General features: G+C 37.7%; 4 protein-coding genes, 4 long non-coding RNA genes and 2 other non-coding genes across 16 annotated transcripts; 4 read left to right on the top strand and 6 right to left on the bottom strand.

Moving 5' to 3' along the window:
* Positions 1-33,399: 33,399 nt before the first annotated feature.
* lcorl (ligand dependent nuclear receptor corepressor-like) lies at positions 33,400-50,346 on the top strand. 3 transcript variants are annotated; one of them, XM_043250221.1, is made up of 8 exons: positions 33,400-33,519; positions 35,082-35,147; positions 35,249-35,328; positions 35,574-35,703; positions 37,634-37,846; positions 38,130-38,202; positions 43,571-47,970; positions 48,673-50,346. In XM_043250221.1, the coding sequence occupies exons 1-8, from the start codon at positions 33,423-33,425 to the stop codon at positions 48,684-48,686; spliced, it is 5,073 nt and encodes a 1,690-aa protein (XP_043106156.1). In that variant the 5' UTR covers positions 33,400-33,422; the 3' UTR covers positions 48,687-50,346. The 3 variants fall into 3 exon arrangements, with proteins under 3 accessions (XP_043106156.1, XP_043106150.1, XP_043106161.1); XM_043250215.1 differs by lacking the exon at positions 48,673-50,346 and having other exon boundaries at positions 43,571-48,666; XM_043250226.1 differs by lacking the exons at positions 43,571-47,970; positions 48,673-50,346 and adding an exon at positions 38,877-43,277.
* Positions 50,343-61,531, bottom strand: ncapg (non-SMC condensin I complex, subunit G). Of its 3 annotated transcripts, XM_043250248.1 has the most exons (23): positions 61,401-61,473; positions 61,057-61,093; positions 60,694-60,811; positions 60,157-60,363; positions 59,800-60,028; positions 59,525-59,670; positions 59,262-59,346; positions 58,460-58,655; positions 57,827-57,976; positions 57,551-57,691; positions 57,341-57,464; positions 56,787-56,876; positions 56,507-56,692; positions 55,751-55,861; positions 55,453-55,572; positions 55,153-55,374; positions 53,598-53,779; positions 52,732-52,894; positions 52,487-52,657; positions 52,235-52,361; positions 50,967-51,008; positions 50,813-50,882; positions 50,343-50,718 (listed from the first exon to the last, which is right to left on the bottom strand). In XM_043250248.1, exons 2-23 carry the CDS (start codon positions 61,074-61,076, stop codon positions 50,592-50,594), a joined length of 3,027 nt encoding a protein of 1,008 aa, XP_043106183.1. In that variant the 5' UTR covers positions 61,077-61,093; positions 61,401-61,473; the 3' UTR covers positions 50,343-50,591. The 3 variants fall into 3 exon arrangements, with proteins under 3 accessions (XP_043106183.1, XP_043106193.1, XP_043106175.1); XM_043250258.1 differs by lacking the exon at positions 61,057-61,093 and having other exon boundaries at positions 61,401-61,531; XM_043250240.1 differs by lacking the exons at positions 61,057-61,093; positions 61,401-61,473 and having other exon boundaries at positions 60,694-60,932.
* Positions 61,532-62,322: 791 nt separating this feature from the next.
* On the top strand, positions 62,323-85,722 carry fam184b (family with sequence similarity 184 member B). Of its 2 annotated transcripts, XM_043238277.1 has the most exons (19): positions 62,325-62,795; positions 68,988-69,167; positions 69,293-69,946; positions 71,921-72,056; positions 72,862-73,013; positions 74,192-74,464; positions 75,411-75,506; positions 77,407-77,586; positions 77,884-77,990; positions 79,183-79,300; positions 79,383-79,565; positions 79,910-80,126; positions 81,208-81,338; positions 81,439-81,602; positions 83,095-83,259; positions 83,724-83,832; positions 83,920-84,024; positions 84,132-84,382; positions 85,016-85,722. In XM_043238277.1, the coding sequence occupies exons 1-19, from the start codon at positions 62,634-62,636 to the stop codon at positions 85,104-85,106; spliced, it is 3,474 nt and encodes a 1,157-aa protein (XP_043094212.1). In that variant the 5' UTR covers positions 62,325-62,633; the 3' UTR covers positions 85,107-85,722. The 2 variants fall into 2 exon arrangements, with proteins under 2 accessions (XP_043094218.1, XP_043094212.1); XM_043238283.1 differs by lacking the exon at positions 77,407-77,586 and having other exon boundaries at positions 62,323-62,795.
* A 114-nt stretch (positions 85,723-85,836) lies between these two features.
* haspin (histone H3 associated protein kinase) lies at positions 85,837-94,461 on the bottom strand. 2 transcript variants are annotated; one of them, XM_043238294.1, is made up of 18 exons: positions 94,214-94,461; positions 93,327-93,500; positions 93,096-93,200; positions 92,843-93,010; positions 92,671-92,758; positions 92,089-92,564; positions 90,455-91,196; positions 90,029-90,197; positions 89,604-89,761; positions 89,088-89,273; positions 88,783-88,868; positions 88,629-88,691; positions 88,381-88,472; positions 88,219-88,298; positions 87,769-87,857; positions 86,817-86,959; positions 86,146-86,248; positions 85,837-86,057 (listed from the first exon to the last, which is right to left on the bottom strand). In XM_043238294.1, the coding sequence occupies exons 2-18, from the start codon at positions 93,491-93,493 to the stop codon at positions 85,853-85,855; spliced, it is 3,120 nt and encodes a 1,039-aa protein (XP_043094229.1). In that variant the 5' UTR covers positions 93,494-93,500; positions 94,214-94,461; the 3' UTR covers positions 85,837-85,852. The 2 variants fall into 2 exon arrangements, with proteins under 2 accessions (XP_043094229.1, XP_043094238.1); XM_043238303.1 differs by having other exon boundaries at positions 94,299-94,459.
* A 776-nt stretch (positions 94,462-95,237) lies between these two features.
* Positions 95,238-95,310, top strand: trnar-ucg. The gene has a single exon. It is a non-coding gene; the product is annotated as a tRNA-Arg (tRNA).
* Positions 95,311-96,056: 746 nt separating this feature from the next.
* Positions 96,057-96,129, top strand: trnar-ucg. Its single transcript has one exon. It is a non-coding gene; the product is annotated as a tRNA-Arg (tRNA).
* Positions 96,130-100,342: 4,213 nt separating this feature from the next.
* LOC122351052 lies at positions 100,343-103,995 on the bottom strand. Its single transcript, XR_006251679.1, has 3 exons — positions 103,793-103,995; positions 100,672-100,807; positions 100,343-100,572 (listed from the first exon to the last, which is right to left on the bottom strand). It is a non-coding gene; the product is annotated as an uncharacterized LOC122351052 (long non-coding RNA).
* Positions 103,996-111,327: 7,332 nt separating this feature from the next.
* Positions 111,328-114,385, bottom strand: LOC122351590. Its single transcript, XR_006251779.1, has 3 exons — positions 114,293-114,385; positions 111,527-111,662; positions 111,328-111,428 (listed from the first exon to the last, which is right to left on the bottom strand). It is a non-coding gene; the product is annotated as an uncharacterized LOC122351590 (long non-coding RNA).
* Positions 114,386-116,533: 2,148 nt separating this feature from the next.
* On the bottom strand, positions 116,534-120,461 carry LOC122335725. Its single transcript, XR_006249007.1, has 3 exons — positions 119,549-120,461; positions 116,777-116,912; positions 116,534-116,674 (listed from the first exon to the last, which is right to left on the bottom strand). It is a non-coding gene; the product is annotated as an uncharacterized LOC122335725 (long non-coding RNA).
* A 1,374-nt stretch (positions 120,462-121,835) lies between these two features.
* On the bottom strand, positions 121,836-124,861 carry LOC122351401. Its single transcript, XR_006251752.1, has 3 exons — positions 124,793-124,861; positions 122,030-122,165; positions 121,836-121,932 (listed from the first exon to the last, which is right to left on the bottom strand). It is a non-coding gene; the product is annotated as an uncharacterized LOC122351401 (long non-coding RNA).
* Between the last annotated feature and the right edge of the window lie 19,318 nt (positions 124,862-144,179).

Here is a 144,179-nt window from a genome sequence, read left to right as displayed (position 1 = left end):
AATCTTGACTTGACCTGACTTGACTTCTGTACCATACAAACACATAAACCTCAACACATACTGACATACAGCTCCAATTCCTCATCCCAGTCTCCTGCTGGTCATACTGTCCTTTGCTATAAATGACAGAGCCTAAAGGTGATTCACACTTTTTTGTTCACCTCAAGACACTTCCCGTCCGTGTGCATCACTTCTGCTCTGCCACATTACACACACAAACCCCTTTAGACCCTTTAGAAGAAATCAAGGAATAATGCTAGAGCGAAAAAATAAAGAAATATCACCGTGTAAGAAATGTGCTTGTGTTACATGGTAACCGTTGGCAACTGTTCCCACCCCTAGGTTGTTTGTTTTGAGTGTAAGGATTCCAACCAGCTGTTAATGACAGCAATAATCAGCACTCACTTCGTGTGTGTGTTTGGTTTGTAAATGTGGATGTCTCGCTGGTTTTCACACATTAACAGACAGACGTGTGGCCTGGTGAATCTACTTGACAGAAATATCACAAACCATCAGTGTCATCACAATGAACACAGCGCACACACATTAGTGCGCAGTCTCGCACACAAACCAAACTGGAAATGTCACCAATGCCTGGAGAGACTGTATCAGAAAACAAACAAATATTACATCTCACAGGTGACAGACAATCACGACATAACACAAAGACATTATTAAAAGATCGACTGCATATTAAAGGGCCCATGACATGGTTTTTTAACATTAATATGAGTTCCCCTAGCCTGCATGTGACTAGAAATGGCGATAAGTGTACACTGAACCCTGGGTATCCTGCTTCTCCTTTGAGAAAATGAAAGCTCGGACGGCCCTGGAATCTTCTCTTTATGTCGTCATACGGGGAAAGGTTACCACCCCTTTCTCTGCTTTGCCCGATCGGAAAACCAGATTGGCTGAACTGTACACTCAGAAGGATGGCCGATCTGACAGGATTGTTACTATGAGGTGAGTCAGATCTCTCTTGTATAGTAAGGACAAACTCCTTGTGTCTATCTAGTCATGATGAAGATGTATACACGAAGATGATTAGTATTCCAGCTAAAATCACAACTAGTCACTAGTCCAGCTAATTACAGCATTGCATATACAATAACTAGATTATATATAAATCGTCAGTGTGTTGTTTTACACTCATGCACACAGACATTATTTTGTGAACAACATAGTCGTGAGATGCAATAATAACAAAATACAATACGTTATTGAACCTTTTCTGATAAGAAGTGTGCAAACTCAAGCATTTTTGACTATAGTTTTTGTCCAGTCCGCTCGTTTTACAGTGTTTTAACAAAGCTATTAACAGAAACAAAGGGGTGATAAAATAAGGCTATTAGTGAATTCAATTCATGTTGGAAAGATTGCATTTATACAGTAGTTACAAGTCAAAACTTTCTTTAAACTTTCTGTTTTGTAACTGCATTTCCAATTAATCTCTTAATTCAAAATTTCATCAGCACCTTGTATAAAGAAAATCAATGCATTTTTCTGTAGAAATAGGTGCTTTTGTACAAGTGAAGTGACCAAATGCACCTGAAGCCATGATTACAATGTCCAAACTCATAAATACAAACTTCCCAAGAGTACTTGACTACTATGTGGACTTTAAAGTGCTTTTAGAATAGGAACGTTAATTTCAACTTTAAGAGGATGACTCACATGGGCCAAAGCTGCACTTTACTGTACAATGAATATACATAAAGCCCACATGTAATATATACATATATATGTGTATGTATGTATGTATATTGCCCTACAGAGGAACACAACCTTGTCTCATGAAAGATATAGTGGCGCTAAAAGACAAGTTTAAAACATGACCCTGGCACGTTTTTATTACGTTGATATAGCCACATATTGCTGTGTTATTAGTTTCAGTTACATATTGCAACGGTTCTGAATTCAAATATCCAGGGACTTGTCGCTAAATGTTAATGCTCTATCGTGTTAGAAATATGCCCTACACCGAATCCAACGCTAAACTTACCCTGTAGTGTCCGCAAAGGCAAAACTGATATCAAAAGGCATTTGTTGATGCAACTGTGCTGAATCTGGAAATGTGTGATGTGGAATGTTAACGTTCAAAAGCACCAGTTTTTAAATATCCCAGCATATTAATATAATAAATAGAATAAAATTACACTTTATTAATCAAAAATTTGTGTGAAAATGAAAGGTGTCAGTTTTACTGCCATCATCTCTTTTGGAAACTGCACTGATGTACTTAATGCTACATATTTAGCGGCCCTGCTAAAAAGTGCACTAAGGTATGTTAATGCCATGAGACCAGTTAGCATTAACATGAGACCTCCCACATGAACAGGCATTTCCTGAGTGCTGCAAAGGTTAAAGGGCAAAATTAATTATGTTTTAAGAAACGTTATATGCTGTTCCCAATATATTATAGCCTAATACTGGTAACACTTTACAATAAGGTTCATTAGGTAAGGATTAATTGACAACGTGCTGTTGCATTATTAAAAAGAGGGAGGGAGAGAGAGAGAGAGGTGAATTCCCTCAGTCTGTGCATCTCTCAAAAGTGTTGGGCTTGTAATGATCAACTTTATCAGCCGAGTTACATGGATTTAAAATGGGGTCAGATTGAACTAAAATGAGGTAAAATGAGTATTTTAAAAAGATGAGACAACAGCAAAGGTATGTGGAATAAATATTTATGTGTAAATATTTAATATTATATGTATTTACAATATTCACAGGGAACTTAAAAACAACTAGAAATCCTAGGCTGTTAAAAAAAAGAGTCCATACCATTAAGACTATCCAAGACAATCCAAATGCAAGAGATGTGCTTGTCGTACATTATAAAAGATCATTTTGTGGCAAATCATGGAAATGAGCTGTTGTTTTTATCCTATTGATTATTGTATTTATTTGTTTGGCCAGTGTCATTGTGGGTTTTGGTTATTTTGCTTGTTGTAAGACCTTTAGAAACCATTTGGCAGAGTGATAATGTAATAGGGTCAAAAAGCTGCCTTAAACTATGTTTGCCTTGTAGTCCCCTGAAAATAATTGCACACCTTAGAACGTTCATCAGCCAATCAAATTCAAGCATTCAAAATTACTTCATTCATCCACTAATAAATATTAGTTTAATTTTTGACTAATATTTTGTTATTAATAATCATATATTCATGAAATATATCTGAAATCTAAAGTGTAGTTGCAGTTAGTGTTCAATAACTGTCCAAATACTTTTTGGGGAAACTATATTCTTATATATTTCATTTCTGGGTGTGTTTGTATGCTACAGCCAGCAAGTTAGTTTGTCCTTCTGAACTATGCTTTATTTGCACTGCTATTTACTCTCTCCTTTTGTATTATTATTTTTTTAAATGATTGTTTGAAATGTAATAATATTAATACTAATATAATACTATTAGAAGAGTATAAAAAACAAATGCATACATTCTCGCATGCAAACTAAACATAGAAACATACACAGAAACATGTGCAAAGAACCTTTAATCTGCTTTGAATATCAATTTAGACTGTCGCAGACATCAACGCGCAAAGAATAAAAACGATAATCAAAGAGGAGAAGAGAAAAGGGGAATTAAAAATCAAAGGAGAAGTAGAGGGGCTCTCTCTCTTCCTCTCCCAACCCTTCATCACAAAGCTGAATCAATTACTGCCACTCCAGAAAGTGAGTGAGAGAGATAGAGTGAGAGAGAAAGAGAGAGAGGTAGCAAAGGAGGAGAAGAGAGGGATTTGCCAGAGACTCAACCAAAAGGCAGGAATGTGTGGAGAATAGGAATCAGGTGCTTTTTCCTGAAATCCGATAACGTCGTTCGCCTTTTGTTTTCATCTTTCTTTCATAGACACACACACACATACACACACTCACAACAAAACTCCCTTAGTCATCAGAAGCACTTAGTCAATCTGCACATGCGAGCTCACATACCGTTACACATTCTGTCAAAGAACACCCATTGCGATCACAGGCCATGTGTTCTACGATGTATGAATATATATGGATGATTGTGAAACCACGACAAATCTCAACGCACACACACACACACACACACACACACACACGTCATGTTTGGTATTCCAACTTTGAAATGCCAGCAGTGAACTGTTAGTGCTTTCAACTTCAAATACTTACAGACAGACTGAGGCTCACACACTCATATTCATATACTAACAAAAGCCAAAAGCCAGACACGCTGTATTCGGCCTCTCAGGGTGATATGAGCCATAAAGGCGGCACAGATTCTGTTTATCATTGGTTTGATGCAGTTTGCTTTAAAGAGTATGCTCTATAACCACATCATACACACATGCAGTCACACACACCACATCACAGCTTCTAAACCTCAAACACAAATGACTCCAGACAATGTGGCAGACCACAAAGTTAGCAAGCCAGTGACAGAACGAGAGAGAGAGAGAGAGAGAGAGAGAGAGAGAGAGAGAGAGAGAGAGAGAGAGAGAGAGAGAGAGAGAGAGAGAGAGAGAGAGAGAGAGAGAGAGAGAGAGAGAGAGAGAGAGTTAGAGTGAATTTTACCACTTGCACCAACTCTTAAATTAAACAGCATGTTACGTGAAGTGCTATAAAATTATTTTATCATTGGGTTTTGATAGGTATCTTTTTCCAGATGACTAAAGTTTCATTTGCATCGGTCTTGAAGGCAAAATTGTTTAATTTATAACTGAATATAATTTAAACTATTTATTTTTATTTAGTGAGGGCACCAAAGACATCACATGACACTGCAACTGCAAGCCAAAGAAAATTGAGCTCTTCAAAATGTGTATTTAGCATTTGGAAGGAACCATCCACTGACTGTCAAGAAAGTAAATTTTTTACTTGCTTTTAGCTACAATGAGATTCTGTAAAACGGTGAATTAAATCCGGATTTGATTGAACAAATGGCATGTAAACGTTATGAGCTAAATTAATCCCGGACTGTGAGTTGACAATAACAATACAACAACTGGTAATATGCTTCTAATTAAGAATTTATTTATTTTTGCACGTATTGTACGATCAAGGACACTGTGCGTCCAATAAAATGACAAATTCTTCACAAAAGCCCAGAGCGATACAATGATAGTATATGACAGATGTGCCACAGTTACACAAACAAGCACGCATTCAGTAAAAGACAAGTCAAAAACAATAATATTGCATCTAAAAGTGAGCTTTCCAAAGACATGTCGGCCTGGGGCTTGTGAATCAAAATATACTGGTGACAAAACACATGCACATAAAAAATGGGGACAGAGCGTACAAAACTACATGCTTCGATATGGTTTAATGCCAAATAATCTAAAAATGTCACATTTCTATACATTTTTGGGTAGGCATATATGTAAAAATGAAACATATTGGCTGTATATTATGAAGCACATTTTCTGCATGACCATATTCTACATTCATACATAAAAACTACCAAATTAGTATTTATAGAGGCAAAATTCGTAATTAACGGTTGGTCAATAGTGAGAAGTGGACCTTAAAATAAAGCGTGACCGAAAAGGAACGCTATATTTACATTTTAAAGAGACTATACAATGACATGAACTGAATAAAGGTACCACCCCATAATTTTCACAAAACGCACCACATTCAAAACTGCTTTTGCCATCTGGACAATTGCCTTACACTAAAGCATATCTACTGAACATACTTTACTTTTATCCATCACAGCCCGTCAGTGCTGTGAAACTTTAAATACAGTGCTACCCACACAAAAATCTATATCACGAGCAAGACCACGTAATCGTAAGTAATCATAGGCCATGACGATAAGACATTAACAATAATAAAGTTATTGGACTAACAAAGAAGTATCAGAATTGTGTCATATTTCTTTTATACAGCAGTTACTAATAAGTAACTCTCGTTTTAGACACTGTATTACCTTCTACTTTTTCCATTTTTCTAAAAAAAAAGCAAGATTTTATTTAATAACCCTCACTTGATTAAAAGATTTGGTACTTTGTTGTATGTGACATGTATATTGCAAAGTGTAAAAAGCGTAGATGAATCTATTTCTGCAAATATTGTACTGTTATGAGCACCATGCGCCCCTGCTTTTATTCCACCCACCTTGCAGGTGACCCCTACGTTCAGCTTCATGAGGTCCCTTGGGAGTCCCTAACTAAGCCCCCTTGCTCAGATCTAAAGTATAAGGTCATTCTTAAGCTGAATTGTGCAAGTGAAGTTCTCATATAGTCTCAGCCTCAGATGACACGGACCCTTGGCTGAACATCTGATGCATATTGAACACAAAATTTGCCCACAGTTTTGTAGTCATCATCAGAATTATAGTTGAATTATACAGGACTTCTGAGAGAGTAGCGTTGTTTCTGGAAACTCAGAATTCCGCAAGGGAGAAGAAAGCTGTTGTGTTTACAACTGTGACAATGAGCTCTTATCAGGATCAACTAAATAATGCATTTTCTAAATTATGTATTAGTTCACACATCCAAGAGTTTTACACACTTGCCATTTATTGTGGTGACATTTTCATGTCCCATTCAAAGTATTTGTGATGTCAGCTGCAGCACTGTATACAAATATATTTATGTATGTATACACACACACACACACACACACACACACACACATACATATACATATACAGAATCAGCTGTTTATATTTTTAGTATAAAATCAGTGTAAAGTGTCATACATGCATGGGGCACTTGGTTTTTAATAGTGTATCAGCTTTTGCTTAATAACAGAATAATGCCATGGCTGTGAGGGCAAGGTTTATGATTACTTTCTTCATTCTACATAATGTTTAAATAAATTAACTTTGCATTTTTATCAATGGTGTCAGTTATATTTGGGTTCTGGAGCTGTTATGGGCTTCAAATAATGTGTTCAGTATGTTCAATGTCTACACACACATAGCTGACACCTCCACAAATCTGCTGCTACTATGAACACACTCCAGACACATACACACACACACACACAGAGCGAGAGAGAGCAGCTGATATATGGAGCCCGCAGTGACTGAGTCAACATTTCACACATCAGGAGGGAAAAGACAGGAGTGTGCATAGCTTATTCACAGACAGCTCTGCTAATTCAAACTGTCATTATGGGCAATGATCTCATTACAGCCATTTAGGAGTGCACACTATTACCAAACTATTAATGTTCCTGTTTTGCTTCCACTGCAGAACCTGTTTGAATATGAGCCACTGAATATCAGCCTAATTTACATTTTCCACCATTCCAGAGTGCCCTTCCAACTGTATCATAAAGTTCCACAGAGTCAGCGGAGTCTCTTGTGACATCACAATAATGCTAAACGCAGATGAAGCTACACCATAATATATTTTGACAACACCAGCTCTTCTGCTGCTTGTCTGCTGCTAAGGGGTTCAACCTTTTAAGCCTGTTAGGGGCTAACACATCCACACTCAACGCCTTCTCACAAACTTTATAGCCTTGTGACCTTCAACACCGAGTCTCTGTTAAAGAACACTGAGTTTAATTTACTTGTAAAATCCCCATGTGGCTGCTGCGTCACCACTCAATTAGCCGTAAAATGCTATGTGAAAATCTTAGCAAGATGGAGTAGATGGCGCAGTCTGGATGAATAAAAAACATCATTGGGCAAATGAAAAGTTCGCTATGCATGGGCACACCATCCATCATGTTTAAGAGCTGACCTGTTAAACCTGTCTCAGCACTTTTATTGTCTTAAGATAGAACAGAGTGACTCCTTATTTTTATCGGCCCTGTCTGATGCTAACCATGTCTGAGATGATGACAAAGAGCCCTTGATGAGCTGCGGACTCTTAAATGGAGCATCTGATTGAGAAGATTGAAGAGGCTGTCATCCAGTTTCAGGGGTGGGTTATTTTGACATTTTCAGACCTTCAGAGTCTGTAAGATAGCATTTGCCCACTATTAACTTCCTTTGAAGGCTACATGAGCAGTTTTAAACATCTTATTCCAGTCATTCGCCATGAACATCTGCTGAACAATGAGATGAGATTCACAGTCCATCCTTGGAGTTCACAGCTTTGTTTCCCCACAGAAATGATCATGTTTCTCTGGGGAAACACATTACAAAAGATTTTCCACATGGACCTGTGGAAGAGTTTTACTGTAATAAAAGTAGAAGGATTCATCCTCCTTTAAAAGACCTTTTCCTTCCATATGTCTGTGTAAATTTGTGCGGTTCTTTGTATTCAGCAGTATTATACCTGTGAGCAAAGCTTCTTTGAATTTAAAGAAAAACAAGAGCGACAGAGAGAGAAAACCATTTTGGCTTTATAACTAATTGACCTGGCATACATGCTTGAGTATTTTTTCTTCTGTTTTCATCAATCACTCCAAAACCAAAATTGCTCTTTCTTCACCGCTGGAAAAGTCCCATTCACTCAGACATTAGCCCCCTGGATCCATGCGGTGAGTTCTACTGGTGAAGGTGAAATCTGAGTCGCTTCAAATATTCATCTGAGTGTCTTAACCTTCGCTCCTATTATTAAAGCTGTTATTGTTGGAGAGACACTGGGTTCAGGACAAAGGAGAGAAATAGAGGGAAGCTTAGCCAGGATAAAATAGTTCCCCAACCTGTTCTAACAACATAACCTCGGTGCACCGCTCAACACATTAAGGGTGAGCAAACGAGTGAGTGAGTGAGTAATTAATATGAATGAATTTGCAAACACTTTTCCATAAAGCTCATTTACTACAAGGTTATGTTTGAATTCTGATGGACTCACTATGATCCAGCAGTTACATGACTCTGATTATTATTATCCTTTCATTAATTGAACCACATAATTGAAAAGAATGCTGGACTGAAACGCGAGACAAATATAGAATAGAATAGTCTATGGTTTGTAAATTAACACAATTTGACATCACATATTTGGCTTTGTATTTACCTAGCTCAGTAGCTCACAGTAGCTCGCAAAAATGAAACCACCAGGATTTTGTAAAAAACCATGGTAAAAGAACTCAAAGACACACCTAAATTGCATAGTTCCTTCAACAAATTAGTTTGTATATCACGTTTGTCTTACTTGTGGTAATACGCGTTTAAAGAAGTGTATTTGTTGTTTGAAATCTATTAACACCACACACTGGACATTTAATTTACAAACTGCCATGATGCATACAAAATCGAAGAGAAGAGAAGAGAAGAGAAGAGAAGAGAAGAGAAGAGAAGAGAAGAGAAGAGAAGAGAAGAGAAGAGAAGAGAAGAGAAGAGAAGAGAAGAGAAGAGAAGAGAAGAGAAGAGAAGAGTTTATGGTAATTATCATACACTACAATATGACTGAGGGTCAACAGTGGCATCTGGTGTATTAATGTTTATCTGTAATAGATTTGTAAGATTCGGTTTTCACGGGATGAAATCTGATATGACATGCTGATTAAATCTAAAAAACCTGAAATATAAACTCCAACACTGTTTATACTTATATGCTTCACTGAGCCAAAGTTATGCACTTCTGAAAACAGTGTCTGTGTGTCTGTGTGAACACCTGCTGATAAAGAGATTAAATTTCTTTGCCTGCATTAACCATCATAACTCGGTCAGTGACATTTACCTATTCAGCATCGAACCACAAAACAAACAGTGGTAAAGAAACATACTGCGCTTGGACACAACTTTGACTACATATATTGCAACAAGACATCTTTTAAGTCCCCTTGAGAAAATAAGGTTATGAATCATAGGGCATGATCTTTTTTCAAAATCTAAAATAGCAGAAGGTTTTTGTGTAAGGAGTAGGTTTAGGGGTTATTGTTAGGGTTAAAAAAGAAAATAAATACTATAAAAACCATTATGCCTATGGAAAGTCCCCAAAAAACATGGAAACCCAACTTTGGTGTGAGTGTTTGCTGCTAGGTTAAAGGTTGCGCTCACAGGGCTCCTAAAGATCAAAGCCACTGTTGCTGTGGCAATGGCTGCTGTCTGGGATGTTGCCGTGGTGATGAGAGTGTCTGGCCACCTGCCTGAACATTCTCCCTCCACGAACAAACACACACACCTTTAACATCATGCTGTCATAGAAACCCAGCTCATGCACTAATGACTCAACTGCGTTAAACATATTGAAAATCTGGGCTGAGAAATAAGGAAATTTCTTGGTCAATTTAGCTGGATGACTGTTTTTCTTTTTGACAAACATTCGTATTGTTTCTTCTTAAAAACAGCCAATGTACGAAAAGCTGAATCAAAGGTTTTAGAGATCAGATTTCAGTTTTTCCCTCATTAAATGTGAAGGAGCGCACACATACACACACTTACAAATCTGGGTGTAATTTTCAGAGACCCAGTGTGTGCTGTGTGCATGGGAGCATGTGCATGTGATTAATGAATGATATGTAATTACTTTCTCCCCTCTCTGCACGACAGCAATTGTTTTTAATAACAGCACTGGCCCATCTCTCAGAGCGATGAATGAAAGGACCCGTCAGACACTTGGGCAGCTAAAAGACTTAAACACCTGTGGACTGAGGGGGCGTGGGAAACACAGAGGAAGTGATTGATCTGAATCCACACACTTTCACACAAGCCAACAGGCCAGGACGGAGTGTCATATAGAAGAATCAAATAATCACAGAGTGATTCTCTAAACTTAGAAGGAAACCGTGGCTCCAAATGAAAAATAATGGTTTAAATCATATGAGATCATAATTGTATGTTTTTCATAAGAATTCGAAATAATAAGTTCAAGTACAAAACAGAAAGGATTAAGGATTTCCAAAATCACTTTTGTAGTGCCAAATTTAAGCTGCAAAAATGGTACAGTAGCTCTTCTAAAGTGGTAGATGTTTAATGCTGGATGCTCAGAGGAGGCGTAAATGTCTATACACTGCTAGTTAAGTAGTTACATGTTGTTACAACAGAGGTGGGTTAGAGCAGGCATGATGTAGTCTGGTTATGCAGTATAACATCTTTACAGAGAATTTTGTACAGGAACAGAGAAAGGAGTCATGAACTGAGAAACCAAATACCCTTGATATTTTAGTAATTAAGAGATCATTTGTGCTATAAAAAACATTCTTTAAATTTCAGAACTTTTTTGTATAAAAACAACTTATGATAAAGCCGGCCAATACAACAGCTTGTGGAACTGTCAACAGAGAAGAATCTAAAAGAACATTCTTAAAGAAACTATGTTTCCTTTGCTCCTACATTTTCCCAGAGGCATGTGATATGCATACAGCGTGTTTAAAACATTTGAAATACGGATATTCATCTTACAAAAAGCCATGTGAGGGACGTTTTACGTTCACGTCTTCTGAACTGTTGACAACACCCGCTTATTCCCATTGAAAGGCTTGGAGGGACCAGGACAATTTTTAATATAACTGGATATATAATTGGATTCGTTTGAAACAAGAAAGTGGATTAGATTGAAAGAAAGTCATATGCACCCAGAATGCTTCAAAGGCGAGTAAAACACATTTTCATTTTTGGGTGAACTAACCCTTCAACAAGCCTATTGAATCACATCTTTAATAAATAATGTAAAAAAAGTTTTATGAGAATTAAGCTTAGGGGTAAAGTGAAGGCACTGAACATACCTTTAGGCTGATGATATAGTGGGCAACTTTTTTAGCAATGTTGCTTGGGCACTTTTCGATTGAGGATGGGTACCAAATTTCTCTCTGGATAATTTAGATCAGTCTTGGACCCTGTGTCTCACCTGGTTGACCGTTGCCCCACAATATTGCTCAGTAGGTTACCCAGTGTATCATGAGCCTTAGTCTCAATCAAAATAAAAATGTGTGTGTACTTGTGAACTTAAATCAAGAAAGTAGTGAAAAATATTCGCCTGACTGGATGTGCAGGGTCTGGTTATGATTGTCATTTTAAACTGATTAAGCAAGTCTGTTCCTGAATTAGTTATAAATGGTAACATCTACCTGGAGCAAAAAGGAGCCTGTCCTTGTCCACTTCACTTCCACACGACTGCATTTTGATAGCACCATTAAGACAAGCCGTCAGTCACAGGAAGTGTCACGGGAAGTGTTAAAAGGTTGTGACCCTCCAGCTTACTAGCAATGCTCAACTTCCATCAGGTTTGACAAGGTTTTCATCTTCACATTGAGCAAAGACAACAAATTTATCGGGAATAAAAATAAATGGAGAAAAAAACAGAAAAGCAGAAACAATAGGATCACATTCGAAGATAATGTAATTCCATGGGTACAGGAGTTACAGAAAAATGTGAACACCTGGAAAATAGGCAACTTGTTATTGTTATTTTTTTACCTCCAGCACGGCTTCCAACCTTCTCAGAATAGATTTATACAACTTCTGAATAGTCTACTGTTGAGTGCTGTCTATCAGAACATCTGCCAGTAGCTTCAGAGATGTTGGAGGAGAGAACTGGCTTTTCACCATTCTCTCCAAAACTGCCCACAGTGGTTTGAAAATATTAATATATAAGTAAGGTGACTAAGCCGCTAGGGCTAAAGTTCTTACAATTGCTCCAACTGTCCAGGTTTTACGATTAACATCATATTTTCAGCACTGGTGTCTGTGATACTTTTTATCGATTGCTGCTCTTTCATGAACACTGGCTTTGTGAACTTCTCTGTGATCGGTTTTTGTCTTTGAGATGAATATTGAGGTTTGCTGTCACTTTTGCTGTAGTAGTTCTGCGTTGTTTGGACACACTCCTTCTTCAAAGATCCCTATCATTCACTTTCAGATTTTGGCTGATGAAGTCTTGTATTGCTTTGTGTATGCAAAAACGATCACTATTATTTGGTCTTTTTGAAAGCCTGACAAACCACTCATTTCAACAAGCGCTTGTACTAACAAGTGCTGAAGTGATATACAACCAAGCGAATGTAGCCACAAAAAATGTATATTAAGCCTCATAATAATAGGTGTTCGCATTATTTCTTTCAAAGCCATAAGTCATGTACTATGGACAAAATTTAAACTGTCATGTGCCATGTCAAGTGTAAACAGCAGGCCTTTTCGCCTGACCATTTGTGATCGGATCACCCGAGACGGATGTTAGTACCAGGTGTAAACAGCGCCTACGGCTCTCATAGTCCAATCAGATCAGTGACGGTTTAATGACTATGCATTGTTCGAAGCTATTTGGCCACGTTTTTGTCCAGCTGTGTAATCAGGCATAGATTATTCAATAAACATTCTGGTTTTCTTAATGAGAGGTCTGAATTGTTTGAAAGGCTCATTCAGAGAGCTAAAATAGGTAGGTAAGAAAAGAGCCTCAAAGGAACTGAAAACCCAAAAACATTAGATCAGGTTGAAGCACCTGCGATATAACATATTCAAATCGAGATGAAAAACAATACACTGCCCTGGGATCATTCTTCCATTGTGGAAAAACCTGTTTATAAACGAGTATAAATGTTAGTTTTAAATGACCATTAGCCTTGCAGTGATAGATCTAAATGTGATTATCTGAAGCAAGAGTTGATAGTGTTAAGAAAAAGTCAAAATGAATAATGCTTTGTGTGTGCATGTGTGGGCAAGGTGGGGAATTTAGGGCCAATACGCTACCCAAAATGAAATCACCAGCGCTCCAGCCAATCCATGCAATTTATTCAGAGACAGTCCCAATCAATAAATAAACAGCACAAAGCGATCTGAGAGGGGAAGACACAATAGATTACACAAGAAAAAAGATGATAGGGACACACTGACATGATAAAAGAGAAAAAGACGGAGGGCTTGAGACGAGGGAGTCATCAGCGCTGTTATATTTTTTCCAGGAAATGTCTACTTGGATGCCAGAGAAGGTAAAGATGGAGAGGCATCTGGAGAGGGGGGATGCATGTAGGAGTTTATGTGTATATGTGTGTTGTGTATAGGGACTGGAGATGAATGGAGGAGATTTCAACACTGATTTGGGACTGCAAACAATCCACACACACCGACAAAGAGGGGAAATCACGCAACAGTGCTCACACTATAGTCCCTGGATCCTCTCTCAATCTCTCTTTTTCTTTGCGTCATCATACATCTATCTCTGCCTGTCTATCTGTCTAAGTCTACACACGACCAAAAATATCTATACACATGAAAAAAACAACTGTATTATGAATGCTAAAACTTATTTTCTCTCCGCTTTATAATATGCTTAATGCATCAGATACGAAACACGTTAAAGGGATGGTTCACTCAGAAATCGAAAAATCTGGCATCAGTTACTAACTCTCATGTCGTTCCAAACCTGACATCAGTGGATTAACCGTAATTTTAAAAAGCTATGAGAATACTTTTTGTGCGCAAAGAAAAAAAAAAAACGACTTTATTCAACAATTTGAATTATGGACAGTATCACACAGTAAACAACGGATGGTCTTCTGTGTCAGCAGCACCATACTCAGATATGCTGTTTACACTGTTTATGTTTATGTTTTGTTATATATACTCTCCAAAATGGTGCTATAGGATGATGCAGAGGAGATTAATTGTTGAACAAACTCATTTTTGTTTTTCTTCGCACACAAAAAGCATTCTTGTAGCTTCGTAAAGTTACGATTGACGATTGACCCACTGATGTCACATGGATTAGTTTAACAATCCTCTTGCTACTTTTCTGAGCCTTGATCATGTCTATGGGAGTGTCAGAGAGCTCTCAGAATTAATCCAAAATATCTTCATATGTCTTCTGAAGATGAATGAGGGTCTTGGAAAGACACGAGGGTGAGTAATGACAGAACTTTTTTTTTTTTTAATTTAAGTGGTGATATAATGAATAGCTGTCTTTTCCTCCTTTATTCTTCATTCCTCTTTAATGAAAACATATTTTCAAAATCCCATGTAAAACAGATTGTTGAACAAGTGTGTTCACCGTGCCCTACTGTTAACTTCCTCAGGTCTATCGTGCGTTCTCCTACGTTCGCATGAGGTTGAAAAAGTAACTCACCAAATTGTTACAGCATGACAATCAAGGCCAAATAAACATGTAAAACAGAGTGTAACAGTTTGTATGTGATTGTGCAAGTGCACGTCTGTGCATCTGTTTGCATGTGCTCTAATTTCAGATCAATCAATCAAAGGTAGTGTCATAAAAATATGTGTTGTAGAGACACACACTAACCTTTCCATTATCATAAAACATGTATTCTTATCCTTGATGATGGATCTTTCTCTCTCTCGTGCACACACAAACACAACTGCAACACACAGACACATCCCCACAACTTATGATGTGCTGACAGGATTTAAATCCCTTCAGAAGACTGTCCAGGAGGGAATGGGGAGGGTGTGTCAGGAAGTGTTCGGAATTTTTGTGTGTTCCTGTCGCCCAGTCTTCCTTTCCAACGGCCGCACACATACACTCATACACGCAGCCACATACACACTTTCCAGGCAGAGATAGGGTGTGATATGGACGAAATGAGTCAGTCAGTTACATCCTGTCAATCACTCACATTTACCAAATGAGGTTTGGGGACAAAATTGTTAATGCGAAGGTTAGCGTGTTGTATTCATAATTACCTTTACATGAAAACATCGTCTCATTCTAATCTTCTTATTCTAACCAAGTAAATGTGTGTCAGATATTCCTCACATAACATACACCTGCTATTTCATATCACTGTCATCATCTCGATTTCAAGCACACGCAGTCTCACGCAAACAAGAACAATCTCTAACACAATCTTTAACCACTCCAAGCAACACCACCCACTTCACCAATATACAAACAGCTAAGATGAAAGCAACAAGAGTTCAAACTAAATTGCATTTTTTAATGCTAAAATAATTTTTCTTATTCCATCTTACGTTTACATTTTTTTAAATAATCACTAGGACCCTTGTTTCCATACTTAGGTCACTTCTTCAGAACTCTTCAGAGAGCACAGCAGCTTTTCGTGTGGGTTAAACTGTGGGTCAGTTATCGCTGTGTTGGAACAAAATGCTGTTGACCCTAGAACGACATTTGAATCCAAAAATTTTGTCTTGGCCATATCTCTACACCTCAACCTAAGCTTATCCGTGAGTACTGACTAATATCTCATTTAATGATAGATGAATGATACTGATGTACAAGCACCGAACACTGACTGTAAACCTAAATTACAAAATTACACTCAAATTCTCTCACTCAAACACAACTGCCACCCACAACGTGTTGCCAGATTGTATAGACTAATTCCAGTCCAAAAGCTCACCAAAAACCCACCCACTCTAACAAAAAACATCCAAATTTTTAAACTGTCAAAATAATGTGATATAATATTATTATCATATCTATGAAGATCCATAAGGACCAATTTAACTTCTTAAAATATAAATAATTATGACAACATAATTTTGTGGACCTACTTAAAATAATTTTTACCCACACACATATAAAAAAAAAACATCTAAACCACCCCAAACTGCATCTTTATATATTCCTTTCAAAAGAGTTAAACCTAAGTTTGAAATCAAAACATACAAAACTAAGTAAAAAAGCAATTTGACGCATTTCTAAACAGTAATAGGATATTGAAATGATCAAGCCGGTTAGGTGTAAGGCTTTTGATTTCATCACCATCTATGTAAAAAAGGAGGCTTTAGGCATCATTTTATAATGTAATGTAACTATGCTATGAATTCTTAATTTAATATGTATTAAGTATTATGTTAGTTGTAATGCATATTGCATATTAAATTAACTGTCGTGACGAATTTATATATGAAATTATAGAAGAAATGTAATGAAGTCAAAGTTGTGAAAAGTGACCTAAGTATTGAGCAATGTGTCTTAGCAACTGTAAAAAAAAACAAAGTAAACATACTGTATGCTGATTTTGACAAAAAGTGTAAACAGTGTTATGCCATCAAGCATTGTTTTGTTTAAGAATCAACACCAGCCTGACACCAAGCCTCATTCCAAACGCCTACCAAAATCCTTGTGGACCACCTCTAACCCATTTTGTTGATATAAAGCAGCATAGGCGGTTGAGTAGCGGTAGCTTGTTGGCATCAGTGTGGACAGTGTGGAAAAAGAGCACAGCAGCTCGAAAGCACACTTGTGAAACCTAAAAGGCCAAACTGGACACCCTACGACTTTAAGGATCATATATATGCACACACTACAACCATTGCAAGTCCACAAAAACACATTAAATGGGCCTTTTGGGGCAGGACCGGTGCTGACATTCTGGGAACCAAAAACAAACATTTCTAGAAAGTGTATTAAATATTAATTTTTGGTTAGGCAGAAAAATTGTCTTCACAGAAGTAGAATGATTGTTCAGTTTTGCAAAAAGCACCCCTAAAAATCCATTAGGGAACATTCTGTTATTTTTAGAGTGTCTTGAGAAAACTTCCCTATGATATTCTGAGCATTTTATTGAAGTAAATAAATAAATAAATAAATAAACATTCCTAGAAAATAACTAAAGGGAACCCATTACTAACTTTAGGGGGGCATTCAATGAGTTCAGATTTGGGTTTTTTGTCTAATCCGTGATAGATGGGGGAGCGGTCAAGAAACAATCGTTATTTTTTCAATTCCTCTTAGCAACACATTAATGGTGCGTAAACTGCACATGTCAAAATGTTTTTTATAGCTCCATTATTATTTATTTGACAAAAGAGTTGAGAGTATGTGAGTCTGAGTGTATGTTCTTGTGCGTGTCTGGGAACACAATTGCAAGTCCCTGCTCCCTAATAAATGAAAACCATTACATTAGCCATAAGGTTGCCCATCCCAATGATTTCAGAAAGAGAGCAAAGAGAGAGAATGTGTGAAAGGGAGAAAAAGAGGAAGGAAGAATGAGGTGATCTTGGACGGAGAAATGGAAACACTGTTTTATTTTCAAAAGAACGAGCCCGGCGAGACATTTATCGGGAATGAATAGCCTATAAACACACAAACTCACACACACACACACACACACACACACATCCTCGGGGTTTGGGTTGGATCCTCTATGCTATTGTTAGCTTGTGTTTTTATATATACGACAAAACTTAGAAAAACAACCTGAAGTTACGAGTCACACGAGCGCAGCCGTAAGAGGTAAATAACTCGGGATATGTAAGCGTGCATGTGGTTGAGCATGCCACATATATTAGCACAGTTGTACTGATCGGTGTATTTCCGCATTATATCACAAAGTCATCCTCCATCCATCTTCATTTTAGTTACACGTACAGTACACTCACACACATACAAACATAATAATGTCTAGGGGACTTGGACAGACGACAAGGAAATATTTCTGCTTCTCTCTTTTCTATTTGGAAAAAAAGGTGGCGCTATAATGCAGATACAATGGAGCGGTTCTGTGTAAAACCCGGAAGAGAATTGGGATTTATAGGATATAAGTTACTTCGGGAATTTAATGGGTTTTTAGAATAGTCGTTTTTGACTTATTACTAAAATGGGATTTATGTTTTATATTACTTGAATCGATTTTGCTGTTTTGTTTTACAACATAGTCTCAAATGAGAATTTTGAAACCATTGTGAGCTTTAAAAACGCTAACATGGGCTACTGCTATATGAGAACTAACTACAAGGATGGGATTTCGTAGATTCAGAAAATCAGACAATAGTTTTACCAATTTATTGTAACTTAAAACTATCAAATAACGATTTCATTTTTTTAATTTGAAGTATGACTGTGTGTAATTTATGATATAGAATGAAAATATGAAAGTCTGTACAAGTAATGTTAACCACAGACCTTCCTATTGCCAAGCAACTGTCAGTGAGATGCATGAGAACACTTACAGATGTTTTTGGTTCTATACACTAATGGAAAGAAATACAATTAAAAAAAAAATATTTTAAAGTCAATTTAATAAAATATCATCAATCGATTACACTAAAAATGTCCTAAAATAAGAGCGCTTTCAGTACCATTGTGTTTACAATACCATTAACTGAAGTAAAAAGCAGGCAAATAAAATTCTCGATTATAACAAAACATGATCTTAATATGTCATCCATGAAACTAATTCAGCAGCTGTGATATCCACCTGAAATCCAGTTCAAGATTGAGTACTGAATGAACCTGTCCCCAGGACCAGATTTACATTTGTGATCTGGGAGTAAAGTTAACCATAAAAAGATTTGGATTATAATCCAAATCCAATGCATTATTATTAAATTTGTCGTTTTTTTAAACGTGGTTGTATCTGATTTATCAGTAATTTTATCAGCTCTGCTGAAGTTAAAGTGAAAAATGCTCTCAAATGCACGCACACACATACATCCGCAGACTTCTGCTTGTGGTTTAGTTCATTATCTTTGAGGTTCTCAGTATTTCAAAGCCTGTGTGTGTATGAGAACATATAAATAATAGGAAGTCAAGCTGTGAGTTTACAGGAGAACTAAGTTGGAAGCAAAGCAGAACGTGTTTACAAGGCTACACATCATTACATGCGAAACTAAATGACTGTATTTAGTCTAACAATCAACATATATTAATCTCACTAACACCAGTCTCTCCTTCGGCTCTATCTCTATCCTATCTATTCCTCGTCTCATTCTCTCTCTCTCTCTCTCTCTCTCTCTCTCTCTCTCTCTCTCTCACACACACACACACACACACAAATACACACACAGACCTGTCCAGTGTGCACAGTTTTATTCCTTAAGATTCCGGAATGCTCAACTGTGTTTCTCTCAGATTATCCAAATTACTCTTAAACTCTTTTCATTATTCATGTGTCCTCTTTAATTATTCATGATTTAACATTCAAGTCCATGCCCCCTGTATTCAGCCTATTAGCAAGATATTCCCTCAGGGGGTCCGTGTGTGCTTTTGTGGGTGTGTGTGTGCGTGCGTGCACATTTCTAGATCAAACATCTGCGAAAAATTCCAGTTGAGCATATAACATCAGATGGCAAAATAAATCAAATGAATTTTATAAACACTCATTTGCAAAAACAAGGCCGAAATGAATTGAAGCTGTCAGCTTTATTGGAATCATCTGATATGCCTTGGAAATATGTTAGAATAGCACTTTTCATTTTAAGTAGAATAATGTCTGTGGTTAACATTACATTAATAGACCTTTGTTCTACAACGTAAAGCGTCATCATTTTAACATTCTGAAGCTGAATATTCAAGTTTCTATATAAGGACTAAAACAGTTGTGTATGGTGTAGAACAAAATATGAAAGTCTTATAATAGAAATTTGGCATTCTGAAAAAAAGAAAGAAACCAATGTATGAAAAATATTAGTTAAGGGCTAATATATGCATGAAAAATATAATTCTAGCTTCTGTTCATTTAGTGGAAACAACGTGGAAAGCATTGCTTGTTTATAGCATCTTACTTCTTGCAGGAAAGCGATTTCAGGACCCCATCAACTTGCCTTAAACATTTTGCATCTGTTTGATAGCAATTGTTGGAAAATGAGGCCTCCTCTTATGAATAAAATCACCCGAGCCATTTCGGAGCAGATATATAAATATTAAATCACTGAATCACTAAAAGGCTGGAAATGCTCAAGATATAAACCAGCCATACCCACAAATACACACATATTCACTTTAAAGTAAATCTGACGTGCAAAATTATTAGTTTATAGTACTTACATTTTTCACATTCTGTCTGTTCTTATCTGGGTGCAGCACACACATCTGACAGGCCAGTAAGATCAGCCTGCATAAACACAAACTGAGAATTTCTCAATGTTTGAGCTCACCCCAGAGTACAGGTCCTCAGGGAAGGCCTTATCTTCCTCCATATCTGAACAGACTTTCTACAGTTTACGGTCAAGTAAATCTTCCCAGAATGCAGAAAGCACTATAAGAGCTAAGGGAAAGAGTCATTTAAAGGCCAGTCTATACCTAAGTGCTAATATCTCCATGTCTCCATCAATTTTCAGGTGAGACTCCAACCTTGCGCACCCAATTAAGGAATTTTGAATCTTTATTGTTTTTAAACAAGGTTTTTAAACTATTTAAACCCGTGCACAAACAGTGGAACCACTCAGCTTTTTTATACGAGGGGGACCCGGTCCAGTCATTTGGTTCCCTGTAAAAGTCCCACAAAGGAATTATCGAGAAAATGTTTACTACTTAGCAGTTACTTTTAATGTGTAAGACACAATAATCTTGTGGTAGGTAGAAAGGTAAAAGTTCCATTCGATATAGTTTTGCGTTTTTTAAAAACCAAGCAAATTTGCAACTGAATGACAGCCAGCGATTGCGAAGTATTTTTAGTTGTCTGGGAAAAGCAGCTTTAGCGTTTTGTTCCATGGGAAAAAATAATGAGACATGAGTATGTGGATGATAACAAAATTTGAAGTCGTTTATTTGTGGAAGGTGTGACTCGGTTCCAACTCGGTGAAACATCTGAAGCGCTTATATACGACGGAGAAAGAGAGATAAACAACACATGAACATCACCTCTTCATCACATGACCGAGATAGCCATGATCTCTCTTTCATGTCATGCGAACTGCTCCGCTTTGCCTTTTCCCCAGACCTCCTCCTATCTCGTGTTTTCTAGCCGCCTCATGCTGTGTTCAAATTCCAGAAACACAATTAACCTTCAGAGACCCGAGCATTTATATCGATTGTATTATTTTCCACCTTTCGACGTGTTTTTAAGCCAGTGCTACAAACACGACTTTCTTCCAATCAAGCTAGAAGGCTGAACTTTATATATGATATGTCCGTCTCAAATCTGAAATGTTCCTGCATCTCCCTTTTTATTTATTTTAAAATGCTTATTAGGGGCAGAGTTGCACCGAATTGCACATAGACTTCATGGTACACAAGACGTTTATGTTCATTTCAGATATAAAGTTTAATTAGGCTACGCCAAACATGATTTGAAAGAGTTTATCAATGATTCATTGAATGGACCAAGGGGCTATTGTTTGGCTTGTTAGCATAGCCCTGCTGCTGCAGTGTTTTGGCTGCGGCAAGCTATTTTTCTTCATTAAAGTCAATGAAAACCGCGGGCAAAAATGTTGCACACATTAAATTGATCAAAAGACTGCTGTTAGAAATAATTGTATTTAAAATAAACGCTGTTGTTTTATTAACATTGTGATTGTGAAATTTATAAGAATTTGGGCAAACATGTTTAATATTTCAATAATAAAAAATGTTTTTTGAGCATCAAATCAGCATATTTCTAAAGAATAATGAAAATGCAGCTCGGTCAACACTGGACTATATTTTTAAATATTTTAGTTATTTTAAATTGTAATAATATTTCACTATATTGCTGATTTACTGTAATTCTGATTTAAAAAAAAAATCAAGTTTCTTTCAAAAACATTAAAAGAAATAAAACTTGGTGGCCCAAATTGTTGAAGGGCATTGTAAGTTAAATGATGTACTAAATTTGATGTTGCGTGGCATGCTGGGAATTCCTGTAAACATTGTTAAAAAATTGTTCTAGCCAAATGTGTTGCTATGATGGTTTTCAAACGTTAGCTTCTGTTGCGTTGTGTTGTTTTAATCCATATGTTGTGAAAAATGAATATTATTTAGCTTTCCAACAGAGTGTCTGGGGATTAAAAGTGAATTTATAAAACAAACACACGCTCATATAATAAGCCATTAACAGTTCTTGTTCTGGGAACAAGGGCCCTAAATACGTCTAACAAGGGCTTAAATTCTCTGAACTCAAAGCCATGTCATATTAGTTTTAGATATTTTCCTTCTAAAACCACCTCACACACTCCAACACAGACATTGGACTTAATGGTTTTTGTTCGTGCCTACTGGGTCTGTGGTTAGCCACAAGCCAATCAACGAATCAATGTAGTGCTGCCTCATAAGACAGACTGACACACACACACACACACACACACACCATTTTAACGGCACTGCTCAAGATAGCACAGACACAATGATTACCGATGTATACATGGTAATTACAAAATGTATATTGAATTATTAATATATTACGATATATTTAATAACACAAATTGTTACTTTTCATATAGTGTTATTTTGTTTGTATCATAACATGTAATTTTGTATTCAGTAAAACACTTCAAATTATATAGATATATATGTGACTAAATTCATTTATTTGGGAACTTGTGTGGGCAGTGTGTACAATTACAAGAAAAATATATATTGTGACATACATCCATATTTTTGTATATATGTACATGTTGCCATGACCTTAAAAAGAGTTACAATTTAAAAGTGTTATCATTTATTTTTAGTAAAAAAAAAATCCTATGCACATCACACATTTTCATATATGAAATGTGTAACTATGCAAACAATAAAGTCAGATAAAATATTAATTCATATTCACATATACATATAAAGATGGGCTTGCATTTATCAAAAACATATGGCATGAAATAGCTTTAATCAAAATGCAGCTTCAGTAGCTCACACACAGTTGCAACACACACACACACACACACACACACAAACCTAAACTATGGAACCAACTAATACTAACTAATCAACAGTCATGTACATATTTATACCTTAACCGTTTAAAGTCTTTTTCTGGCCCTCTTTTTTAACTTTATGAAATGTTGAAAATCAAAGGAAAACCTGCTTGTCTGCTTAGTTTCAGCAATTACTAAAGAAAGAAATGGAAGAGAGAAGAGGAGAGGGGTTTTTTTTGGATACACACCTGCAGTCAGTGCTTGGATCCAATAAATGTCTAATTTTGATTAATGAGATATTCAAATGGTTCTGAGTTTTGGATCTGTAGCTGAATGCACCTAACACGCACATCCATCATTAACTTGAAGAGCATTATTTAAAACAATGTTCTTCCACGGTGCTTTGTACATGTGTCCCCTATGTCCCGTTTGCATACCGTGAGCTTAAATGAAGTTGATCAAATGTGACCACAGGGTCAGAGCCAAAGGAGGCCAGCAAGTGCACGTGTGTGAGTTTGCACGTATGTGTGTTATAGATCTTGGCCTACCAGAAATGTAAATGATGTCTTATTTTCTGATTTGACATGCACACACAGGAATACACACATACACAGAGATCTCTTAACTTTGTTAGGTGCCCGTGTGGAACTGAGGAGTTTAGACCGTTGTCGCCATCTAGTGGATATTAGGAGTTCTTATCAGTCAGAATGGGGTTTTTTTCTTCCTTCTTTTTTTTTTTTTTTTTAAAGGAACTGAATGATAATTTACTACAAAATATATGTATGTTAATGAGGACTGCTGTTAATTATTTTTGAGGGCTTGTTTTAGGCCTCTTTTTTCATGTGTGTTTTTTTTTTTTTTGAGTAAAGAGGGCCTCTTTTAAAATCTGTTGTAATGTTTTCTGGTCCTCACTCTTCATGCTATTAAGAGCCAATGTGGCATAAACTATGTCACATGACAATTAGAGTCTGAAAAATGTCATGAATGGGACCGTGCTATTGCTTAAACATGAGACTGGTATGTTACCCTTGTGAAGGTTAACTTGTTTTTTGCTGGGCTGTGCTGGTCATTTATGACCCTTAACTGGTCCAACATGATTTAAATGATGGATTACCAGCTGATATTAACAAGTCAGACTTTGATCAAGATGATTAGCGTTGAAACAGCATAATGGACAAGTAGCAAACCAGTTAGCATGTTCCGAAAAACTGACCATGATATGCCGTGTTTTTCCAACTAGGATATAGACATAATTCTAATAAATACGATTCCACAATTTTTATTGCATTTTAATTTTTGATCATTGGTAAACTTCTTCTGCCTTATACGTAAAGAAAAATGTTGTTAAGGTTAAATGTAGAGCCTATGTGCATTTATGTCTATTACAATAGCACTAAAATCATACTAAAATAAACACTCTGTAGGTGAATTTATATTTAAGCGATTATTAAGTTATTACAAATCTGTTCAAAACAGTTCCAATTTTGATACTAGTTCCTCTTAAGTGTCAAAATGTATTACATAAACAAAATATTTATACGCAAATCGCTTTAATAATTATAAAATGAAACCCTTGAAACAGAAGAAAAAATATTTATGCAGAAGAATAAAGTCTTTTCAGATCTAATTCACTTGCAATTACTGTGCGTTCGCGGATAAGGTTCGGGATTTGAGTTTCGCGTTTGTGTGTGTGTGAGCAGACTTGGATTGTGTTCCTGAAACCAGTATGGCTTGTTTAATTTGTGGAATTCGTAAATTAGTGTGTAAACAGAGGCCCAGTTTACAGAGCTAGGCCCGATGAGAGGAAGGAGGGGGTGAAGGAGCAGCTGAAATGCAAGGAGTTTGTAGTCTGAAAGCTTTTCCTCAGACAACTTTCACTAGGTCAAGACAGGACAGGACAAGTCTCCTCAAACACGACACACACAAGCCATGCATTAATCATGGAAGATCCATTCAAGAGACAGTCACTGCCTGAGAACAAGAGCGGGACATGGAGAGAGGGAAGATGATTCAGTGCATTAAAAAAAAAAACCCCACAGACACAGATGGGTATGTAATCAGGTTTCTCAGCTGTGTATGCAAATACATGTGCATCCGTGTGCATAAGTTATGCATCTGTCATTCAAGAAAGAAAGAAATAGTGAAAAAGCACACAATGCTACTGGTTTTGGTCGCCTCACCAAACATCATAACACAAACCAGGTGCCCGTGTCTCTCGTTCTCCCTCTCTCAGTGGCACCTTTAACCCAAAACATCTGTTTGCAGTCTCATTTAGCAAGGCTTAAACCGCACTGTTATAAATCGAAAAAGCATAAAATCAAGTGATGAACCATTAAAGAGTCTTAGAGCTCTCCACTTTGAAGATTATTTCTCTGTTTTGATCTGTCAGAATCTGAGTCAAGGTGCGCGAGCCAATTCCCCCCACTATCCTGAAATATCTGGAAAGCTCAGCGCCAACAAGTGGGGGTCCTAATGAGAAAACATTGATTTTCTACAGGAAATGGAACGGAGGAGATTAAATGGTTTTTTCCACCAGCGATGTTTGCACGTTCCTTCACACACCACAAAATTCTTCTCCGCTGCCAAACATTTTATCTATCAACAGGAGAGCCGTTGACTGATTTACACCGGTGTACCGAACCACCCCGCCACCACGCCAAATAAAACCACAGCAAATAATTGCTATTATAAAATCCAACAACAGACATGATAAAGCACCGCCGTCTTGCATTTTGAAAGTGTTTTTTTGTAAAAACATGCAGGAACGAGGACGGAGAGAGTTATCAAAACCTGTCGTGGACATGAGCCTGTTGTGCAAAGAGCTCGAGAGCCCTTGTGTGGTTGCCAGAGGTTTTTAAAAACCACTTAGCATTGGAAAAATTTAAATGGTAATGGATGCGTAAAACTTAAAAACCTGTTAGCAAGTGTCCAATTACAACAGTGGCGTTATCATGTCGACATAAATCAGGAACCAAGCGAAAACAATTTTAGTCGCTATATTTCTTAGGTTATTTATAGGTCAGCTTTCACCAGAGATGATGCTTCGTGCAATAATATGCAATAACGTGCCAGACGTGTTTTATGCATGCATACCGCTGTTTGTGTCAAATAATATCCACATCTATTGTTTTACTTGTCTGCATATAACTATTGATTTTGAGCATTTTGGAATTAGTTGCTTATGAAAACACGCAATAAGATATAAAACTCATAAATATTATTGGAAACAGTGATAATGGAAGAGGGCTATTTACTCTATTGAAAGTGCCACACTTATTAATCTACATTCACATACTTATTAGACCAACAATAATCTATTCGATGTTGGCCCTTACATTTTACCAAGAAATATATAATTATAGATTTACTGTTACAGGACATTTCTTTTATTTTTTAGCTTTATTTATAATGTTGCTCGAATTGTGTCATAATTATTATTTGTTAGTATTGTTTTATATATGTACATTAAATGATAAGAGCTGGTGTGTGTCTCATTGAAAACAACAACAAAAAAAATGAAATATCATTAAAATCTTTATTAATTTTAGGCAAGACAATACCTTTTCCCACGAGCACTATGAATAGCATTGCATCAAAACATTAGTTAAATAATAAATGAGCAAATAGGAAATCTTACTAAATATGATTCCATATAAATTTGCTATTAAAGGAATAAGGAAATGCACGTTGCTTTTTGGCAGGCATATAAAACGTATTTTACATCTGCTTTTAAAAAATATCTCCTATAAGTCTTAAAACAGCCTATGCTTTTGGATCTCTGAGATATAAATTGTCCCTTGTAAAACTTTTTTTTTTCTATTTGTTGGTAACATCGTCGACCCAGTTAAACAATCACCCTTACTTTATTTCTGCGGACAGACATATGACTTGCTATACGTGCCGCATCTCTTTTCAAACTCTGCTTTAGGTTTCTGCAACAACTTTGGCAAAAGCCTGAAAAAGATCCATCGGGTTAGAGAGCAGACGACGGAGAGGGTTGAAAAAGGTGCTTATAACACTTATCTTTTCTAAGTGTCTGGAAATGGCAAGATGTAACACGTTTTCTGTGTATGATTTTACAGCGCATTCAGCTGCGAGCTTCTTTGCACTGGACAGAATACTTCTTTAGCATCTATTTTTGGAACATCAGTATGCCACACACACAATTGCTGATTGTGTGCCGCTGATCCTCCAGACAGATGAGTTTGAATTTATCTTTGTGAAGATTGCAGATATTTTTGCTTCCTGCTGACACCGAGGTTTGGCGGTGGATTGTACTTTAATCCTACTCCATGGATTCAGAACACTATTTTGAGTTCCAGATCTGCCTTTATGGCATCAAATCACATTTAAAATATGCAAAAAACTAAAATATACACATATTTTTTTACATTTAGCTTAAATTAAAAATCTAATAATAAAACACTGATGTAGATTTACATTCAGCATGTCTGCATTATTAGTCTGTTTTATGCTCTACTGTTTTAATTATCTGTGTTCTGAAGTGAATAATTAATTTTTAACCACGATTTTGTTATTGCATTCTTTTTTTTTCGTGTTCACTTTTTTTTTACATAATAACTTTTCAAAGAAGCTAGCAGGAGAGAGGGCAAGGAATAAGGACAGTCCAAACATTAGACATACATTACCCCACATTATACAAAAATGTTATACATTACTCCACATTCTATATTCTGGATGCATCAGACAACAACATACGACAGATTTGCTTAAATGTTGAATTTAGGAGTAGAAAAGAAATGTATATTTTTTCACAGTTAGCTCCTGCAGATCCACTCGCCGCCAGCAGATAGCGCACAAAGAAGAGCTGTCATTGTGAACCACGTGATTAATCTGGAATTCAGCTCTGATTTGAGTAGAGCAAACGTCAGTCTTCTATATAAACACTTAAGTAGATATACTTTATATTAAAAATATATATGAGAAGAACATGATCTTTGCTTTACTCGAAAATGTGGGTAAACAAGACTATAGAGGTAGGGTAACTCCACAGAATCAGTTCCTTTTGCATAAAGTGCCTCTATTATGGGTCGTGAAAGGTTCATGTATTATGAGTCCCAGACAACAGGTTGACATGTATGTAAGGTCAAAAAACACTTTCATTTTCTTATAATTTGTTCAAGCAAGGACTGCCAAACAATTCATTCAACAATCATTTTTTGCGTAAGGATTTTTTGACCTGCCCCTCATTATGTTTTTGTCTTTTTCAGGAGGACTTTTAATTTGTGAATTGTAGGCAAAATGATATAAATTCACATTTGCATATTGTTCTAAATACAGTCTCATTGTCTTTGCCATAAGTATCTATTTTTTCTATAAAATATATTTCCTTACCTAATAATTGAGCCAGATTGGTATAGTTTAAGTTACGTGAGGGGATAAACAAACAGGCACATCATCACCCTTAAAACAAAATAGATATTTTAGAAATGTATATTTATATATAAAATGAATATATAAATATATATATATATATATATATATATATATATATATATATATATATATATATATATATATATATATATATATATATATATATATATATATATATATATATATATATATATATATATATATATATATATATATATATATATATATATAATTAGCTTACACACATGCTATTTTTACACATTTTTAGAATGCTTTTTTATTGATCCACTGACTATTTTACTCCAAAACAGGCTTTATTTTAAGTTTCATCATTTAGATAAATCTTACGACAAACCTCTCAAAGATAGGTATATGGCAGCATATTTTCATTAAATTATTGTAGTAGCCTGTTAAACATGCAATGTTAAAGTTCTCCTCGGTTACCGCTGAAAAACTCTGTGACACCCACACGCAATCATACATACATTTATGCACACTCACAACTTTACACTCTACAAATAACTGTTATATTCAAATCAGGACAACCTGTGTCAAGCCACATGAATATTGATTATGCACAAAAAAAACGTCAAAGGATCTGTCTTTATTATTCTGCATATGACTACTTTCAGAATGTCGTTACAGTTATTGATGTATCAGTATAAATTACTCTGTTCAACGGTAGGAATACAGAGCCAGACTAATTTGAGTGTTAATTGTATTAGAGCTGCATCAGAAGAGAACAATAGAGAATACGTTCATCTCACAAATTGCCAGGATTGTGTTTCATCATACCGAGCATGCTTGGTGTACTCGGTTTTGCTCTAATATGTCAGTCTAAAGATGGCTCAAATCAATCTAAGATGGCTCTGATATGTTTTAATAAACCTAATTTGCAAATCCCACTTATCCCTTTATTTTCTGTCTTCTATCACTCCACCTTTCTTCTTAAATGCAGTATACTACACACACACACACACTAAACACACACTATAGGGCAATTCTAAAGAGACCTTTTAATTGGTGCAGATGTGGTTACCAAGGAGATAAGGCACTGGAGATCAAACGAACCCTTCTAAAGGGAGAATCTGTTTTTATCTGTGAAGATATCAGACAAACCATGGGGCTCTATACTCATATGCCAATGAGAGCGAGAGGACACAGAAATGTAAAGAGACAGAAGGAAGGCATAAAAGAATGCATTCAAGGTTATTACATCTTCACTACAATTAATTCTGTATTTAGACTGTGATGAAACACAACCTTTATTGAACTGTACATATCTTGAAATGGCTATACACACAAACACACATGCATATATATATATATATATATATATATATATATATATATATATATATATATATATATATATATATATATAATAAATTGTTTTTAATAAATTAAATATGAAAATAAAAATGTCATTTAAACATTTGAACGCATAAATAACATCTCTGCCACTTTTGTTCTCACCAAATAAAAATGTTTTAAATAAGTAAAATTATTGGCATTAACCTCTATAGTTTGCTCAGTAATAAATATCATTTCACATGGATCAGAGGACAGATTTGCTCTCTCAGTTATTATTTTTTATAACAAAAAAGTTATAGCTATATACTGTTTTACTGTATTTGCTCCATTGTCTTTGACTGGATGGTTCATGTGATCAATTACAGTTACAAATCAGACCAGAGAAAGTAAGACAACACCAAATAAAATCACTTTAAAAATAACACTGCATTGAACGTTTCATTAGAAAACTCAAGTGTCACCACAAAGCCTCTACAGGTCTGAAAAGGGTTACAAAGCCAGGTTCTTGGTCACAATTAAAAAAACATAATCATTTTTTTAATATCAATGAAAACTCTAAAAGGCTTCAGAAAGAATAAAAAACCAAAAGTCTTGCAGTATAAATGCAGAAAAGACCTATAACAGCAACACTGACAAGCAAAAAAAACCAAATCATATAGTTGACCGAACGATTAGGTTCTGTTGTAAAGGGTTTTTATGGTTTATTAATATTTTCAATAGACTGTTAAAAATCAAATGTTTAATTAAAGTATAATCTATTGTTTACTTAATGTTTGGCTTTCTTCCAATACCTCTCCTCTCCTTTTTGTGACCAAGGTCAACTTTCAATCACAACAAGATCAGCAACACTTAAAACTTAAAACACACTGCCAACTATTCACAACATTCTTCTCTCTACTGCTCTCTACCTCCTCCTTTTTCACTCGATAAGGTGGAGACTATTGAACCATTAACATGTAGCTTACCATCCTTCTTTTTTTCTCTTCTTATGGAGACTGATATCTTCTCCCTATGAAATGTCTTCTCACCTGTAATCTTATCATTTTTATTTCCAAACATTTTTTTATCAAAACAACCTTTTCAGTAACAACCTATCTGGCTTAAACTTCATTGTTGTCTGCTGATGAATGGATGAATCCGACAAAAGTTAATTCCATATCATCATTTTTTCAACCTGGCCACCCTACCATCTTATCTTGCATCTCAGTTTGCCTTTCAGAGGTTCTGGGTGCAAAAATGCCACTTTCAGAAGAAAGTATTCCTTGTAATCATAGCCAACTCATCAATCGATCTTAACATGTCTTTAAGCTTCTTCGATCTTAAACTCAGCTGAGGATATTCAAGAACAGGAGTTCAGGAGAGAACCTTCCTGTTCTATATCTGCAATGCACTAAACTGCTTTCCAAATCCATAATTTTCACAGAAAGTAAGCATAATCTCTTTATTCCGTTTCTCTTTGTTTCACCCACTCACTGCCCTTTTGTTTAAACAACACACTAAAGAGCAGACTAAAAAAAGGAGAAAAAAAGAAGGACAGAATCAAACCTGGATCCCTTGAGCCAACAGCTCATGCATGTTATGAGCGTATGCAAAAAAACACTCATTTGAATACTATTCATTTTGGTGACAAATTTTGGTAGCTAATACATGCATTTGTATTCTCTTCTTATACCCTGTTTGTGTTTCATGTAGTGGGGTTAGGGTGCACCTTCGTGCCTACTTTTTCTTAAAAATCTAAACAAATTCATACAAAAATGCCACCAATATAGTTTTGATTTCTCATGAGATCGAGTTGTACGTCTTGGTTGCCGCAACGCCATTTTGGACTATTTAACCAGTAAGGTTTACATAGATACAGTCCTTAACAATAATGAATGTGCCTGTCAATGGAACAATGCTGTCCTTACCTCCCTCTCACATGAACATACATAGACCTTCAGCCGTGGTAGCTGTGGAGGAGGGGCATGGCTGTCACCAACCTAAAAGAGCTCTTTTCATAAGGGACTCATTAGAATTAGAGAATATGTAGTTACAGGGAGTCAGCAGTGTGCGTACAGTAACATGACCAAGGTGAACCAGATGACTTTTTATGACTGACTCCTTCAATGTAAGCACAATTAAAGTCAGGCCTTCTCACAGAGACTTCAAAAGCAGGTATGGATTTACACAATGGGGGGTCGTCTAAAATGTAGTTATCAAAATTTGTGTCGAGTTTCTTTTTAAACAGCAATGGTTTTGATTGAGGTTAGCTCAAAAATACCTCGAATTGAACAATGATATCCACACATGTGCATGTACACTTCGTAAAAATAAAACATGTTGATCGATACTTTGATATATGAGCCGTTTATTGATCCAAAATGGAGATGGGGAATATAAAATCAATTGCATGTACATCTGAATTAGAAGCAGCCTATTGAATTGTGAAACAGACGGGTTCTCTCTCTCTCTCTCTCTCTCTCTCTCTCTCTCTCTCTCTCTCTCTCTCTCTCTCTCCCCCTGTGTGTGTTTGCATGCATGTGTGTGTGCGTGTGTGTGTGTGTGTGTGTGTGTGTGTGTGTGTGTGTGTGTGTGTGTGTGTGTGACATAGATGCTCAGCTGGGCATTAACTCCATCTGTTCTGTGCCTTCCTCTTCCTGGACAGTTGGACTTCATATACATTGGTTAGAAGTGTGTGTGTGTGTGTGTGTGTGTGTGTGCATGTTTAGTGAAATGGGGGAGGGGCGCATTAGGTTTAATGACAGCACATTGAAATATAAAGACGAAAGAACACATCTGTAGATTTATAATTCCTGATATGCCACATTTAAATACACAGAGCACAACTAAATGGTGAAAAAGAATGTGTCCAAAATTTTATCTATGAAATTTTACTCAACATAATGCAATATCTGGTTGATTCTCCTGATCGGTAAAGCTGCTTTTCTGTGACACTTCCACAGTATTATTAAACTAGCAGCCATTTTAGCACAGAATTGCCATCATAATCAGCTTCTGGTTGATGATTAAACAGTAGGCTACAAACTGTTACATAAGAGCTGATAGTTTATGCACTCGCTGTAAAGGTTTCGTACAATGGAGTGATTTATGATTATCACCACTGAGGTTGATTGGAGGGATATTATTTAATGGTAATACTGGTAAGAGAGTTATAGATGCAGACACGCCAACTTAACCGTACAGCGTTAAATTAAACGAAACGCTGGCATTCAAATACGCTGCATTCAGCTGATCGAGCAGCAACTAACTTAAACAGCGCACAGCAATCTTACAAAATAAATGCAGCATACTGGGGCTTGTTTACATCGCTAAGCCCCGCCCCTAGCATTTCTGACACGTGTCAATCAACCGGAGGCCGCGATATCGATGACGTGCGGTGACGTCACGGTCATCCTCAGAGCCGGGGGGAAGGCGGACAGAATGGCGACCCAGTGCCGGAGCTCCAGATGCACGGCCGAAAGAAAAGGATTCCGGCGGGAACTCGACTCATGGCGACACAAACTCATCCACTGTGTCGGTAAGATTAATCTACCCCGTGCTCGAAGAAGCCGCCTTCGCGCAACGTTAGTTCCGTACGCGGGCATATCGCACCATCCGTCCTCTCAGTGTCGCGCTCGGTTTCTTTTTCTCTCGGTTCTCGCGGAGCTCCCTCCCCCCGCCGCCGCTAGCTCTCGGAGTTGCTAAGCGAGCGTGTGTCAAGTTCAAAAATAACATTTACATAGAGCCGTGGTCCGCGCGAGCCCGAGGTGGCCTTTGTAGCTAACAGGAAAAAAAACGGCCAAACGAGCTCTGTCGGCTCCATTTTCTTTGTCTCTACTTCTTGATTCCTCGATAAACGAGTTAGCTTTGCACTCACTGACCCCTTCTGCACCGAATACCGATGTACAAACGACCGCGTGATTATATTATAATAATAGTTCATCGCTGGGGTCCGGTTTTTGAATCACTTGCGTGAATTATTTGGGCTTTTGCCGCAAAAGGTTGACGAGATGTCCGAAAGTGGTAGAGTTATAAGAAGTCATTAGAGAGTGTTTCTTTTGTAAATTGCGGAGCGTTTTTGTTGTTTTGAAAACGGGTAACGTCGAATAGATACCCAGCTTACTGTTTTTTTTTTTTAATGACTTGGTACAACTGTATTGTTTTTAACGCTTAGGTTGGCAAAGTTCACGGTCTTCAACCTCCGGTTTATTGTGAAACTGTTCACATGCATTTTTATACACTGCTGTAAATAGTGCTATATATTGATTTTGTACAAACATGTTAATGTTCGTACGAGTTAAAACTAGTTTTTACTGCAACAGAATACAACTGATCTGTAAAATGTTTAATAGATTTGTTGTATGGTTTCAAGGGTTGGATAGAACCGAGAAGGTCAAGGCCTCTGAGGTTTTTAAGGGTAAATGCAGAAACTCTGCGTGTTTTAGAATGGATTTTTTACGATAGGGTGGTTCAGTAAACATGTCTAAAATGTTTTGCGTTATAAAATGTCATTTGTGGCTTTAATGCTATGAAAGAAAACCTCATGCAACTAAAATATTGATTAGTATAAAAATATTTTCAGAATGGTGACATGAGGGTGGGCTTTTGTGTGTTCTTTCTAAGGAAATAATGTGCAGCTCTGAAGGGCCTCATTCATCCATACACACAGCAGCACTGCAAATATTGACTTTTTCTCACTTTTATATAAATGAGCTGTAATAATATTTACACTTATCATAGCATTACGACCACTTGATCTTTTTTTTGTACATAGGCCTATACTTGCAACTAATAATTTTATGTGCAGTGAGTATTTGCTTTTGCTGATAAATGATTTCATAGAATTATATATTGCATGTAAAATGAATTTCCACAATTGTAAACAAAGAATGCTTTTGCATTTGACCTTTTTAGCTTTTAACAAAACCATCAAACAGCCATCGCTCACTGATCTGTAGGTTTACGATACATGTTTCTTTGTTGCTTTCTTAAAAAAAAAATCGTGTATATAGATAGTGTGTGTATATAATAATTTTTTTTTATACAAATTACTATTAAAATTGTATTTTTTTAATTTTTATTTTATTTATTTTTTTGCAGGGTTTGAAAGTATACTGGAGGGAATATATGGACCAAGACTGCTCCAAGATCTCAATATATTTGATGGTGAGTTTTATGCTTTATGTGTGTAATATCCATCCATGCTTTGTCTCAGAAAATGTAGCTTAGCTTTTTGGCGCTGGTGATTATTTATGATTCTCCCTCAGAGTGTGAACCGGAGACAGTGGATGATTGGTCCATGAATGCAAACTGCTCTTTTTGCAACCTGCAGCTGGAGAAACTGAATGTAAGTCAAGTTTCAAAAGCCACAGAAAAGATGTTTTTTGGGTGGGGGGTGTTCATGCTTTGACCTCTGTATTAGTTGCAAATAGTTGCAATGATTAGCAGCTGTTGTTCTGTTTAGTGCAGTCTCTCTCTAATTTATGGTTAAATAAGTAACTAAGGACAACTCAAGTGTGTGAGACTTTAGGTAATACTCGTATGGGCTACATTTAACGTGTGAGTAACTAACTATTATTTTTGGTGACATAGGAACACTCTGCCGTGGCCATGCCTGGCTCGCCACCCCCTGCTGAAACCCCCCCACCTCAGGGCCTGTCCACCTCTGATAAACTCCAGTGCCAAGCAGACCGATTCCTCCACGCTATATTTCGTAAAAAGGGTGAGGAAAAAAGGTTTTACTTTCATTATCCACAGGGAGCGAAGTTATTGTGACGGCTGTCCTGGGCAGTTTTTTTTCCTTCTCAACACCTGGTCTGTTCTGGTAGGTTTGCGGAGGGCTTAGGGAAAATTAGGCTTAATGCAATAAAATTCAGCTTACCATTAAACTCTGTAGTGTAGTATTACTCCGTGCATTTGTTTACAGTGAGTTTACACTAAAGATTCACAAATAAATTAGATTTTTTTTTTTTTTTTTTTTTTTTTGCAAAAATGTTACTTAAACATTTAAAAAGACAGTTTCTACATTAATTGTAGACATCGTTAATGTGACATCAAATTATTACTTGTGTTTATGGTGAGAGAATTAATCCCAGATGATTTGTTTTCTTAAACCCATCTTTTTTGTGATGCTAATTCTGCAGTGACCGGACTGTTTCATTTAAGGCAGTAGTTGTGAGCTTTTAATGCTCCAGAAGTGGCACCTAGTGGCAAAGAATGAATTTGCATTTTCATTCATAAAACATGTGGCTAGGGATTAGTTTCAGGATGTTTTCATTGATTTATTTTTTCATTGGACACTTCAGCTTAGTGATAAGGTTACTCTCACAGGACACTGGACTTATTCGCAATCACGAAGTACAGTACATTATTTGCTTTAAAGTCTTACAGATTAAGCATTTCAAATGTGAGGTGTTCTGATGTGCTCTTTAAGTGTACACTTGAAGCACTCGCTCACCGATCTTGACTGAAGAACAGTTGCTTTAAGAATCAGTGTGTATATAGTTAAGCCACCCTTATTTTTATTTTTTACCCTTTTATTTTACCCTTTGTTTTTGAAAAGGAAATTAATTTGGCTGTACTGCTAAGACAACTTGCAAAATATTAAAACCAACATGATAAAGAGTCATGGTAAAATTGTCATATTTCTAAGATTTTTTTTTTTTTTTTTTTGGCAATCTCGCCAGCCCCTAATTTCACGATGGTTGTGTGAAGTAAGGTTGGGCCGGCATTGTAATAATTAGCATTATTGACATAGAGAGCGGCAGGTATATTAGGTAGAAGTTACCTTAGGCCCGACCGCATAGATCTAATATGTCAATGTGTTTGGTAACACTTTATTTTGATGGTCCCTTTTGAACATTTTGTTGATAGTAAGTAACTTTACACCTACATGTCAACTAACTTTCAATTAGAGTATTAGTAGAGTGTCCGATTTAATCTGTCAACTCTTTATTGTGATGGTCAACGTATTCTAACCCTGCCAGTGTACTAACACTATAGTGAGAATAAGGAGATATTTAGATGCAACTTTATCTTTCAAATCATAGCCACAGCTGGCCTTTTTTTTTTTTTTTTTTTTTTTTTTTTTTTTTTTTTTTTTTTTTAGCTGGCTAAAAACACTTTGGTGCATTAATTAAATATTTATTGTTAAGCATTTGGCTTATTAGTCTAATAGTAAGATATTTGAATGAAGTGTTTTCTGAGCTTTCCTGACTCCATCTCCTCATAGACATGCCTTTAGAGAGAAGTGTTTATCATTAAGTAAATATTTTTATATAGTTTTTTTAATTGATTTTTTATTTTCTTTGAAAAGCTGGACAAAACAATACAAAGCACATTTTGGGTGTTTATTCAATAGTGGAAAAAAATTGCCAAATATATGGGGAAAATGCGAAGACCTGTAATCGGCCTTCAGTGCAGTGTTTAATTTTGTTTGCCTTATGCACTTTTATTGTAGCATTAACCAGGTTATCGCTACCTAAGTAATAAATTACATGTCAGATTTTGATTTTGAATGATGCAAGTTCAGTTAATCAACTCTTAAGTTCTTGAAATTCATTGTTTTGCATTGATATATTTGAAAAGTAGATTTTTTTTAAGGAACAATTGGATTCGTTCTTCAACTAGATTTGTTTTGTTCAATTTCCTAGAATTCCCTCAGAGCTGTGATACCAGCATACCATTGGTGGCACAGGAGTTGATGCGCAAGATGATTCGGAGGTTTGCCTTAGAGTATGCGTGTAAAAGCCAGGCTCACGAGGGCCTGAATGGTCTAAGTGACACACCTGAGCTTCTCCCTCATCAACAGGACCTTGATGGGCCTCTGGATCTCACCATCAGCCGAGCTTCTCAGGCCCTCCAAGGTAATCTAGGTTTTTATTCATGGAAATCACAACAGTATTCCCTTCAAGAGACAAGGTTCTGGTGTTTGTAGTTGTGCAATATTTGATTACTGTTAATATTCAGATACTTTTTTGTTCTTGGAGAATCTGGTCTATTGATTTTCATTAATTATACTTATCATTGCAACTCTCAAAGTAACGGTAAATTTACAGAGTGTGTAAATATTTCATTACTTGCAATGATTCTGTGCATTTCTCTTAAACTTGGTATTAATTGTTTTTTTTCATGGATTATCTCTCATAGTTGATGAAGTGCTTGACCTCTCCAAGAAAAACACATCAGCAGAAAATGAAACTACTCAAAGAAAGGTTTCAAGGTGAGTACTTCAGCTTTTGTTCACCAAGTTATGTGCTTGACTGTTTGTTCATCCTGCCGAAGCCAAAGAAAAGTTTGGTACTAAAATGGTAACATTTTGAACCCAGTAATATTGAATAGTTTTTTTTTTGTTTTTGTTTTTTTGTATCCTGATTGTTTTGGGTGAACAAACTTTGATGTGTTTTATGTATAATTTAGTGGTTGTTTTGTTGCACTGCCAAAGGGTTGACTCTTTTCTAACTTGTTGGAAGGTAACGTCACATTTGCCAGCAGTCAGGGGCTTTACTTGTTCCTTTGTACCGCCTGTATTTATTCGTTTGTTTATTGATCTATTCGTTGATTTATGCAATATTATTTTCACATGAGAAATAGATACCAGAGTCATACAAAATGCATCTTCATTGCAAAGATACTGGAAGTAATCCCATAAGCGCTTGTCTTTCTCCACACAATTGTCGAGAGAACTGTCCTTCCAAGAAGTATCGTTTGCAACCTAAGGCCAAAAACAAAAAGTGTTTTATACCCAAACAACTCAAAGGCTTTGTGTTATACAGACAATTGAGAAGCGAGTGATGTTACCAAAAGACAAGGCAGTAAAGGAGTGGACCCTGAGTGCGTCCTGTCATTGGTCCGCTCACCCGTTCGTTTCTCATCCTCCCACCCACCTCCCCTTAGGAGACCAATCAGAGAGGACTATTTGGATCGCAGCTCTGAGTTTGCAGAAGGTTTGCTCTCTAAAGCCTTGAAAGATATTCGGTCTGGATCACTGGACATTCACAAAGCAGCCATACTATACGGGATACCTCAAAAAACCTTACAGTTTCAGACAGAGGCCTTATTACCAGAGTGGAAGGCAAGGGAAGCATCGGTTTCCGGCGACAAGGGCACAGAGGCAGTGTGCCCAACCAATGACACTCGACTTGTCCTGCAGAAGGTAGCAGCGTGGGCTCGCTCGCAGTCAGAGCAGTCCGAAGTAAGAAAATGTAAATTGACGTCACCAGAGCACACAGAGCTAAAGTTTCCGGCAGCCGTGACTGCCTCGTCATACCTTCACCACTTAACCTTGCAGAGGATGGTCTCGCAGCTACGGGAGCAGAATGACGGGACTTTCACCAGTACAGAGCCAGCCACATCTCCTCAGAGTCCTTCCACTGGGCCAGCTGTGCACATCCGAATCCCTCAGGTACGCTTCAGTGCTCAGCCCAAAGCCCAGCTGGATCTGGCTGGTCTGGTGGATGTTGTGTACCAAGCCAACAAAGCCTCTGATGGCTCCACTGCTTTCCACAAGCTGAAGACCATTCTCCCTAAACAGGGCTTGATCGAAAGCCACTCTGGCCTAGAGTCACGTCTACTCCAGGGTGACCTGCCTCCACTGTGTCTGAACATGAAGAATGGGAGCATTGGCGGGAGCGTCACTGGAAGCATGATTGACAGCGGAGATGATGACCGCCGAGACAAGCAGCCACGGAAGAAGCGGGGCCGTTATCGGCAGTATGACCACGACATCCTGGAGGAGGCCATAGCCATGGTGATTGGTGGGAAGATGAGCGTGTCGAAAGCTCAGGGCGTCTATGGGGTGCCACACAGCACTCTAGAGTACAAAGTCAAAGAGCGAACGGGCACGCTCAAGACCCCACCAAAAAAGAAGCTCCGTCTTGCTGAAGCAGAAACCTCAGGCTCCGGAAAGTCAGGGACAACAACCAATGCCTCATCTACTGCCTACAAACAGTCTTAACTCAAAACCAAAACCTCAACTATTTCCTAGAGATGGTTTTAACTAAACATCGCCTAAACTACAGCCAACAAGGATTTTTTTTTTTTTTTTTTTTTTTTTTTACATGCAGTTAGGACCTCATTCAGACTTGGAAGACACACTTGAATCCTCAACCACAGGTTAAATGGTACATTTTATCAAGTTAAAAAACATGCCTTTAAAAAAAAATCTATTCAGGGGTTTCACTGTGGATATCTATATGAATATATATTTAAAATATTGTAAAGCACTGTTGATTTTGAAGTTAATTACTCTTTTAAAACTAAGAAATATAATATTCAGGTTTTGTTCATACATAAGCTAATCTCAGCTTAACGATTGTTGTATGCAGCTTTCACACTAATTAGTCTTTGTAGTGGTTGGCCATTTCATTTGAAGTCTATCGACAGTATTTTTTAGGGTGTCTGTTTGACAGCCTGGTGACAGCATGACTGTAACATCTCTTTTAACTCACCAGTGGGAGATGTCCATCCTTTTATGCAATGGGTAGATATAGGTACAAGTTTCCACTCCAGCAAAGGAACAACACTATTATGTAAATAGCACTTTTGGACTACTATGCTTATTGGCAAGTTATTGTATAACATAGATAATTGTATCAGTTTCATAAAGTATTAATGAAGTACATTAATCAGGACTGTTGCCAGATCATTGGAGTGAAAGCTTGGACCATCTCAGGCTTTTTGTGGATGAGACTTCCCTTATTCTGCACTGATAGTGTTTTTATTTGTATTTATTTATTTTCTGTAAGTTCAGATACTTATGTACACACACACACACACACACACAGACAAAACATTGCTTTCTTTTTTAGTCTTGCCCCTTTACACTTTTTTTTCCCTGCAAATCTGCTCAGCACATCATATGGGGTAAGTTGGAAATGCAGTGTAATGCATGTCAGAATAATGCACAGGGGGAAAAAAACGCTTAAGGGCAGTCCCAGTGAATGTTTATTATTTATATTGGATAATGGATTATTTTTCAGTAATTGGAAATACTGAAATCATTATTCAATATTCTCTTTGCAGGTTTGAATTTCTTTTTTTTATAATGTTATGTTGTTTCTCAATCTAAAGACATCCTTGCATTATCTGTCTGCTGAAACCAAAACAGTTCAGGGTCATTTTGCCTTTCCACTTACACACTCCATGAATGAAGCTGTTCAGAGTAGACTGCTGCTGAACTTGGATCAGAATTTTTCCTTGTCCACATTTCATGATGCACTTATCATGACTGAAATGCAAAGCCTGATTCAAGTGCTACTCTGAATTGCTCTGTGGTTTTTATTATTATTATTAATATTATTGTTATTATTATTATTTTGTTCGTTGTTCATGCTACTGATTACTATAGCTTTTAAAGGCTTATACAACTGTTTAATTACATGATACTGATAATTCAAGTCCGTATTTATAGCATTTTTTTCCTTTTACTGAATTTAAAAGCTTGTATAGTGGGAATATAAGATTCAGTTGCACTTTACAAAAATTGCACACATACTTGTGATACAGGTTATTGTTTTGTACTTGCTATGAAAAAAATGCCATACACTGACTTTGAATGGCATCCTTTTTTTTCATTTATCTGATTCACAAGTATTCTTGTAGTGCTTTGCAAAGTGTAGCTGAAATGTACATTTTGTGATTTGAAGCTTTGAAAATATTAACATTCTGATCTGCAATGTTAATGTGTTTATCTTTGTGTTGTGAATGTTCTGTAAATGGTTTACCTCTTGCTGATCCTCAATTTTTTTCTCCCTACTCCCTAAAAAAACAAAAAAAAACAAAAACAAAAAACAGATTTACTGATATATTCTTAAATTTTAATGTTCAAGCATTTATCAAACCACCCTGAATGTTCTTCATATCTCTTAAAATAACACAGTGCCTGCTCTTACAGCTACTGCTCAGTTATTCTGCAGGCCAGTAGCAGTTTTACATAAATCTTTGGAAACGAAACGAAACAAACAAAAAAGTATTTATATACTACTGTGGATTGTATGTAAAATCTGCATTGTGGATTTATATACGGTTACCATAATTACCAATGTAACTTCAGTTTTTCTTTTTTGTGGGGGGGTGTTTGATATGTCACAGGCACATTTTCACTTTTAATGTAAAGGGTGGATTTTTAAAGTCATATACATGTGTTGTCAGTGATGTTCTCATTTTCATTGAGATATGTTTTGGCTTCCTTTGGGGGCATACCATTCTGTCATTTCTCTTCTATGTTCTAACATTTATTAACATTAATGTCCTGTATAATTTCAGTCCAAAAAACATTGTTATTCTCAGGGTAACAACAGTCCTATTGAAACAGAGCATGATCGTGTTAAAACTGTTCTTTTATATCAAAATAAGGGCCTTTAGGATTCTGTTGTAGAGCCAAATATGGTTCATCCAAAGCTAATTTGTTTTCTCCCATATTATAGGGACAGTTTATGTTCAAGAGTGGTTATAGAAAGGCATAAAATTCTTTCACTTAGATTTTACCCCCCCCCCCCTCCGAACAGTTTGGCTTGATTATAGTTGGATCATTTAAAGAGATCAATATCACCAATTTAGGCCTTTCTAAGTAATTTCATATTCATAACGGGTGCAGGATATGAATCATTTTGCAATCAGTTATTTATGCATACATTTGTTGCACTAATATTGTTTTGTATTGTTCCCTCTAATTCTTATATCTAATTGTATGTGTTGTGTTATTTCTTTCAGTGTAATCAGAATATGAAGTTTAAATGTTGTGTTAGTTTTGTGTTGAAGCACTTTGTTGCTCTTGCACATTGATATGTGAAATGCTTTACTGCACTTGCATGCATAAGTGAGTTTCATGTCCTGTAATGTTCCTCAACATGTGAATAAGGCTAATCAAAGCAAGAATTAAATTAATAGTAGTAAGATGGAAATACTGAAGGCATATTACTCAAGTGTGTTTGAACTGTCCTACATTTAAAACTCTGCAGTTTATATACTTTTTGAAACCTTCTCTAACTTTCCCCTCCACCCCTTAACAAATTTGTGTTAAGCCTTGGAGTTTCAATTTTAAAACAGATGACATATTACCTGCAAATGTTGGTTTGTAAGTAGTTCTGTCAGGAAACACACTGATACATCAGGAAACAACATTTTTCAGGTTTGATTAAAATAATTAAATATTCTGTATGGTTTTCCTGAGTGTAAGCGTTGCTACAATCGCCATCCTTTGCCTTCGAGTTACCAATAAAAAAAAATGTTCCATGTAAAAAGTTGTTTGTACTTTGTACATTTCTAATTTGTGCATAAACTTGGGAGAAGCTGAAAGAGGTGGAATATTACTTTATTTGTTCCATTAACATGCTTTTAATTCTGCATATATGTATGGATGTGACATCTTTGCAATGAAATGTCAGCTTTTAACAAGATTGAGTTCTATTTTAAATACACCTATGCAAACTTTATAATTCTGCAAAATGTCTTTTATTGTAGTATTTTGTTAATGTGTTGCACATTACAACGGAGTAAAAAATAAAAAGAGATGAGAGGTGTAGCGCAACTCACATTCATGAAAAGCTGATTGTCATTGAGTCATGACTTAACCCAGTTTATTTATGTAGTTTCTTAGGGCCAAATGTGGAAGACCGGTCCAGACTGGAGACGGAAGATGGTTCTAAAGCTCCAGTGGTCTGGAAAGTTACTGTGTTGGAGAAGGTCCTGTCTTCGCTTTGTTCCCATCATAGACTGCTCTTCTATCATATTTTAAAGGACATGCAGGAAGAATACAACATCTCCGTAACACTGCGTGATGCTCACAGAAGACAGTTTAAGGCTGAATCTCTCTGTTGTCATGCTGATAAAAAATCACTTAATGAGGCCCCGATACTTTCATTAAGTGACTGCTCAGTAACTGCTGGCATTTGTTGCAGAACAGCTTGTAGGCTTCCAACAATTTCTCCTCTTTGCGTCTGTCTGAGGAACATTCATGGCAATTCCTGCCAAGATACATCTATGGCATGTGTTGGCCAAGATAACTCTTCTAACCCCACTGTTTGTTGTACTCACTCAAAACTACCATCGTGCCATCTTCAGCACAATGGTGATCATACTTACATTTCTCATGTAAGAGGAACTCGAATTACCCATGAGGGTGATTGCAATTACCACAATAGATGTAAAGGAAGCCGTAGCCCCTCCCCACCACCACTATCACCAAAGCCAATGGACCTGGATTGTAAAATGGCTGTCAAGTCCAGTATCTTACAAATTCAGGACTGCAAGTCATTAAACATGGCACCTCCTTCTCTCCTACCTCACAGAACAGAGCATGAAGATACAGCTTTGTACTGTAACACTCCTCTTCGTGTGGGATCTTCGGATGAATGTTGTGAAAAAGTTTTAATGTTGCATACAAATGCAGAAAAGGAGAATGACCACCAGTGTGGGTCTTTCATAGGAGATCTAATGGACAGAGTCACTGAAAAGCTCAGAAGCATCCAACCTTCAGAGAAGGAGCAAAATCTTGGCAGTCAAATCTCCAAGACAGATGACACACATTTGACAGAAATTATAACAACCGTGCTACACAACAGTAGTGACAAAGATTACAACCTTAATGAGCTTTTACAACAGCATGTTGCCACCGAACAGCGATCCCCTCAGACACGTTCCCGCAAGAGACTGGAAACATTAGTTGCTAAGTCACCTGATCTTCCATCATCAAGAAGACAAAGCTTACAAATCAAAAGAGATCTGGCCAGACTTAGTCCATCATGTTTAAAGAGGAATTTAGGGTTTGAGAGAGAGAGGTCCTTAAAAACTGTTAAAGCTGCACAGCTAACATACTCTCTTGTTGAACAATCTGATAGTAGAAAGTTGGACACAATACCCAGGACAGTGGACTCAAAGCCTATAAAAGATACCTTAGAAAATTCAACCACGCATACACAAATGAAGGAGACAACGAATAAACAAAAGAGCCAAGAAATTCAACCTCAAAATGTATATTTTGAAGAACCACTGCCTCTTGATGAAAGTGCACAATTGCAAGCAAATGCAAAAATTCATAAAGCGAAAAATCTGACCGTTCAAGTTGGAAGAGCCAGACGAAATATTGTACCACCACAGCGTTTCTCATCCTATGTTACTGAGCCACGGAAAATGTATTTTGCAGCCTGTTTTTCAGAAAGTATATTCGCCAAGCATTCCCCTAAGGACAGTACCTCAACAGCTCTTGGTTCTACAGAAGAAATCGCCTGGCCAAGTGATATATGTAATAAACAGCCTCTTCAAAATGAGGATCAACAAGAAGGCTGTGATGTGCCACAATACATAACTTCATTAAAAGAGCCACCATGTGAGCACAAGGATAATGGAAGGAATCCTGATAAAGAGAGTGCAAGAAAAAGGAAACCATGCCAGAATTCTACTTCACCATCAAAAGAACATAAACGCCATAAGACCAACAGTCTAAACACTGACTCGCACAGCCCTACTGAAACCATGTCTAACTTTACTACCACTGAGAGTGGACAAGAAGCTAAAGCAAGCTTGTCTGGACTGAAATATGATAGTCCAATAAAGCTCATGTTTGTTTCCTCTGTGACAGGTGAAGATGGTGTAAAATACACACTCAAAGCAGCTGCCTCAGGCTCAGATTCCCATGGAGAGATGTTTGATCCATGTGTGGAATCCTCATGGGCAGGTAGTGCCATCGATGAACATTTCCAGGATCCAGTCCTTGAATCAGCTCCAGGGAGATCTGTTGAACATGGTGGGAACAAGTATACTTTACCAAAAGTGGTTTCACATGATGCAGTATTGCCAAGTTGTTCAAACAACGAAGATGAACACCAAGAAACACTACCAATTGTACATCAAACATCTCCAGTAAAAAGGCGTCCTGGGCGTCCCAAAAAAATAGGACCACATATTGTGAAGTCTGTGAAACGTCCCATTGGCAGACCTCCAAAACCCAAAACAACAGACTTGTGTTCATCATCTGGTACAACCGGTTCCAGTGCAGTAAATCATAGGACAACAGAAATTTCTGGTAAGGATGATGGAAACAAAAACCTAAAAATCACCATAGTGTATGGAAGATCAAGAAGGGCAAAAAGAGTAGTTTCTGAAGATTTGAGTAATATCTCAGAACAACAACATGTTTTTGAACTATTAAATGGTGGCACGTACAGTGAAACATATTCTGGAAAGACTAGTAGTAGTGATCAGATGCTTAAAGATGACCATTTTGTTATGCCTGTTGAAGACAGGAGATGTATTTCTTCAAGCAGCAACATCAAATGTCAAAGACAGAGTGACACCGCAGTGTCACGAAAGCCAGGAAGACCTCCCAAAGTCAAAATATCTGGTATCTCTGTCACTGTCACCACAGGGTCTCCAAGGCAAAGAAAGATACATATAAAAAGGGACACAAAAGATTCACACCTGCTCAGAAAGAACCTTCTTGTTGAAATTCAACCTTCCAAAGAGCAGAAGACAATCTGCATTCCTACTGACATTGACAAGGATATAGTGGTTGGAGCAAAAGAACATAGTCATTGTACCAGAGGGCAGCTCATACCAGTAAGGCATTCTGTTAGAGAACGGAAACCCTCCATTCACTTGCTTCACTCTGTCGCTACTGCCAGATCCTGCGCATTGGTTCGCAGGTCACGGAAACTACTGCTGAATAAGGTTAGCTGTGAGTCCAGCAAGAATACAAAGAACAGACAAGAGCAAGAGCACCTCCCAAAAAATGCACTTTCCACTAGGACCAAGAATGTCAGTTCCGTACAAGACGTTGTTCGTTTTTCTACCATTTCAATGGACTCAATTTTTTCATCAAATGACGGTTTCAGGTGGTGGCCCGCCTCAGCATCACCTGACACTTTAAATGAACAGTTAGCTAGGAGGATCAGGCTAATGTCCAACACTTGGGTATCAGATGTCCTCGAGGCTAACAAGTCAAGAGAGATTAAATCAGATCTTAAACCAAAAACTTGTGAGAGCCTCAGAGGATCTGCTAAGAAGTCTGCTTCTGCCATCAAAATGCTTTTTGAGAAAAACTACAACATGGAGAAGCTCTGTACGTGGTTTATGCAGTCCACAGAAACTCAGTCCCTTGCTATTGTAAAGAAGGCCACTGCAAGAAATCCCAAGGATGTCTTTCACTACAACCTCAGCAGACCAAATTGCAAAGGCAATGTTTGCCCAAGTCCACAGGCAGAGAGACTCAGGAAACATGTCAAGAAATTTGCTAAAGTTGTCCCAAAGAGTCCGTCAATGCACAAACAAGCACAGGAAATGCTGTCCAAGTCAAGGTCACAAGCCAAGAGAAAGCTTTTTAATACATCATCATTTAAACCAAGGCATGATGTTAGGCAGCGCATTTCTTGGTCTAGAAGCACATGGATTATCTATAGAACAGCTCTGCTTAGAGCGAGACAGAAGTTTAAAACCAGACCTAGAATAACATTAGAAGTGTTTCACGACCAGATGAGGACAAGGGCTTCAGGTGCTGAGACTCTAGAATCATGGAAAGAAATGCCTAACTTGGTAGGCAAGACATCCAGACCAATCACGAAAGTTCAAAATGCATTAAAGCTTCTAGTCAAAACTCCACAGAAAATGATTGGGATTGCCAACCTTTCAAAGCAGAACAGAATCAGCTCCAAAGCTTGGAGTCCAGAGTCCCTAAAGGAGTGTAGGGTGTTTCTGAAAAAGATCAACTCCCCAAACACAAAGTCAGTGACAGAGGAATGTAACACTTGCACAGTAAAGCTCTATGATGTCTCTGATCATGAGGAGAATGAGGATGTTTTGGTGGAAGGGACACGTCCCAGTCCAGTTAACTTTCCAGTACAGCTGCACTCATCCCCAAAAAGCCAGAGCAAGGGAGGAAGAAAAAGAGGCAAACTGAAAAGCTGGAGCACAAGTCCATCTCCCCCAACAAAAATGCTCAGACAATCAAGGAGCAGCAGGGGTGTTCTAGGAGCAAGGTGGTGTGACTTTGTGCTCGGTAAGTCATCTTTTAACATTATTTTGTTATGCCTGAAACATACTCTATGCAAGTACACAAGTGCAAATTAATTGTCGCTACAAAAGCTGTTTTGAGCATCATAGTGTTAGATCATGTCTCTACATTCTCTTTATCTAGTACCCTAGGACAAATATCCCTCAAAACCACACAATCATAAGACAACAATAATGGGAAAATTATGAATGAATTAATGAATCAAAAAATAAAACACATTTTAGAAGCACAGTTTGCATTTGAGGGAGCATTTGGCAGAGCATTTTTAAAGTTAAGTTGTAGTTAACTAAATAATAACCCCTGTATTTTTTATTTAAAAAAATGGACCCTTATGACTGGTTTTGTGATGTAGGGTCATTTTTATGTAACTCACTCTGACAGTAGAACGGAGGTTTGTTCGTTCCAGACCAACAACTCATGTCAAATAAATTCAACCGGACTGTTATCTACATACTGGCATAAAGTATGTTTCTGGCTTCTGTAAAGAAATTGTTTTATTTGATATTAAATTGTAAAAGTTAGATTTACTTTATTGATTCTGATAGTGTGGTACCAGAATGGTCTGCTTTTAAAAGTATCGCCTACTTGTTGTTTTTTGTGAGATAAGGTTTAAAATCAGCACATGTTGTATTTATAGACTGTATTTTCTTTGAGAACTCATCTAAATGTCTCAATTGTGCTTTGCAGGGTCACTGAAATAACTTGGGACCAGTTTTGGGCAAGACATTTTCTTGAACTATCATAAGGTGCCTTTCAACAGTGGTCTGGCTGAGTATCACAAGCATTATGACACGCAACCTCTGCAAGCGTCATGTAGCAAAAAACAACTTTAAGACACTTGTTGCACTATTTAAACTTATTTTGTGTTTTTATGTTTGTAAAATGTTTTATTTACCTTTTAAAAATCTTTGAATTTTATTTTTGGTGCAGACCATGAGAAGATCTAGTTACATGAAGGAGAATCAAAGGTTACAAGAGCATTATATTGTTTGGTTTGCCCAAATCTCGTAGCAGAGTTTAACATTAAAGCAAACTTTTATATAATTCTGGAGAAGACAAATTTCATTTCACTTTTTCTTTTACACTTTATAATCTTTTGTGTTGTAAGAGCTCTTTTAAATGGGATTTTTGCGAATATTTAAGTTTTTCAACTTTAATTTTTAATTTTTTTTTTCCTGAAGTCTTCTCATGTGCTGTTAATGTGTCAGACCAAAATTCTCCTCTTAAAATGTACTCTCAATGCATTCTGGAATTTGAAAATGATAGTAGTCTCTCCTCTTTTTGGGTCTTAGTTGATCTCCTCTTATCCTATATTTATGGAAACCTGTGAATTTAGACTGTTTGCCAAGTTGTGTAAAATCATTTAAGCGTTAATTTACATCCAGGTTCATGTTCTCATTGCACTACCAAACCCAAACTGCTCCCGTTCCCGTTTTATTCCTGACTAAAACCATTTTCCATGTACAGTGTATTTGTGGTGCAACGTTTTGTTCTCAGAAAGATGTAAGATTCTGTTTTGCTTTCTTTTAAATTAAAAGCTTTTAAGATGACCCAGAGGCAAATGTTCCACACATTGTTTCTTAAATACAAAAACTTATACAAATCTTAATTTGTGATCTATTGCAGTATGTGACACCTACCTCCTGAAATCTACTGGTAAGACATGGTAGATTGGTCTAAACTAGTAACCGTTTTGACCTCTACCTAAATCCATTCTAACTGGTTAAAGCCTGTATGTTTAGTTATTTATTTAAATACTGTGTTCGTTTCCATCTGCTGTTACTAATTTGTGGCCCTGCCCCCCCGAGTATGTAGAAGTCTAAAATTGCCCTATTGTAGCATTGATGTTTATTTAGGTTTCCTGTAACTAGACTGGTTTGCACCACTGCAATACAAGTTTAGTCAGTCAGTCCTCCTTTATATGTATTTAGGTGCATAAAACTAGTTAATTCTATTAGATTTAAACCATTTGTCTGCATACTTGTAAGAGGTGTTTGTTCCAAAACTGCTGAGATTGACAATTTACATCGTGTGCCAACATAGGTTTCCATCAACTGCTCAACCATTCAAACTGCTGGAGTAATCCAAAAACTGTTGCAAAATTGGTGCATTATACCTTTATACCTATGCCAACCATATGCTGGAGTTGAAGCTTGTTATGAGAATTGGCCTTCTGTTTATCGTCTTATTAGTTCTGCCATTTTGAAGTTTTGGCCACTGTAAACTTGTTACCTGGTGCTATATGTTGTACATAAACATGCAAATTATGTACACACATTGTATTTTCTCTGTTTTTATACTTGCCTTCAAAAGAAGTTGTCTCAGTCATTAGAACAATAAAGGCTCTTGCAAACAGATTGAGTAATTGTGTTACAGGTTTATTTAGACTTAAAAGAAATGCATAGAAATTAAAGCATTGTTGCCATTCAACATACATGAACATCATGTTTATAGATCAGTTTCCCTAAAAATAGCCAGGTTCCTTAACAGTCAAACTAAATGGTTATGCTCTTGTATTCATATTTATCAGTATATAATTTCTCAAGTAAATCTGAAGAAGCTAGAATGCAATGGGACAAAAGCGGACCTTCAAAAGTAATCCACTCTTATGAACCATTGGCCTCCTGGTTCATAAGGGCAGTCAGATCCTGCTTCGTTTTATCCAAAGCAGCAATCTTGGCACGGCGACTTGGTCGTGCAGATGGAAGTACTTCTGGAACATTCTCTTCATCACTATAGAAAGATTAGATGGAACAACAAAAGAAAAGCTTAAAGAAAAATGTTCGTTTGAAATGAACAAAACCATTAGTATGCAGAATAAACCAACCTTTCATCAGAGGACAACTCTGCTTTACTGGCTTTCTTCCCGATCTTTGCAGTGGAAGCTTTTTTCTGTCCTGAAGCACAGTAGAGTAAAAGTTAATACAACATTAAGAAAAAGATTTACTTGTAGCATCTTAGCCAATTAAATAGAACTCCACCTCTTTTTGCACGTTTGGGTTTGATCTCCTCTCTGTTCACCTCTGCAAGGATGCACAGATAGTTTTGTTAATGGGACATTGAACATTACAGGTATAAAGAAAACAACTTCCATTTCTTTTTTCTTTTTTTTACACAACCTGAGAGAGAATCAACTATCAGTGCATTAATGGCTAAAATGGGCCCCTGGGAATGGAATTTAAACAGTATTGTTTTACCTACTAAGTTTTTTTTCTTTATATATATATATATTTGATTATACACTAGTGTTGTCAAATGATTAAAATCGCATCCAAAATAAAAGTTTGTTTACATAACAGTACACACAATATATATGTAAATACACGCATGGATATTTAAGAATTTGATATTAAATTTACATATTAATATACATTTCTGCATGGAAACATAAAAAAAAAATCTAAATTGAAGTATTAATAACATGTTAATGCAAATTCATTGTAACAGCGTTAATTAATGCAGCACACATTTACTGTTTGACCCATGGCCTAACCAGTGGATCAAATGTTGCCAACTTAGTGACTTCTCAGAGCCCTTTTAGGAACTTTATTTGTACTTTATACAAGAAGCATCTATAGCAAACCAGTCTTTAGTTTTTGACCAAACCTAATTTAGCTTCTTCTGAGATTTTCCAGTACTGTGTTATTTTTGGACTACTGTAGCCTGGTCGGGTTGTCACCGCTGCCTTAGTCATCTAGTATCTTGAAATAAAGCTGGTCACGTTGTTTGGATTTAGTCACCATTTCATGTCTAACACCAAAAGATATATTAAATGATAAAAAAAAATGTATATCAATGAAAACTGTTTAAATGAAAATACATTATGTGGCACAGAGTGGCAAAAAAAATGGATAATAAAAATGTACATTTTGCATGGTCAGAAGAAATGAGTTTGTAGTGTGAAATGTAAACAGGCTTGTCATTTGCTCAGTGCAAAAAAAGTAGTATTAGTTCACTTTTAGAACATAAAAAAATATGCAATTAATGAAGTTAATTCAATTTGAACCGAATGACAGCCCTGATATTACACACACATTTCAGACATTAAATAATTGATTGATTAATGAATTAGAACAGTTATAAATGTTATACAACTTACAAATTAATAAAATTATGAATCTGCACAATTATACTCCTCTTTAAAACTACTTCGTAGCTCCACCAACACTTCTGAATTCACATTAAATATACGGGTCTAAAAACAGTAATGTTAGATGGATTAAGTCTGGCAAAATGTGTTAGCTAGTACCTCCAGTATTGTCATCCAAGGCAAGCAAAGTTGTGTCCGGATTACTGGCCGTTTTGGAACAGCGATCTCCATCTAGCTGGCTACAAAGCTTCTCAATAACCCTTGTACAGTACTTTTCTTTTACTTCCTGTAACCCACGCACAAACAAGAAAAACTGTCAATCAATTCCAATCTAATCTGACAGATGATTTCATTTACTTTTTATCCAATGCTTCATTTTAACCATTTAGAAGTTCGCAAAAAAGGAAGTACCTGTAAAATATCTTTTAAAAGGAGTTGCAATTCACTGTTAGCAGGTCCAGGTTCAGTGTTAATGTCCAGCCAGCTGAGAGTTTTACAGTACAGACGCACCTCAGGAGCGGAAACGTCCCTCAAGATTTCATTACAAATACGTACCGCCAGAGAGCCATGCACAGACACGGCCTGCAAAAAAAGGTTGGATCATTTACGTAGAACCAGATTGAAGTGCTTTGAACTATCGTGTTATTTTTGTGTACCTGTACGACAGCAGGTTGCACAAGAGCGCCGGGTCGTGTGAGTTCAACAAACAGTTCAGCCACGTTGGATGTGTCTACCTCAGACAATGGAGACGTCACTGGAGCATTGAACAGAGTTCTCATGGTAGGTAGAAAACTCTCCTCCACACACTCTTGATTTGTTCTAGTGCAAAACATGACAGTAACAACTATAAATACCCATCTGTGCTTTTATAATAGCCTTAAATGTTATTGGCAGCATGAACATGTACATTACATTAATAGGTGAAAACTGACACATAAAAGCCTAAATTATACTTATCCAAAAAACTTGAACTAAACTGCTTGATTCATATGGATAATTTTAATAAACAGCAAGTGAAACGGACTTTAAATGGAGAGACATCTCTCAGACAAAATCTTATGAATCTTATGAAATTATTTTTATTTTTGAATGATCTGTCCCTTTATACTAGGGATGCCCCGAATGTTCAAGCAATTAGAAAAAGAAACTGCAGAACGTACTATTTTCTAAAACATGCACGGGGTTATATATAGTTTTTTTTCAAACAGTGCTGCATGAGCTTGCACCTATCTGCTTGTTAACCAGGGTATAAAGTCATAATCTGTGCTGAAAGAATATTTTATTTTTAGCTGCTCAGTAACCTTTTCATGCATTTTTAAAATAAAATAAGAAAAGCAAAATCACAACAATAATAATAACTACAACAGCTCTATTAATACATTATAACACTCACACAGTGTTCAAAAGTGGGATGTCATATTTTTCAATGTTGTCAAAGATTTTTCTCAGAAAGACTGTATTTATTGGTAAAATGCACTAAATGCACTCCCTTAAGAAAGGGAGACTCTCCCAGGATGTATACCTGCTGGCCCGGGCATACAGCTGTAAGAAAACTCCCAGGCAATGACGTAGTCTTTGGTCATCCTCCGTTACAGGATTGTACCACAGCAGAACCAGACGAGACAGCAGCTTTGGACTTAAAATTCTCCCGCAGTACATCAACTTGGCCAGACCCTCTGCTGTCTCCGTGCGGAGCTCACAGATCTGAAATAATGAAATCCTATTTGGTACAGCATTTGCAGAACATTTGGCTCCACTTAGGCACATTGTGAAAATGACTGCCAATCAGCTTTGACAAGTTGCTAGCTTAAGGAGTTGGCAGAATAACTACGCACTGGTGTGAATGGAGCTGTAACAGCTGTCTAGCATAAGGGTTTTTTTAAACAGCAAAATTGTACATTTTCAGTGCAAACAGCGATGATGTTTTTGTGTGGAAGAAATTATTATTATTTTAAAATTGCAGTCTATGGAAGCCGTGAAATAAAAGAAGTCATTTTGAACTACCTCAAAATTCTGACTTTCATTATCAAAACTCAGAATCATGAGTTTATATCCCTGACTTCAGGCTTTTAATTCTGAATTGACAAACCCACACTTGAGATTAATTGATAAAATGCAAATTAGGAGATGAAACTTGAATTTGCAAGCAGAAAAGTCACAATTGTGAGATAAAATGGAAATGTTAAGTATAAATAGTATTTTTATGATGATGCTCTAAGGATGCCTATGAACTGCATGTGTGAATATTATGTAAAGTGCCCCTATTATGGGTTTTGAAAGTTAATATTTTGGTTTTGGGAGTCTCAAACAACACAACATGCATGCAAGGTCAAAAACACTTTCATTTTCTTATACATTTATTTTTACCAAATTTGTTCGATTCCCCTAAACGATTAATTCAACGACTAATTTTTCCAAACCCTTGCAGTAGATTCCATTTCAAGCAGTATTTGATAGCTTTTAACGCTCCAAACGGCACCTAGCGGCAAAGCATGAATTTTCATGCAGCTTGAAAACACCAACAAGTGGTTGGGCAATATGCTAATGTTTAATTTTGACCTCAACATGAAAACAGCTTGGGATTCTTTTTAAAGTGTTGCAGGATGTTTTAATTCGCTTAGAGCTGTGTTATACACTGCAAAAATCCCTAATGGGGCACTTTAAATCTAATTTATGCTAGGGTAATCATAGCAGGCTCCATTTATAGTTTGTCCAGTTAAACGTCCGCTTTTAGCTTCAAACAGTGTCTTCTATTAAAAAAAAAAAAAAATTCAAATTTTGACCATCCAACGGAACACCATCACATTTTTACTCCATGGATTTTACGCCATGTTTTTCTGCCACTACAATGCGTGTACAGATCCAAGTTACTGTGATTTTACTCCAAACTGGTATATAGCCAGACAAGTTTTGATTCTTCAATCACAGCAGTTAGCAAACAACCGGACAAAAATCAAATCTATATTATTTCTTATAACTTCCACTTATGCTTTCGGCTGATTTGGCAGGAAATATCAGATTTACTAGTGATAGCGACGTTATATAGCATAACCAATAACATAATGGACAGGCAGTACCTCACTATCAAGAAATTCTGAGAGCATCTTCAGAATGCTCTGGACGGTACTCTCTTCCTCGGGTTGTTGTTCAGGCTGTCCTTTACCATTGTCTGGTGAATCAGGTGCTTGTGCGATCGGAGCGGACTTGTCTTGCAAGATGTTGAGGCCATTGAGCAGGAGCTGGTCAATGAGAGCTCGGAGGGCACTGATCCTGATTTTAGGCTCGTCTAGTTGTGTTATCTAAACATAAAAATAAATTAGCCTACCCCTACCTCTAAGTTAATTCATTCATCTTTGTAACAAGTGTGTTATAAATACCTGCAAGAGCAGTACAAGGTGTGTGTTGGCAAGGTCTTTACTGTGGAGAGCAGCCGTTCCCAAACAGATGACAGCCATGTTGCGCACAGCGGGGTTAGGGTTGGACACACTTGGCAGTATCTAGAATTGAGAGATCACTTTGAAGTTACATTCCCATAACTGCAGCTCTAATTAAGTATTGCACTAGTTTTGGGTTGAGAGTTCAGTAACCAAAATGGCTGATAAAAGTGCTTTGTAGACAAAGATTGTCCTATACCACAACATAGCTACTGATGTGAGTGCTTTTTGTGTATTGTACCAGTGACTCTATCAGAGCGTTCATTGTAGGGCAGATTCCTCTCTTGATGTTCATTTGCTTGAACAACTCTGCACACATTGTCAGACACTTCAACAAGGTCTCTGGATCACTCTGGGGAAAAGACACATGACGTAAGATTATTACATTAAGTGGGACTATATTTAAATTCAGAAATGTCTGTAAAAGTGTGTGTATATATATATATTGATTACTTAAAGCCAAGAGTTAAAGGTGCTCTATGTAGGATTAACAGTTGAACTAGGTATTGTAGTCCAAATTCAAAATATTGGAGACGTTTTCCCCCCGGCCCCTCCTACTCAGACTTGACTCACACGCAGGTTGTCAGATTCCCACTCAGACCCCTTTGTTTGCCATGACTAAAATGACAAACCTGGCAACCTTGGGTTCCGAAACACGATTGGGTGAACTGGCAGCGGGCGGGTTTCACAAACCAAAACACAGCCTGACATTCAGGGCTATAATGCAATCCTACATACAGCACCTTTAAAGAGCATTTCACCGCCATCTTGTAATGAATATATTCATTTACAACACTGATACCAGGTCATAGTGAACAAAAATGATTAATTGGTCTGAAAATAAACAAATAAGCGAATCCATTTATCCATGTTTTTTGAAAGCCTCATACTCATACATATAAAACAGCATTACAGTGAAACGCTGTTACCATTTAAAATAGAATATCACAGTTGAAAACTTTATGCATGAGAGTGTTTGGATTTAAATGAGATGTACCTTCTCCACACGCTGCTCCTTGATACTGTCAGCAGGCTGTGAAGCTTCCAGAGCGAGCTGGTTCTTGAGCTCCTCAAGCTGAGAGATGGTGTCTTTCAGCTCAGCTGCGCGACTGAAGTCCTGACAGCTGATGCATTCTTCTAGAGTCTGCTTCGCCTCCATTATCTGTACTCGCACCTCTGCCAGCTATAAAAAAAAATTTAAATAAAAAAGATACTTTTTTTTTTTTGAGGCCAATCTAATGTCCTGAAGCACCAATGGTATATGAACTGTCACTCACTCTGACTTGTTTTCTGCGTTTCTCATTCTCATCCACAGGTTCAGAGACGGGCAAAATGGGCTCTCTCACATCAGAGATTATTTCCGCAACCTGATTAAAATATAACCATACACACACAAAAACCGTCAGCAAATTGCTGTAGAGCAACATTTCCGCATTAATGAGCAGATCTCAAAGGCCACATTTACATAATCAACCAAGTACAACTTTTTCCTCAACCATCTTTGATTGAGGAAAATCCTGTTGTGATTAATCTTGTTGCGTGCATTAAAGGCCCAACTGAGTACCAAAAGTGTTTATTTAAATTGTTTGAAACTTCATATGTACTGATATGTTCATAGAGCTCCCTCTGAAAGAGCTGAAGATCTGAATCAGATGTGTTAAATAAGCAAAACATAAAGAATAAGTATAGAAATGATTCCACAGAACTTGAGTTGGGAACCACTGATGCAGACACAGCCAAAGAAAACACATGCTTTATCTGAGGAATACACTAATACAATCTCAAGGTGATTTTTTTTCCCCTCAAGAGTCTGATTCTCACAAAGACTGACCATCTGAATTTTCTGTGCATCATCTCGCAGAAGTCCAATCAGTTTCTCCACTAGCAGACCAATCAGAGGGGTGGGTGTGTTGGGCATCACAAGAATTTCCTGCAGCACTGCCAACATGCGCTTCCTACCGCAGTTCATGGGAAAATTAAAACTTTAACGTTGTAAATGTAAAATGCAGTTATTTCATAGAGACATATTGATAACTCAGACCTGCCGCCTTCTTCAGAAGTCTCCAGACACCCGACTAGCATAATCAACTGCTGTCCAACAAACTCTTGGGTCATCGCCATTTCAAGCTGCGTCATATCAGCTTTCTGCTCTTCAGACAGCTGAGTAATGCTTTTAAGATAACTGAAACAAAGAGACTTCCTCATTCAGTGGAGTTTTCATTTGTGAATGTATAACATTAAACCGATTTCAAAGTAACCTTTTGAAATTCTCATTTAAAAAGGTTACAAGAAACATAAAAGAAAAGAATGTAATCACCTATACAGATACTCAGCAAAGATGGCTGCCTCAGGGAGTAACTGCTCCAGTAATTCCTCACCCTCATTTCCTTTACTCTTGACAAACTCACACAGCGCTCTCCAGTACAACACATTTTCACATGTTAGGGAGTCCGCAGAAATTAATTTCCTGTAAAGAGAGACATATACAGAACACCCCAGTTACATCGTATACTAAGCCCTACTGTGCCGGCTACGATACGGCAGCAAACTTTCATTTCAGCCTAAAAAACAGCATGTCATTTTGTTGAACTTAGCACACAATGTAACTACAGAAGAGCCAAGTTTTAAATAGGAAGAATATCTAAACTCTGCTTCTCGTCTAATCAGATTGAATGATCTATGGTAAAAGTGCTATCGTCAGCACCGGAGATCGGCTGAATGGATTTAAAAAATCCTAGAATGTATGTAATACAATGCTTCTACTGATAGCTGAGAGCAAAGAATTAAGAAATAAGCCCCCAAATATTAACATCTTCATATTGTATTTCCATAAAACTTTTTTCAAGTTCCAAATGAATACACAAAAGGCAAGTTATCTAATTTGATTTATGCCACAAAGCTGCAGTCACTGAATTACGCTTTTTGCAGCGTTTGAGTTCAAGTAACTGACCTCTCATCCAGCCTGACACCATTCTGCAGGAGGTCATCCGGGCTGGTTGCCATGGAAAAGAAGGCATGTAAGGTAGTAACTGCAGTTTCTGCACAGTTCTCCACATCCAGCCTGTGCAGCAACTGCAAAACATCTCCCTGCAGCAAACGAAGCCAAGCAGGCAGCAAATGGGTCTTGACGACCTCCTTCACTGAGTCTGAGGGAAATAGACATGATGTGTTTTATTGACTTTAACAGTCATGTCAGCAATATGTCTCTTTCTTGGCAAGCACAGAGCAACAGAAGAGCAATTTACAGAACTATACAAGAAGTTATATAGTTTACTCAAAAATATAAATTACGGCATATAGGTTAATTTTCGACGCATTACTTGCAGATATAACCAATTTACTGAGCTTCAAAATCATGACTGCTATCCACCAGCATTACCAAGCCAGGATCTTTTTTTTTTTTTTTTTTTTAATTGACTGCGTTTGTCTAAAGGAAGAGAGTCATATACACCTAAAATGGATTGGGGGTGAGTAAAATATGACGTAATTTGCATTTTTGGATGAACTATTCCTTTAACAACACACAAAAAGTCTAAGATGCATTCAGATGATTCTTTTCCAAATATTTCTATTAAACATGTCTTGTCTAATATGTTTTACAATCACAATAAAAGGTATTTGAAATGGAAGACATAACGGTGTTTCAGTCTAATCTTTAAAGTCATCAGCTTGTAAACAACTTGATCATGGATAGATTCGAGAGACCTTGTTGTTCTTTGACAGTTTGATCTACAAACACTGTACTTCCTTACCTGCAGAGTCACTGAGCCCTTCATGCAACAGACTGACTCTCTGAGCAATGCTCAGTGCTCGAATATGCACCTTCTCTGCCAGCACCTAACACGCATTCAGGAACAAACAAACACACATTACATCTGAACTTAATGTAAAATACCATTCAAAAGACGAAACTATTTAGACGAGAGTAAATGACAGGCTTTTAATTCTGTCAATTCTGTAATCCTTAACTTTAACAGCAGGTTAGTCTGGTTTTTATTTGTTTTGACAATTTTACCTGATAAGCAAGTTTCCTGACTTTCTCTTTGACATCCCGGGTACGCTTGTAGATCTTAGGAAGTGTAGTGACCGAGGGAGCGATGCAAGACAGCACAGCCCGCCGAACCTCAGGGTTTGAGTCGTTTTCCAAAAGCAGAACATAAGCTAAAAACACAAAATTAAATCAGTTTTTATCATTTTTACCTTTTAATATTGCTTGAGGAATCATGGATCAATAATGAAGAAGTTAAGTATGGGCTGTAGCTCAATTTAGAATGGGTTCAAGTAAAGCACCTTTAATGGTGGGGCAGTCTGAGTTACTGGGGTCCTGGAGTCTGGCCATGGCCAGTGCTGCCTGAATCCTGACATTAGGATATTTGTCTGTGACTCTGACCAGCATGGCCTCATGGATTCTATCACACAGATCGTCATCAATCTGAGCGTTCTCACTCAGACTGCCCAGCAACTTATTGACCAGCTGACAAACACGAAACCGCACCGCATGGCTGTTCGCACCGTGAGACTGAGGGAGAAAAAAAAAAAAGAAGAGAGATAATGATAAGAAATCTTATGTAAACAAGTAGCGCTATGATGAGACGTGCTCTTAAGTACACTTTTTCTCAGGCTAAATGCATGCATTTGTGACGCTACCTCTAACAGGAAGTTGAACAGGAAGTTCAAAAACTCATTCTCGTCTTCCTCCTCTTCAGCATCCTCATTAACAGGAGTTTCGAAACTAGCAGCAAACTTTGTGACAAAATCAATGACATTCTCCACGGCTGGCTCCCGGGTGTAAACGATCATGACATACTTCAGGCAGCGGATGAACTCCTCATGGAATTCAGTCTTATCTTCCAACTACACACAGAACAGAATTAAAATAGATCCTCAGTTATTCAATGTATTAACACAGCAATGTCGGGAAGAAGCATATACACCTACAGTAAAAAAACCTAAACTGTGAAACATTATTTCAATTATCTGTTTTTTTATTTTTATGAGGGCAAACGTGAATTTTTGGTATGCAATGCTCAAAGGGTTTAATTTCAGAAATTACAAAAGTAGTTTAAAATACAAATTGTTGTGGTACTATGTGTAATATTTGATTTATTAAATGTACATATTAAAAAAAAAAACACAATTTTGAACACTAGTGTATCATTAAGTGTACATGTCCTGTAACGTTACCTTACTATATCTGTTCTTCAAACTGGCAACGAGTTTGGCCTTGTTGTTATGAGCTTTCTGTGCTCGCCGGAAAGCCTCTTCAATCTCCAGATCACTGTCTCCAGACATGTTGATGTTACTAAAACACAAATACGAATTACATGCCAGCCTACTGGTGTGCATGGGTTACACTGGATGCGTTTACCAAACCAAAACACCCAACGATTTCAGACAGATTCCCAAATGGAACACGTATAAGAACACCTGCTTGAACATTTTGTTTTTAGTTGTTTTAGCGTTAGCTGTTAATAACACATTTCACAGGTTAAAGTTAATTAGTCACAGCAGACGCCAAATAGAGTTAACTCACGACAGAATCATTACCTGATCTTTCCTCGTCCCATCGGACACTTTTAATGATCTAAATAAAGAGTTATTCATTAAATGACCTAGAAGATACGACCCAATAATGAAAAAAAATTAAATACTGTTAAAATTCAAACTCCCTCTGTGAAATCGAGTTTTGTTTGTGTGTATAAACTGAGCAATTCGATCAACTGTTAGCCCCGATAGTTAGCATCAATCCAAAAAAACATAACGAAATAACTCATAATTATCATTTTAACAAATAAAATTTTTTCAATACATTCATCCTTGTTAGTAACCGTGTGAAATACTTAGTTTATAACCAAGATGTTTGGTGAAACAGACTTTAATTCGATTCGTACCTGCAGCAAATCGCTTTTCACTCTCCTACGTTGAATAACGGCGAAAGCGCCACTTTTCAAAATGTCCTCTCGCGAGAGCAACTTAGACCCGCCTCCTTCCTCTTCTGTCTGTCAATCATAACCAGCCCTGGCCAATGCGAGGTTGCCTCTTGAATTTGTCAAATACGTGGGTTATCCTCCAGGGGGCGTTCAGAATAAAATTGCGTTCAAATCTACGTGAAGCTTCATCCTCCGATGTGGTTTTGTGTCGTCTCAGAGGCTTAATATAAAATCAGCGTTATATATATATATATAGTATATATATATATATATATATATATTTCAAATCTCACGACGTGGTTTTGTGTATATCTCAGTATATAGTATATATATATGCATATAATATATATGTATGTGTGTGTGTGTGTTAAATTGTATTAATGAGTTTAAAATATACAAATCAAATCAAATCTTATCCTGTAATTACAAACACATGAGAAAGAATTAATAAATAAATGAATAGATAGATAGAATTTTTTTATTATTATTATTATTTTACTGACATGGAATCCTGAGAAGGTAGACAGATTCTAGGTATTTCAAATCCGGTAGAATGGCGCGAATAAGTATGAATATTGACACTATATCAACGCCCATATGCATTTTCCGATTACCATTATGTATGTTACTATGCATATAACTTGGTTATAACGAAACCACCCTTTCACCCGTCACGTTTATTTGAGACAGCGTACCGTTTTCTACCTTTAAATTTTACGTTCTTTGTGGTTGTGTTCATGACAAACACACGATGTACATTTTTAAACACAAAGTTATAACGTCCGCGTTTCAGCAGGAAACCGCGGCTGTGTAAATTGCGCGAGCTTATGTTTGTTATGCTCTTGGGCGTGTTGGCGTTCGTGGGAGGGGCCACGATTACACCGCAGTGTGACCCGTGACTCGTAATGTAAGACCGTAGTCACGCCCCGGGTGAGAGACAGGTGTCCGGGCTGGGGGCACATGCCGTCAGTGAGTCGTGTCCCGCGGGGCGGCGGAGCGCCGATGGCATTATCTCGTGCGCCGCGCGCTCACCGGAGGCAGCTTCACGGCGGAGCGGGAGAGTGTTCGCCGGTCGCTGCAGCATGCACAATGCTCTCGGCTGTCGTAAGGACTCTACCTTCAGGATCACGTAGAGGCAACCAGGGTGTTGCGCAGCCCAGTTTGTGATTGATCAGCGTGCTGTAGCGGGTTATTATGGCTTCCAGCTCCGGAAAGATGAACCAACCCCCCGGCGGCAGCGGTGCATGTAACGGGACCGCTATTGCGGATATCCCCAGCGGTGTGAACGTAGAGCAGGAACTGTACGATTATCAAATGCACACGAAAATGTGCAAGAAAATAGCGCAGCTGACAAAGGTAAGAGCGTAATTTAATACTCTTTATCTGAATCATCTTTTTCCTAGATAACCGTTCACACAACCGCGTATATATATATATGCAAACAATTTTGCTACCTACTGCGCATATTTTACGATAAATCATTTAGATGAACTTAAAGGTACAGTTTAAGACAGCAAATAATAAATGTATATATGTATATATATATATATATATATATATATATATATATATATATATATATATATATATATATATATATATATATTTTGTCAGTAAAAATTATACATATAAATGATCAGTATTTAATGCTGCCTGACGTTTTTTCATGGAGTGCAACAGGGTTTTATTGCACTTGGCGACGCTTCACTGTCTTTCCATCATTACAGGTGATGCAGAACAGGCAGAGGGTAATCCAAGACCGGTCACGATTTCAATAGATGTTGTTTGGTTGCAGATGCGTTTTCGTGGAGTTTATGTAGTTGGGGACGAGCTACTGAAGTTCACGCTGCAAATGGCTCATCTTAAACGATCTTACTCTGATCGCTGGCAAACGGAAAAGTGCGGTTATCTATTATCAGGTGTAGATATGCGTGTGAGAACCACCCCTTCACAGACAAGCAGCATGCGGTTGTTATGACCCCTAGAAGCTCGTAGCATGGATGAGGTAAACCCCACCGACTGGTTCAGTTTGGCAAAAGACAGTTCTCTTCTACGTTGTAGTTCAATTGAGCCACGTTTGTTTCAGTTTTGTGTTGGTTCCAAAAAAAAATTGCTCACTGGAATTATGTTTGTTAGACCATACTGTATTAGTGCAATAGTGTTAAGCGTTAAAAGCTACCGTCATCCAGGCAATATTTATATAGATGGGTGTTATAGTGCTATTTCTAGGTATCTGACATCTTTAGTAAGATTTTGTATTTTTATAATTTAATATTTATTTATATTTAGGACTATAAATTTAGGCAATTAATACTGAGTCACTTTGCATGCAAAGCACATGCTAAAGTACCAAGTGACCAAACAATGCGTTTGACAGCACATTCAGTTGAATGTATGTGAACAAAATTAAACAGTTTATTGATGAATCATAACGTCCTAGATGCAAGCATGTTTACAGAAACCTCCCTTTGTATTGTCAACCTCTGGACTTTAGAGTTTCAGTTTGAATGACGCAGTTTTGTTAAACTGCAGCTTGATGATGTATGATAAAATCGATAGCAATTATTCTATCTCACACTGCCTGAAAAATGATTGTCCTTTTTTTTGCCAGCAACAAAGAACGGCTATAAAAACGTTAGGGTTAAGGGCTGTATTATTTACTCACTATTAATGGCTAATCCATACATGGGCCGGTTTTTAAACCCTTATAATTGTTGGTCATCTTTATTAGGACTATAAAAGAAGGATATCGGTTAAAGTAAGGCTTAAAATCGTGTATTCTCTATATGGCCCCGGAATAGAGCACCTAAATATACAAAATTTACAATGCTTCAAAAAACATTAAAATACCAAAAGACCAAACAACTTATGGCCCACACACTAGACAGGACACATTTACACAAACTTACCTTTACTGTCAGCGTCTGGAGTTTTAGTTTGAATTATGTGTTTTTGTGTTAATCTGCACTTTGATGATGTATGATAAAATCAATAGCGATAACTTTATCTGTCGCTGTGTGAAAAATGAATGATGACCCTCTTGCTCTTGGCCAGTTTTGAAGTGTGAAAACAGGGGTTAAACGCTTTAATGTACACTATTAATGGCTAATGCACACACAGTCGTTTGGATCTGTTAAGGTGGGAGAAGGGAAGTGAGAGAGTGTGTATCAGGTTTTATTAGCATGGACCTTAGAGAAGATGCCATATTTACTGAGAGTGAAAACAAGGCTGTGGCCTGTAAGCCTTTTTTGTGGACTTTTTTTTTTTCACGTGGAATTGATTTTTGCAAAGCGTTTATTTATTTCTTTTTGACGCAGAGGTATGCAACAATGCAAGCTAACGCACGGCCTTTTTTGTACGCCCCTCAAAAGCCTAATTTATATTTTTGTAAAATTTCAAAATATGGCGTCTGCCCTGACTAAGGTCCACTGGGGTTAGGAACATCGAAATGGCAGCACTGTTACTAAACAAAATAGGTCAGGGCTCGAAATTCAAACCTGCCATGCTGTGCGTGTGTATGCATATGGATGCAGGAGTGTGTATGTTAGAGTATGCCTGTGAGCTTGAATGTCACAGCTGCGTGGAATCCCTCTCTCTATCATCATGTAAACATACTCCTAATAGTTATCTTTAGCTGTGTGTTTGTGGGTGTCTATTAGAACAGATGTGTGAGTCATACCCTTTCTACATTCGGCTCAGCTTTGTGACGCTTAGTAATGCTAAACACCAAGCCACGCTATTTTTACCAATCAGGAGCATAGGAGATTTGATCTACTTCAGTCTACTATTTATATAAGAGCATGATGGGAATGCCATGGGTGGCATGACACTAAAATGCACTAAAAAAACTTGAAGGTCCAATCGGTGGTGTGTTTTACGGCACTGTTACTGTTAGGCTGTTTACTGTTACATCATTTGAGAAATTATCAGTCACAGCTGTTTAAACTTTAGTATCATGGTCGCAACCATCATGAAAAACATTCCAACCAAAGAACTGATTTTGGAAAATAGTGACTTGCTGAACTATACGTTTGTAAGGGAAGAATCTGAGTTTGCGACTGTATCTGAGCTGGCTATCAATGCTTTCGAGAAAGAATTGTTTGCTTCGAGTGACCGCAACCTAACTCTCCATCTCTTTATAAAACCGGCAGATATTTAAAAGGTACCAGGTTGAAATTATGAACACTTGTGAGGAATAACTAATCACTGGATGTGTGATGTTTGTTGCTTAGAATCTTTGAAAGCAGTTTTTAGCTGTTTTGCTGGATGCACATTACAGTAGAAGTAATAAAACGTGTTTCTTCCTTTTAGGTGAACAGAAACTGTTATCTCAAAGTCTGCACACGTTTCCATTAATTAACAGTCGTTTCCTGTGCAACCGTTCATCTACATCAGATAAAACAAAACAAACAGTGGTTGGTCATTTTACGTATCAGATGGCCACTTGGGGAGTTCTTGGCCAGAAAATGTGAAAAGCCTGGCTAGGCTGCAAACATTAGGCAGGCATAATGGTAAGGTAAGGTAATGATAATAACGATGACTAACTGTAAGCTTTAAGCTTTCAATAATCATTTTAAATATATGAAACGATTGAAATTTTTTGAACTGCTTTCAGGAATTTTTCCAGCTGATAAACGTAAAAACCAAATCTATTTAACTTTAAACAGCTTTTAAACTGGCACATGCTTAGAAAAAACTGAAGGTTATGTGTTGGAGTGGATGCTAACATAGATATCGTTTTAGTTATCTTTAGAGCTAGAGTTATTGGTGTAAACAGGCCTTCACACAAGCAAGTGCACAGACATAAATTCACTGGCCGTCTCAGAAATGGCTGTCATAAGCAGTTTTTGAAATGCGGACAAATGGATAGAGAAACAGACACAGATGCTTCTATCATTTGTGTTTGTCAAGGAGGGAGAAGGAAAGCAAGACAGCATGTATCAGATTTCATTAGTATGGATCTTAGTCAGGCAGTGTGCCATATTCGCCGAGAATGAAAACAAGGACAAACAGATAGACAGAGACAGGTATTTCAGCGCTTTCTATTTAAAAGAGTAATTTATGTAAACAAAAAATCAATTACTATAATCGGCCATTTATACTGATTTTCTCCCTGTCCTAGTCCATTCCGGTCTGCTGGTTAAGTTATGAGTGCGGCCGCTCTATATAAAGCTAGCAGACATTTCAGTCATACGGATATATGACATTACTTTCCCTTTTATTCTGTGCACCGTAAAACATGAGCGTTCGTGTTCAAGGACTGAAGGGAGAGGGGCAGGAAATAGACCGAAGGTGAAAGTTATAAAGGGGCGTCAGGGGACAGACAGAGAGAGAGAAAGAGAAAAGGTGGTCAACTTACAGAAACACTGTGGGGGACCAGAAAAGAGGTGGAGAGAGAGAGACGGGTGAGTGAAGAGAAGGAGACAGTGACTTCCTGGCAGTTCATCATACGGAATGTCCAGCTCTGCTGCGGTGGCGATTAACGACAGACAGTCAGGCGTCATGGTAACACACGACCCGCTGGAGGGATGAGTGAGACGTTGGGAATCTGATGACACCCCAGGCATGGGGACTTGTGGGTAGGACACACTGATGGATAGCCAAAGTGACACATAATATTAGGACTCTCTCATATGCCTACACATTCAGACTCAAATACACAAACGCTATTTACAGACTACACTGTGTTATGATGAAACGACAAACGAGGTACTAAATAGTTTATTTTGCTTTTGACAAATGGCTAGTGAAAGGAGTAGCTATTTTATTTTCTGTTCATTTAATAAGAACTGTTAAATAAACAGCATATAAAGCCGCGGAGTACCTGCCTGACTCGGCTTAGACAAAAACAGAGAGAAGTAGCTCCAGCTACAATGTTCTTCCACAAGACATATGCAGTTCTGCTTATTAACTAATTAAAATTGCAGACCTGCGGCAAAAAAAAATTTAGTTAAATTGAAAAACTATGGGTAACAATGTTGAAATTTAGTCTAAATTAAACTACCACTGGGTAACTGATTTTGGAACAAATGTTGGTTTTTACTGTTACACAGACAATCATTCATTGTTAAGAAACTTATTTTGTGTAAAGTGAAACTTTCATATAGTTTACGTTCATTACATGTAAAGTAAAACATTTCAAGTTTTTTGTTTTGATTTTGCTGATTAGAGGTTACAGCTTATAAATGTACAAAATTCCAGTATCTCAAAATGTTAGAATATTTCCTATGATCAATCAATAAAAAAATGGTACGACAGAAAGGTTTTTCAAAGCATGTTAATTTCTGCCCTCAATGCTTGGTCGGGACTCCTTTAGCCCAAACTCCAGCATCAGTGAGTCATAGAAATGATCGGTCTGCGGCTCGGCTGAGGCACTATTGAGCCTTCAGCTCGTCTCTGTCATTCGATCGACTGTTTCTCATCTTTCTCTTGAAAATATCCCGTAGATTCTACATGGGGTTCAGGCCAGGCATGTTGGCTGGCCAATCAAGCACGGTGATATCATGGTTAGCATTCACTTGGAAGTGTTTTGGGCAGTTTGGACAGGTGCCAAAATCACTCTGTGAACACCCACCTCTTTCAGTGATGACCTTATGTGACTATGGAGGGTGTCAGTAATTGTCTTTTCTACCACTGCCAAGTCAGCAGTTTTCCACATTATAGTGGTTTTAATTTATAAGTTAGGGATGGTCATTTAGTAAAAATCAAATGTAAATATTGTAATATTTTGATATATTGGATTTTTAACTTTCATGAGCCGTAAGCTCTAATCATCAAAATTAAAACAAAACAACAACAACAACAAAAAAATGTTAGAAATGTTTTACTTTACATGTAATGAATTTAGAATATATGAAATTTAACTTTTTGAAATGTTACAAAAGAAGAACTTCTTAACAATATAAGTTTTTTAGATGCACCTGTATATATGCATGTATTATGAAGTATATATAGAATGTGTATATACAGTATATACCGAAGTAAATCATATAACCATTCTAACAACAACAACTTGGGATTAGTGCCTCTAATGCTTGAAAAATGCCAGGGGACACCAATGTGAAAATGCCAAACAGAGTCGAACAGCTGTGCACAACCAAGTGCAAGCACTCATAGAAGGTTAACACAGACATCTGCAGAGCGTAAACAGACACACATGTACTAGATAAACTGCAGCTCAATGACTGCAGACTGTGGGTGTATGACTGATTCAATCAGAGAGGTGAAAGATTTCATCAGCGAAAACAAGACTGTTTAGCGCTGTAGGCCTGGAACTGCACTCTTACGAATAAAGGTTCCAAGAGGCTGTTTTCACAGCAACAAAAGAACCATTTTTTGTTTCCCCAAAGAATCTTTCAGTGAACCATTTTTTCTAGTTCAGAAGAACATTTCATAATCCGAAGAAACCTTTTTCACTATAAAGAACATTTTGTGCATTATTTGGAGCATATTTTAAGGGCATGAAATGAACATATACACGTGGATTGTAATACTTGTCTTGCCATTATAACAGTGTTTTATTTATCTATGTGTATGTTTTATGTATAGGTGATCTATTCTTTAAACACTAAGAATGAGGAGCAAGAGGCAACTCTGCAGTCGCTACGCCGTGTTGCTACGGAGACGCAGGGCAGCCTCCAGCCAACCACAGGTCAAGATGAAGAAGAGGAGGAGTCGGCATCAATTCTGAGGACACGCCTTCTAGAGCTGCAGGCCACCGTAGAGGAAGTAAAAACAAAAACGGTCACACATACACACGTATTCTGTAAATGGACTCATTATAAGCATATTTAACGCAACACAGAGAGAATCACTTCATTATCTTAGGCTGTGTGGATGTGTATCTGTTTCAGGTGGAGGAGCGGGGACAGAGGGCTGAAATAGAGTATGCGGAGCGCATAGCCATGTTAACCCAAGAGACATCAGATCTGCGCAGAGACTTCCACAACCTGCAGACAGATAGAGACAACCAATACAAATTACTGCAACAAACACAGGAAGAAAACAAGCGCTTGGAGAACGAGTGCCAAGAGCTACGTAGAACCAGAGATGAAGAGAGGAAGCGAGAGGAGGAGGAGAAGATGCATAGAGTGGAGGAGGAGAGGAAGAGAGAGATGGACGAGAAGAATCGAGAGTCACAGGAAAGACAAAGAGTAGAGGAGGAGTGTGAAGAGAGGTTGAAAACGGTAAGAAAGGAGCTACAGGCTCTGAGGGAGGAGAAAGAGAGAGGAGAGAAGGAATGGAAGAGAGATGAGGAGGAGTGGAAGAAGAAAATGAAGGAGATGGAAGAAGAGAGGAGGGAGGAGCAAAAGGCAGCTGAGAAGACACTACAAAAGAGTCTCAACGAACACATCCATCAGTGGCACCAGAGAGAGCAAGAAAACCGCAAGTCCCAGAATGCAACGCTTCAGCAGAGGCTGAGAAAAGCAGAGACGGACTTGGACGTTCAAGAACAGAGGTTGAATGAGAGCAACAGACACTGCAGCAAACTTCAGGAGAGAGTAGAGGTACACACGAGCGTCTAACAGGGTCCAAAATCGAACAAAGTGTTTCTTATTTTTTCATAAAAGTTATATAATGTATATTGTAAAATTTTCAAACACAAGCTCGTCTTACATTTATATCATGGAAAATGGAAAAACTGACAATTGTGATTCCCAGACCTAATTCATGAAGATGTGGCGAATATCAAAAACAAAACATTCATTGTGTACACACAAAACAGTATCGCTTTACAAGACAGTTCACATAAATTCACATGACTGACCATGTGTAACTGACCTTTCAGCGGGGTGTTCGTCTCAGTGGAAGGGGGCAGTAATTACTGCTGTGACTGACACTTCCGAATCTAATTGAGACAGAGATTAGAGGGATCAGACAAACACCCACAATTACCATCACTCAGACACACACGGCTCTGCAGAAACAGATGGCATACCCAACTTAAACAATCTGTGACAATACCCCACAGATCTGTAATCAGTTTTTCTACAGCAAAGTCTGCACAGAACCTGCAGAAAATAAAAATAACATAGGCTTCTAAAGATAAGTGGGACACAAAAGTAAGTCGTTACACTTAGTATTTAGAACAGGATGAAGCCAAGTGATTAAATCGGTATGAGTTGCTAGGCATGCAACATTGACTCCGCTGTCTCTGATGCAGCTTTTTACATACACCGCGGCTAATGCGCATTAGATGTGCCTAAAAATGCCAGGCACAGAGTGAGATGAGTAACACCCTCTCTGCTTTGGCACGACATCCTTCACAGAAAATTAATCAGAGGCACCTCAGATCTGCAAACTCAGAGCAGCTGTTGTGATGTAATCAAAGGTTTGTGGGCTCAAAGTGCTTATGGGGCGGCCAGAATTGACTGATTAAAGTCATCTTGGGCTTTATAGGCCTGACAGATTGTCGTTTTGGTTGTTCATTGCTGAATAATCCAGCAGAATAACGGACAACTAGGTTTTTTGCTTTCTTAAGAATATGTGAGGTGGTTGTCAGGTTGTTTCAGCAGTTTCTGTGGGGTATCTAAGAGTTTATAGCGTGGTGCTAAAATACATTTCTGGATTCGTTAGCACAAAAAAAATCATTAAAACATGTATGTATAATAGGTTGCGCCATTAAAATAGCAATAGAAGCTAGAATGGCATTAAACAAACAATGGTGGTTTTTAGAGTATCCAGGGTAGTTGTTTACTGCTCCTATGGTAGTCTCACGAAAAACCTCATAAGCAAAACGTAAAGACATTTTAGGTTCATAATATTGCAATAGTGCAATTATTTAAAAACTCTTGAGAATGTCTTAAGAGCAATTTTTTCTTAGGAAACAGGCTTTGGTGTTTTTTGATTGCATGGCATTGGCAATCTAAAGAAATTGCAAAGAAAAAATTCCAAAAACATCCTTAAGAAATACAAAATAGGAAAAAAATATTCTTAATTTTATTCTTATGGTAGAAAAAAATAAGAAACTAGCAGTTAAGAAGATTAAAAAAAGGATTTAGTGCTTCTTTCATTGCAGGTGTAAAATACTGTGTTTTCAGTAATCCTCAATTTTAGGCCGTTGATCATGGACAAAAGCCCACAATATAACGTGAGTGATAATGTGAATTAAAGACATGATCTGAGAGAAGTGCTGATACGAAGCAGGCTGAATATCTTGACCTGTCTGTGACTTACAATGTTTTTTGACCGGAAATATCGTCCCCGACAACCTACAGCCGATGAGCGAGCAAGATAAAGGGCAGAGGGAAATTTCAGGGGGAGGAGTCATAGTCTTACATCCCTGTATCACTTCTTGTGCATGCATTTTTTACACAAGGCAAAATATCGTGTCAAATGTGACCCTCAGTGACTGATCCGCCATGTAATGTGCAAACCGCTGAAAGGAGCCTATCTGACGGCATTGAAAATTGTGTAGCGTATACCCTGCATAAGTATAATCAATTGTAATACTTATGCTTATTCATGTATTTCTTTTACAGGACCTGGAGGAGCAGCTGGAGGATGGACGTCACCGGGTGGCCGAGGCTGAAGCTGTGGCAAAGAAGGCAGAGGAGGAGTTAGCTGTAGCCAAAGAACGATTATTACTGCAAGAGAATGAGCTACAGAGCAAGTCAGGTGCGTATATCAGTGAAGGCTTTGTTGTGTAGTTATGTTTGTCAATCAAATTAATCACGCATGCTAAATAATTAATCAAACTAATTGCGTCAGTATTTCAGGAAAAAAATCTAAGAGAGTCTAGTAAATAATTAAATGGACAAAATAAAAAGTTGCTTTAAAAATAAATATATCCGTACGTTACATATCGCTGAACAGAAACCTACAGTCCACACACGGTCATCTGTCCAATGTAGATTCAGGGGCCATTCACAAAAGACGTATTTTCAGTGTTTTGTCAGTACTATTTCTATAATTGTTGGTCCATGCAGACATGTGTCAGATGGAAATCTTTGCCTTTTGCGTCACATCTCTTTTTTCAGTCTCCCAGCATAAGTGCCCTGCTTTCACTGTCAAGTTCAAAACAGTTCAAATTTGAAAAATGTGTCTGGAGATGTGAGCATTTTGTTCCGTTCCATTGCGCTACATTTGTCTTGTTTCTCAGGAAACAAAGCTAAAACATAATTGTGGTACTTTGAGCTTAAATTGCTCCGAGGGTAGGAAAATGACTTTTTACAGAATTTAAACATAGCATTACGTGACATGATTACTTTTTTAGATAGTAATTTAACATTAAATACAAATATTTAATTACATATACTACTAATGCTGCCATTTAGCAGTAAGTTGACAGTTCACTGTCGGCAATTGTCGTTTACTGTTGATTAAAGTTATTGCTTTTGTCATATGACGCTTGAGATCGCCAGCTTGTTCACTGATTGTTCTGCTTCCTTTGATCTAATTATCATTATTCTCATTTCTGCAGAAGAGTTAATGAGCCAGAGTTCATCTCAGGTGAGGGTCTCTGCTGAAGTGGAAGAGCTAAGGTCTCAACTCAGTCGTCTCAACATTAGAAACAAAGAGCTGGAGCTTCAGAACAGTGGCCGATCCAATGACCACGCTCGCATGCTTAAACAGGCAAGCCATTCAAGTCACGTATGAAGGATTGTGTTTATAAGTTGAATGCACATGAACAGCATCACAATGTTGTAATTGCAATGGGAAACTCATGATTTTATTTTAGCCCTTAGTTAGGGTCGTATAAGAAGTGGCAAAAAGTGGAAAATAATCGTAGGTAGTTGAAAAGCCGAAATATTTGAAATATAAATATTATACGAAAAACATGAACTGAAACAAAAATGAAAAAACCTTGTCAACTAGCTGCAAAAAGATGACAAAACAGAAACCAAAAATAGTTAAAAAACAAATAATATGACAAAGGCACATCACATTTAATTAATAAATGTTAAGGTCATTGCACACCTGAGTCTGAATCTTTTGCACATTAAAAAATAAATACGACCTCAAGTTGTGTCAATCACGTTGACACAACTTTCGTCTGTGATTAAAAAAAAAAAATTCAGATCAGGTTCAATATTTTTGCATTTTTGCATCTGTAGACTCAGATTGCAATGACCTTTAAGCTAAAATTAAAATGAAAACTAAAAGCTTCAATAAAAGCTCATTCAAAATATTAATACATACTGTAATAATTTAATACATACTGTAATAATTAACATATTTACAACATAATAGTTTTAGTTTAAATAAAAGAAAAGAAAATTGTTATTCAAATACTACAAGTAAATTTAAGTATCACAAATAAAATAATACATTATAAAAATGACTGTGGCTTATTAAGCAGCATTAGATGACAGCAAAACGTAAAAGTAAAAATAGGATAAATGAGCATATACAGTGCAACATCAACCAATCCTGATAATACTGATAAATATGTACTGATAACCCAATGAAAGAAACCTTTTACAGTGCCTAACATTAATCGCAGAGAATTGTGGCAAGAACTGTACAACGCACTACTTTTTTTAAACACACAAGAACACTGCATCAACTGCATGGTGAAATGCTGTTGCTGAAATCACGTCCCAAATGAGGCCTGCCGTCTTAGACACACACATATACAGATGAGTAAAACACATCTTGAAATGTTCTTTGAAAAGCTGGACAAAGCCCTCAGAACATAAAACATCACAACTGACACACCAGAGGCTTAAAAAGCGTAGTGTCATTCTTTTGAAACTACAGGATTACAGTTTTATATCATTAAGAGTCGTGTGTGTGTGTGCGTGTTTTAGCATGCAGATACTCTATCCTCTATGCGTCTGGAGCTGCAGCGAGCTCACACTGAGGAGATCAGACGCCTTCAGCAGGAGGTGGATAGCGAGAGAAAACATGACAGACAGGAGCTGGAAGAAGAGAAGAAACAGGTTCAGCAGAAGATGGAGGAAGAGAAAGTAAGGCTGAAAGAGCAGCTACGGAAAGCACTAGAAGAAGTGATACGCAAACATGCCAGCGAACTGAGGCAAGCGCACGCAATGCTGGACACAGAGAAGAAGAAGACGCAGCAGGTACGACAGACTTCAACCGCGAACTTGCAGAAACACTCGCTTTGTATCTTCTCATTTACTCTTGTTACTGTACCAGTGAGACAGATTTTCTGATTGGATGTCATTTGGGAGTATTTAAAAGTCAAAAGTTAATATAATAGTCAGAATACATAGTCAGTATAATCTGTACGTTTAACCATTTAAATTAGTGTGGCTTTATTGTTACTGGGGAAAATAAAAATAATTTTCTTTGTGTTGTGTGTATATATACACACATTATTATTCACAATGCAAATCTAGTATGCAAGTCCATTCAGACCAATTATGGAAACTAAGCTGCAAAAATGGGTCATTCTGAAATCAGAATCACATTAACATATGACGCATATTCGGCATTCAGAAACTTGGCCCACCCTTACGAACATGCGGAGATTAGCCATCATATCATAACAAGTCAGTCGCATAAAAAGTCTTAAAGGTACAGGAGCTAAAAACGGACTATTTAAATGTTTAGTTGACCCAAAAATAAAGCATCATTTATGCCGTGTAAGAAGCCAAGGACTTTCAAACTCCAAAAAACACTAAATCAAAGTAGTCGATACAACTTATGTTAAAAGTTTTTTTAAAAGTTAGAATTGAAAGGATAGTATTTAATATTTAATTAATATTTTGCTACTAGAACGTGTTTCTGTAGCTCAGACAATAGTGCCTGAATGCTGTGACACTGATTTTATTTGCCATGGAATGTTTGAACTGAGAACAGTGTATACCTTAAATGCAATAAAAGACAAAGGAAAAAACACAAATAAATATAAGGCAAGGGGGAAAAAACAGCTGCAAAGATATGCCTTCTTTAGAACAATTTACAGAGTAACTAGCTAAAAAGTATTAAAAAGATACGATGTATTATTTGATATTGTTGTTGAAATAAAGAGATGCTAGTATTATGATATTGGTTTGAATACAGATTGAGGAGCAGCTGAACACCGGAGAAGAAGAGAGAAAGACTTTAGAAACAGAGAGGGAGGAGCTACGCAACCAACTACAGCTGTCCAACAGAGAGGTAAATTACTGCAAAGAATACCCCAACATTTGTCCTTTGGCTTTCCTCTTAAAAGTGCATATGTTTGCTTAACATTATTGACCTACTAATGAATCAGGTCACCACAAATAACTTGAACTATATACATATCAAGCTTTTTCAAATTGGTTTGAAGCTCAGGCGAAGGAAACATGCTCAGTCCTTCTGCTTAAATACACAGAGACAGACTGAGAGGCCCAGAGCTCTCCACATGACCATGATAAATGAGAAAACAAAAAGAACATTTGTAGCGCCCAAGGCACAGGCCTTCATCTAATGCTTCATCTAATATGCCAGCAGGCTTGGAACTGGGTTATGATAACGAAATAGTGCTTAATAAGTGATAGCTAGGAAGACTATTGTTGTTTTAGTGCTTTGTTGCAGTGAAGAAGCAAGCATCGGTTTCTGCTTTTATCAGAAGACTATTTGTTCTAAGTCAAGTTAAATATATGGATTGTGGTCGTATCCTAGTGTTTAATGATCTAGGTTGGTGCACAAAAGGTTGTAGGTTAAAAACCCACTAGGGGCAATTCTTGAAAAATCTAATTCTAGGGTTGACAGACTCGTTTGTTTCCAAGTGTTTCAAACACGGCTCTCAGGTTTGCATGCAGCTACACCCAAAAAGAACTAAAATTATATATTAAAGCTCATCTGCTAAGGCGTTTATAGGATGTCATGCATTTTTAGATTTAGCTTAATAAATACGCCATTTGATGTGTGCTTCCAAACAACTGCAAAAAAACTGCAGATGGATTAAATAGCACCTGGAGAATGATTTATGAAATCTGAAAGCCGTTTCAGAAACGGTAACCGTGTGAGTAAATTAACAGGACTGAAAGGCAGGTAATCTAATTCTTGCTGTGCACCATGGTGTCACTGTAGCAGAACTTTGAGAACGAAGAACGCATAGTGTGAAAGTACTGCTGAATTGCTGACATTAATGTGATAATAAAATATCCTCATGAGCAATTGTTTTGTTTAAAACTATATTTAGAATAGAAATTATGAATTACACTTCACATCCAAATCATCAAACCCAAAATATATGTGTGTGTACTGTGTATATATATATATATATATATATATATATATATATATATATATATATATATATATATATATATATACAAATATACACACATGCATGTAGGGCCAATATATTTAAGAAAAATTTAATTTTATATATTAAATATATTTATATATTATATAAATTATATAAATAGAAATATATGCATTTAAATATTTTTCCACAAAATAAGCTGTGTGTGTGTGTGTGTGTATTTATATATGCATAGTAAATATATGCAATACACACACATATTATGCAAACATTTTTTGTGATATGATCATAAATACATTAAAGACAATAATATTCTGAAATATTATTAGATTTTAAAATAACTTTTTTAATATCTTTCTTATTATTCTCACTGTTGATCTATTCACAGCTTTGATGAATATAACCTTTATTTGAAATGTAAATATTGATTAAAGAAATACATGTATTCAAAAATGTTTCAGTCCAAAAACATTTGAATGATAATAAAGACGATAACAAATTAGAACTTGAAAACAGTAAAAAAAAATGTCTTCATTAATGGGTCACAACATTACAGTTATAAATAACATTTACTGGTAACTGAGAGTAGTAAAAAAATTGCTCATACTGATCGATTTAGAGAATAGATTCAGACACACTATATCAATCCCTGTATTATTTCCCCTTGAGAAAGAACCGTAACTTCGGGTTGCTTTATTATAAAGACTCTATACTATAGCAGAATATAATTTTCTTTGTATGGCCCACATAAATTATATCACACTTGAGTGGATTCCACATGCTCTTAAGGTCTATGCTGATCAAAGTTTTATTGGCTTGCAGATGGCGAAATTGGAGGGGGTGATTCAGACCCTGGAGAGAGAAAGAGAAGAGGAGAAGGAAAGGGCAAAAGAGAGAGAGCAGGAGTACGCAAAGGTGGAGAGGCAGTCAGCATGTGGCCCGGAGTGTGTACGAGTGAGAGAAGAACTGGAAAACACACACAGCAGTATGCAGCAAATACAGGTTCTCGCTCCTTTTTGCTCAACACACGCTTCCATTTGACATGTGGACAAAGTGTCAGTGATGTCCCTTTCCATTACTGTGCAGCTCTATCACACACACTCACAAGCACACGCAGATCTGCAATTCCCTTATGGCAGCACTAGGTTCTGCTGATCTCAGCAGATCTGTGCCGCCCAGAGGAAAGAAAGACGTTAATATTCACCTAGCAACCCATCTACTTTTTTTTTCTTTCTTCCTAATCCATGGTTCCATGAATCTATCCATCCTTGTCCTTCTTTCTTTTTATGTCTCCCACAGGAGGAGTTTAATGCACAGAAGGAAGTGTTACAGGCAGAGATTTCTGCTCTACAACAAGAGAGGGACATTCTACAACAGTCCAACCATGGCATAGAGGAAAGAATCAGGTGTGTCAGAACGAAACTTGAAGAGACAGAAAGAGAAATTCACTCACATTACGTGTGTCTAATACGGCTCTCTGTTGATTCAAATAAAAAATGTTTTTCAGCGTTTCTTATGCTCACCAAGGCTGACATTTAAAGTTTGCAACAATATTTCGCAATATTTTAATTTGTCAAAGAAATGTATTGTTGTGCTGGTAGTGGCCATTACTTCAGTGCTCAGTGTCACACGGTCTCTTAGGAGTCGTTCTAAGATTTTGATTGTTCTCAAGAAAAACATTTTATTATTATAAATGTTGACATAGTTTGTGCTCAGGGAACATTTTTTTCAGGATTCATTAAACGTGAAGATCAAACAACGGGGTATTTACAGTTTACAATAAGGTTCATTAGTTAACATGAAATAATGAACTTCATTTTACTTCATTTTCAGCATTTATTAATGCTTCAATAAAATCACAAGCTGTGTTTGTTAACATTAGTTAATACACTGTCATCTAACATGAAACAGCAATGACTAGTTGAATTTTTATGAACTAATGTTAAAAAGGTGAATAACTACAGTAATAAATGTGTTGTTCATGTTAGTTAACACATTAACTAATGTTAAAAAAATGACACTTTATTGTAAAGTGTTACCAAAATAATAAAATAATAAAATTATAAGTTTTTTAAAAAGATTTTACTGACCACAAATGTTTGAACCATTTTTTTTTTCTAAAATTTATGCATTTAGTTTTAATTTTTTTTCTGCAACAGCACACAATGCACTTACCTGGCTAATCTGCAGTAATTTAATAAAATGTATTCAATAATTTCACTCCCTTTATAGACGTCCTAGCACAATAAAAAAAAAAAGAATGCCAAACCAGATGCTGAACCAGAGCCGTGCTGATACTCGGCAATCAGCAGCTGTGGCAATTAAAGACAATACAAACAAAGGGATACAACACATATTAGTCGGTTAAATTGAGAACCACAACTAAATCGTTGTATATATATATATATATATATATATATATATATATATATATATATATATATATACACGTATGTATATATATATATATACGTATGTATGTATGTATATTTGTCAGTCGTGATAATGTGTTAGCTTTGACATACCTAGTTTCTAATAACGTTTGAAATGAACATAGAGTGCAATTTTATCAATTTAAATGCAAATATATGTGTGTAGGCTACAGTTTGAGAAGCAGTTCTCGGATCAGATCGTGGAACTGAAGAGAGAAAGAGAGGAAGAGATCAGAAAGATGAACCAGCAGTGGCAACACCGAGTAGAAGAACTGCAGACACAGGTAACACACTCAGGCAGTTTCCTCAGACCCATCATACACACTGTTCAGGCTATCAGCATTATTTTTCTGTCTCTGTGTGTAGTTGGAGGAGAGGAGAGCGCTCTCTGAGAAGATGGAAGGAGAGAGAGAGAGACGGTACGGTAATGGAGAAATGGACCGAATGAAGCAGGAGATCCAAAAGACAAGAGATATGAACAGCACACTCAGATCTCAGCTTCACTCCACCATTCAAGAGAAAGAAAGACTGATGAGGCAGCAGTTACAAGTGCGTATACACTAGGGCTGTCAGGAGATCAAACCGTTTCTCATGATGAATATATTTATCATAACTAATGAATAAGCGTTAATAATAAATAACAATTAAACTGAGACAACTGCTAAAGGGATCATTCGTCATCATGTACCATGCTATTCCAAACCTTTGAGTATTTCTTCATTCATTTGGAACAGAAAAGAAGATATTTTGAAAAATGCTTCATCCATATAATTAAAGAAATTGGGGTCCAGTGCTGTTGTGGATCCCACTGACTGTGTGGACGGAAACCATTGAGATGATGGCAAAACTGTGGAAAGAACTCTTGATTTTAACGACTTTGTGTTGTCCTGTAGGTGGTAAAAGAGGAAGACGAGGACGAGGAGGATGGAAAGGCTACGGGAGAGAGGGAAGGGGAGAGGGAAAAGCGGGGGTGGCGTGAGCGAGAGGAGGAGCTGTTGCGTGTGGAAAGGTTAAATCACCAGCGCGCTCTTCAGGCCCTGGAAGCACAAGCCAATGAAGAACTTCAGTCAGAAAGACAACGCTTGCTCACGCAGCACAAACTACAGCTCGGTAACCATCACACACCATAGTTCTTGATGTAACACTTACTTAAAGATAATGTAATAAAAACTTATAAAAAGGGCACAAACAATCTTCCCTAGATAAGGCTGGGGGCCTTGTCACACTACTTATTTTAAATAATTGTACAACATTACTGCCTAATAAGACAAAACAAGGTTTAAAATTGGCTAAAGTATGTGTCTGTAAGCTATATGAAGGAATTTTAATGTGTGATATTTAGATATGAGTGTAAACCACGAACAACATACAATTATTGGACTTTATTTATTTTAATCATTTTAATTCTAAAAAATATATATTACATGAAATATATAATAAGCTGATTTGTCAGTTTAGAAATACCGGAAGTATGTTGGTTGGTCTTAAAATATTGTTGTGGACGATGGGGGGCCTTAAGTGACGGGGTCCGAAAGTTGAGGATCACTAAAACCTATGGCAGTGCATATTATCTAACACAAGTCACATTAGCAAATGTAACAAAATAACACTGCTCAATATTGTGCACTATAACTAAATAAAGCTAATCAGCAACCCATTAGAATTGGCATGGCATTTCAGTTTAAATTAGTTACAATTGTTTTTTTTTTTGTTTTTAGTTTTTATACCGACATTAAAATGAATCAATATAACTCATTATTTTAAAAAGGTTACTGGCCTACATTTTCCCATTTATCCTTCAGCCTCATCTTCTATAGTTAGGGATATGAATACGAATGAATTTTAATTAAAAGACAAAAATGGAGCGTAACAATATTCAAAAGGCAGACAGTCGAGAATAGCAGGGTTTGTTTATTAATAGGTTTATTCGTAATATGCTGATTGGTGTGTTATGTAGAAATACGGCTTATTAGAATATTGATGCTAATTGTAAGTACTGTCATTATCTGTCATAATGAGTAAGGTATACAAAAAAACCCTTGTTCCTAAAAACGAGTTGATGATTACGCATTGCAATTTGCACAAGAGTGCCATCTACTGTCACTGATTAAAGTACAGCAAGATGGCGTATACGGCTTGTCTGATCTAATGTGTTTTCCAACTGTGTGTGTGTGTGTGTGTGTGTGTGTAGACAAGCAGAAGGCAGAGCTGACCCAGCAGCACACTGAATGGGTGAGACAGGTCACCCAGAGACACATGCAGCAGATCGAGGACCTTCAGAACGAAATACACACACACACACAAATGATGGCCCTGCAGCAGGTACACATACAGACCACACAGACACACACACATATACTTACACCGCCTCAAGGGGGCTCATCACCCCGCGTCTCTCTCTCTCTGTTTGTCTCTTCCTCAGGATCTGAAGCAGCAAAACCGCTTACAGTCACTAGAGAGACAGCTGGATGAGAAGAGCAGCGAGGTTCAGGAGCTAAAGAGAGAGAACGAAGACCTGAAAGAACGCATGAGTGCAGTCATCGCACAGAGAGAAGAACAAGATGACCATAAACATAAACACAAGAGGTCAGTACCAAAATAAGCACAATCACACATGAAGGGTCAGCAACAAGATGACCTCAAACGCGCACAGAGACAGGAGGTCAGTAACAAGATGACCACAAGCACACTCGCCGAGGCGCCAGTGGCAAGACTGACTGCTAAGTCCACATTGCTGCTTATTCTGGTAAAACTGCTTACTTAAGCCCATTATTTACTGACAAGAGGCCCATTTGAAACTGTTACATGTTTCCACTTCTCTGCATTGGCTCCTTAAAGGGATAGTTCACCTAATTATTTACCCTCATGTCATGCCAAATCCATAAGAAGTGTATCTTAGAAACACAACTGGACATTTTAATTAAATCTTAGCAATTTTCTATTTCCGTTTGAGCTTTGTATATGCATTGATCAGCGTTTATGTCAATAAAAGTCTTAATTGAATCGGATCATCATATAAAGCTAAGGTTTCTTCAGAACACTTGCACTAAATCACTCAGTTCATAGGAAATTCAGGTTTTAACTGATGAAAGATTTTTTTAATGAGTGAGCTGACTCTTTAAACCTGCTGGTGTCAGACCAGAAACACTAACTTGTCCATCAAGAAAAGGTTTCTGAACATTAATAGCTACAGGATGCAGAAAATACATGTTTAATTGATCTTGTCGATATGTTTATTATTTTAGTATCTAAAATCATTTTCATTTATTCAAGTTTATTTAATTAAAGGTCAAGATTGAATTGACTGAAGACAGTTGTATTTTTTATATGTGACCCTGTACCACAAAACCAATTATGAGGGTACATTTTTTCAAAATGAAGATTTATACATCATATGAAAACTGAATAAATAAGCTTTCCATTGATGTATGTTTTGTTAGGATAGGACAGTGTTTGATATACAACTATTTGAAAATCTGGAATCTAAGGGTACAAAAAAAAAAAAAAAAATTGCCTTTAAAGCCGTCCAAATAAAATTCTTAGCAATGCATATTTCGAATCAAAAATAATTTGTAATATATTTATGTTAGAAAATTTACATGATCTTTACGTAATATGATTTTTGGCATAAAAGAAAATAGGAAAATTTGGACAAATACAAAGCATTTTTGTTTTTTGGGCTATTGCTATAAATCTACCCCTCCTACTTACGACTGGTTTTGTGCTCCAGGGTCGAATATGTTATATAACTAGTCTTGTGATGACATGAAGAACAAATTAAATTACAATAGCTTTTAAATCTGTTTTCAACTAGTAGGATTGTAAATTTAAGTTGTAGGTAGAAAATATACTATAATAACATTGTTCACTTTGCCAATTATGAGAGTTTTCAGATCTTTCTCCTCCAGAATCGATTTAGGTGAAAAAGTGGTATTAAACAGAATGTCTTAGCACAAAGGGACCAACCACAGTGTTTTTATGTGACGTTTAAGGCTGAGTAAATCTGATATCTGCTATAGGCCTGAGAACAAAGCAGAAAATACATGTGTGATATTGATGTATTGTGTCTGATGTGCAGTTTCTCTGAGGAACGTGATGAGGCGGGTGAAGCGGTTGGGTCAGATCACAGGAATAACATGGAGAGCGTGAAGAGAGAGCACAGAATGGAGATCCAGACCATAATATCAGACTTCAGCACCGCCCAAACACGACTACAGGCCCGCATAGTTGCCTTGGAAACAGAGTACCTACTCCTCCCACATCAATAATGCAAAACGCAAACCACACATACATACAGAATTAACCCAACCAATATATGGTGATGGCTTCGGACTAGGATTTCCTTCAGATTTCCACAAAATTCCACACATCGCAATGCTAATTTATTAAATATATTGGCCAACTCATAATTACTCATTTGAAAAATACAGGACTAATACACATACAAGGTTTGAAAATTAAAATGATTAATATTATCTATATTAGAATGACTGATTATATGAGTAATGAAAGTTCAACAGTGGGTTTTTTTGTGCCATATTAAAATAAAAAAAGATTTCAAGAATAAAATCAAAACATGAAAATAAAGGCTTAATTTTTTTTGTAAATTATTTTATTTTTTTAGTTATTACTAAAACAGTTCATGTGAAATATTTAACTACCTAATGTTGTATTGATATTTGTGTGTCTGCTCCATGTGTTTTTTAGGTTGAGAGAAAGGGAAGAAAGGGGAAAGAGAAGAGTAGAAGACCTGCACACAATTGCTAAACTGCAGGACAAGCTCAGTGAGAGAGACCAACTCATCAAAAGTCTAGTGGTTAGACACGCACATACACAGACAAGTAATAGACGCGGGGTGCTAGTACCCTTCTGTCTCATCACATCATTTGTCTTTCTATTTCAGGAGGACCTCCACCAGCTATCCCAGCATCCAACTCTGTGCAGCGATGAAATACTGAAGCCTTATGACTCTAGGACGCAAGCAGGGACCCTCACACCTACTATGAAGGTAGCGCACATTCACACACTTTTCAAATCCCATTCCATTCATCTAGTATTATACAGTAACTGAAAGAACGTGTTTATTGAAGCTTATAATTGGCCTTCTGCTTATAGAAAAAAGGGGTTGAGGAAACTAGCATCCCAAACCTCTGCTCGTACGATGGGGGGTCACCTAAGCCCAAGTGCTCACCAGTTATGGAGCGAAGCAGTGTGGAACAGTGCGGGCGAGGGACCACCCTAACAAGGACACACACACCCACCTCCCCTCATTCTGAACACAGAGCCTCTATCAGACAGAGCCGCCCACCTTCACAAGAAGTGCGACATCAGCCGCAGCTTAAAATCAACTACAACCAGCACATCAGGTAATCACACACATAGCAGCCAGTCCTGAATTCTCCTAGAGCCTTTTTTTTTTTTTTTTTTTTTTTAAAGATTCTATGTTTTTTAAAGGTTCTATTCTTTTTTTTTGTTTTGAGATAAATCATCTCATATTGTAAAACATGCTCCAGAATTGCTCACAAATTTTTAAATGCAGTTAAGGTTTCTTAAGCCTGTGTGACAATCAGCATCCTAATAACTATTTAAAACAAATTGTTAACCACCTACAAACACTACTTAAATCAAACTAATATTAACATTGAAACAAAATGCATATATATATATATATAGATTATTTGTACAATCAAAGTATAAGTGCTGGACATTTACAAAGTAAAGTAACATGTTCCCAAAGGTAAAGTCTAAAAATATACAGTATACAACAGCATACACTATAATTAGAAGCTGACACCTTCAAGCCTTGAATACTGAAGTGAAAAATCTGCCCACATTTACATTAAATAAGGTGCCTTGGTATTAAAAAAGAAATCCATATTTGATTTAAAAACACAATAAAAAAAAGGTGATTTAGTGTTAAAAATTCTCAAGCTGACATATTTACATTGCCTCCACTGATTTATCTTATTTAGATTTATTAATCTATACTTACGTTGCAGGACTCCAGCTGAGCAGAGGGTTATTGAAACAGGGCCTGATGGACAAGACCCTCAAAAACAGGAGTGGTTCACCAAATACTTCTCTTTCTGAGGTCCCACAAACCTTCGTCCCTATCTGCCCCAACATTTTGAGAACAAGCTCACCAAAGTCTCCTTTTTCTGCATAATTACACTCAACTGCAAGCTAACACCAAATAAGCTTTTCTACAGGATGCATCTCACTTTTATCCTGTTGACCGAACAGCAGCACACAGGCCCAATGTCTTAAAACGTTACAAAGATGAAGAGATTATGCATTGAACCAAGAAGAACTCATCAGAACGATAAAGGACAACAGGACATTAAAGGTCATACAGTGGGTGGTCGTATCAAAGAGCAAAAAGTAGAGAATGGTCCTGTGCTGAGGCTTCTTCCATCCATGTTGTGGTCTATCCTTGCACATTATGCCTCCAGCACAAGGATGATCAAACAAACAAAAAATGAACAGGTCTACAGCAAATCCAACATGGACAACTATTAATTTATATTTTAAAAAAAAATGAACTGCCAGGTATGGATCGCTGGAAATGTGGTGTGGAATGCTGAGACTTTTCTTAATAAACAAATGAGAATGCAAGAACAGCTGGTTTTGTCATACTATGCCAAAACTGTAACTATCTCAATATAATTAATGTATATCAATAAATTACATATTTTTGTTTTTTAAATTGCATGATTGCACATTTTCTTTATTTGTTTTTAACATCTTTTTACAGAATTTTACAACACTGTATTTGCCCTGGACAGTTCAGTCGAAATATACAGGTCTATTTATTGGTGTTAATTAAAACAAACGTTTCACTGAAATAATTTGCAGTTCCTAAGAGCTTCTGTAGCTGACGGATAATTGAGGATCTCCGACTGGAATGATTTGAGGGCGCTCTTCAGTGTCCTCTGCTGGTTGCTCTGAGCTTTGCTCTTGTATTTCATGCTCAACAGTTTATCAGCCAGGTAGTGAAGCCACAACACGTTGGAATGAGGATTATAGGTGGACCAGCAGTTACTGAAACAAACAAAAAAAAACAATAAGAATCAATTGATTTAGAATGATAGAATTTTAAAGAGGTTTTGCCTAGAGCTAAAGCACATACTCATTTTCTTTCTTCATTAGACGGTAGATTTCAAACTGATAATCTCCCTGACCCATAAACAACTCCTCATCATTGGATATATCACATGACACCGTCAGCCCATCTAAAAGAGACAGAGAGAGAAACAAGACTTCAAAATTTACATTTCCTATTCATTTGTATCAGGCTGTAAAAATCACTTCAACTCAATTCTAACCAAAACATTTGAATATTTGAAAAAAAAAAAAAAAAATTCAAAAGAAAACATTATATAAAGTAACATTAATTTAAACAAACCATGGCTGAAAATTCGGTTCAATGTTGATGTTTTATGATATTAAAAAATCCAAATTGTGATGTATTTCTTTAGATGCAGTGGAGAAAGTCAAGGAATGTCTCCACCATTGTATGAGTGATAAGAAGGCATGCAAGATTAATTTAATCTAAGCTAACATCTACATAAATCAAAATTTGAAGTGGATCAAGAAAGTTCCTTAAAGTTCTATAACAAGAACGGGTATTGTTTCTTTTAGGACAACTAAAACATTTTAGATCCACTTCAAATATTGACCACTGTACATCTCTAATAGTTAATAACCTGATAAGATGTGACACTAATGCTATGAAGACACGTCACAAGAACAAACTATTTATAATATTATTATAAATAAATAGTTTAGTCATAGACGGACCTATCTCCAGGCGTGAGAGCGAGTAGTCGATAACGTTGACGTGAACTCCTCCTGTCTCTATGGAATGCTCTGTTCCATTCAGAATGAACTCGTTGTGCTTGTGCTTTATGTTCTTCACCAAGATGTTTCCCCAATGAAGATCTCTGAAATGTCAGCACAAAATGTTTACATCAGCTTACACAGAAAAGGCCAAGTTCCATTCCACAGCCATATCGGTCACAAATACAGTTTAAGAATCGTGCTTTTTTTTCCTTTTACTTGGGAGTGCTTGTCCTCTTAATTAAAAATGTACAAAAAAAATTACGCTTTTCTAAATTTCACTTTAAAGCAATATAATAAGTAGAGTAGGACAAATAAGTTGCCAATAGCATTAATAAAAAAATGTATTGTACTACAGAGGTTTTCTGATGTTTAATGAAGCTCAGATGTGCATAAATGAATGTGGAGATTAATGTTTTAAATATACAATTTTGAATACAGAAATATTAAAAGATGTACACCAGATTTGTTCAAAAACACACTTTTTTATTTATGAATGAAACACTGCTATGTTTGCATCCAGAGCAGCAGCTGTTACTTCATTTGAAACTATTGTCTTTGAAAGAGCTAAATCATGCAGCCATCACTTGATCTGTGGGTGCACGAGTGAGTTCTCAAGACTCAAAAGCATGTGTAAACGTGATGCATTACGTTGGAACCCGCATGAATGAGTAGAACATATTATCAATAGCCACAATCCCGCTAATAACCGACTTTGAATGATGCGAGCGTCACTATGTTGTGAAAAGCTGCAGCCGTGTGCAGCATGAAGAAGAACAACACGCTACATGTTTCCTTTTCCGTCATAGACTCGCTGCAATTAACAGAAACCCATCGTAGCGACTGAGCACTTTAATTCATGTGCACGTGATGAATTTATAATGACACTTAAATTTCATCGTAAACATATTACCTGTGTTCAAAGCACAGCGCTTGCTCAGCTACAGCCAAAGCTGCAGTCACTTGATGCAGAACACTCTTGGCCTGGACCACAGAAGACAGCTGCAAAGGTACACACAAACAAACTTAAGTTGTCACGATACACTATATTTTCAAAGTATATGGACACATTTAACAGGTTTAGGTGATTTTTTTTAAGAGTTCACCCAAAAAAATTGGGATTTATTTTTAAATCAATTATTCGGAGGATGAACTTAACTGTAATTAAACCCGAGATTCCATCGAGAGCCCACTCCACAAAACTTAGTTTAAAAATAATCCATATAAGTTAAAACAGATTTAAAGTTGTTGTAACTAAATGACTTTTTAAACCATACAATGACAAAAGCATCAGGTCAGTCACTGATGTTGGGCGATGGAGAATAGCGCACCCTGTATAAAGCTATTGTGTGTACAAAGGTACCTTTCCGTTCATGTTTTCTAGATCACTCCCTCCAAACTCAAACTCCAGGATTAAAAACAGCTGCTCTTCATCAAAGAAATCTGTGCCAACAGAATGAATACATTAATAGACATTAAATAACACAATACAATTAAACAGCATACAAATAGCTTTTTAGCTTACCAGGTCTGTCATTTTCAGAGCCCTTCTGGCGGTCAAACTTGTCCCAGGCTTTGAGCAGAGCTTCCGGATAGCGTCCACGAACACAATGAAGACTAAAAAGTAAAGAAATAGATTATTAAAAATAGAAAAAAAAATTACAGTCACCTCCTTCGTGTGCTGTTCTTCAACATTATAACTATAACACAGACACACTTCCATTCACTAAATTTTATACTTTTAAGCTAGCTAAGAAAAAAAATACTGCATACTTGTTGAGCCCAATGAAACTGTCTGTCTTGTTAAACTCCTTCGTGTTAAGGCTGCTCAGCTCTCTGTTGGAACATTTAAGATGCGTTTAAATGTTTACACACCATTAAATTCCAATTAACAATAGATTTGCTGAGCTATGCCAGGCTTCCTTACTTGGATATGATGATTTCATGGAGGATTTCTCCAAATGTTTTCTGGTGTTCACCATTGACCTGCTGAGTACCTTCTACCGGGATGATCTATAGAAATGACATTTACACAATTATTAATACAATAATACTGTAATTTAAAATGTCACCAAACAAATGACCAGAGTTCTATTCCTACATATACAGATGCATGCATAAATTCACAATTTATTTTAAATACCTTATATTTACATTAAATTGCCATGTGATATGTCAGACAGTAGTCAGTACATTACAATAAAACTATTTGCGATTAAACTGTAAACATACTTTGAGAGCAACAGTCTCGTTGAACTCATTTACGGTTGAGAAGACCTCTCCAAATGTGCCTTCACCGATCTTGTTGCAGTGTTTCATGCGAGCTGGAGGGATACAGTCATTGAAGGAAAGCGGGCCGCTTTGCTGACATTCCTGATAAACCTTTTCTGCATCACTTATATCTTCGTCATACGAAATCTAGACCACAGATAAAGGAAGACCATGGGGAATAAAAGAAAAAGAGAATAGAGCCAAGTAAGCAAGTGTACCCTCACTCTGAATATTTTTTGTTTTAAAACAATGCTCTATTACATGTTACTCATATTACAGTTACATTTTACTGTAGACATTACACTAACTTACTTTTAACAGATATTTGTACGTGCTATGTATACATACATAAATATACTGTTGCTGTTGTTTTTTTAACCTGTCTTATTCTCATAAATAAAGGAAAGTTTATAAGTCTTACGGATATACTTTCAATTGTTAGTTTTGAAAAGTGAACACAAATCAATATGTTTTTACCATGGGGGTGTTCATGGTGGACCGGAGCATGCATGACTGTTTAAATCTGGACGGTGTGCAGACGGGAGAACCAAACAGATCTAGACTGTTTTCAGCTGGAAACCTGCAGCTTGGAGACTTCAAGTGAGGCTGAACCAAGCGTTGAGGGGTGGGAAATGCTGTGGTACACACACACACACACAAACAAACATTCAGCAATTTATACATAACAGGTACTTTTAGGAAAGGTGACAAGCACTTAAGGCCATTTTACATGCTTTCAAGTTCTCAAAGGGAGAGAGGTATTTAAATAGAGGTGGCACTGAAAGCTAGCCGCCAATCATGTTCTGTGTAAAATGTCCATTAAGCTCTTAAATATGCATACTTTGGGGAGTTTGGTGTATGAATCAAAGACTGGCTTCATCTAGCCCGCTCTAAACACATACCTGTTTTCTTCTTATGCAGGGACAGTGCTGCTTTTAGTCGGCCCCAGGAGTGTGTTGTGAGTGTGTCAGGAGTGGCCAGGATGGAAGATAGATTCATTTGCTCCATTCTGAGAGGTGTCACAGCCAGGCCAACCTCACTGGTGCCATGCAGCCAGCCGCATGTTGATTCCTACATAATTACAGGGAAAGAATTAAATACCAAGCAGATGAAACTCTTGGGTAACTCTTTAGCCAAACACTCACTTTTAGGATCTTCTATCATGACATGCCTACACTATATAACAATAATTTAATTATAATGGATTTATAATAGTTGAATGTTTGCACAAAAAGAATACAAGTACTCATTCCATTTTAAGTTAACAAACATTTATAAAACTTTATTTTACTTTTAAAAGAAATGTATTGTTGACAATGATAACTGACCCCTGCTCCAGCAGACAACATGCTGCCACAGGAACTGAAGTCTCCTGATACAGCCTTTGTTCGCCCTTCCTTTTTCTTGCGCTTTCCATTGAATTCTCCAGTACCCCTCTTCGACCAGCGGCTGGAATTAAGTCCACTCACGCAAACCTTACGACCGGTGCCAGAACCAGCACCTGTGCGTTCTTTAGGCACAGCAGGTGGTCGTGTTTTGCTATGAGCTGCAGAGGCAGGTGGAGAGTCCGGAGGTAATTGGAATGACCCAGACAAGTGTTGAACAACTGGTTCAGAATTACTGGGAGTCTTATTTTTTGGACTGTTTAGGATAATATTCCCTGTCCCCTTAAAAGGTGAAGAGTGACTTTCCCCGATACGGGTGTATGGGGACTCGGTACAGGGTGCTTTTGTTGGCCCATGGTAGACAGAAGGATATGCACCCAAGTCAAGACGTGGAATTCTGACAGTAAGGGAAGATAACAGACATTCAGCTTTAAGACGCCCAATGAGTGACTGGTTTGAGTCATTTGTTCCAGCTAAAGGGGACGTGAAAAGAGAACTGGAGGAGGAGACATAGATTGATGATTTGGATACTGAAGATAAGCTGGATGATACAGTTACATAGGTTTTGCTGTTCTGAGCGGTTGCTGCCACAGAGCCAATCTTCTCTTCCCCTTTCCTGATGAAGCTTTGATGGTCTGAGGCGTCTGTTTTTTTGAGCATTACAGTTACCTCCACTGTGCGACACCTTTCAAACAAAACAGAAATAATCTCACTAAAACAATTCATTCAACTAAAACATTTTACAGTTTTACACTATCACTCAAAGGCTTAAACATATATACTCATTCTTTTTTAATTCTACTTTCCACATTATAAATGCGTAAAGTGGTATTAATAAAATAGTCATTTTAAAACAGTGACTATTATAATGTAGGTAAGTGTATGATTCACATTGGGTCTCATTCACTAAACATGCGTATGCACAATTGTTTGCGCGGACGTTTTCACGAATAAATAATGATTCATCAAAACCTTTTTAGTAAAATTTATTCTTAATGCACTTATACTTATACCACAAGTATGCAGAGAGAGCGTGCCTTTAGAGAGTACAAAGATATGTTTGAGTGACATTGAGCTTACGTCAGCGGATTACACTTTTAAATAGCAACTTTTTTCTGGCTTTCACCACCGACAGGTATTGTATTTATCGTTAAATTTCTTTTGCTTTGTGTTTTATTTTCGATGCCACAATTTTCTTTCTCTGGAAAAGTGCCGCTCCGGGGAAAGCCCTTATATGAAGCTGGTTTGGGCGTGTATTATGCAAATTACTAACATTGTGCACGCGGCGCTCATTTAGAAGACTCCAAAATCACTAACAAAAGAACGAGTTTAAGAAAAGGCTAGTGTGAGCATGTGCGCGTTGTGAATTAGGTGGAAAGTTTTCGTGAGAAGTTCAAATGTGCGTATAAATACGAAACACATACACAATTAGTGAATGAGACCCGTTGTTTTAAAATCTGTTTATATTATAAAAGTCATGTAGTGTAATCAAGCTTACAATACAGTACTGATACAAAACGACAGTGATTACGTGACAGAATTTCCACTTTTAGTGTGAATAAAAAACTATTACTCACCTCTCTTTTAACTCATCTGTTAAAGATTTTATGTGCGAACGTGGTGAGGCACAGCCAAAAGGGTTCGGGAGCTGTTGACTTGTCTTCTCCTGTGCCGTGTGATCACGTACTTTGACATTCTTCAAATTATGATGGCTGTTGTTGTTTTCTGTAGGCTGGTGAATTTCATCAAAGCTGAGGGAGGAGATCTCACTGATGGAGGGGTCTGGTAAATTTTGGAGCTGTTTGCAGACAAGGGAAGGGGTGCTTGATAGCAGGGGTCTTTTACTTGGGAGCTGCTGGTCATCGCTATCATTGAAAGAGACCTCAGCCAGAGCCGCGCGGGGCTGCGAGCGTTTGCGGTTCATGAGAGCAGTGTGATTCTTTGAGACATTTTTATCCATGGCGAATGGCCTTCTGTTCGCAACACGCTTGTTTTTGGAGAGTGAAGGAAGGAAATCATCTGAGGAATCTAGTGTGCGCTGAAGAACAACAGACTAGGAGGATAGGAAAAAAAGCAGGTATGTCAAGAACCCAGGTTTAATGACAGTCCATATGAATTTATTCTCTTACATATAGTACCTCTAGCTTTCAGTTACTTACAATCCTCTTAGTTTTGATAGGTGCCGGTGGTCTTTTGCGTTGTGTAACAAATCTGCCCAAATGGGTAGGTTCTGATACTTTCTTTGCACTACAGGGGTACAAAACAACCCACTCATGCTGAGTCTAACTCTACTTACTTTCATATTTTTAACAAAATATATATCAAGCTTACCCAGCACATTCATCACGAGATGTTTTCAGAAGGACTTCATTCTTCATCAAGGCGTCTTCCTCATTTTCACTGCTGCTGAAGACGATTATCTGTTTATTCCGTTTTGCCTTCGTTGTTTGAGTTCTCATAGCCGTTTTCCTTTCTGTTGGTTTTGCATTTGCCCTTTTTCTGCAGAAAAATAGTCATTTAGAACAGTGTTGATAGTTCATCTGTTCTATGTAATGTTGTTGAGTTGTTTTGCCACAGTCCTGACCTGGATGGTACGAACGGCGTGTAGTTTTCCTCATCACTTTCTTTCTCCCTTATGGCAGTCATGCCTTTGCTCTTTGCAGTGTGAGAGCCCGTTTCTCTTGCTCTCCTTAGAACAGAGAAAGGAATTTAAAAAAAAACTAACGCACTGTAACAGTTCGCCTATAGAAAAGTTAAACCAGAGTTTTGTAATATAAAACGGCAATGTTAATGAATAAATAGGCGTATGTTTTACCGTTTCTTTGGATGTGTGATCTCGGATATGGACTGATCCGATGAGGGAGTGCTTGAAAAAGAGAAAGCTGCTTTCTTCAGGTCAGGGGAGAACCAAGGCTCCACCTTTCGCATTCTTTTACTGTACGTCTTAATAAACACTGGCCCATTTTTTCCTCTTGAACTCATCTTGGACCTTTAGTACAAAGTAGAATTAAACCATTACTATAAAAAAAATGGACCCATCTAACCAATCGCAAGGTGAGCAAAAAAAAAAAAAAGCACAAATATAATTCCTCGGCTAATGAATGTATCTATGATGAATGTTAGTAACACAATAACTTAAACCAATTTCTAACACTTCTACAGCATTTAATATTATTTCATTTTAATTTAAATTCAATTGCTAACACATAGTAAGATCAAATATGGTAACTTTTATCTGTTAGCATTAATTAATGCAATGTAAAACAACATGAACATTTTCATTAGCCAACATTTACAAAGGTTAATAGAAGCTGTAAAAATACATTACTCATTGTTAGCTCAGTTTGCGTTATTCTAGTGTCACCACAATAATAGTAGATAAAAATAGATAATAATAATAGATAAAAATCAACCTGTTTTATTTTAGATGTAGATTTTCTAGAGATTTGCAAAAACTGTTCATTAACCCACGATCCACAAAAATCAAAGCACTTAAACACGAGGAGACAATGAACTTGAACGAAACCATCGAGAACATTTCACTGACAGTTTTCAAACTAATGTTACACATTTTGAACGTTAACAGATCAGACGGTTTGCAGTAACTAAAAACAGACTTTCGGAATAAATGTTATTTGAAATCATTTGAAAATAAGGAGAAATAATTCATTAATGCTTGACTGAATAAGGTTACACACAAACCTCTATACAGGAAACAGCCGCATTAACGTTACCATGCCCATAGCTTAGAAACCAAAAGCGTTATTGTGTTGACAGTTGAATTTACCTCAACAAATTATCAACATGTAGACAGAGATTCTCAAGATTACTTAATAGCTACGTAAGCATAAAACGCGAAGTCTTCGATTAAAGAAACAATAAACGATACTGAGGACAATAGCGATGAACCGCTTTACGTTCAAATCTGAAAACAGTTGCTGATTGGCTTTTTCTTCTTCACGTGTAATGGTGACTAGTTCCTTTGGATCATTACTGCCACCTTCTGTACATTGTGGGTTACAGTAGTAGTAATAAATAAATAAATAAATAAATAAATAAATAAATAAATAAATAATAGAGCAATATTAAAAACTTCTTAGAAAATTGCTGTCCATCAGTTAATGAATTGTTTTAATTATTAAAATTAGTTTATAATCTTTTGTATGTGTGTGTGTGTACATATATGTATATGTGTGTGCCTGGTATTTATCAAATGTCCCCACAAGAATAGGAAAGCCAGTAAATTAGGTAAATTTGGATGTTACCTTAAATCTTTTCCAGTTTTGATTGCATCAGACTGTCTTTGGATGCAAGGGCCAGCAAAAGCCCAGTGGCCTGACAGATAAGTCTTCGGTGCTGAGGCCTATAGGTTTAAAGCTCATCTTGGTCAATTTTGAGGCTGTTCTTAGAGTTTTGGTTGGGTGCACAACAGCTTTTCCAGTTTTGCTTACATCTTGCTATCTGTGAATGCACTTGGGATAAAAGAATTAAACGCCCAGTGACCTAATGGATAAGTCATCAGCCTTCGGAGCTGAGGATTGTGGGCTCGAATCCCATCTGGGTCATATTTGAGGCTGTTCTTTGAGTTTAAGTTGGCAGAACATCAGCCTTAAGTTCAGCTGGTTGAAAAAGACAGTTAGCTTCGAACTGGCCGTTTCCTTAAAGCTTTTCCAGTTTAGCTTACATCTTGCTATCTGTGAATGCACTTGGGATAAGACAGCTAAAGGGCCCAGTGGCCTAATGGATAAGGCATCAGCCTTCGGAGCTGAGAATTGTGGGTTCGAGTCCCATCTGGGTCATATTTGAGGCAGTTCATTGAGTTTAAGTTGGCAGAACCAGAAAAAATCTATAGTGATTAATTCAAAATTACAATATAGCCATTACAAATATACATAGGACTAAGCACAGAACCAAGCGTTGTGATGCTTAAAGGATGAAAGTTTACTTGCATGCGATAGACAATTCAAAATGGCGTTTTCTTGAAGCTTTGGCAGTTTAGCTTACATAAAGAGAATGCAAAAAGGGCCCAGTGGCCCAGTGGCCTAATGGATAAGGCATCAGCCTTTAGTGGAGCTGAGGATTGTGGGTTCAAGTCCCACCTGGGTCGTCTTCAAGAAACATCTTTAGCTGCAGAACACGAAACAAGAATTAGTGTAAAACTTGAAGCCTTCTGAATGTGACTTTGCTTTGATGACATCAAATTGTCTGTGAATGCAAGGGCCACCAAATCCTAGTGTCCCGACAGATAAGCCTTCAGAGATGAAACCTGTAGGTTTGAAGCCCATCTTGGTCATCTTTGAGGCTGTTCTTTGAGTTTCAGTTGGGTGCACAAAACAAATCTATAGTGATAAGCTGATAGTTGCAAAATAGTCATAACAAATGTACACAGGACTTAGCAAAGAACAGAGCGTTGTGATGCTTAAAGGGTAAATGTTTACCTGAATGCGACAGATAATTAGCTTCGAACTGGCCGTTTTCTTAAAGCTTTTCCAGTTTAGCTTACATCTTGCTATCTGTGAATGCACTTGGGATAAGAGACCTAAAGGGCCCAGTGGCCTAATGGATAAGGCATCAGCTTTCGGAGCTGAGGATTGTGGGTTCGAGTCCCATCTGGGTCGTCTTCAAGAAACATCTTTAGCTGCACACGAAACAAGAATTAGTGTATAACTTGAAGCCTTCTGAATGTGACCTTGCTTTGATTGCATGTATGTGAAGACTCATAGGTTATGAGGAAGAGCCAGGATACATTAAAGAAAAAAAACCCTGAAATATGGTGCGTATTTACTTTTTGGGTGAACTATTCCTTTAATAGAATCTGCTGCGCATTATTATTTCTAAAGATCAAAATTTATCAGACAAGAGTTATAGATCAGGTCTGTCCGCTTGGTACAAATGTTATTTTTAAATTATCAAGAACAAAGGACTGGAGATTTTTTCAAAGAATGGGACAAAATCCACACACAGATCACACCTTTGTGGAAAATTAAAGATTGTAATTAATGTACCTTTTGGAACTGAAAAAGTGAAATACTGGAAGATGGCAAGATGCACTCGAGTCCGTGATAAAGAGAGAGTTTCAGAAATTACCCACTCATTGGGCAGTGAGTGTCATCTCATTTTTACATGCGAGTAAAGCTGTAGACAGTTGGCATTGTACTTAAAGGAAAAGTACATGAGCATTTTTTAATATTGAAAAACGTTTGTGCATGAACACTAGCACACACCCATTACACAAGTACACTAGTGTTCTTTTTGTGTGATTACTCGGTTTCTGGTTTGCAGGTAGTTTATGTGGTTTTGTGCATTGTAATCACAGTATTTTGCTGGATATCTGATGAGCACACTACTGAGTGCACTGCAGGGCATCGACTCCAAGACTGCGATCCTACTGGGAAAAGTTGCACTCTGGGTGATGGTTTTTATATATGATAGATTTGTCAGTCTGTAGAAGTCCAGATAACCTATCTGGCACAGTGAGACGGAGAGGTTATCTGGACTTCTACAGACTGACCCGCAGAATAAAAAAACCTTCCACTGCTCATTCACTCTGCAGGTGAAAATATGTTTCGCATTATGTTAACATTGCACTCCTGGTCATTAAGTGAAAAAGTTGCTCATGCTAATCGAAGTACTCCTTCAGTCACGTTAAATGCTTGTTATGGTTCACAACTGACCACTAGATGGCAGCAGAAAAGCTATTATTGAATGTGAGGGCCCGAGAAGTCAAAGACGAGAAACACCAGCAGTCACCAGAAAAAAAGAAAGAACTTTAATTAAACTCAAAAAAAGTACCTTTACAAAAACAAACCAGGCAGACAGAGACAGACCAACAACAACAAACAAACAAAAAAAGCCACCAAAATGGACACCACGACAGCTTATAAAGAGAAAGATGGGCCCGTTACAAATTAAGAGGGAAATCAACAACACTTTACATTCAACAAAAGAAATCAAATCAAAAAGATAAACCAGACAAAAAAGAAACGCTAAATCATCCCCAAAGAACCTAGCCCATAACCAAACAACATAAATAGACAACTAAATATAATTAATAAAATCAGCAACATTTCCTTTTCAAATTGTAAAAAAAGAAAGGTTCAGAGAGCATTAGATGTGATTTTTCACACATGGATTGGCCACCGCAGAGTCCATACTTCAACTCCGATGAGAATCTTTGGGATGTACTCTAGAAGACTATGTGAACAGTTCAACTCTCCCGTCATCAATATATAATCTTGGCGAAAAATGTATGCAACTCTGGATGGGAATAAATGTTACGACATTGCAGAAGCTTATCAGAACAATCAAAGCTAAAGACAGTCCAAAGAAATATAAGTGTGTGTGTGTGTGTGTGTGTGTGTGTGTGTGTGTGTGACTTTTTTTTTTTTTTTTTTTCTGCACAGGCAGTGTACATTGATCATGAAATGTACACTGCCTGTACATTTCAATGCTTTTGTTATGAATAAAAGAAAAATAATTATAATAATTTTATAACGTGGTAACATTTACAATTGAATTCCACTTATTTTTACTTGGTGTTTTCTACACACGTGGGTGTGTTAAACACATATATGAAGTATAAGAAATATACATTACCATAAACGAATAAGGCCACAATTTGTATTTCGTCTATCTATCTATCTATCTATCTATGTTTTTGGATATTCTAAACTTACCGATAAGCGCATCCTGCCCCGTTTCTTTGTCTAACTTCCACGAGCAGGTCGCCGCCATTGTTGTCTTTTTTTCTTCGGCTGATATTCACACGCAGACCTGCTCGTACAGCGACATCCAGCGGCTGAGAAAACTTTCTACTTTGAGCTGATTGGAAGATTGCTTTCTTAATAGAGCATTATCGCCATCTACTGTGTAGTATCAAATAGTATTTGGGGGCTTGTTCATTTTACATGGTATGGGTCTAAAATGGACCAAGTTTGCCACGGTAACGGTTCTGTTCAAATGGAAATATATTTGGTTTGGTTTGATATATATTTCATTCCATTCAGTAGTTTATGTAACACAGGTGGCTCTTTCGGGTGTGTGTGAGAGCGTCGGGGAAATAATAGTGTAGGTGCCGGTTTGATTGGGCAGCGATTGCCAAGTGAAAGCATCCATTCTTCTGGGAGCAATTGATTGGGTGTGGTAATATACCTTTGCGGGGAGTATCGCGAGAACTTCTTCACGCGACTCAGAGCCTGCTGAGGAAGTGTTGTGACATCGCGAGAGTTACTCGTACGAGTAAAAGTTTTCAACGAGAAGCATCGGGGTTATTTTCCCCTGCTTTTTCCAGGGCGTTACAAAGACACACTCATGTATGAAAATAAAATGCGAAAGTCTATTGAAATGTATCTTTATTTAAAGGGCGTAATAAAGCGCTGTTTTAAAACTCGCATTATTTGAATTTCAGCTTGTTTCACCGACATTCCAATACGTCACAGCGCTTCGGTGCTAGACAACGAGAGAAAGTTTGCATTTGTTTATGCGTTTGGTTGATGCGTTATCTCAAAGCGACTTACATTGGACTGTAATCTACAATAAGTAGCTATTCAAAGTCTTTTCACGATCTACAGAGATTGTGTTTTTGACTGTTCTACGGACATCATGTCATTTACATCATCCGACAGTGAAAATGTCCCTGACGACCCTCACAGGTCCAGAAGCGACACATTCTCCGCTGAGTTGGAACTTCTCAACAGGCTGGATGTGTCTAATCTAGGATCCATTGATGATTACACAGAGGAGTCTAGTCTTAGCAGTGCCACATCTGAAGATGAAACTGAGGCGAGCGTGGTCAGCTTTGAATCGGACTCAAGAGGCATGCTTTGACATCATGCATTGTATAAAAATGAGCTGCAGCCGCATGTTCATGCAGGACAGAGGATGCAATGATAGTTTGGGATTGCTGAGCGTCAGCAGCCAAATCGTCCCGCAGTCCTCCGATGTCCAGAACATCCCTCCATACATCCTACAAGGCTCTAGAAGCAGCAGGGCCTTCAGAAAGCATGGATTTCTATAGTGACCAAGAAGTGTCTTCTGTCGAGTCTACATCTATAGGAGTGTCACCTGCAGACTCTGTGGACAGCAGTACAGGTAACACTGAAATGTGGACCTGCACTACAGTATAAGAAGTATCTAGAAGCACTATAGAGTATAAAGTTCCCAAGTCTCTGTCTCATATTTAAGATTCCTTTACATGGTTGTATATTTTGCATAGAAGCAATTTTAGACCAATGAATGTAATACTCACGGGACATATTTATTAAATGTAAAGTCCAAGTGAATGCTTCTTCGTTTTCGTTTTAGAAAACCATGTCAGTCTAAGGAAGAAAGTGAAGAACAGGATCTGTTCATTCTTCAAGAGGACATGGAATGCTATGAAGCGCCCTTCGCTCAGTTGTGAAACACTGACAGAGCCGCGTTCACGCCTCCGTCTAATGACACAGATCTAGACGGTGCAGATTCAGCACGTCTTGCGGATCCTAGGCTGGGTGAATGGAGCTTTGACAGTGCCAACAACCCCTTTGAAGGAGGACGTGACAATAGCCTGGACCTGTTAAGCATTAGCAGTGAGGAACGAAGTTGGTCTCGGCAGAGTGGCCCTGCTAGAGAAGAGTGCGCATGTTCTGATCGTGAGAACACGTACGCAACAGAGTCTTCCATGAGCCTGAAGGAGCCGAGTGACGGAGAGGCGCCTTCTGTGGAGAACAGCACAGGTAAGAACGAAAGTACAGTAAAACCTGGGACATTTGTGTAGATAGTAAATACCAGCACAGTGCACTGGCATATGCAAATGATTCAGTCTTTTGAATGATTTTTAGAAAAACACCCGGTTTGAGGAAAAGGATGAAGAAAGGGATTTCTTCAGTCTTTAAGAAAGCACGGAAGCCCTTAAAGTGGCCCTCCTTCTGCTGCTGCCGCGGGACCAGAGTTGAGCCATTTGTGCCTCTACAAGAGAACTCGGAGCCGAATCCAGAGCCAGCTGATCCCAAACCACACTTTGTTGCAGAGCCCTTTGGTTTCCAGCTGACTGATGGTAAGTCTGCTACCACGATTACTGTACCCTTCAGAAACAAACAAACAAAAAGCATTTTATTAGTATTTTATTTTACTACTATTTTATTATAACATTGGTTGTTGTTGTTGTTTGCGTGTGTATTTACGTATGTATGTGTGTATGTATCAGGAAGCTTTGGATTTGTGTGAACTGATTCCAACTACTGGGTTCATTGTGAAGACAGTGGCCACCTCAAGCCCTCCACATCAGGATCAGTAGCCTTCGTCTAGCAGACCTGTGACCTGAAGTAGCACATACTTAGTCATATGGCCAAAGCAGGGTGCCAAGTTTCTAGCAGTATTTAGCTCTTAATATAACATGTGTTTTAAAGGTAAATGATTTATTGAAATGTATGCATTTGAAGTACACTGTATAATTTCATTAAGAAGGTTTAAGCTAGTATTTGTGAAATAATCTCCTAGTTTATTGCTATTATAATTGTACAAAAGCATTTCATTTAAATGGATGATGATGTTTAAAATGTTTTTATTTAATAAAATGTACATATAAAAATAATATCTCTCTTTGTCTCTTACTTTTGGCTGCTCCAAAAGGTGAAATGCATCTCAGAAATGTTGAAGTTTAAATGTAAAGTCTGAATTAAAAAAGAGTATAGGCCTAAATATCAATATATTGAGATGAGATTCATTGACGTTTATTTTAGAAAAATCATTATAATTTATTTAAAAATGCAACTTTACCTAAATAGTATAAGATGCAGTCCTTTTTGTGACAGGAAATAAAATAAAATGGAATTTCACTGAAATTTGCAATCATAATTTCCACAATAAAGAAAAAGGTTATGGACGATGGTGTGAGTTAAAAAAAATACTTGCTCCTATGTCACTTCTGGGGTTATCGCATGTCCTCTAAAGCTGATCGATTTCATGTGATAACCCTGAAGACTCATAGGTTATGGAGGAAGAGCCAGGATACATTAAAGAAAAAACCCCTGAAATATGGTGCGTATTTACTTTTTGGGTGAACTATTCCTTTAACAGAATCTGCTGCGCATTATTATTTCTAAAGATCAAAATTTATCAGACAAGAGTTATAGATCAGGTCTGTCCGCTTGGTACAAATGTTATTTTTAAATTATCAAGAACAAAGGACTGGAGATTTTTTTTTTTTTAAGTTCTTTTTCAAAGAATGGGACAAAATCCACACACAGATCACACCTATGTGGAAAATTAAAGATTGTAATTAATGTACCTTTTGGAACTGAAAAAGTGAAATACTGGAAGATGGCAAGATGCACTCGAGTCCGTGATAAAGAGAGAGTTTCAGAAATTACCCACTCATTGGGCAGTGAGTGTCATCTCATTTTTACATGCGAGTAAAGCTGTAGACAGTTGGCATTGTACTTAAAGGAAAAGTACATGAGCATTTTTTAATATTGAAAAACGTTTGTGCATGAACACTAGCACACACCCATTACACAAGTACACTAGTGTTCTTTTTGTGTGATTACTCGGTTTCTGGTTTGCAGGTAGTTTATGTGGTTTTGTGCATTGTAATCACAGTATTTTGCTGGATATCTGATGAGCACACTACTGAGTGCACTGCAGGGCATCGACTCCAAGACTGCGATCCTACTGGGAAAAGTTGCACTCTGGGTGATGGTTTTTATATATGATAGATTTGTCAGTCTGTAGAAGTCCAGATAACCTATCTGGCACAGTGAGACGGAGAGGTTATCTGGACTTCTACAGACTGACCCGCAGAGAAAAAAAACCTTCCACTGCTCATTCACTCTGCAGGTGAAAATATGTTTCGTGATTATGTTAACATTGCACTCCTGGTCATTAAGTGAAAAAGTTGCTCATGCTAATCGAAGTACTCCTTCAGTCACGTTAAATGCTTGTTAGGGTTCACAACTGACCACTAGATGGCAGCAGAAAAGCTATTATTGAATGTGAGGGCCCGAGAAGTCAAAGACGAGAAACACCAGCAGTCACATTTACATTTAGAAAAAGAAAGAACTTACAATTGAGAGTACAACAATTCATTTTTAGAGAGACAAACAGACAGTGTAAGTGCTTATAACACCCAGTCACAGGGAAATTAGTACATGCCAGAAGGGAAGGAATAAACAAGGGGATAAGACACAGAGACAGTGAGAGTATTTTTTTTTTTTTTTTTTTTTTTTTTTTTTTTTTTTTTTTTTTTTTTTTTTATGATGAGGTCAATTGCTGAAAGATGTGAGAGTTTCTAAAGATTGACAGAGATCCAGCATTCGGATATGTACGGGAAGATCGTCAAAGAACGAGAAACACCAGTCGCTAGCAGTCAGACTAGAGGTGTGCAGAGAAAAAGAAAGAACTTTAATTAAACTCAAAAAAGTACCTTTACAAAAACAAACCAGGCAGACAGAGACAGACCAACAACAACAAACAAACAAAAAAGCCACCAAAATGGACACCACGACAGCTTATAAAGAGAAAGATGGGCCCGTTATAAATTAAGAGGGAAATCAACAACACTTTACATTCAACAAAAGAAATCAAATCAAAAAGATAAACCAGACAAAAAGAAACGCTAAATCATCCCCAAAGAACCGAACCCATAACCAAACAACATAAAATAGACAACTAAATACAATTAATAAAATCAGCAACTTTTCCTTTTCAAATTGTAAAAAAAGAAAGGTTCAGAGAGCATTAGATGTGATTTTTCACACATGGATTGGCCACCGCAGAGTCCATACTTCAACTCCGATGAGAATCTTTGGGATGTACTCTAGAAGACTATGTGAACAGTTCAACTCTCCCGTCATCAATATATAATCTTGGCGAAAAATGTATGCAACTCTGGATGGGAATAAATGTTACGACATTGCAGAAGCTTATCAGAACAATCAAAGCTAAAGACAGTCCAAAGAAATATAAGTGTGTGTGTGTGTGTGTGTGTGTGTGTGACTTTTTTTTTTTTTTTTTTTTTTTGCACAGGCAGTGTGTTATTGATCATGAAATGTACACTGCCTGTACATTTCAATGCTTTTGTTATGAATACAAGAAAAATAATTATAATAATTTTATAACGTGGTAACATTTACAATTGAATTCCACTTATTTTTACTTGGTGTTTTCTACACACGTGGGTGTGTTAAACACATATATGAAGTATAAGAAATATACATTACCATAAACGAATAAGGCCACAATTTGTATTTCGTCTCTATCTATCTATCTATCTATCTATCATGTTTTTGGATATTCTAAACTTACCGATAAGCGCATCCTGCCCCGTTTCTTTGTCTAACTTCCACGAGCAGGTCGCCGCCATTGTTGTCTTTTCTTCGGCTGATATTCACACGCAGACCTGCTCGTACAGCGACATCCAGCGGCTGAGAAAACTTTCTACTTTGAGCTGATTGGAAGATTGCTTTCTTAATAGAGCATTATCGCCATCTACTGTGTAGTATCAAATAGTATTTGGGGCTTGTTCATTTTACATGGTATGGGTCTAAAATGGACCAAGTTTGCCACGGTAACGGTTCTGTTCAAATGGAAATATATTTGGTTTGGTTTGATATATATTTCATTCCATTCAGTAGTTTATGTAACACAGGTGGCTCTTTCGGAGTGTGTGTGAGAGCGTCGGGGAAATAATAGTGTAGGTGCCGGTTTGATTGGGCAGCGATTGCCAAGTGAAAGCATCCATTCTTCTGGGAGCAATTGATTGGGTGTGGTAATATACCTTTGCGGGGGAGTATCGCGAGAACTTCTTCACGCGACTCAGAGCCTGCTGAGGAAGTGTTGTGACATCGCGAGAGTTACTCGTACGAGTAAAAGTTTTCAACGAGAAGCATCGGGGTTATTTTCCCCTGCTTTTTCCAGGGCGTTACAAAGACACACTCATGTATGAAAATAAAATGCGAAAGTCTATTGAAATGTATCTTTATTTAAAGGGCGTAATAAAGCGCTGTTTTAAAACTCGCATTATTTGAATTTCAGCTTGTTTCCACCGACATTCCAATACGTCACAGCGCTTCGGTGCTAGACAACGAGAGAAAGTTTGCATTTGTTTATGCGTTTGGTTGATGCGTTATCTCAAAGCGACTTACATTGGACTGTAATCTACAATAAGTAGCTATTCAAAGTCTTTTCACGATCTACAGAGATTGTGTTTTTGACTGTTCTACCGACATCATGTCATTTACATCATCCGACAGTGAAAATGTCCCTGACGACCCTCACAGGTCCAGAAGCGACACATTCTCCGCTGAGTTGGAACTTCTCAACAGGCTGGATGTGTCTAATCTAGGATCCATTGATGATTACACAGAGGAGTCTAGTCTTAGCAGTGCCACATCTGAAGATGAAACTGAGGCGAGCGCGTGGTCAGCTTTGAATCGATCAAGAGGCATGCTTTGACATCATGCATTGTATAAAAATGAGCTGCAGCCGCATGTTCATGCAGGACAGAGGATGCAATGATAGTTTGGGATTGCTGAGCGTCAGCAGCCAAATCGTCCGCAGTCCTCCGATGTCCAGAACATCCCCTCCATACATCCTACAAGGCTCTAGAAGCAGCAGGGCCTTCAGAAAGCATGGATTTCTATAGTGACCAAGAAGTGTCTTCTGTCGAGTCTACATCTATAGGAGTGTCACCTGCAGACTCTGTGGACAGCAGTACAGGTAACACTGAAATGTGGACCTGCACTACAGTATAAGAAGTATCTAGAAGCACTATAGAGTATAAAGTTCCCAAGTCTCTGTCTCATATTTAAGATTCCTTTACATGGTTGTATATTTTGCATAGAAGCAATTTTAGACCAATGAATGTAATACTCACGGACATATTTATTAAATGTAAAGTCCAAGTGAATGCTTCTTCGTTTTCGTTTTAGAAAACCATGTCAGTCTAAGGAAGAAAGTGAAGAACAGGATCTGTTCATTCTTCAAGAGGACATGGAATGCTATGAAGCGCCCTTCGCTCAGTTGTGAAACACTGACAGAGCCGCTCACGCTCCGTCTAATGACACAGATCTAGACGGTGCAGATTCAGCACGTCTTGCGGATCCTAGGCTGGGTGAATGGAGCTTTGACAGTGCCAACAACCCCTTTGAAGGAGGGACGTGACAATAGCCTGGACCTGTTAAGCATTAGCAGTGAGGAACGGTTGGTCTCGGCAGAGTGGCCCTGCTAGAGAAGAGTGCGCATGTTCTGATCGTGAGAACACACGACGCAACAGAGTCTTCCATGAGCCTGAAGGAGCCGAGTGACGGAGAGGCGCCTCTGTGGAGAACAGCACAGGTAAGAACGAAAGTACAGTAAAACCTGGGACATTTGTGTAGATAGTAAATACCAGCACAGTGCACTGGCATATGCAAATGATTCAGTCTTTTGAATGATTTTTAGAAAAACACCCGGTTTGAGGAAAAGGATGAAGAAAGGGATTTCTTCAGTCTTTAAGAAAGCACGGAAGCCCTTAAAGTGGCTCCTCCTTCTGCTGCTGCCGCGGGACCAGAGTTGAGCCATTTGTGCCTCTACAAGAGAACTCGGAGCGAATCCAGAGCCAGCTGATCCCAAACCACACTTTGTTGCAGAGCCCTTTGGTTTCCAGCTGACTGATGGTAAGTCTGCTACCACGATTACTGTACCCTTCAGAAACAAACAAACAAAAAGCATTTTATTAGTATTTTATTTTACTACTATTTTATTATAACATTGGTTGTTGTTGTTTATGCGTGTACTTACGTATGTATGTGTGTATGTATCAGGAAGCTTTGGATTTGTGTGAACTGATTCCAACTACTGGGTTCATTGTGAAGACAGTGGCCACCTCAAGCCCTCCACATCAGGATCAGTAGCCTTCGTCTAGCAGACTGTGACCTGAAGTAGCACATACTTAGTCATATGGCCAAAGCAGGGTGCCAAGTTTCTAGCAGTATTTAGCTCTTAATATAACATGTGTTTTAAAGGTAAATGATTTATTGAAATGTATGCATTTGAAGTACACTGTATAATTTCATTAAGAAGGTTTAAGCTAGTATTTGTGAAATAATCTCCTAGTTTATTGCTATTATAATTGTACAAAAGCATTTCATTTAAATGGATGATGATGTTTAAAAAATGTTTTTATTTAATAAAATGTACATATAAAAATAATATCTCTCTTTGTCTCTTACTTTTGGCTGCTCCAAAAGGTGAAATGCATCTCAGAAATGTTGAAGTTTAAATGTAAAGTCTGAATTAAAAAAGAGTATAGGCCTAAATATCAATATATTGAGATGAGATTCATTGACGTTTATTTTAGAAAAATCATTATAATTTATTTAAAAATGCAACTTTACCTAAATAGTATAAGATGCAGTCCTTTTTGTGACAGGAAATAAAATAAAATGGAATTTCACTGAAATTTGCAATCATAATTTCCACAATAAAGAAAAAGGTTATGGACGATGGTGTGAGTTAAAAAAATACTTGCTCCTATGTCACTTTCTGGGGGTTATCGCATGTCCTCTAAAGCTGATCGATTTCATGTGATAACCCCTGAAGACTCATAGGTTATGAGGAAGAGCCAGGATACATTAAAGAAAAACCCCTGAAATATGGTGCGATTTACTTTTTGGGTGAACTATTCCTTTAACAGAATCTGCTGCGCATTATTATTTCTAAAGATCAAAATTTATCAGACAAGAGTTATAGATCAGGTCTGTCCGCTTGGTACAAATGTTATTTTTAAATTATCAAGAACAAAGGACTGGAGATTTTTTTTTTTTTTTAAGTTCTTTTTCAAAGAATGGGACAAAATCCACACACAGATCACACCTATGTGGAAAATTAAAGATTGTAATTAATGTACCTTTTTGGAACTGAAAAAAGTGAAATACTGGAAGATGGCAAGATGCACTCGAGTCCGTGATAAAGAGAGAGTTTCAGAAATTACCCACTCATTGGGCAGTGAGTGTCATCTCATTTTTACATGCGAGTAAAGCTGTAGACAGTTGGCATTGTACTTAAAGGAAAAGTACATGAGCATTTTTTAATATTGAAAAACGTTTGTGCATGAACACTAGCACACACCCATTACACAAGTACACTAGTGTTCTTTTTGTGTGATTACTCGGTTTCTGGTTTGCAGGTAGTTTATGTGGTTTTGTGCATTGTAATCACAGTATTTTGCTGGATATCTGATGAGCACACTACTGAGTGCACTGCAGGGCATCGACTCCAAGACTGCGATCCTACTGGGAAAAGTTGCACTCTGGGTGATGGTTTTTATATATGATAGATTTGTCAGTCTGTAGAAGTCCAGATAACCTATCTGGCACAGTGAGACGGAGAGGTTATCTGGACTTCTACAGACTGACCCGCAGAAAAAAAAACCTTCCACTGCTCATTCACTCTGCAGGTGAAAATATGTTTCGTGATTATGTTAACATTGCACTCCTGGTCATTAAGTGAAAAAGTTGCTCATGCTAATCGAAGTACTCCTTCAGTCACGTTAAATGCTTGTTAGGGTTCACAACTGACCACTAGATGGCAGCAGAAAAGCTATTATTGAATGTGAGGGACCGAGAAGTCAAAGACGAGAAACACCAGCAGTCACCAGAAAAAGAAAGAACTTTAATTAAACTCAAAAAAGTACCTTTACAAAAACAAACCAGGCAGACAGAGACAGACCAACAACAACAAACAAACAAAAAGCCACCAAAATGGACACCACGACAGCTTATAAAGAGAAAGATGGGCCCGTTATAAATTAAGAGGGAAATCAACAACACTTTACATTCAACAAAAGAAATCAAATCAAAAAGATAAACCAGACAAAAAAGAAACGCTAAATCATCCCCAAAGAACCGAACCCATAACCAAACAACATAAATAGACAACTAAATACAATTAACAAAATCAGCAACTTTTCCTTTTCAAATTGTAAAAAAAGAAAGGTTCAGAGAGCATTAGATGTGATTTTTCACACATGGATTGGCCACCGCAGAGTCCATACTTCAACTCCGATGAGAATCTTTGGGATGTACTCTAGAAGACTATGTGAACAGTTCAACTCTCCGTCATCAATATATAATCTTGGCGAAAAATGTATGCAACTCTGGATGGGAATAAATGTTACGACATTGCAGAAGCTTATCAGAACAATCAAAGCTAAAGACAGTCCAAAGAAATATAAGTGTGTGTGAGTGTGTGTGTGTGTGACTTTTTTTTTTTTTTTTTTTTTTCTGCACAGGCAGTGTATATTGATCATGAAATGTACACTGCCTGTACATTTCAATGCTTTTGTTATGAATACAAGAAAAATAATTATAATAATTTTATAACGTGGTAACATTTACAATTGAATTCCACTTATTTTTACTTGGTGTTTTCTACACACGTGGGTGTGTTAAACACATATATGAAGTATAAGAAATATACATTACCATAAACGAATAAGGCCACAATTTGTATTTGTATTTCTATCTATCTATCTATCTATCTATCTATCTATCATGTTTTTGGATATTCTAAACTTACCGATAAGCGCATCCTGCCCCGTTTCTTTGTCTAACTTCCACGAGCAGGTCGCCGCCATTGTTGTTGTCTTTTCTTCGGCTGATATTCACACGCAGACCTGCTCGTACAGACATCCAGCGGCTGAGAAAACTTTCTACTTTGAGCTGATTGGAAGATTGCTTTCTTAATAGAGCATTATCGCCATCTACTGTGTAGTATCAAATAGTATTTGGGGGCTTGTTCATTTTACATGGTATGGGTCTAAAATGGACCAAGTTTGCCACGGTAACGGTTCTGTTCAAATGGAAATATATTTGGTTTGGTTTGATATATATTTCATTCCATTCAGTAGTTTATGTAACACAGGTGGCTCTTTCGGGAGTGTGTGTGAGAGCGTCGGGGAAATAATAGTGTAGGTGCCGGTTTGATTGGGCAGCGATTGCCAAGTGAAAGCATCCATTCTTCTGGGAGCAATTGATTGGGTGTGGTAATATACCTTATGGGGAGTATCGCGAGAACTTCTTCACGCGACTCAGAGCCTGCTGAGGAAGTGTTGTGACATCGCGAGAGTTACTCGTGACGAGTAAAAGTTTTCAACGAGAAACATCGGGTTATTTTCCCCTGCTTTTTTCCAGGGCGTTACAAAGACACACTCATGTATGAAAATAAAATGCGAAAGTCTATTGAAATGTATCTTTATTTAAAGGGCGTAATAAAGCGCTGTTTTAAAACTCGCATTATTTGAATTTCAGCTTGTTTCACCGACATTCCAATACGTCACAGCGCTTCGTGCTAGACAACGAGAGAAAGTTTGCATTTGTTTATGCGTTTGGTTGATGCGTTATCTCAAAGCGACTTACATTGGACTGTAATCTACAATAAGTAGCTATTCAAAGTCTTTTCACGATCTACAGAGATTGTGTTTTTGACTGTTCTACCGACATCATGTCATTTACATCATCCGACAGTGAAAATGTCCCTGACGACCCTCACAGAAGGTCCAGAAGCGACACATTCTCCGCTGAGTTGGAACTTCTCAACAGGCTGGATGTGTCTAATCTAGGATCCATTGATGATTACACAGAGGAGTCTAGTCTTAGCAGTGCCACATCTGAAGATGAAACTGAGGCGAGCGTGGTCAGCTTTGAATCGGACTCAAGAGGCATGCTTTGACATCATGCATTGTATAAAATGAGCTGCAGCCGCATGTTCATGCAGGACAGAGGATGCAATGATAGTTTGGGATTGCTGAGCGTCAGCAGCCAATCCGTCCGCAGTCCTCCGATGTCCAGAACATCCTCCATACATCCTACAAGGCTCTAGAAGCAGCAGGGCCTTCAGAAAGCATGGATTTCTATAGTGACCAAGAAGTGTCTTCTGTCGAGTCTACATCTATAGGAGTGTCACCTGCAGACTCTGTGGACAGCAGTACAGGTAACACTGAAATGTGGACCTGCACTACAGTATAAGAAGTATCTAGAAGCACTATAGAGTATAAAGTTCCCAAGTCTCTGTCTCATATTTAAGATTCCTTTACATGGTTGTATATTTTGCATAGAAGCAATTTTAGACCAATGAATGTAATACTCACGGGACATATTTATTAAATGTAAAGTCCAAGTGAATGCTTCTTCGTTTTTGTTTTAGAAAACCATGTCAGTCTAAGGAAGAAAGTGAAGAACAGGATCTGTTCATTCTTCAAGAGGACATGGAATGCTATGAAGCGCCCTTCGCTCAGTTGTGAAACACTGACAGAGCCGTTCACGCTCCGTCTAATGACACAGATCTAGACGGTGCAGATTCAGCACGTCTTGCGGATCCTAGGCTGGGTGAATGGAGCTTTGACAGTGCCAACAACCCCTTTGAAGGAGGACGTGACAATAGCCTGGACCTGTTAAGCATTAGCAGTGAGGAACGAAGTTGGTCTCGGCAGAGTGGCCCTGCTAGAGAAGAGTGCGCATGTTCTGATCGTGAGAACACGTGACGCAACAGAGTCTTCCATGAGCCTGAAGGAGCCGAGTGACGGAGAGGCGCCTTCTGTGGAGAACAGCACAGGTAAGAACGAAAGTACAGTAAAACCTGGGACATTTGTGTAGATAGTAAATACCAGCACAGTGCACTGGCATATGCAAATGATTCAGTCTTTTGAATGATTTTTAGAAAAACACCCCGGTTTGAGGAAAAGGATGAAGAAAGGGATTTCTTCAGTCTTTAAGAAAGCACGGAAGCCCTTAAAGTGGGCCCTCCTTCTGCTGCTGCCGCGGGACCAGAGTTGAGCCATTTGTGCCTCTACAAGAGAACTCGAGCCGAATCCAGAGCCAGCTGATCCCAAACCACACTTTGTTGCAGAGCCCTTTGGTTTCCAGCTGACTGATGGTAAGTCTGCTACCACGATTACTGTACCCTTCAGAAACAAACAAACAAAAAGCATTTTATTAGTATTTTATTTTACTACTATTTTATTATAACATTGGTTGTTGTTGTTTTTGCGCGTGTACTTACGTATGTATGTGTGTATGTATCAGGAAGCTTTGGATTTGTGTGAACTGATTCCAACTACTGGGTTCATTGTGAAGACAGTGGCCACCTCAAGCCCTCCACATCAGGATCAGTAGCCTTCGTCTAGCAGACCTGTGACCTGAAGTAGCACATACTTAGTCATATGGCCAAAGCAGGGTGCCAAGTTTCTAGCAGTATTTAGCTCTTAATATAACATGTGTTTTAAAGGTAAATGATTTATTGAAATGTATGCATTTGAAGTACACTGTATAATTTCATTAAGAAGGTTTAAGCTAGTATTTGTGAAATAATCTCCTAGTTTATTGCTATTATAATTGTACAAAAGCATTTCATTTAAATGGATGATGATGTTTAAAATGTTTTTATTTAATAAAATGTACATATAAAAATAATATCTCTCTTTGTCTCTTACTTTTGGCTGCTCCAAAAGGTGAAATGCATCTCAGAAATGTTGAAGTTTAAATGTAAAGTCTGAATTAAAAAAGAGTATAGGCCTAAATATCAATATATTGAGATGAGATTCATTGACGTTTATTTTAGAAAAATCATTATAATTTATTTAAAAATGCAACTTTACCTAAATAGTATAAGATGCAGTCCTTTTTGTGACAGGAAATAAAATAAAATGGAATTTCACTGAAATTTGCAATCATAATTTCACAATAAAGAAAAAGGTTATGGACGATGGTGTGAGTTAAAAAAATACTTGCTCCTATGTCACTTCTGGGGTTATCGCATGTCCTCTAAAGCTGATCGATTTCATGTGATAACCCCTGAAGACTCATAGGTTATGAGGAAGAGCCAGGATACATTAAAGAAAAAACCCTGAAATATGGTGCGATTTACTTTTGGGTGAACTATTCCTTTAACAGAATCTGCTGCGCATTATTATTTCTAAAGATCAAAATTTATCAGACAAGAGTTATAGATCAGGTCTGTCCGCTTGGTACAAATGTTATTTTTAAATTATCAAGAACAAAGGACTGAGATTTTTTTTTTTTTTTTAAGTTCTTTTTCAAAGAATGGGACAAAATCCACACACAGATCACACCTATGTGGAAAATTAAAGATTGTAATTAATGTACCTTTTGGAACTGAAAAAGTGAAATACTGGAAGATGGCAAGATGCACTCGAGTCCGTGATAAAGAGAGAGTTTCAGAAATTACCCACTCATTGGGCAGTGAGTGTCATCTCATTTTTACATGCGAGTAAAGCTGTAGACAGTTGGCATTGTACTTAAAGGAAAAGTACATGAGCATTTTTTAATATTGAAAAACGTTTGTGCATGAACACTAGCACACACCCATTACACAAGTACACTAGTGTTCTTTTTGTGTGATTACTCGGTTTCTGGTTTGCAGGTAGTTTATGTGGTTTTGTGCATTGTAATCACAGTATTTTGCTGGATATCTGATGAGCACACTACTGAGTGCACTGCAGGGCATCGACTCCAAGACTGCGATCCTACTGGGAAAAGTTGCACTCTGGGTGATGGTTTTTATATATGATAGATTTGTCAGTCTGTAGAAGTCCAGATAACCTATCTGGCACAGTGAGACGGAGAGGTTATCTGGACTTCTACAGACTGACCCGCAGAATAAAAAAACCTTCCACTGCTCATTCACTCTGCAGGTGAAAATATGTTTCAGATTATGTTAACATTGCACTCCTGGTCATTAAGTGAAAAAGTTGCTCATGCTAATCGAAGTACTCCTTCAGTCACGTTAAATGCTTGTTATGGTTCACAACTGACCACTAGATGGCAGCAGAAAAGCTATTATTGAATGTGAGGGCCCGAGAAGTCAAAGACGAGAAACACCAGCAGTCACCAGAAAAAAAGAAAGAACTTTAATTAAACTCAAAAAAAGTACCTTTACAAAAACAAACCAGGCAGACAGAGACAGACCAACAACAACAAACAAACAAAAAAAGCCACCAAAATGGACACCACGACAGCTTATAAAGAGAAAGATGGGCCCGTTACAAATTAAGAGGGAAATCAACAACACTTTACATTCAACAAAAGAAATCAAATCAAAAAGATAAACCAGACAAAAAAGAAACGCTAAATCATCCCCAAAGAACCGAACCCATAACCAAACAACATAAATAGACAACTAAATACAATTAATAAAATCAGCAACTTTTCCTTTTCAAATTGTAAAAAAAGAAAGGTTCAGAGAGCATTAGATGTGATTTTTCACACATGGATTGGCCACCGCAGAGTCCATACTTCAACTCCGATGAGAATCTTTGGGATGTACTCTAGAAGACTATGTGAACAGTTCAACTCTCCGTCATCAATATATAATCTTGGCGAAAAATGTATGCAACTCTGGATGGGAATAAATGTTACGACATTGCAGAAGCTTATCAGAACAATCAAAGCTAAAGACAGTCCAAAGAAATATAAGTGTGTGAGTGTGTGTGTGTGTGTGTGACTTTTTTTTTTTTTTTTTTTTTGCACAGGCAGTGTACATTGATCATGAAATGTACACTGCCTGTACATTTCAATGCTTTTGTTATGAATACAAGAAAAATAATTATAATAATTTTATAACGTGGTAACATTTACAATTGAATTCCACTTATTTTTACTTGGTGTTTTCTACACACGTGGGTGTGTTAAACACATATATGAAGTATAAGAAATATACATTACCATAAACGAATAAGGCCACAATTTGTATTTTTCGTCTATCTATCTATCTATCTATCTATCATGTTTTTGGATATTCTAAACTTACCGATAAGCGCATCCTGCCCCGTTTCTTTGTCTAACTTCCACGAGCAGGTCGCCGCCATTGTTGTCTTTTCTTCGGCTGATATTCACACGCAGACCTGCTCTCGTACAGCGACATCCAGCGGCTGAGAAAACTTTCTACTTTGAGCTGATTGGAAGATTGCTTTCTTAATAGAGCATTATCGCCATCTACTGTGTAGTATCAAATAGTATTTGGGGCTTGTTCATTTTACATGGTATGGGTCTAAAATGGACCAAGTTTGCCACGGTAACGGTTCTGTTCAAATGGAAATATATTTGGTTTGGTTTGATATATATTTCATTCCATTCAGTAGTTTATGTAACACAGGTGGCTCTTTCGGAGTGTGTGTGAGAGCGTCGGGAAATAATAGTGTAGGTGCCGGTTTGATTGGGCAGCGATTGCCAAGTGAAAGCATCCATTCTTCTGGGAGCAATTGATTGGGTGTGGTAATATACCTTGCGGGAGTATCGCGAGAACTTCTTCACGCGACTCAGAGCCTGCTGAGGAAGTGTTGTGACATCGCGAGAGTTACTCGTGACGAGTAAAAGTTTTCAACGAGAAGCATCGGGGTTATTTTCCCTGCTTTTTCCAGGGCGTTACAAAGACACACTCATGTATGAAAATAAAATGCGAAAGTCTATTGAAATGTATCTTTATTTAAAGGGCGTAATAAAGCGCTGTTTTAAAAATCGCATTATTTGAATTTCAGCTTGTTTCCACCGACATTCCAATACGTCACAGCGCTTCGGTGCTAGACAACGAGAGAAAGTTTGCATTTGTTTATGCGTTTGGTTGATGCGTTATCTCAAAGCGACTTACATTGGACTGTAATCTACAATAAGTAGCTATTCAAAGTCTTTTCACGATCTACAGAGATTGTGTTTTTGACTGTTCTACCGGACATCATGTCATTTACATCATCCGACAGTGAAAATGTCCCTGACGACCCTCACAGGTCCAGAAGCGACACATTCTCCGCTGAGTTGGAACTTCTCAACAGGCTGGATGTGTCTAATCTAGGATCCATTGATGATTACACAGAGGAGTCTAGTCTTAGCAGTGCCACATCTGAAGATGAAACTGAGGCGAGCGTGGTCAGCTTTGAATCGGACTCCGAAGAGGCATGCTTTGACATCATGCATTGTATAAAAATGAGCTGCAGCCGCATGTTCATGCAGGACAGAGGATGCAATGATAGTTTGGGATTGCTGAGCGTCAGCAGCCAAATCGTCCCGCAGTCCTCCGATGTCCAGAACATCCTCCATACATCCTACAAGGCTCTAGAAGCAGCAGGGCCTTCAGAAAGCATGGATTTCTATAGTGACCAAGAAGTGTCTTCTGTCGAGTCTACATCTATAGGAGTGTCACCTGCAGACTCTGTGGACAGCAGTACAGGTAACACTGAAATGTGGACCTGCACTACAGTATAAGAAGTATCTAGAAGCACTATAGAGTATAAAGTTCCCAAGTCTCTGTCTCATATTTAAGATTCCTTTACATGGTTGTATATTTTGCATAGAAGCAATTTTAGACCAATGAATGTAATACTCACGGGACATATTTATTAAATGTAAAGTCCAAGTGAATGCTTCTTCGTTTTCGTTTTAGAAAACCATGTCAGTCTAAGGAAGAAAGTGAAGAACAGGATCTGTTCATTCTTCAAGAGGACATGGAATGCTATGAAGCGTCCTTCGTTCAGTTGTGAAACACTGACAGAGCCGTTCACGCTCCGTCTAATGACACAGATCTAGACGGTGCAGATTCAGCACGTCTTGCGGATCCTAGGCTGGGTGAATGGAGCTTTGACAGTGCCAACAACCCCTTTGAAGGAGGACGTGACAATAGCCTGGACCTGTTAAGCATTAGCAGTGAGGAACGGTTGGTCTCGGCAGAGTGGCCCTGCTAGAGAAGAGTGCGCATGTTCTGATCGTGAGAACACGTGACGCAACAGAGTCTTCCATGAGCCTGAAGGAGCCGAGTGACGGAGAGGCGCCTTCTGTGGAGAACAGCACAGGTAAGAACGAAAGTACAGTAAAACCTGGGACATTTGTGTAGATAGTAAATACCAGCACAGTGCACTGGCATATGCAAATGATTCAGTCTTTTTGAATGATTTTTAGAAAAACACCCGGTTTGAGGAAAAGGATGAAGAAAGGGATTTCTTCAGTCTTTAAGAAAGCACGGAAGCCCTTAAAGTGGCCCTCCTTCTGCTGCTGCCGCTGGGACCAGAGTTGAGCCATTTGTGCCTCTACAAGAGAACTCGGAGCCGAATCCAGAGCCAGCTGATCCCAAACCACACTTTGTTGCAGAGCCCTTTGGTTTCCAGCTGACTGATGGTAAGTCTGCTACCACGATTACTGTACCCTTCAGAAACAAACAAACAAAAAAAGCATTTTATTAGTATTTTATTTTACTACTATTTTATTATAACATTGGTTGTTGTTGTTGTTTTATGCGTGTACTTACGTATGTATGTGTGTATGTATCAGGAAGCTTTGGATTTGTGTGAACTGATTCCAACTACTGGGTTCATTGTGAAGACAGTGGCCACCTCAAGCCCTCCACATCAGGATCAGTAGCCTTCGTCTAGCAGACCTGTGACCTGAAGTAGCACATACTTAGTCATATGGCCAAAGCAGGGTGCCAAGTTTCTAGCAGTATTTAGCTCTTAATATAACATGTGTTTTAAAGGTAAATGATTTATTGAAATGTATGCATTTGAAGTACACTGTATAATTTCATTAAGAAGGTTTAAGCTAGTATTTGTGAAATAATCTCCTAGTTTATTGCTATTATAATTGTACAAAAGCATTTCATTTAAATGGATGATGATGTTTAAAATGTTTTTATTTAATAAAATGTACATATAAAAATAATATCTCTCTTTGTCTCTTACTTTTGGCTGCTCCAAAAGGTGAAATGCATCTCAGAAATGTTGAAGTTTAAATGTAAAGTCTGAATTAAAAAAGAGTATAGGCCTAAATATCAATATATTGAGATGAGATTCATTGACGTTTATTTTAGAAAAATCATTATAATTTATTTAAAAATGCAACTTTACCTAAATAGTATAAGATGCAGTCCTTTTTGTGACAGGAAATAAATAAAATGGAATTTCACTGAAATTTGCAATCATAATTTCCACAATAAAGAAAAAGGTTATGGACGATGGTGTGAGTTAAAAAAATACTTGCTCCTATGTCACTTCTGGGGGGTTATCGCATGTCCTCTAAAGCTGATCGATTTCATGTGATAACCCCTGAAGACTCATAGGTTATGAGGAAGAGCCAGGATACATTAAAGAAAAAAACCCCCTGAAATATGGTGCGTATTTACTTTTTGGGTGAACTATTCCTTTAACAGAATCTGCTGCGCATTATTATTTCTAAAGATCAAAATTTATCAGACAAGAGTTATAGATCAGGTCTGTCCGCTTGGTACAAATGTTATTTTTAAATTATCAAGAACAAAGGACTGGATTTTTTTTTTTTTTTTTAAGTTCTTTTCAAAGAATGGGACAAAATCCACACACAGATCACACCTATGTGGAAAATTAAAGATTGTAATTAATGTACCTTTTTGGAACTGAAAAAAGTGAAATACTGGAAGATGGCAAGATGCACTCGAGTCCGTGATAAAGAGAGAGTTTCAGAAATTACCCACTCATTGGGCAGTGAGTGTCATCTCATTTTTACATGCGAGTAAAGCTGTAGACAGTTGGCATTGTACTTAAAGGAAAAGTACATGAGCATTTTTAATATTGAAAACGTTTGTGCATGAACACTAGCACACACCCATTACACAAGTACACTAGTGTTCTTTTTGTGTGATTACTCGGTTTCTGGTTTGCAGGTAGTTTATGTGGTTTTGTGCATTGTAATCACAGTATTTTGCTGGATATCTGATGAGCACACTACTGAGTGCACTGCAGGGCATCGACTCCAAGACTGCGATCCTACTGGGAAAAGTTGCACTCTGGGTGATGGTTTTTATATATGATAGATTTGTCAGTATGTAGAAGTCCAGATAACCTATCTGGCACAGTGAGACGGAGAGGTTATCTGGACTTCTACAGACTGACCCGCAGAATAAAAAAACCTTCCACTGCTCATTCACTCTGCAGGTGAAAATATGTTTCGCATTATGTTAACATTGCACTCCTGGTCATTAAGTGAAAAAGTTGCTCATGCTAATCGAAGTACTCCTTCAGTCACGTTAAATGCTTGTTATGGTTCACAACTGACCACTAGATGGCAGCAGAAAAGCTATTATTGAATGTGAGGGCCCGAGAAGTCAAAGACGAGAAACACCAGCAGTCACCAGAAAAAGAAAGAACTTTAATTAAACTCAAAAAAGTACCTTTACAAAAACAAACCAGGCAGACAGAGACAGACCAACAACAACAAACAAACAAAAAAAACCACCAAAATGGACACCACGACAGCTTATAAAGAGAAAGATGGGCCGTTACAAATTAAGAGGGAAATCAACAACACTTTACATTCAACAAAAGAAATCAAATCAAAAAGATAAACCAGACAAAAAAGAAACGCTAAATCATCCCCAAAGAACCGAACCCATAACCAAACAACATAAATAGACAACTAAATACAATTAATAAAATCAGCAACTTTTCCTTTTCAAATTGTAAAAAAAGAAAGGTTCAGAGAGCATTAGATGTGATTTTTCACACATGGATTGGCCACCGCAGAGTCCATACTTCAACTCCGATGAGAATCTTTGGGATGTACTCTAGAAGACTATGTGAACAGTTCAACTCTCCCGTCATCAATATATAATCTTGGCGAAAAATGTATGCAACTCTGGATGGGAATAAATGTTACGACATTGCAGAAGCTTATCAGAACAATCAAAGCTAAAGACAGTCCAAAGAAATATATGTGTGTGAGTGTGTGTGTGTGTGTGTGACTTTTTTTTTTTTTTTTTTTTTTTGCACAGGCAGTGTACATTGATCATGAAATGTACACTGCCTGTACATTTCAATGCTTTTGTTATGAATACAAGAAAAATAATTATAATAATTTTATAACGTGGTAACATTTACAATTGAATTCCACTTATTTTTACTTGGTGTTTTCTACACACGTGGGTGTGTTAAACACATATATGAAGTATAAGAAATATACATTACCATAAACGAATAAGGCCACAATTTTTGTATTTCTATCTATCTATCTATCTATCTATCTATCATGTTTTTGGATATTCTAAACTTACCGATAAGCGCATCCTGCCCCGTTTCTTTGTCTAACTTCCACGAGCAGGTCGCCGCCATTGTTGTCTTTTCTTCGGCTGATATTCACACGCAGACCTGCTCGTACAGCGACATCCAGCGGCTGAGAAAACTTTCTACTTTGAGCTGATTGGAAGATTGCTTTCTTAATAGAGCATTATCGCCATCTACTGTGTAGTATCAAATAGTATTTGGGGGCTTGTTCATTTTACATGGTATGGGTCTAAAATGGACCAAGTTTGCCACGGTAACGGTTCTGTTCAAATGGAAATATATTTGGTTTGGTTTGATATATATTTCATTCCATTCAGTAGTTTATGTAACACAGGTGGCTCTTTCGGGAGTGTGTGTGAGAGCGTCGGGGGAAATAATAGTGTAGGTGCCGGTTTGATTGGGCAGCGATTGCCAAGTGAAAGCATCCATTCTTCTGGGAGCAATTGATTGGGTGTGGTAATATACCTTTGCGGGGAGTATCGCGAGAACTTCTTCACGCGACTCAGAGCCTGCTGAGGAAGTGTTGTGACATCGCGAGAGTTACTCGTACGAGTAAAAGTTTTCAACGAGAAGCATCGGGGTTATTTTCCCCTGCTTTTTCCAGGGCGTTACAAAGACACACTCATGTATGAAAATAAAATGCGAAAGTCTATTGAAATGTATCTTTATTTAAAGGGCGTAATAAAGCGCTGTTTTAAAACTCGCATTATTTGAATTTCAGCTTGTTTCCACCGACATTCCAATACGTCACAGCGCTTCGGTGCTAGACAACGAGAGAAAGTTTGCATTTGTTTATGCGTTTGGTTGATGCGTTATCTCAAAGCGACTTACATTGGACTGTAATCTACAATAAGTAGCTATTCAAAGTCTTTTCACGATCTACAGAGATTGTGTTTTTGACTGTTCTACGGACATCATGTCATTTACATCATCCGACAGTGAAAATGTCCCTGACGACCCTCACAGGTCCAGAAGCGACACATTCTCCGCTGAGTTGGAACTTCTCAACAGGCTGGATGTGTCTAATCTAGGATCCATTGATGATTACACAGAGGAGTCTAGTCTTAGCAGTGCCACATCTGAAGATGAAACTGAGGCGAGCGTGGTCAGCTTTGAATCGGACTCCGAAGAGGCATGCTTTGACATCATGCATTGTATAAAAATGAGCTGCAGCCGCATGTTCATGCAGGACAGAGGATGCAATGATAGTTTGGGATTGCTGAGCGTCAGCAGCCAAATAAATCCATGCAGTCCTCCGATGTCCAGAACATCCTCCATACATCCTACAAGGCTCTAGAAGCAGCAGGGCCTTCAGAAAGCATGGATTTCTATAGTGACCAAGAAGTGTCTTCTGTCGAGTCTACATCTATAGGAGTGTCACCTGCAGACTCTGTGGACAGCAGTACAGGTAACACTGAAATGTGGACCTGCACTACAGTATAAGAAGTATCTAGAAGCACTATAGAGTATAAAGTTCCCAAGTCTCTGTCTCATATTTAAGATTCCTTTACATGGTTGTATATTTTGCATAGAAGCAATTTTAGACCAATGAATGTAATACTCACGGGACATATTTATTAAATGTAAAGTCCAAGTGAATGCTTCTTCGTTTTCGTTTTAGAAAACCATGTCAGTCTAAGGAAGAAAGTGAAGAACAGGATCTGTTCATTCTTCAAGAGGACATGGAATGCTATGAAGCGCCCTTCGTTCAGTTGTGAAACACTGACAGAGCCGTTCACGCCTCCGTCTAATGACACAGATCTAGACGGTGCAGATTCAGCACGTCTTGCGGATCCTAGGCTGGGTGAATGGAGCTTTGACAGTGCCAACAACCCCTTTGAAGGAGGACGTGACAATAGCCTGGACCTGTTAAGCATTAGCAGTGAGGAACGAAGTTGGTCTCGGCAGAGTGGCCCTGCTAGAGAAGAGTGCGCATGTTCTGATCGTGAGAACACGTGACGCAACAGAGTCTTCCATGAGCCTGAAGGAGCCGAGTGACGAGAGGCGCCTTCTGTGGAGAACAGCACAGGTAAGAACGAAAGTACAGTAAAACCTGGGACATTTGTGTAGATAGTAAATACCAGCACAGTGCACTGGCATATGCAAATGATTCAGTCTTTTGAATGATTTTTAGAAAAACACCCGGTTTGAGGAAAAGGATGAAGAAAGGATTTCTTCAGTCTTTAAGAAAGCACGGAAGCCCTTAAAGTGGCCCTCCTTCTGCTGCTGCCGCGGGACCAGAGTTGAGCCATTTGTGCCTCTACAAGAGAACTCGAGCGAATCCAGAGCCAGCTGATCCCAAACCACACTTTGTTGCAGAGCCCTTTGGTTTCCAGCTGACTGATGGTAAGTCTGCTACCACGATTACTGTACCCTTCAGAAACAAACAAACAAAAAAGCATTTTATTAGTATTTTATTTTACTACTATTTTATTATAACATTGGTTGTTGTTGTTTATGCGTGTACTTACGTATGTATGTGTGTATGTATCAGGAAGCTTTGGATTTGTGTGAACTGATTCCAACTACTGGGTTCATTGTGAAGACAGTGGCCACCTCAAGCCCTCCACATCAGGATCAGTAGCCTTCGTCTAGCAGACCTGTGACCTGAAGTAGCACATACTTAGTCATATGGCCAAAGCAGGGTGCCAAGTTTCTAGCAGTATTTAGCTCTTAATATAACATGTGTTTTAAAGGTAAATGATTTATTGAAATGTATGCATTTGAAGTACACTGTATAATTTCATTAAGAAGGTTTAAGCTAGTATTTGTGAAATAATCTCCTAGTTTATTGCTATTATAATTGTACAAAAGCATTTCATTTAAATGGATGATGATGTTTAAAATGTTTTTATTTAATAAAATGTACATATAAAAATAATATCTCTCTTTGTCTCTTACTTTTGGCTGCTCCAAAAGGTGAAATGCATCTCAGAAATGTTGAAGTTTAAATGTAAAGTCTGAATTAAAAAAAGAGTATAGGCCTAAATATCAATATATTGAGATGAGATTCATTGACGTTTATTTTAGAAAAATCATTATAATTTATTTAAAAATGCAACTTTACCTAAATAGTATAAGATGCAGTCCTTTTGTGACAGGAAATAAAATAAAATGGAATTTCACTGAAATTTGCAATCATAATTTCCACAATAAAGAAAAAGGTTATGGACGATGGTGTGAGTTAAAAAAAATACTTGCTCCTATGTCACTTCTGGGGGGTTATCGCATGTCCTCTAAAGCTGATCGATTTCATGTGATAACCCCTGAAGACTCATAGGTTATGAGGAAGAGCCAGGATACATTAAAGAAAAAAACCCCCTGAAATATGGTGCGTATTTACTTTTTGGGTGAACTATTCCTTTAACAGAATCTGCTGCGCATTATTATTTCTAAAGATCAAAATTTATCAGACAAGAGTTATAGATCAGGTCTGTCCGCTTGGTACAAATGTTATTTTTAAATTATCAAGAACAAAGGACTGAGATTTTTTTTTTTTTAAGTTCTTTTTCAAAGAATGGGACAAAATCCACACACAGATCACACCTATGTGGAAAATTAAAGATTGTAATTAATGTACCTTTTGGAACTGAAAAAGTGAAATACTGGAAGATGGCAAGATGCACTCGAGTCCGTGATAAAGAGAGAGTTTCAGAAATTACCCACTCATTGGGCAGTGAGTGTCATCTCATTTTTACATGCGAGTAAAGCTGTAGACAGTTGGCATTGTACTTAAAGGAAAAGTACATGAGCATTTTTAATATTGAAAACGTTTGTGCATGAACACTAGCACACACCCATTACACAAGTACACTAGTGTTCTTTTTGTGTGATTACTCGGTTTCTGGTTTGCAGGTAGTTTATGTGGTTTTGTGCATTGTAATCACAGTATTTTGCTGGATATCTGATGAGCACACTACTGAGTGCACTGCAGGGCATCGACTCCAAGACTGCGATCCTACTGGGAAAAGTTGCACTCTGGGTGATGGTTTTATATATGATAGATTTGTCAGTCTGTAGAAGTCCAGATAACCTATCTGGCACAGTGAGACGGAGAGGTTATCTGGACTTCTACAGACTGACCCGCAGAATAAAAAAACCTTCCACTGCTCATTCACTCTGCAGGTGAAAATATGTTTCGCATTATGTTAACATTGCACTCCTGGTCATTAAGTGAAAAAGTTGCTCATGCTAATCGAAGTACTCCTTCAGTCACGTTAAATGCTTGTTAGGGTTCACAACTGACCACTAGATGGCAGCAGAAAAGCTATTATTGAATGTGAGGGACCGAGAAGTCAAAGACGAGAAACACCAGCAGTCACCAGAAAAAGAAAGAACTTTAATTAAACTCAAAAAAGTACCTTTACAAAAACAAACCAGGCAGACAGAGACAGACCAACAACAACAAACAAACAAAAAAAGCCACCAAAATGGACACCACGACAGCTTATAAAGAGAAAGATGGGCCCGTTACAAATTAAGAGGGAAATCAACAACACTTTACATTCAACAAAAGAAATCAAATCAAAAGATAAACCAGACAAAAAGAAACGCTAAATCATCCCCAAAGAACCGAACCCATAACCAAACAACATAAATAGACAACTAAATACAATTAATAAAATCAGCAACTTTTCCTTTTCAAATTGTAAAAAAGAAAGGTTCAGAGAGCATTAGATGTGATTTTTCACACATGGATTGGCCACCGCAGAGTCCATACTTCAACTCCGATGAGAATCTTTGGGATGTACTCTAGAAGACTATGTGAACAGTTCAACTCTCCCGTCATCAATATATAATCTTGGCGAAAAATGTATGCAACTCTGGATGGGAATAAATGTTACGACATTGCAGAAGCTTATCAGAACAATCAAAGCTAAAGACAGTCCAAAGAAATATAAGTGTGTGTGAGTGTGTGTGTGTGTTTTTTTTTTTTTTTTTTTGCACAGGCAGTGTACATTGATCATGAAATGTACACTGCCTGTACATTTCAATGCTTTTGTTATGAATACAAGAAAATAATTATAATAATTTTATAACGTGGTAACATTTACAATTGAATTCCACTTATTTTTACTTGGTGTTTTCTACACACGTGGGTGTGTTAAACACATATATGAAGTATAAGAAATATACATTACCATAAACGAATAATTTTTAAGGCCACAATTTGTATCTATCTATCTATCTATCTATCTATCTATCTATCATGTTTTTGGATATTCTAAACTTACCGATAAGCGCATCCTGCCCCGTTTCTTTGTCTAACTTCCACGAGCAGGTCGCCGCCATTGTTGTCTTTTTCTTCGGCTGATATTCACACGCAGACCTGCTCGTACAGCGACATCCAGCGGCTGAGAAAACTTTCTACTTTGAGCTGATTGGAAGATTGCTTTCTTAATAGAGCATTATCGCCATCTACTGTGTAGTATCAAATAGTATTTGGGGGCTTGTTCATTTTACATGGTATGGGTCTAAAATGGACCAAGTTTGCCACTGTAACGGTTCTGTTCAAATGGAAATATATTTGGTTTGGTTTGATATATATTTCATTCCATTCAGTAGTTTATGTAACACAGGTGGCTCTTTCGGAGTGTGTGTGAGAGCGTCGGGGAAATAATAGTGTAGGTGCCGGTTTGATTGGGCAGCGATTGCCAAGTGAAAGCATCCATTCTTCTGGGAGCAATTGATTGGGTGTGGTAATATACCTTTGCGGGAGTATCGCGAGAACTTCTTCACGCGACTCAGAGCCTGCTGAGGAAGTGTTGTGACATCGCGAGAGTTACTGCGTCACGAGTAAAAGTTTTCAACGAGAAGCATCGGGGTTATTTTCCCCTGCTTTTTCCAGGGCGTTACAAAGACACACTCATGTATGAAAATAAAATGCGAAAGTCTATTGAAATGTATCTTTATTTAAAGGGCGTAATAAAGCGCTGTTTTAAAACTCGCATTATTTGAATTTCAGCTTGTTTCCACCGACATTCCAATACGTCACAGCGCTTCGGTGCTAGACAACGAGAGAAAGTTTGCATTTGTTTATGCGTTTGGTTGATGCGTTATCTCAAAGCGACTTACATTGACTGTAATCTACAATAAGTAGCTATTCAAAGTCTTTTCACGATCTACAGAGATTGTGTTTTTGACTGTTCTACCGGACATCATGTCATTTACATCATCCGACAGTGAAAATGTCCCTGACGACCCTCACAGGTCCAGAAGCGACACATTCTCCGCTGAGTTGGAACTTCTCAACAGGCTGGATGTGTCTAATCTAGGATCCATTGATGATTACACAGAGGAGTCTAGTCTTAGCAGTGCCACATCTGAAGATGAAACTGAGGCGAGCGTGGTCAGCTTTGAATCGGACTCCGAAGAGGCATGCTTTGACATCATGCATTGTATAAAAATGAGCTGCAGCCGCATGTTCATGCAGGACAGAGGATGCAATGATAGTTTGGGATTGCTGAGCGTCAGCAGCCAAATCGCCCCGCAGTCCTCCGATGTCCAGAACATCCCTCCATACATCCTACAAGGCTCTAGAAGCAGCAGGGCCTTCAGAAAGCATGGATTTCTATAGTGACCAAGAAGTGTCTTCTGTCGAGTCTACATCTATAGGAGTGTCACCTGCAGACTCTGTGGACAGCAGTACAGGTAACACTGAAATGTGGACCTGCACTACAGTATAAGAAGTATCTAGAAGCACTATAGAGTATAAAGTTCCCAAGTCTCTGTCTCATATTTAAGATTCCTTTACATGGTTGTATATTTTGCATAGAAGCAATTTTAGACCAATGAATGTAATACTCACGGGACATATTTATTAAATGTAAAGTCCAAGTGAATGCTTCTTCGTTTTCGTTTTAGAAAACCATGTCAGTCTAAGGAAGAAAGTGAAGAACAGGATCTGTTCATTCTTCAAGAGGACATGGAATGCTATGAAGCGTCCTTCGTTCAGTTGTGAAACACTGACAGAGCCGTTCACGCCTCCGTCTAATGACACAGATCTAGACGGTGCAGATTCAGCACGTCTTGCGGATCCTAGGCTGGGTGAATGGAGCTTTGACAGTGCCAACAACCCCTTTGAAGGAGGACGTGACAATAGCCTGGACCTGTTAAGCATTAGCAGTGAGGACGAGAAGTTGGTCTCGGCAGAGTGGCCCTGCTAGAGAAGAGTGCGCATGTTCTGATCGTGAGAACACGTGACGCAACAGAGTCTTCCATGAGCCTGAAGGAGCCGAGTGGACGGAGAGGCGCCTTCTGTGGAGAACAGCACAGGTAAGAACGAAAGTACAGTAAAACCTGGGACATTTGTGTAGATAGTAAATACCAGCACAGTGCACTGGCATATGCAAATGATTCAGTCTTTTGAATGATTTTTAGAAAAACACCCGGTTTGAGGAAAAGGATGAAGAAAGGGATTTCTTCAGTCTTTAAGAAAGCACGGAAGCCCTTAAAGTGGCTCCTCCTTCTCTGCTGCTGCGGGACCAGAGTTGAGCCATTTGTGCCTCTACAAGAGAACTCGGAGCCAGATCCAGAGCCAGCTGATCCCAAACCACACTTTGTTGCAGAGCCCTTTGGTTTCCAGCTGACTGATGGTAAGTCTGCTACCACGATTACTGTACCTTCAGAAACAAACAAACAAAAAGCATTTTATTAGTATTTTATTTTACTACTATTTTATTATAACATTGGTTGTTGTTGTTTTTGTGTACTACTTACGTATGTATGTGTGTATGTATCAGGAAGCTTTGGATTTGTGTGAACTGATTCCAACTACTGGGTTCATTGTGAAGACAGTGGCCACCTCAAGCCCTCCACATCAGGATCAGTAGCCTTCGTCTAGCAGACCTGTGACCTGAAGTAGCACATACTTAGTCATATGGCCAAAGCAGGTGCCAAGTTTCTAGCAGTATTTAGCTCTTAATATAACATGTGTTTTAAAGGTAAATGATTTATTGAAATGTATGCATTTGAAGTACACTGTATAATTTCATTAAGAAGGTTTAAGCTAGTATTTGTGAAATAATCTCCTAGTTTATTGCTATTATAATTGTACAAAAGCATTTCATTTAAATGGATGATGATGTTTAAAATGTTTTTATTTAATAAAATGTACATATAAAAATAATATCTCTCTTTGTCTCTTACTTTTGGCTGCTCCAAAAGGTGAAATGCATCTCAGAAATGTTGAAGTTTAAATGTAAAGTCTGAATTAAAAAAGAGTATAGGCCTAAATATCAATATATTGAGATGAGATTCATTGACGTTTATTTTAGAAAAATCATTATAATTTATTTAAAAATGCAACTTTACCTAAATAGTATAAGATGCAGTCCTTTTTGTGACAGGAAATAAAATAAATGGAATTTCACTGAAATTTGCAATCATAATTTCCACAATAAAGAAAAAGGTTATGGACGATGGTGTGAGTTAAAAAAATACTTGCTCCTATGTCACTTCTACAGGGGTTATCGCATGTCCTCTAAAGCTGATCGATTTCATGTGATAACCCCTGAAGACTCATAGGTTATGGAGGAAGAGCCAGGATACATTTAAAGAAAAAACCCTGAAATATGGTGCGTATTTACTTTTGGGTGAACTATTCCTTTAACAGAATCTGCTGCGCATTATTATTTCTAAAGATCAAAATTTATCAGACAAGAGTTATAGATCAGGTCTGTCCGCTTGGTACAAATGTTATTTTTAAATTATCAAGAACAAAGGACTGAGATTTTTTTTTTTAAGTTCTTTTTCAAAGAATGGGACAAAATCCACACACAGATCACACCTATGTGGAAAATTAAAGATTGTAATTAATGTACTTTTTGGAACTGAAAAAAGTGAAATACTGGAAGATGGCAAGATGCACCTGAGTCCGTGATAAAGAGAGAGTTTCAGAAATTACCCACTCATTGGGCAGTGAGTGTCATCTCATTTTTACATGCGAGTAAAGCTGTAGACAGTTGGCATTGTACTTAAAGGAAAAGTACATGAGCATTTTTAATATTGAAAACGTTTGTGCATGAACACTAGCACACACCCATTACACAAGTACACTAGTGTTCTTTTTGTGTGATTACTCGGTTTCTGGTTTGCAGGTAGTTTATGTGGTTTTGTGCATTGTAATCACAGTATTTTGCTGGATATCTGATGAGCACACTACTGGAGTGCACTGCAGGGCATCGACTCCAAGACTGCGATCCTACTGGGAAAAGTTGCACTCTGGGTGATGGTTTTTATATATGATAGATTTGTCAGTCTGTAGAAGTCCAGATAACCTATCTGGCACAGTGAGACGGAGAGGTTATCTGGACTTCTACAGACTGACCCGCAGAGAATAAAAAAAACCTTCCACTGCTCATTCACTCTGCAGGTGAAAATATGTTTCGCATTATGTTAACATTGCACTCCTGGTCATTAAGTGAAAAAAGTTGCTCATGCTAATCGAAGTACTCCTTCAGTCACGTTAAATGCTTGTTAGGGTTCACAACTGACCACTAGATGGCAGCAGAAAAGCTATTATTGAATGTGAGGGCCGAGAAGTCAAAGACGAGAAACACCAGCAGTCACCAGAAAAAAGAAAGAACTTTAATTAAACTCAAAAAAGTACCTTTACAAAAACAAACCAGGCAGACAGAGACAGACCAACAACAACAAACAAACAAAAAAAGCCACCAAAATGGACACCACGACAGCTTATAAAGAGAAAGATGGGCCCGTTACAAATTAAGAGGGAAATCAACAACACTTTACATTCAACAAAAGAAATCAAATCAAAAAGATAAACCAGACAAAAAAGAAACGCTAAATCATCCCCAAAGAACCGAACCCATAACCAAACAACATAAATAGACAACTAAATACAATTAATAAAATCAGCAACTTTTCCTTTTCAAATTGTAAAAAAAGAAAGGTTCAGAGAGCATTAGATGTGATTTTTCACACATGGATTGGCCACCGCAGAGTCCATACTTCAACTCCGATGAGAATCTTTGGGATGTACTCTAGAAGACTATGTGAACAGTTCAACTCTCCCGTCATCAATATATAATCTTGGCGAAAAATGTATGCAACTCTGGATGGGAATAAATGTTACGACATTGCAGAAGCTTATCAGAACAATCAAAGCTAAAGACAGTCCAAAGAAATATAAGTGTGTGTGAGTGTGTGTGTGTGTGTGTTTTTTTTTTTTTTTTTCTGCACAGGCAGTGTACATTGATCATGAAATGTACACTGCCTGTACATTTCAATGCTTTTGTTATGAATACAAGAAAATAATTATAATAATTTTATAACGTGGTAACATTTACAATTGAATTCCACTTATTTTTACTTGGTGTTTTCTACACACGTGGGTGTGTTAAACACATATATGAAGTATAAGAAATATACATTACCATAAGCGAATAAGGCCACAATTTGTATTTTTCTATCGTCTATCTATCTATCTATCTATCTATCATGTTTTTGGATATTCTAAACTTACCGATAAGCGCATCCTGCCCCCGTTTCTTTGTCTAACTTCCACGAGCAGGTCGCCGCCATTGTTGTCTTTTCTTGGCTGATATTCACACGCAGACCTGCTCGTACAGCGACATCCAGCGGCTGAAAACTTTCTACTTTGAGCTGATTGGAAGATTGCTTTCTTAATAGAGCATTATCGCCATCTACTGTGTAGTATCAAATAGTATTTGGGGGCTTGTTCATTTTACATGGTATGGGTCTAAAATGGACCAAGTTTGCCACGATAACAGTTCTGTTCAAATGGAAATATATTTGGTTTGGTTTGATATATATTTCATTCCATTCAGTAGTTTATGTAACACAGGTGGCTCTTTCGGGAGTGTGTGTGAGAGCGTCGGGGGAAATAATAGTGTGTAGGTGCCGGTTTGATTGGGCAGCGATTGCCAAGTGAAAGCATCCATTCTTCTGGGAGCAATTGATTGGGTGTGGTAATATACCTTTGCGGGAGTATCGCGAGAACTTCTTCACGCGACTCAGAGCCTGCTGAGGAAGTGTTGTGACATCGCGAGAGTTACTCGTCACGAGTAAAAGTTTTCAACGAGAAACATCGGGTTATTTTCCCCTGCTTTTTCCAGGGCGTTACAAAGACACACTCATGTATGAAAATAAAATGCGAAAGTCTATTGAAATGTATCTTTATTTAAAGGGCGTAATAAAGCGCTGTTTTAAAAATCGCATTATTTGAATTTCAGCTTGTTTCCACCGACATTCCAATACGTCACAGCGCTTCGGTGCTAGACAACGAGAGAAAGTTTGCATTTGTTTATGCGTTTGGTTGATGCGTTATCTCAAAGCGACTTACATTGGACTGTAATCTACAATAAGTAGCTATTCAAAGTCTTTTCACGATCTACAGAGATTGTGTTTTTGACTGTTCTACGGACATCATGTCATTTACATCATCCGACAGTGAAAATGTCCCTGACGACCCTCACAGGTCCAGAAGCGACACATTCTCCGCTGAGTTGGAACTTCTCAACAGGCTGGATGTGTCTAATCTAGGATCCATTGATGATTACACAGAGGAGTCTAGTCTTAGCAGTGCCACATCTGAAGATGAAACTGAGGCGGCGTGGTCAGCTTTGAATCGGACTCGAAGAGGCATGCTTTGACATCATGCATTGTATAAAAATGAGCTGCAGCCGCATGTTCATGCAGGACAGAGGATGCAATGATAGTTTGGGATTGCTGAGCGTCAGCAGCCAAATCGTCCATGAGTCCTCCGATGTCCAGAACATCCCTCCATACATCCTACAAGGCTCTAGAAGCAGCAGGGCCTTCAGAAAGCATGGATTTCTATAGTGACCAAGAAGTGTCTTCTGTCGAGTCTACATCTATAGGAGTGTCACCTGCAGACTCTGTGGACAGCAGTACAGGTAACACTGAAATGTGGACCTGCACTACAGTATAAGAAGTATCTAGAAGCACTATAGAGTATAAAGTTCCCAAGTCTCTGTCTCATATTTAAGATTCCTTTACATGGTTGTATATTTTGCATAGAAGCAATTTTAGACCAATGAATGTAATACTCACGGGACATATTTATTAAATGTAAAGTCCAAGTGAATGCTTCTTCGTTTTCGTTTTAGAAAACCATGTCAGTCTAAGGAAGAAAGTGAAGAACAGGATCTGTTCATTCTTCAAGAGGACATGGAATGCTATGAAGCGTCCTTCGTTCAGTTGTGAAACACTGACAGAGCCGTTCACGCCTCCGTCTAATGACACAGATCTAGGCGGTGCAGATTCAGCACGTCTTGCGGATCCTAGGCTGGGTGAATGGAGCTTTGACAGTGCCAACAACCCCTTTGAAGGAGGACGTGACAATAGCCTGGACCTGTTAAGCATTAGCAGTGAGGAACGAAGTTGGTCTCGGCAGAGTGGCCCTGCTAGAGAAGAGTGCGCATGTTCTGATCGTGAGAACACGTACGCAACAGAGTCTTCCATGAGCCTGAAGGAGCGAGAGTGACGGAGAGGCGCCTTCTGTGGAGAACAGCACAGGTAAGAACGAAAGTACAGTAAAACCTGGGACATTTGTGTAGATAGTAAATACCAGCACAGTGCACTGGCATATGCAAATGATTCAGTCTTTTTGAATGATTTTTAGAAAAACACCCCGGTTTGAGGAAAGGATGAAGAAAGGGATTTCTTCAGTCTTTAAGAAAGCACGGAAGCCCTTAAAGTGGCTCCTCCTTCTGCTGCTGCCGCGGGACCAGAGTTGAGCCATTTGTGCCTCTACAAGAGAACTCGGAGCCGAATCCAGAGCCAGCTGATCCCAAACCACACTTTGTTGCAGAGCCCTTTGGTTTCCAGCTGACTGATGGTAAGTCTGCTACCACGATTACTGTACCCTTCAGAAACAAACAAACAAAAAGCATTTTATTAGTATTTTATTTTACTACTATTTTATTATAACATTGGTTGTTGTTGTTTATGCGTGTACTTACGTATGTGTATGTGTGTATGTATCAGGAAGCTTTGGATTTGTGTGAACTGATTCCAACTACTGGGTTCATTGTGAAGACAGTGGCCACCTCAAACCCTCCACATCAGGATCAGTAGCCTTCGTCTAGCAGACCTGTGACCTGAAGTAGCACATACTTAGTCATATGGCCAAAGCAGGGTGCCAAGTTTCTAGCAGTATTTAGCTCTTAATATAACATGTGTTTTAAAGGTAAATGATTTATTGAAATGTATGCATTTGAAGTACACTGTATAATTTCATTAAGAAGGTTTAAGCTAGTATTTGTGAAATAATCTCTAGTTTATTGCTATTATAATTGTACAAAAGCATTTCATTTAAATGGATGATGATGTTTAAAATGTTTTTATTTAATAAAATGTACATATAAAAATAATATCTCTCTTTGTCTCTTACTTTTGGCTGCTCCAAAGGTGAAATGCATCTCAGAAATGTTGAAGTTTAAATGTAAAGTCTGAATTAAAAAAAAGTATAGGCCTAAATATCAATATATTGAGATGAGATTCATTGACGTTTATTTTAGAAAAATCATTATAATTTATTTAAAAATGCAACTTTACCTAAATAGTATAAGATGCAGTCCTTTTGTGACAGGAAATAAAATAAAATGGAATTTCACTGAAATTTGCAATCATAATTTCCACAATAAAGAAAAAGGTTATGGACGATGGTGTGAGTTAAAAAAATACTTGCTCCTATGTCACTTCTGGGGTTATCGCATGTCCTCTAAAGCTGATCGATTTCATGTGATAACCCTGAAGACTCATAGGTTATGGAGGAAGAGCCAGGATACATTAAAAGAAAAAACCCTGAAATATGGTGCGTATTTACTTTTTGGGTGAACTATTCCTTTAACAGAATCTGCTGCGCATTATTATTTCTAAAGATCAAAATTTATCAGACAAGAGTTATAGATCAGGTCTGTCCGCTTGGTACAAATGTTATTTTTAAATTATCAAGAACAAAGGACTGGAGATTTTTTTTTTTAAGTTCTTTTTCAAAGAATGGGACAAAATCCACACACAGATCACACCTATGTGGAAAATTAAAGATTGTAATTAATGTACCTTTTGGAACTGAAAAAGTGAAATACTGGAAGATGGCAAGATGCACTCGAGTCCGTGATAAAGAGAGAGTTTCAGAAATTACCCACTCATTGGGCAGTGAGTGTCATCTCATTTTACATGCGAGTAAAGCTGTAGACAGTTGGCATTGTACTTAAAGGAAAAGTACATGAGCATTTTTAATATTGAAAAACGTTTGTGCATGAACACTAGCACACACCCATTACACAAAGTACACTAGTGTTCTTTTGTGTGATTACTCGGTTTCTGGTTTGCAGGTAGTTTATGTGGTTTTGTGCATTGTAATCACAGTATTTTGCTGGATATCTGATGAGCACACTACTGAGTGCACTGCAGGGCATCGACTCCAAGACTGCGATCCTACTGGGAAAAGTTGCACTCTGGGTGATGGTTTTTATATATGATAGATTTGTCAGTCTGTAGAAGTCCAGATAACCTATCTGGCACAGTGAGACGGAGAGGTTATCTGGACTTCTACAGACTGACCCACAGAAAGGCAAAAAAAAAACCTTCCACTGCTCATTCACTCTGCAGGTGAAAATATGTTTGCATTATGTTAACATTGCACTCCTGGTCATTAAGTGAAAAAGTTGCTCATGCTAATCGAAGTACTCCTTCAGTCACGTTAAATGCTTGTTAGGTTCACAACTGACCACTAGATGGCAGCAGAAAAGCTATTATTGAATGTGAGGGCCTGAGAAGTCAAAGACGAGAAACACCAGCAGTCACCAGAAAAAAGAAAGAACTTTAATTAAACTCAAAAAAAGTACCTTTACAAAAACAAACCAGGCAGACAGAGACAGACCAACAACAACAAACAAACAAAAAAAGCCACCAAAATGGACACCACGACAGCTTATAAAGAGAAAGATGGGCCCAAATTACAAATTAAGAGGGAAATCAACAACACTTTACATTCAACAAAGAAATCAAATCAAAAAAGATAAACCAGACAAAAAGAAAGCGCTAAATCATCCCCAAAGAACCTGAACCCATAACCAAACAACATAAATAGACAACTAAATACAATTAATAAAATCAGCAACTTTTCCTTTTCAAATTGTAAAAAAAAGAAAGGTTCAGAGAGCATTAGATGTGATTTTTCACACATGGATTGGCCACCGCAGAGTCCATACTTCAACTCCGATGAGAATCTTTGGGATGTACTCTAGAAGACTATGTGAACAGTTCAACTCTCCCGTCATCAATATATAATCTTGGCGAAAAATGTATGCAACTCTGGATGGGAATAAATGTTACGACATTGCAGAAGCTTATCAGAACAATCAAAGCTAAAGACAGTCCAAAGAAATATAAGTGTGTGTGTGTGTGTGTGTGTGTGACTTTTTTTTTTTTTTTTTTTTTTTTTTTGCACAGGCAGTGTACATTGATCATGAAATGTACACTGCCTGTACATTTCAATGCTTTTGTTATGAATACAAGAAAATAATTATAATAATTTTATAACGTAGTAACATTTACAATTGAATTCCACTTATTTTTACTTTGGTGTTTTCTACACACGTGGGTGTGTTAAACACATATATGAAGTATAAGAAATATACATTACCATAAACGAATAAGGCCACAATTTGTATTTCGTCTATCTGTCTATCTATCTATCTATCTATCTATCTATCATGTTTTTGGATATTCTAAACTTACCGAAGTAAGCGCATCCTGCCCGTTTCTTTGTCTAACTTCCACGAGCAGGTCGCCGCCATTGTTGTCTTTTTCTTCTGGCTGATATTCACACGCAGACCTGCTCGTACAGCGACATCCAGCGGCTGAAAAACTTTCTACTTTGAGCTGATTGGAAGATTGCTTTCTTTAATAGAGCATTATCGCCATCTACTGTGTAGTATCAAATAGTATTTGGGGGCTTGTTCATTTTACATGGTATGGGTCTAAAATGGACCAAGTTTGCCATGGTAACAGTTCTGTTCAAATGGAAATATATTTGGTTTGGTTTGATATATATTTCATTCCATTCAGTAGTTTATGTAACACAGGTGGCTCTTTCGGGTGTGTGTGAGAGCGTCGGGGAAATAATAGTGTAGGTGCCGGTTTGATTGGGCAGCGATTGCCAAGTGAAAGCATCCATTCTTCTGGGAGCAATTGATTGGGTGTGGTAATATACCTTGCGGGGAGTATCGCGAGAACTTCTTCCACGCGACTCAGAGCCTGCTGAGGAAGTGTTGTGACATCGCGAGAGTTACTCGTGCGAGTAAAAGTTTTCAACGAGAACATCGGGTTATTTTCCCTGCTTTTTCCAGGGCGTTACAAAGACACACTCATGTATGAAAATAAAATGCGAAAGTCTATTGAAATGTATCTTTATTTAAAGGGCGTAATAAAGCGCTGTTTTAAAACTCGCATTATTTGAATTTCAGCTTGTTTCACCGACATTCCAATACGTCACAGCGCTTGGTGCTAGACAACGAGAGAAAGTTTGCATTTGTTTATGCGTTTGGTTGATGCGTTATCTCAAAGCGACTTACATTGGACTGTAATCTACAATAAGTAGCTATTCAAAGTCTTTTCACGATCTACAGAGATTGTGTTTTTGACTGTTCTACGGACATCATGTCATTTACATCATCCGACAGTGAAAATGTCCTGACGATGACCCTCACAGGTCCAGAAGCGACACATTCTCCGCTGAGTTGGAACTTCTCAACAGGCTGGATGTGTCTAATCTAGGATCCATTGATGATTACACAGAGGAGTCTAGTCTTAGCAGTGCCACATCTGAAGATGAAACTGAGGCGAGCGTGGTCAGCTTTGAATCGGACTCCGAAGAGGCATGCTTTGACATCATGCATTGTATAAAATGAGCTGCAGCCGCATGTTTCATGCAGGACAGAGGATGCAATGATAGTTTGGGATTGCTGAGCGTCAGCAGCCAAATGCGATCCGCAGTCCTCCGATGTCCAGAACATCCCTCCATACATCCTACAAGGCTCTAGAAGCAGCAGGGCCTTCAGAAAGCATGGATTTCTATAGTGACCAAGAAGTGTCTTCTGTCGAGTCTACATCTATAGGAGTGTCACCTGCAGACTCTGTGGACAGCAGTACAGGTAACACTGAAATGTGGACCTGCACTACAGTATAAGAAGTATCTAGAAGCACTATAGAGTATAAAGTTCCAAGTCTCTGTCTCATATTTAAGATTCCTTTACATGGTTGTATATTTTGCATAGAAGCAATTTTAGACCAATGAATGTAATACTCACGGGACATATTTATTAAATGTAAAGTCCAAGTGAATGCTTCTTCGTTTCGTTTTAGAAAACCATGTCAGTCTAAGGAAGAAAGTGAAGAACAGGATCTGTTCATTCTTCAAGAGGACATGGAATGCTATGAAGCGTCCTTCGTTCAGTTGTGAAACACTGACAGAGCCGTTCACGCCTCCGTCTAATGACACAGATCTAGACGGTGCAGATTCAGCACGTCTTGCGGATCCTAGGCTGGGTGAATGGAGCTTTGACAGTGCCAACAACCCCTTTGAAGGAGGACGTGACAATAGCCTGACCTGTTAAGCATTAGCAGGTGGAACGAGAAGTTGGTCTCGGCAGAGAGTGGCCCTGCTAGAGAAGAGTGCGCATGTTCTGATCGTGAGAACACGACGCCAACAGAGTCTTCCATGAGCCTGAAGGGCCGAGTGACGGAGGCGCCTTCTGTGGAGAACAGCACAGGTAAGAACGAAAGTACAGTAAAACCTGGGACATTTATTGTAGATAGTAAATACCAGCACAGTGCACTGGCATATGCAAATGATTCAGTCTTTTGAATGATTTTTAGAAAAACACCCCGGTTTGAGGAAAAGGATGAAGAAAGGGATTTCTTCAGTCTTTAAGAAAGCACGGAAGCCCTTAAAGTGGCTCCTCCTTCTGCTGCTGCCGGCTGGACCAGAGTTGAGCCATTTGTGCCTCTACAAGAGAACTCGGAGCCGAATCCAGAGCCAGCTGATCCCAAAACCACACTTTGTTGCAGAGCCCCTTTGGTTTCCAGCTGACTGATGGTAAGTCTGCTACCACGATTACTGTACCCTTCAGAAACAAACAAACAAAAAAGCATTTTATTAGTATTTTATTTTACTACTATTTTATTATAACATTGGTTGTTGTTGTTTTTGCGTGTACTTACGTATGTATGTGTGTATGTATCAGGAAGCTTTGGATTTGTGTGAACTGATTCCAACTACTGGGTTCATTGTGAAGACAGTGGCCACCTCTAAGCCCTCCACATCAGGATCAGTAGCCTTCGTCTAGCAGACCTTGTGACCTGAAGTAGCACATACTTAGTCATATGGCCAAAGCAGGGTGCCAAGTTTCTAGCAGTATTTAGCTCTTAATATAACATGTGTTTTAAAGGTAAATGATTTATTGAAATGTATGCATTTGAAGTACACTGTATAATTTCATTAAGAAGGTTTAAGCTAGTATTTGTGAAATAATCTCCTAGTTTATTACTATTATAATTGTACAAAAGCATTTCATTTAAATGGATGATGATGTTTAAAATGTTTTATTTAATAAAATGTACATATAAAAATAATATCTCTCTTTGTCTCTTACTTTTGGCTGCTCCAAAGGTGAAATGCATCTCAGAAATGTTGAAGTTTAAATGTGTAAAGTCTGAATTAAAAAAGTATAGGCCTAAATATCAATATATTGAGATGAGATTCATTGACGTTTATTTTAGAAAAATCATTATAATTTATTTAAAAATGCAACTTTACCTAAATAGTATAAGATGCAGTCCTTTTGTGACAGGAAATAAAATAAAATGGAATTTCACTGAAATTTGCAATCATAATTTCCACAATAAAGAAAAAGGTTATGGACGATGGTGTGAGTTAAAAATACTTGCTCCTATAAACACATTTGGGGTTATCGCATGTCCTCTAAAGCTGATCGATTTCATGTGATAACCCCTGAAGACTCATAGGTTATGGAGGAAGAGCCAGGATACATTTAAGAAAAAACCCTGAAATATGGTGCGTATTTACTTTTGGGTGAACTATTCCTTTAACAGAATCTGCTGCATGCATTATTATTTCTAAAGATCAAAATTTATCAGACAAGAGTTATAGATCAGGTCTGTCCGCTTGGTACAAATGTTATTTTTAAATTATCAAGAACAAAGGACTGAGATTTTTTTTTTTTAAGTTCTTTTTCAAAGAATGGGACAAAATCCACACACAGATCACACCTATGTGGAAAATTAAAGATTGTAATTAATGTACCTTTTGGAACTGAAAAAGTGAAATACTGGAAGATGGCAAGATGCACTCGAGTCCGTGATAAAGAGAGTTTCAGAAATTACCCACTCATTGGGCAGTGAGTGTCATCTCATTGTTTTACATACATGCGAGTAAAGCTGTAGACAGTTGGCATTGTACTTAAAAGGAAAAGTACATGAGCATTTTTAATATTGAAAACGTTTGTGCATGAACACTAGCACACACCCATTACACAAGTACACTGAGTGTTTCTTTTTGTGTGATTACTCGGTTTCTGGTTTGCAGGTAGTTTATGTGGTTTTGTGCATTGTAATCACAGTATTTTGCTGGATATCTGATGAGCACACTACTGAGTGCACTGCAGGGCATCGACCCAAGACTGCGATCCTACTGGGAAAAGTTGCACTCTGGGTGATGGTTTTTATATATGATAGATTTGTCAGTCTGTAGAAGTCCAGATAACCTATCTGGCACAGTGAGACGGAGAGGTTATCTGGACTTCTACAGACTGACCCGCAGAATAAAAAACCTTCCACTGCTCATTCACTCTGCAGGTGAAAATATGTTTACGCATTATGTTAACATTGCACTCCTGGTCATTAAGTGAAAAAGTTGCTCATGCTAATCTGAAGTACTCCTTCAGTCACGTTAAATGCTTGTTATGGTTCACAACTGACCACTAGATGGCAGCAGAAAAGCTATTATTGAATGTGAGGGCCGAAGTCAAAGACGAAACACCAGCAGTCACCAGAAAAAGAAAGAACTTTAATTAAACTCAAAAAAAGTACCTTATAAAACAAACCAGGCAGACAGAGACAGACCAACAACAACATAAACAAACAAACAAAAAAAGCCACCAAAATGGACACCCACGACAGCTTATAAAGAGAAAGATGGGCCGTTACAAATTAAGAGGAAATCAACAACACTTTACATTCAACAAAAGAAATCAAATCAAAAAAGATAAACCAGACAAAAAGAAACGCTAAATCATCCCCAAAGAGCCGAACCCATAACTAAACAGCATAAATAGACAACTAAATACAATTAATAAAATCAGCAACTTTTCCTTTTCAAATTGTAAAAAAAGAAAGGTTCAGAGAGCATTAGATGTGATTTTTCACACATGGATTAGCCACCGCCAGAGTCCATACTTCAACTCCGATGAGAATCTTTGGGATGTACTCTAGAAGACTATGTGAACAGTTCCAACTCTCCGTCATCAATATATATAATCTTGGCGAGAAAAATGTATGCAACTCTGGATGGAATAAATGTTACGACATTGCAGAAGCTTATCAGAACAATCAAAAGCTAAAGACAGTCCAAAGAAATATAAGTGTGTGTGAGTGTGTGTGTGTGTGTGTGTGACTGACTTTTTTTTTTTCTTTGCACAGGCAGTGTATTATTGATCATGAAATGTACACTGCCTGTACATTTCAATGCTTTTGTTATGAATACAAGAAAAATAATTATAATAATTTTTATAACGTGGTAACATTTACAATTGAATTCCACTTATTTTTACTTGGTGTTTTCTACACACGTGGGTGTGTTAAACACATATATGAAGTATAAGAAATATACATTACCATAAGCGCATAAGGCCACAATTTGTATTTCTGTCTATCTATCTACTCTATCTATCTATCTATCATGTTTTTGGATATTCTAAACTTACCCGATAAGCGCATCCTGCCCCGTTTCTTTGTCACAACTTCACGAGCAGGTCGCCGCCATTGCTGACCTTCTTTTCTTGGCTGATATTCACACGCAGACCTGCTCGTTACAGCGACATCCAGCGGCTGAGAAAACTTTCTACTTTGAGCTTGATGGAAGATTGCTTTCTTATCATTATAGAGCATTATCGCCATCTACTGTGTAGTATGAAATAGTATTTGAGGGCTTGTTCATTTCATATGGTATGGGTCTAAAATGGACCAAGTTGCCCATGGTAGCAGTTCTGTTCAAATGGAAATATATTTGGTTTGGTTTGATATATATTTCATTTCCATTCAGTAGTTTATGTAAATACAGGTGGCTCTTTTCGGAGTGTGTGTGAGAGCGTCGGGGAAATAATAGTGTAGGTGCCGGTTTGATTGGGCAGCGATTGCCAAGTGAAAGCATCCATTCTTCTGGGAGCAATTGATTGGGTGTGGTAATATACCTTTAGCGGGGAGTATCGCGAGAACTTCTTCACGCGACTCAGAGCCTGCGAGAGGAGTGTTGTGACATCGCTGGAGAGTTACTCGTAATGCAGTAAAAGTTTTCAACGAGAAGCATCGAAGTTATTTTCCCTGCTTTTTCCAGAGCGTTACAAGACATACACTCATGTATGAAAATAAAATGCGAAAGTCTATTGAAATGTATCTTTATTTAAAGGGCGTAATAAAGCGCTGTTTTAAAAATAGCATTATTTGAATTTCAGCTTGTTTCACCGACATTCCAATACGTCACAGCAGCTCGTGCTAGGGGACAACGAGAGAAAGTTTGCATTTGTTTATGCGTTTGGTTGATGCGTTATCTCAAAGCGACTTACATTGGACTGTAATCTACAATAAGTAGCTATTCAAAGTCTTTTCACGATCTACAGAGATTGTGTTTTTGACTGTTCTACCGGACATCATGTCATTTACATCATCCGACAGTGAAAATGTCCCTGACGACCTCTCACAGGTCAGAAGCGACACATTCTCCGCTGAGTTGGAACTTCTCAACAGGCTGGATGTGTCTAATCTAGGATCCATTGATGATTACAGAGGAGTCTAGTCTTAGCAGTGCCACATCTGAAGATGAAACTGAGGCGAGCGTGGTCAGCTTTGAATCGGACTCCGAAGAGGCATGCTTTGACATCATGCATTGTATAAAAATGAGCTGCAGCCGCATGTTCATGCAGGACAGAGGATGCAATGATAGTTTGGGATTGCTGAGCGTCAGCAGCCAAATCGTCCGCAGTCCTCCGGGATGTCCAGAACATCCCTCCATACATCCTACAAGGCTCTAGAAGCAGCAGGGCCTTCAGAAAGCATGGATTTCTATAGTGACCAAGAAGTGTCTTCTGTCTAAGTCTACATCTATATGGTGGAGGCCACCTGCAGACTCTCTGTGTGGAGCAGCAGTACAGGTAACACTGAAATGGACCTGCATCACAGCAAAGAAGTATCTAGAAGCACTATATATAAAGTTCCCAAGTTCCTGTCTCATTAAGATCTCCTTATGCTGTATATTTCTGGTGTGTAAAGCAATTTTAGACCATGAATGTAATACTCACGACATATTTATTAAATGCAGTCCAAAGTGAATGCTTCTTCGTTTTCGTTTTAGAAAACCATGTCAGTCTAAGGAAGAAAGTAGAACAGGATCTGTTCATCTTCAAGAGGACATGGAATGCTTGCGAAGGCCCTTCGTTCAGTTGCAAACATCGATGAGCCGCTCACGCCTCCGCTCTAATGACACAGATCTAGACGGTGCAGATTCAGCACGTCTTGCGATCCTAGGCTGGGTGAATGAGCTTTGACAGTGCCAACAACCCTTTGAAGGAGGACGATAATAGCCTGACCTGTTAAGCATTAGCAGTAGAACGGTTATTCCCGGCAGGAGTGGTCTTTGCTAGAGAAGAGGCGATGTTCTTGATCGTGAGAACATCGTGACAAAGAACAGAGTCTTCCATGAGCTCATGAGCTGAGTGACGGAGAGGCGCCTTCAGGAGAACAGCACAGGTAAGAACGAGGTACAGCAAAACCTGGGACATTTGTGCAGATAGTAAATACTCAGCACATACCTGGCATATGCAAATGATTCAGTCTTTTGAATGATTTTTAGAAAAACACCCTGTTTAGTAGTGAGAGCAACAAAGGGATTTCTTCAGTCTTTAAGAAAGCACGAAGCCCTTAAAGTGGCCCTCCTTCTGTTGCCGCCGCTGGACCAGAGTTGAGCCATTTGTGCCTCTACAAGAGAACTCGGAGTTTGACCCAGAGCCAGCTGATCCCAACCACACTTTGTTGCAGAGCCTTTGGTTTCCAGCTGACTGATGGTGTTCATACCACGACATTGCAATTCTTCAGAAACAAACAAACAAAAAAGCATTTTATTAGTATTTTTATTTTACTACTATTTTATTATAACATTGGTTGTTGTTGTTTGGTGCGTGGTACTTACGTATGTATGTGTGTATGCATTGTGAAGCTTTGGATTTGTGGAACTGATTCCAACTACTGTCTATTGGTGAAGACAGTGGCCACCTCAAGCTCCTCCACATCAGGATCAGTAGCCTCTGCCTAGCAGACCTTGTGACCTGCTAGCACATACTTTCAGTCATATGGCCAGCTTATGGGTGCCAAGTTTCTAGCAGTATTTAGCTCTTAATATAACATGTGTTTTAAAGGTAAATGATTTATTGAATGTATGCATTTGAAGTACACTGTATAATTCTCATTTAAGAAGGTTTAAGCTAGTATTTGTGAAATAATCTCCTAGTTTATTGCTATTATAATTGTACAAAAGCATTTCATTTAAAATGGATGATGATGTTTAAAAATGTTTTTATTTAATAAAATGTACATATAAAAATAATATCTCTCTTTTTGTCTCTTACTTTTGGCTGCTCCAAAAGGTGAATGTGACCGAAAATGTTGAAGTTTAAATGCAAAGTCTGGACTAAAAAGAGTATAGGCCTAAATATCAATATATTGAGATGAGATTCATTGACGTTTATTTTAGAAAATCATTATAATTTATTTAAAATGCAACTTACCTAAATAGTATAAGATGCAGTCCTTTTGTGACAGGAAATAAAATAAATGGAATTTTTACCGAAATCATAAATCATAATTTCACAATAAAGAAAAAAAAGCAGAATTTATGGTGAGTTAAAAATACTTGCTCCTATAAACACTTGGGGGTTATCGATGTCCCCAAAGCTGATCGATTTATGATAACCCCTGAAGACTCATAGGTTGGGTGGAGGAAGATTAGTATACATTTAAGAAAAAACCCCTGGAAATATGGTGCGTATTTACTTTTGGGTGAACTATTCCTTTAATAGACCCTGGCGTGACATACTGCTTAAAGATCAAAAATTTATCAGACAAGAGCAGATCAGGTCTGTCCGCTTGGTACAAACGTTATTTTTAAATTATCAAGAACATGACTGAGATTTTTTTTTTTTGCCCTTTTCAAAGAATGTGATGAAAATCCACACACAGATCACACCTATGTGGGAAAATTAAAGATTGTACTAATGTACCTTTTGGAACTGAAAAAAGTGAAATACTGGAAGAGATGGC

The sequence above is a fragment of the Puntigrus tetrazona genome, chromosome 1, assembly GCF_018831695.1.
Source record: "Puntigrus tetrazona isolate hp1 chromosome 1, ASM1883169v1, whole genome shotgun sequence".
In the NCBI taxonomy this organism is placed as follows: Eukaryota; Metazoa; Chordata; class Actinopteri; order Cypriniformes; family Cyprinidae; genus Puntigrus; species Puntigrus tetrazona.
The sequence above is the reverse complement of the archived record's forward strand: the minus strand, read 5'-3'. Positions and strand labels throughout refer to the sequence as shown.

Excerpts from the sequence above, each read along its gene's own strand:
- lcorl (XM_043250215.1), top strand. The coding sequence starts at position 33,423 with ATGGCGACCCAGTGCCGGAGCTCCAGATGCACGGCCGAAAGAAAAGGA. Across the intron at positions 35,704-37,633 it reads CGCTATATTTCGTAAAAAGG|AATTCCCTCAGAGCTGTGAT; the intron begins GTGAGGAAAAAA and ends TCAATTTCCTAG. Across the intron at positions 37,847-38,129 it reads AGCTTCTCAGGCCCTCCAAG|TTGATGAAGTGCTTGACCTC; the intron begins GTAATCTAGGTT and ends TATCTCTCATAG.
- fam184b (XM_043238277.1), top strand. The coding sequence starts at position 62,634 with ATGGCTTCCAGCTCCGGAAAGATGAACCAACCCCCCGGCGGCAGCGGT. Across the intron at positions 69,168-69,292 it reads TGCAGGCCACCGTAGAGGAA|GTGGAGGAGCGGGGACAGAG; the intron begins GTAAAAACAAAA and ends TATCTGTTTCAG. Across the intron at positions 74,465-75,410 it reads AGAAGAAGAAGACGCAGCAG|ATTGAGGAGCAGCTGAACAC; the intron begins GTACGACAGACT and ends GTTTGAATACAG.
- haspin (XM_043238294.1), bottom strand. The coding sequence starts at position 93,493 with ATGAGTTCAAGAGGAAAAAATGGGCCAGTGTTTATTAAGACGTACAGT. Across the intron at positions 93,201-93,326 it reads ATCACACATCCAAAGAAACG|GAGAGCAAGAGAAACGGGCT; the intron begins GTAAAACATACG and ends CTCTGTTCTAAG. Across the intron at positions 93,011-93,095 it reads ACGCCGTTCGTACCATCCAG|AAAAAGGGCAAATGCAAAAC; the intron begins GTCAGGACTGTG and ends ATTTTTCTGCAG.
- ncapg (XM_043250240.1), bottom strand. The coding sequence starts at position 60,855 with ATGCACACCAGTAGGCTGGCATGTAATTCGTATTTGTGTTTTAGTAAC. Across the intron at positions 59,671-59,799 it reads AGACTGCCCCACCATTAAAG|CTTATGTTCTGCTTTTGGAA; the intron begins GTGCTTTACTTG and ends TTGTGTTTTTAG. Across the intron at positions 53,780-55,152 it reads CAGAATTTCTTGATAGTGAG|ATCTGTGAGCTCCGCACGGA; the intron begins GTACTGCCTGTC and ends TCATTATTTCAG.